This window comes from Mchenga conophoros, linkage group LG9 (genome assembly GCF_057382185.1).
Source record: "Mchenga conophoros isolate Kocher_MC1m ecotype Shallow Benthic linkage group LG9, M_conophoros_male_GT1.1, whole genome shotgun sequence".
NCBI lineage: Eukaryota > Metazoa > Chordata > Actinopteri > Cichliformes > Cichlidae > Mchenga > Mchenga conophoros.
In genome coordinates this window covers 13,855,953-13,997,355 of record NC_140534.1, presented here as the reverse complement: position 1 = coordinate 13,997,355, position 141,403 = coordinate 13,855,953, and the positions used below count along the sequence as shown (strand labels likewise).

The 141,403-nt window shown below is 37.6% G+C and overlaps 11 protein-coding genes and 1 long non-coding RNA gene across 26 annotated transcripts; 9 read left to right on the top strand and 3 right to left on the bottom strand.

Moving 5' to 3' along the window:
- Positions 1-13,602: 13,602 nt before the first annotated feature.
- Positions 13,603-25,795, top strand: LOC146567000 (NLR family CARD domain-containing protein 3-like). Its single transcript, XM_085286563.1, has 11 exons — positions 13,603-13,644; positions 15,304-15,409; positions 15,844-15,942; positions 16,278-16,376; positions 16,903-16,981; positions 19,270-19,498; positions 19,628-21,428; positions 22,930-23,103; positions 24,064-24,237; positions 24,975-25,024; positions 25,135-25,795. The coding sequence occupies exons 2-11, from the start codon at positions 15,321-15,323 to the stop codon at positions 25,677-25,679; spliced, it is 3,339 nt and encodes a 1,112-aa protein (XP_085142689.1). The 5' UTR covers positions 13,603-13,644; positions 15,304-15,320; the 3' UTR covers positions 25,680-25,795.
- Positions 25,796-27,819: 2,024 nt separating this feature from the next.
- On the top strand, positions 27,820-43,268 carry LOC146566998 (CD276 antigen-like). The gene is made up of 13 exons (XM_085285833.1): positions 27,820-28,224; positions 29,410-29,718; positions 29,874-30,161; positions 30,351-30,439; positions 30,536-30,604; positions 31,155-31,261; positions 31,371-31,427; positions 36,084-36,154; positions 39,367-39,684; positions 40,204-40,482; positions 41,323-41,417; positions 41,504-41,532; positions 41,835-43,268. The coding sequence occupies exons 1-13, from the start codon at positions 28,155-28,157 to the stop codon at positions 41,920-41,922; spliced, it is 1,869 nt and encodes a 622-aa protein (XP_085141959.1). The 5' UTR covers positions 27,820-28,154; the 3' UTR covers positions 41,923-43,268.
- LOC146566999 (uncharacterized) lies at positions 32,957-35,556 on the bottom strand. The gene is made up of 3 exons (XR_014893851.1): positions 35,429-35,556; positions 35,218-35,321; positions 32,957-34,916 (listed from the first exon to the last, which is right to left on the bottom strand). It is a non-coding gene; the product is annotated as an uncharacterized LOC146566999 (long non-coding RNA).
- Positions 43,269-45,732: 2,464 nt separating the features above from the next.
- LOC146566997 (CD276 antigen-like) lies at positions 45,733-59,739 on the top strand. Its single transcript, XM_085285832.1, has 8 exons — positions 45,733-45,817; positions 56,245-56,559; positions 57,060-57,326; positions 57,519-57,803; positions 58,325-58,414; positions 58,643-58,741; positions 59,220-59,337; positions 59,646-59,739. The coding sequence occupies exons 1-8, from the start codon at positions 45,733-45,735 to the stop codon at positions 59,737-59,739; spliced, it is 1,353 nt and encodes a 450-aa protein (XP_085141958.1).
- A 2,619-nt stretch (positions 59,740-62,358) lies between these two features.
- Positions 62,359-69,978, top strand: LOC146566996 (uncharacterized). Of its 3 annotated transcripts, none has more exons than XR_014893857.1 (6): positions 62,359-62,449; positions 64,898-65,212; positions 65,509-65,760; positions 67,662-67,964; positions 68,075-68,917; positions 69,034-69,978. XR_014893857.1 is itself a non-coding variant. In XM_085286644.1 (6 exons), the coding sequence occupies exons 1-6, from the start codon at positions 62,383-62,385 to the stop codon at positions 68,626-68,628; spliced, it is 1,104 nt and encodes a 367-aa protein (XP_085142770.1). In that variant the 5' UTR covers positions 62,359-62,382; the 3' UTR covers positions 68,629-69,978. The 3 variants fall into 3 exon arrangements, 2 of the variants coding, with proteins under 2 accessions (XP_085142770.1, XP_085142769.1); XM_085286644.1 differs by having other exon boundaries at positions 68,075-68,181; positions 68,569-69,978; XM_085286643.1 differs by having other exon boundaries at positions 68,075-69,978.
- Positions 69,979-71,593: 1,615 nt separating this feature from the next.
- LOC146566995 (programmed cell death 1 ligand 1-like) lies at positions 71,594-78,647 on the top strand. Its single transcript, XM_085286656.1, has 6 exons — positions 71,594-72,197; positions 73,579-73,893; positions 74,582-74,845; positions 76,276-76,406; positions 76,483-76,513; positions 77,263-78,647. Exons 1-6 carry the CDS (start codon positions 72,113-72,115, stop codon positions 77,349-77,351), a joined length of 915 nt encoding a protein of 304 aa, XP_085142782.1. The 5' UTR covers positions 71,594-72,112; the 3' UTR covers positions 77,352-78,647.
- Positions 78,648-81,218: 2,571 nt separating this feature from the next.
- Positions 81,219-88,796, top strand: LOC146566994 (uncharacterized). 2 transcript variants are annotated; one of them, XM_085286635.1, is made up of 7 exons: positions 81,219-81,285; positions 83,723-84,037; positions 84,350-84,616; positions 86,977-87,276; positions 87,384-87,520; positions 87,773-87,807; positions 87,933-88,796. In XM_085286635.1, exons 1-7 carry the CDS (start codon positions 81,219-81,221, stop codon positions 87,967-87,969), a joined length of 1,158 nt encoding a protein of 385 aa, XP_085142761.1. In that variant the 3' UTR covers positions 87,970-88,796. The 2 variants fall into 2 exon arrangements, with proteins under 2 accessions (XP_085142761.1, XP_085142759.1); XM_085286633.1 differs by having other exon boundaries at positions 87,773-88,796.
- A 1,972-nt stretch (positions 88,797-90,768) lies between these two features.
- Positions 90,769-100,509, top strand: LOC146566993 (uncharacterized). Of its 3 annotated transcripts, none has more exons than XM_085286642.1 (7): positions 90,769-90,885; positions 92,041-92,326; positions 92,601-92,867; positions 94,363-94,653; positions 94,777-94,878; positions 99,905-99,947; positions 100,229-100,509. In XM_085286642.1, exons 2-7 carry the CDS (start codon positions 92,047-92,049, stop codon positions 100,296-100,298), a joined length of 1,053 nt encoding a protein of 350 aa, XP_085142768.1. In that variant the 5' UTR covers positions 90,769-90,885; positions 92,041-92,046; the 3' UTR covers positions 100,299-100,509. The 3 variants fall into 3 exon arrangements, with proteins under 3 accessions (XP_085142768.1, XP_085142766.1, XP_085142767.1); XM_085286640.1 differs by having other exon boundaries at positions 90,771-90,885; positions 92,012-92,326; XM_085286641.1 differs by lacking the exons at positions 99,905-99,947; positions 100,229-100,509 and adding an exon at positions 95,081-97,171 and having other exon boundaries at positions 90,771-90,885; positions 92,012-92,326.
- A 137-nt stretch (positions 100,510-100,646) lies between these two features.
- Positions 100,647-106,334, top strand: LOC146566992 (V-set domain-containing T-cell activation inhibitor 1-like). 4 transcript variants are annotated; one of them, XM_085286657.1, is made up of 5 exons: positions 100,647-102,532; positions 103,866-104,183; positions 104,442-104,708; positions 104,875-104,979; positions 105,280-106,334. In XM_085286657.1, exons 1-4 carry the CDS (start codon positions 102,454-102,456, stop codon positions 104,976-104,978), a joined length of 768 nt encoding a protein of 255 aa, XP_085142783.1. In that variant the 5' UTR covers positions 100,647-102,453; the 3' UTR covers position 104,979; positions 105,280-106,334. The 4 variants fall into 4 exon arrangements, with proteins under 4 accessions (XP_085142783.1, XP_085142785.1, XP_085142784.1 ...); XM_085286659.1 differs by having other exon boundaries at positions 100,648-102,495; positions 103,955-104,183; positions 104,875-106,334; XM_085286658.1 differs by having other exon boundaries at positions 100,648-102,495; positions 104,875-106,334.
- A 3-nt stretch (positions 106,335-106,337) lies between these two features.
- LOC146566991 (NACHT, LRR and PYD domains-containing protein 12-like) lies at positions 106,338-126,571 on the bottom strand. 3 transcript variants are annotated; one of them, XM_085286585.1, is made up of 10 exons: positions 126,443-126,571; positions 126,197-126,260; positions 123,978-124,131; positions 122,556-122,641; positions 118,257-120,033; positions 117,510-117,683; positions 115,984-116,151; positions 115,213-115,386; positions 113,062-113,232; positions 106,338-108,255 (listed from the first exon to the last, which is right to left on the bottom strand). In XM_085286585.1, exons 3-10 carry the CDS (start codon positions 124,106-124,108, stop codon positions 108,240-108,242), a joined length of 2,697 nt encoding a protein of 898 aa, XP_085142711.1. In that variant the 5' UTR covers positions 124,109-124,131; positions 126,197-126,260; positions 126,443-126,571; the 3' UTR covers positions 106,338-108,239. The 3 variants fall into 3 exon arrangements, with proteins under 3 accessions (XP_085142711.1, XP_085142712.1, XP_085142713.1); XM_085286586.1 differs by having other exon boundaries at positions 118,257-120,030; XM_085286587.1 differs by lacking the exon at positions 106,338-108,255 and having other exon boundaries at positions 113,058-113,232.
- A 1,878-nt stretch (positions 126,572-128,449) lies between these two features.
- On the top strand, positions 128,450-131,332 carry LOC146566990 (CD276 antigen-like). Of its 3 annotated transcripts, none has more exons than XM_085286648.1 (8): positions 128,450-128,584; positions 128,677-128,788; positions 128,925-129,245; positions 129,386-129,649; positions 129,799-130,086; positions 130,230-130,331; positions 130,410-130,458; positions 130,758-131,330. In XM_085286648.1, exons 2-8 carry the CDS (start codon positions 128,695-128,697, stop codon positions 130,759-130,761), a joined length of 1,122 nt encoding a protein of 373 aa, XP_085142774.1. In that variant the 5' UTR covers positions 128,450-128,584; positions 128,677-128,694; the 3' UTR covers positions 130,762-131,330. The 3 variants fall into 3 exon arrangements, with proteins under 3 accessions (XP_085142774.1, XP_085142772.1, XP_085142773.1); XM_085286646.1 differs by having other exon boundaries at positions 128,508-128,584; positions 128,709-128,788; positions 130,758-131,332; XM_085286647.1 differs by lacking the exon at positions 130,758-131,330 and having other exon boundaries at positions 128,508-128,584; positions 128,709-128,788; positions 130,410-130,462.
- A 927-nt stretch (positions 131,333-132,259) lies between these two features.
- Positions 132,260-136,573, bottom strand: LOC146566989 (uncharacterized). 3 transcript variants are annotated; one of them, XM_085286653.1, is made up of 3 exons: positions 136,520-136,573; positions 135,717-135,763; positions 132,260-134,058 (listed from the first exon to the last, which is right to left on the bottom strand). In XM_085286653.1, exons 2-3 carry the CDS (start codon positions 135,732-135,734, stop codon positions 133,129-133,131), a joined length of 948 nt encoding a protein of 315 aa, XP_085142779.1. In that variant the 5' UTR covers positions 135,735-135,763; positions 136,520-136,573; the 3' UTR covers positions 132,260-133,128. The 3 variants fall into 3 exon arrangements, with proteins under 3 accessions (XP_085142779.1, XP_085142780.1, XP_085142781.1); XM_085286654.1 differs by having other exon boundaries at positions 136,424-136,556; XM_085286655.1 differs by lacking the exon at positions 136,520-136,573 and adding an exon at positions 136,293-136,416.
- Positions 136,574-141,403: the final 4,830 nt, after the last annotated feature.

Below are 141,403 nucleotides of genomic sequence, written 5' to 3'. Positions count from 1 at the left end.
TTCACAGCTCTGGACACTTTCTCCTGGATATAAAAGTTAATGAGAAAGAAAATTAATTAAAGAGATACTGTATTAACTATTGTGTTTTGTAGTAGTAGTGTATACTCTAACAGATGGAAGAAATGTAACTGGGGCAATAGAGCAACTACGTTAAAACATGTTCCTTCATTCTCACAAGAGCTCTGTCAACTGAAATCAAACTAAGCAGTTTCATCTCAACTTAAGCCTGAAACAGTCCAACAAATTACTTAACCTTCATAATCAAGCCAACTAAAAATTAACTGAATTTGCAAATGCTGAAGTGACCAGGCCATTATTCTCAGACCAAGCCAGTGGTGAATACAGGGCTGGACCTAGGATTTTAAATGAGATTTTACATATAGCCCCCCCCCCCCCCCCCCCCAAAAAAAAAAAAAATCCAGCACAAACATTAAATCACTCACACTTCTCATAAATAAATGAAGATGAACACATGTAGAAGCCTGTGGTGCCTCAGTAAAGTTCGTTTGAGGAGGGAGTACATGAGTCTGAAGTTTCAGACGATGTTTCCTCAGCAGTTGTCATGCCAGCTAAAGTAGAAAAAGTACTGTACCAGTACTTTAGTACGGTACAGTCAAAGATCACTCCTAAATTTCTTGCAAATGATTTTTTAAAATAGTTTTCTAAGGGACCAAGGTCATGATGGTCACAAGGACCAAAGACAGTGACCTCAGTTTTCTGTTCATTTAAATTGAGAAAGTTTAAAGCCATCCATGTCTTAACATCTTTTAAAACCAGACTGTACAACTTTTGACCCAAAAAAAAGCAATTTCGAGATTGGTCTGTAATTTGATAAAACTGTTGAGACCATAGTCTGCTTTTTAAGAATAGGTTTCACCACAGTATATTTGGAGTCAGATGGAGCGGACCCAGACTGAAGACTGGGTCTGCTCCATCTCTGAGCTTTATTGAGGAGAATGGAAAAAACTACAGAATGTTTCTCCACTAAATTACGATCTTATTAAGAGTTACCAGCACAATAAAACAGGGAATGCTTTCTGAATTGGCTTCCTTGTCAGTGCCAGACTAATGTATGAGTGTGTAATGGCCCTTGCCAGTTGTGACATCTCATGTTAAATATGTCACAAACACTCATCTACCTTTCTGTATAAAGTTGAACTTTAAAAGGGTAAGAGTATCACAGATAGTGACACAATAGCAAAGAGTTAACCTTTGATACTTTGCTGCCAGAGATTTTAGGGATTTTATCATGAATGTTCAGTCTGAGTCAGAGATATCAGGAAGGACACGCCTGGTATTTCATTCTGTCTGTGGTTCCTTAAAGCTGCAGTGCTTTAATCAATCATTACACATTTATCAGATATACCAGTGGCAGACCTAACAAATTTTACATGGGAGCAAAGGAGGGCCAGAGGCGTAGGTGTGCTGTCTGTACTGCAAATCCTTTCACCTTCACAACACTCTTCACTTATTATTCCTTCAAGATATCCCCTACTCCATTTCTCTTCCTATCACCACCATGGTAGACCTACTTGAATCTGCTGCCAATGCTCCTGGTCATGCTTCCTTCTACCTGGTCACCCTCCCACAAAATAAATATCTTCCTTCTTTCCATCATGTCAGTATAATATGAGCCCCTGTTATTATTTTATTTTATTTTTATTAATTTTATTTTTTATGCAAGTGTTCACCTTTGGAACTAAGACATTCAAAAGGTTGTTGTTCCTCCTCTTCTGTGGAACCAGCTTGGATTGGGGAGACAGACTCTATCTCACTTTTAAGATTAGGCTTAAAACCTTTGCTAAAGCATATAGTTAGGGCTGGATCAGGTGACCCTGAATCCTCCCTTAGTTATGCTACAATAGGTGCAGGCTGCCGGGGATTCCAATGATGCATTGATTATTTCTTCTTTAGTCACCTTTCTTACTCACTATGTGTCAATACACCTCTCTGCACTGAATCATACTTGTTAGTAACCTCTGTCTCTCTTCCACAGCATGTCTTTTATCCTGTCTTCCTCCCCCAGTCCAACCAGTCGCAGCAGATGGCCCCGCCCCTCCCTGAGCCTGGTTCTGCCTGCAGTTTCTTCCTGTTAAAAGGGAGTTTTTCCTTCCCACTGTCGCCAAAGTGCTTGCCCATAGGGGGTCATATGATTGTTGGGTTTTTCTCTGTATCCATTTTTGTACGATCTACTGTACCTCACCCTATCATCTGGCAACGCTCAGTTTCCTCAGGTGAAAATCATGTTTCTCAGCCCAAACTTGTTTCTCAAGTTTGGGCTGGAAAATTGTTTTTTTTCTCAAGTCCATTCTCTTTTCTGGCATGCAGCTGAAAGGCATATTGTCTCTTTTTCACTTGAACTGAACCCTAGACCAGTGAATGTTTTACAACAAAGCTTTGTAACTTTTAATCCTTTAGCCTATATTATGCAACTTGACCTTTATACTCCCGTACAACGTAATACATCCCCACAAACACTCACATCAGAGCTGAGATCCTAAACCTCTAAAACCCTTTCTGAACCTCTAATAATTTCTAATAATATCAGAACTTATCTGAGATCATAGAGGATAACAAATCCACGATGTATTTGTGAGAGGACCAAAATACAGAGGATGAAAAAAAATCCCTCAAATTACAAATTAATTGAAAAAATTGCAAGTTCAGATTCACAATTGTGTTTATAACCAGGTTTTTCAACAAACTGGTATATTTTATCTGAATGTCAGGAGTTAGACCGCACTCGAAGCACAGCCGATCTAGTCATATATCTATAAATACTTGCACCTGTTCTTGTTTCCATGCTTCGCCATCTTTGCCCTTTTTCAGACAGCAGCTTTTAGGTTTACAGCACGACAAGAATTGAATATTGTGAACTTTGGTCACTGAAGTTTCACTGATAAGATGAAGTCTTGCCTCATAGTACTGCACTGCCTCTAAATAGCCCAGCCTCTGAAGTGAGTATCACATGACAGCTGTTTTTCTTTCAGTTGTTTTTCAGGCTGAAGAGGTGAACAGAACCTTAAGATAATGATTGTGGTCAAGTTTCGAGTGGTTGTGGTGGTCTTTTTTCTAAGCTTCTTCTGGACTTTTGCCAATTGTGGTAAGTGACACTATATTTATGCTTTGTCTGACCTTGTTCTGCTCGAAACACCGATGACCACTAACCTCAATAACATGTACTGTCTGTTATGTACCAAAGCTTTCAGTTATTAGTGTAATGCCTCATCAAAGTGGATGTGACCTCATATATATATATATGTGTGTGTGTGTGTGTGTGTGTGTGTGTGTGTGTGTGTGTGTGTGTGTGTGTGTGTAAATGTGGTTCTGTGTTAATGATTAAAGGAAATCAAGTAAAATGATATTCACTTTGAGGTCAGAGAAATAAATTCCACTGACACTGTGAGATAAGATAACTTGACACAAAAATAATACTTTCCACAGTAAACTGGGTCAGGTATCCTTTAATACGTAACAACTAGTTTGCTTGGAAAATAATGTTTAGTAACAATTTTTAAAAAATCCAAAACAGTGATAGTTAACCATTAGTTAAATTTCTCTCAGTGAACTTTGGTCAAGTTCAATCAAACACAGTGTTTATTGAGCAGTTAGAAAACTTTAAATTATTATTTTGTAAGGTTTAAAAACAGTTTCATATAAACGACTTGGTTTTTCGTTTTGTATGTAGTCATCTCCTCCGAATGTAACCAAACCTGCAAGGAGACATTCTCAACATTTTCTTAACATTGTTTAATGCTTTCAGTTTCCCAAACTATATATACACACAAACAATCACACACACACACACACACACACACGCACACACACACACACACACACACACACACACACACACACATATATATGGCATATTAATTAATGTTCAGATGTGGTTTGTGATCAAAAACACTGTCAGTTGTCAGTGAGATTAGAAAAGTACTGTTTACATGTGAACCACCCAATGACCGTAATGAACGTAAGCTCTTTGTCATTCTTTAGATGAACATTTCAAAATCCCTGCCTGAATCTCTGCCATTTACTAAGATGGCTGCTAGCTGGTGTGACTTGCTTGGACAGTTTAAAACTTATTATCTAAAAACCGGTGGCTTATACTTTTTATGACTAATCATAACCAAGCAGTGAGTTGAAAAGGAAAAGCATGGCGTCAAAATGTAATAGATGGTCTGAAATGAAAGTTGAACTCTAGCCTCCAGATTGATCTCGTAAAGCATATCACACACACAAAGAGGTTTGCACCACATTTCTTTTTTCTCAGTGTTTCATACTAATATTGACCACTCACTGAGTAACTTGGTTGACACAGAACACATGATTGTGACCCGTTTTGAAGTTAGATAAATTTATAATTTATCATAACATTTATTTATCTATGTATTCCTAAAAAGGTACCCTTTCATTTCCAGGCTCATACATAGGTCAAAGCATCTATTTAATTTTAGCAATTAAAAAAAAACATCCCTTAGTGTCCTTATAATGATCTATGCCAGAGCACTAGAGTGGAGTCTGTTACTCAAACCTCAGATTCAGGATGCTTCACGATATTGAAGGGTGCACAGAGTTTGCCCAACCATTCTAAATGTGGTTTGTAGATGTGGTGAAGGCATTTGACCATTGGATCCAGGGTTTTGAGTTGGGGATGTTTGGCATTTTTCTAATTATGTGTGTTCGATGATCTTTGTATTTTGGTTCTGTATTGTTCTTCAGCCTCTGGTTACAGTGTTATGTTTACATTCCTGGTGCTTATTATGATACTGTTTTCTGTGCCTTGTGTTTCCTGCTTGCTTTAGGTGTGGTAAGCTTCTTTTGTATTCATGCTTCGTCCAGTCTGTGTCAAGCTTGTCTCTCTTAGTCATGGTTTCAGTGTTAGTTATTTCCTGATTTATTTTGGTGATTTCTTGTCCCTCTCTTTATCTGCAGTTGATTGCAGTTGTTCGTACATAAACTACTTATTCCCTCACTGTCCTCTGCCCATATGTTGTCTCAGTCTCCGTCTGTTCTTTGTCGTGTTATTCCACATGGCTGTGTCTTTCCATGTGTGTTTTCTAAGTAGACCTGAAGTTTCAGATTATTTGATCCAGACCTGCTTTGACTTGTACTTTGTTTAACCCTGGAGAACCCATGGGGTCAGAGCCGACCCCATTGGTTTTCTAGGGAAACCATGGGGTCAAATTTGACCCCATGGGTTCTCCAGGGTTAAGTTCAGCAACAAAGTTCCTTTAAGTTTACCCCTCAGCCTTGATAGAAATGGTTTTGTCTGAGACATTGAGCAATGGCCTTCAGCTTGTATTTGGGCAGCTCACAGCTGAGTGAAAAGTAGCTGGCATGAGAATCAGCAACTCTGAGGAAATGGCTCTCAGCTGAGTGCTCAGTCTGGATCAGTAAAGGCTCGGTGCACAAAGGGAAAGAGATTAAATATCTTGAGTGTGATGTCTGTAGTGATGCAGATAACATATCGATCTTTTGTGGTAAAGAGAAAGCTTGTTGGTTGGTTTTACTAAATACTCCACAAAAATTCTAGACATTTTATACACCCCACAAACAGTTAAATATGTCACAAGAGGCCTAAACAATAAAAAATCACTCACTGCTTTTGCTTAAATGAGGCCTAATTGATTTCTCTGAACCTGATGTTTTACAGATGCAGTTGTCTCCTGTGATTTGAAGGAAAACTGCATCTTACCATGTCAGTTTCCGCCTGGTCCTGAAGAGGTCATCCACTGGATGACAGAAAACATTGCTGTCCACTCGTTTTACTACAACAAAGATCAACTTGGAAGCCAGAACCAGCGCTTCAAAGGCAGGACGTCAATCTTTAAGGACCAGATCTCCAGTGGAAATGCCTCACTACTGCTGAAAAATGTGAATTCTCAGGATGGGGGCAGATACAAGTGCTACACCAGCACCACCAGAGGAAACCAAGAGTTGTTCATCCAGCTGACTGTGGACGGTATGAAAAACACACAGAAACTAAAGGAAATAAAGCTAACATGACTATACTACAAATAATCATGTTGGTATTTAGAGAAATTAAAGAACTTATTAAGTCAGCAATGATTTATTTTTGCAGTTATTACACAAACCAGACTTAATTCAAACTTTTAGTCCTGTCTTAAATGAGAGAAAAGAAGGATAGTGTGAGCCGGAATATGCAGGATAACAATCAACTGTCATGAAGCTTTTTTATATGTCTGTTGTCATACTGTAATTTAAATATTTGACCCAAATATCTGCTGGCTACATGAAAAATCCCCCAAAATGTTCATGGCTGGTTGTTTTGTTAGGTAGACATTTTAGGTATTTCACAGAAGCCACACGGCTAACGCCACCTGCTCCTCAAACTGGAAGTGCTTCATTCTTCACATGCTTTTAAACTGCTTTCCCGTCCAAGCTGTTAATCTTTTACTAGAAAAGAAAATCTGTGAACCTCAGCGAACGTGATTTTTACATAAGTTAATAGACCTAAAAAAAACACAAAAGAAAAACTGCAGCTAACTTGAAAAATACTTTCAGGGCATGTTGCTTGTTTTCTTTACTGGATTTAGTTTTTGGAATATTGTGTTGCGCTGTCTGCTAGTGGACAGAAACATTTAGCTGATAAGATTACATTTCCAGACCATAGTTGATACAGCATTCTTACACTGCTGCAAATATAGATACAGACACCTCAGACAGTTTTAGTGTATGAGAAACTGAAGCAAAGGACACAGCAAAGGGACACCTGCAAATATCTGAGATCTTAAGTTTTAGCCCACTCTCGTGTTATAATCATGTTTGCTCCCCATCTTCAACGTTGGCTAAAACAAAACCGAACAAAGAGAAAAACATGTTGCATTTCTACTTAAATGAACAAACAAAGGCTGAGCCGAAGCTGTCAGTTTAAAGAGACAGAGACACCTATCCGCCCTTTTTTAATTACTTTATAGTACGGAAACTATAATCATGCCTAAACAAAAGTCATAAAAACAATCTTGTCATTTACCTGTAAGACCGAAAGGCTAAAGTGCAAATACTTGAACACCACACCTTGTTTGAGATTTAAATGTACAGTGTGTATCTAATAAAGATCCAGTTATTTGATTCTTGGACTGTACTAGTGTCCTTCACATGATTTTAAATAACCCATACTTATTCATGCTGGGCTTTGTTGTAGTCCCTCAGTTTACCCACCTGTAAGCATTTGGCTTACAGGGAATACCTGTCCATGTACCAGCCCAATTTAACTGTAACTTTGGCCAACTTAAATATTCACCAATGTGACAGTGTAATAGATCCACTTTGAACTCAGTTGCTCAACAGAGTTTGTCCTCATGCTCGTTGTATTCACTGAGGTTCTCTTTTTTTAAATATTATTATGTTTTTTTTACACTTTGCTGTTGTTAGATAGTGACAGTGAGGATGAGGATGGACAGGAAAGCAGGAAGAGAGAAGGGAAAACATGCAGCAAAGGGCCACAGGTCGGCCCAACCCGGGCCACTGCTCTCTGGCCGTACAGCATGTGGTCACCTGCAAACCCACTGAGCTAAAACTTTTCTCTGTTTTTTTTTTCAGTTCCAGTCCAAAATGTTTACATTGAGCAGTCAGGAGAAAGCATCATCTGCAGGTCAGAGGGGATCTCCCCTGAACCTACGCTCACCTGGTCTACAGATCCTTCTTCCTTCATTGAGCCAAAACCCCATGTCCAGCAGAACGGACAACTTTACAGCATCAGTAGTTCTCTGACACGCTCAGAAATTGATGCTGGTTTAAATTATATCTGCACTGTCAGCACAAGAAAAAGCAGAAGAACAGCAACTTTATTTAAACTGAGTGAGTATCTGAGGAAGAGTCGCAGTAACTATACAAACTTGTTTGTGTATTTGTCTTATTTTTTGGAATTATTTATTAGAATCACAGTTAATGACCAGATATTTTTAGAAACTGGAATCAATTTTTTTTTATGTCACATGTACTTTTCTTTGATATCATTTCAGCTAATGTCACTGGTTCTGAGTCTGAAACAACAATCCAGTGCTCTGACTCAAAAAGTCCTGTAACTCGTTTCATCTGGAGATTCGACCACAGTCAGATCATCGTGACTGAGAGTGAAGCTGGAGGATCTTACACAGCTTCAGAGGAGTGGAGGCCGTATGTGAAGAGTGTTTCAGAGACAGGAAGCCTCACACTACAGAACCTATCTACAGATAAGAAAGGAATATACACGTGTGAACTCATTAATGTTGATGAGACACTAATAAAAAATACTTTTCTTCAGATTACAGAAGGTATGATCAAGTCAGGGAATAAGGAAAGCTTCTTTGAGTAGAAACTGTTTCATGTTTGTGTATGGTCTGAAAATGTTTTACGTTTTTTTCCCCCTATTTTCTTTATTGATTTTGAAATATCACTTGTTGCTTGTTGTTTCACTACTATTGCTACAACTCCATTTATTATTATTATGATTTCTGTGTTCTTCAACTAGTGTAACAAGCAAAGGATGCTTATAGTGTTTGTATTGGGGTAAATTCATGTGGCTTGATTTTTTTTTCTATCTACATCATGGAGACCCTGAAGAAAAAGTTAGTGAGTTATCAATATAAACACTGAACCAATTACACTGACATTAACTTAAAAATGTAAGTAGTTTTTTTGGTAAAACAAAAGTTCCTTCTTAGTTTAACACTGAGTGGTTGCTTTTGTTAGACTGATTAAGTACATTTTAAAAATTATTCCCTGCAGACATTGTAAAATGAGGCCTAATTATAGATTAAAACAAATACAAGGCTGAAAAGTCGTCACAACTCATGAAAAGGATAAAAGTAAAACATTTAATGTAAGCAGAGACATAAATCTGACCTTGTTTTTGAAAGCTGCATCAACTGCAAAATTTTCTTTTTCAGAGAAATCACGTAGTAATGCCATGATCATAAGCGTGGTGTTGGTTGGAGTAGTTGCAGTCATTGCTGCCATAGTGCTGCTGCTTGTCTGCAAAAACAAAACAGGTAAAACACTGTTCTGGCTCCTGCTTCTAATTTATGGTTTATACTTTATTTATTGATTTATTGACAATAATGTCTTTTACACTTTTGCTTACAGCCGAGAAAAAAAAAAATAGGGATGACAAGAAAAACGAAAAAGAAAGCACACCTGCTGAAAAGAAGAGTTTGTCTGGAACTGTTTAGTGATTTAATGCCCGCAAATCTCTAATGGAGCCACTGATGAGAAACTAAAGATGATGATGGACAGAGGCCGGACAGTGAAGTGAAGTTTTTTTTCATAAAAATAAAAAGTATTCTGACTGAATGCTTTCAGTCACAGTTTTAAAGACTTAACCAAAGGTTGCTGTATCTACACTGTTTAATGAAGGAGAAAGACACATTGCACTTTGACAAAAAGGGTGCCACAAGACATAATTCTACAGTACAAAATGCTGTACTACATTTCCTTGATGGGAGAGACTTGACAGACAGGATTATAGTGACTGAGTCATCACATCTTTAAAATAAAACAAACAGAAAAACACTGAAAACACATTCTTGAAAACTCAACGTTTGGGGTACTTTCTCATTCTTTTTACTAATCGTTTTGATGTCAACGCGTCAAAAAGAAGAAAAGAATATGGAACAAAAAATATTTGACTACGTGCTCTGATTAAGCTCTGGGTGCTAAGTCATATGGGGTGAACAGAAATTACACAGTTTTCTCGTGGAGTGTCCATCCATCCGGCTACTTATTCCAGCAACTACAGGGCAAGAAGCAGGGACAGGTCGCCAATCTGATGTAGGGCTAACACAGAGAGACAAACCACCATTCACACTGGGATTCATACCTGTACACAATTTAGAATTAGCAGTTAACCTAACCCCACTAACAGTCCCTTTGGACTGTTGGAGGAAGCTGGAGTACCCAGAGAGAACCCTTAAAGACACACTTGTATGTTTTGGATACTTCCTAAAACAATATATGAAAGTAATGAGAAAGTGGCCACTTTCATGAGTAAATCATATAAGCCTGATATGATTTACTATATGAAGCAAGCTAAATCTGATGCAAGACTTTTATGTTTTTTTCTATGTGAACAATGTGAGAAACATACTTTGCCGCACCTGCTGTTACTCTTTATTTGTATTTGCTGATTACTGTATACATGTATTTGATATATGGATGTAAATTAAGATTTTAAAAGTTAGATGAAGTTCAGTCTTTATATGAGACATAATCTGACTGGAGTCTGATTAATGTTGTACATATTACAGAGACATAATGTTGCAGTGATAGCTCCTCTTTGTGGAGCTACAGCTATGAGTATGAAAAAACTACTACAGTAGTCATCTTGTTTGGTTTCCAGATATAGAAGTTCAGTGAACAGATAAATAATGAAACCAAATGTATGATAGAAAAAAAACCCTCAGGGAGAAATACTTTATATTATATATTTAAAATGAATAATGACAAGTTGATCAGTCAGTTTCATAGTCACTTCCATTCTTTGCTTGTTAGGTTTGGATTCAAAACACTAAGACTGCAACAGCTTGATGTCATGGAAGCATCCATGTTTCAGACATACAGTCTGTGGTGAAAAGTAAACAGCATGATAAATGAAAAACAAACAAAACAACAACAGCTGTCACATGATTGAATAAAACATACAACCAAATGCAAATCCTTTTAGATCTGCATTCTTCTCTTCTTACAAATATGCCTGAAAGAGAACAAGACAGATGTTTATGTTAAGGTGAAATGTTTTTTTTAATATTATTTTATTAGTTTTGACTGTAAAAGTAAAGCTTTTCTCATTTTCTCTTCCTTCTTTTGCTGCAAGTTTAAAATTACTACTTAAACAATGAATTACAAGCACAAGTACTGTTTAAATGTAAATATTATGTATTAAGTTAAATTTTTTTGTTTTTACTTTTTAATAATATTAGAGAGTCATTTTGCAAAAAATCTGACTTTAAATATTATTAATTATTAAAATATTTTACCCTTGGTGTTTTAATTGTTTCTATAAGTGCATTTAAGGTTTTATTCATAAAGTGTTTAAAGGTACTCAGAGAGGGTAACCAAGACAAATTTTTGTCAATCTTTTGCAAAAACACTGGATTACTGGATTCTGAGAGCTCATTCTGATCCAAATATTAAAATTGGGGTGAATTAACATATCTCATCCGGAGATTCAACTAAAGCCAGATGATTATGACACAGAGCTAAGGGAGCTTACTCAGCTTCAGATGAATGGGGTCAATGTGTGAAGGATGTTCCAGAGTCCGAGAGCTTCATACTGTAGAGCTTATCTTCAGATCAGTAAGAAATATTTGCGGACTCACAAATGCTGACAAGACATTTAAAACAAACACCTTTCTTGAAGTTATGGACGGTAGTATTAAATCATTTTTTTAAAAATAACATGGATGTTCCACTATACATTTAAGGGCAAAAAAATGTTCCACAAAAATTTTTATCAGTCAACTGTTGTGAAAATCTGAAATAAATTGAGGTGAACACAGCCGGTTTGTCTTTGGGTTTTGCAAAGAAGTCAAACAACAGTAGAGACAGTATGGCAACAGCCTGCATGTTTTTGAACAAAGAATAATTGCAGCATGGATTCATTAGCAATCATTCAGGATATTTCAGCATTTAATGCTTGTGCAGCTCTGGGATAAAAGCAGCTTTTCAGACTGTTTGTCCTTGTTTTAATTGATCTACACAAACTGCTTTATCCATTATGGTATTATGTGTACATAATAGGTGAATTATGTTTAATTTGCTTCTTTAGTCTTCTTAATAATTCAAGTATGTAGGGTATATGCCTCAGGCAAGAGTAAGGAAACTTAGTATAAGTATTAATGCCTTTACACACTGGACAAGTAATATTTCTGTAAATATTTTGTGTTTAAAAATATTCTTCAGTCTCACCTATTCTTAATGTGGCTATTCACAATGACTCCGTAATTTCACAGGACATATTTGTGACATTTGTTTTTTGAACAAAGCTTGATTTTTCCTGATATATAAACAGAACACAAAAATAAGACAGATCTGAATGAATGAAATATTCTTATTAAATACTTTATTCATTATATAGTTAAATGTGCGCCGAACAAAATCACACAAAAATTATCAATGGAAATCAAATGTAGCTACCCATGGAGGTCTGGATCCAACTTTGATGTAATGTCCTTCAAACAAGTCAAAATGAGGTGCAGTAGTGTGGTGGCCTCCATGTGCCTGTATGACCTCCCCACAATGCCTGGGCATGCTCCTGATGAGGTGGCAGATGGTCTCCTGTGGGATCTCGTCCCATACCTGGACTAAAGCATCCATCAACTCCTGGACAGTCTGTTGTGCAATGTGGCGTTGGTGGATGGAGCAAGACATGATGTCCCAGATATGCTCAATTAGGTTCAGGGAACGGGCGGGCCAGTCCACAGCATGAATGCAATCATCTCGCAGGAACTGCTGACACACAGCAGCCACATGAGGCCTAGCATTGTCTTACATTAGGAGGAAGCCAAGGCCAACCACACCAGCATATGGCCTCACAAGGAGTCTGAGGATCTCATCTTGGTACCTAATGGCAGTCAGGCTACCTCTGGCATTTCTTTGGGAGGGCTATGCCCCCCCCTTTGCACAAAGGTGGAACAGGAGTCTTTTGCATAAGCAGATTATTTTAGTCTTTTGCATAAACGGATTCGACCACTCAGATAACTGCATTGGCAACAAGTGTGCTCAAAAACTTGCACCGGTGATATAAATAAATATTAAAAAAAAAAAAAAAAAAAAAAAGTAAAATTATATATATAAAAAACCTCAGACACAGCTATATTAGGGTGACCCACCGTCCCCTTTTCCCGGACAGGTTCATTGTTCACGTTCCGTCCGGGGCGTCTGGAGGGTTTTCGAGATGGATAAAAATGTCGGTGTTTTCATATATTCCGATAGAGGACCCATGTGTGTGAAGTCATCCCCGAACCGCTGCTTTGTGAGTGCTTGTTCTGCGCTCACAAACGGGACAGACAGCGCGCAGCAACGCGCCCAATCATGTTTAAAAGATCCCAACGGCCAAGTGCATCTTTTCAGACGAACTGCAAAAAAAAAATTTCCTTCGTAAAGACCGAGTAATGGTAATTTTTCTTATGCAGATGAAGCATTATTTCATATATAGTCAACCCTAAGCTATATGCCGATCCAGTTAAATCAACTTCCTGAAATGCTTTTCTCTGTCTCTTTAGATGTGGTCCCAACTCTGTCTCCTCACAAGAGACTCACCAGCGGATTAAAATCCCCAAATGGACATTTCTGTTACACGCTCCTGATGTTCGCACACAGACGTGCGACAGATACCGGAAAAGGTGACGCTATTTTCTGGAGGATCAGTAGGTGGTGATTTCATACCTGATGATCTCTAACCTGGGTCTTAACCTGCTTCGGAGCCGGTTAGCGTCACATCATGTGCAATAACGTAGCTACTGTTTCCCAAAATTTAGAAACAAATCCGATCAGTTTAAAGATTTAAACAAAGTCATTAAAGTCACCTGTTTCAGGTGGAGTCAAGCCTCCTCTCAGGAAGCAGCTCACCTGTGCGTCAGTGTTTAGTTTCCGGCATGGAGCGGAGATTCTTTCTCTTATGCAGTGTTTGAAGAATCTGTGAGTTTGCTTTGATTCTTTCTCTAACAGTTCGTCTTGCTTTCTGGCTGTGATTTTTGCGCAAGATGCGGTCATCTTATCCGTCTCGTACCTCAGGACAAACGCTGGATCGCCGTGTTTGAACAGAAATCCACACAGTTGAAATCAAACATGATAAGCAGCTAATGTGTGGTGGACGTCTTCGGAAAAAAAACTATGAGTTTTTATGTCTTGTAAGAGCAGAGTGCCGCTTTTTCCTGTCACTTCTTTGAAAATAAAACTACATTAAAGCTTGATTTTAGCAGCAGCTTTCCACTCTGCTAAAACATGCGAAAATAAGTATTGACTGTAGAGCTGCAGCCATCACATGATTAACTGACAGTAAAGGAATCCTGACCATTCAGATCGTTGTTAATCATTTGTGTTTTGAAGCAAAATCTGCTGGGAGGGCTTGATGCATATCTTTGTTGTTCATGATACTAAACTAAATATTTTTAGACTAGTGATGCGGCACTCACCAGCTTTTGACATTTTATGAAACAACAACAAATCTAAAAGATAATTGGCTGGTGAACGGTGAATGTAATGTTTAGTTGCAGCTCTTGATGGCTGTCCACATTAATCCTGGAATTTACAGAGATAGATTGCTATTAGATGGAAAATGCTTCTTATTAACAGCAAATCAGTGTGTGCACAATTTTCTGAAAAGTAACCAGGATTAATTATTGTGTAGCTTTAACACTGCTGGCACTCTGAATAATGGATCAGCTGAAAAGATGTTTCACTGACTGAATATCAGTGGATTGAAGCTTCCATTCAGAGTGAACCAGGTGTGTCGGGGAGTCATCCTGTGTGCGACAAGATGACTCCCCGTCCAGCACCAGTGTTGGAGTCCTTACTGAAAACAAGTAATGTATTACACATTACTCGTTACTTTTCTAAAAAAGTCATGCCGTGCATTGCTTAAATACTTGCTGGAGAATGTAATTAGAAAGTAGGTCATTACACTCCTCATTACATTACTTACTTTCTTGTTACTTTCATTACATTCCTTTCTTGTTATTCCAGAAAATAACCTGAAACACACTGTCTAAAAATGACCAGGCTACAGTCTCCCACACTAACACAAACAATGAGGAAACACTTGCAATCTTTTTTTAGTGTTTACCTGCAGTGTGAACAGAAAGTGAAAAATGCAAAGAAAAGTTAAAAAACAGCTAAAGAGACTTAAGTGGGATCACCAGAGTGATTAAGCTGTTCAGCCTAAACAGGTAGAAACAGTTCAGGGTCTGGTTGCAGAGCTGTAGTCAGCATTCAGTCAGTACTATCATCACTATGTGTTTTTGGGTAGCAGTGTGTTTGCATGTTGTCTGCATAATTTCATCATAATGTGGTTGTTTCTGTTCTGGACGCTGTTTGCATTCAACCATCGTGCTCATGTCCTTTTGGGAAATAAAAAAAAATGTCATAAACTCACTCCTGAAAAGTTGCTGCAGCAAGAGTGTTTTTATTTTACTTTCTGTCTCACCTGATTGATAAATCATCAAACATTTGTAATGTAAGTGACCGCATAATTGTAATGTGATTACAGTAGTGTGTTACTTTGTAATGTTCAGTACACGTAATGGAAAGAAGAATTTCAGTTGGTGTTCATGTGAATAATTTGTTTTTCCTCTGCAGATGTGGAATTCCACAGGATGGATGAGCGTGAGGACAGAGAGGAGGGAGTCCCTCCCTCTAAAAGCACTCTGTGTGAGGAACATGAGATCCAGCCCAAAGCTCAGAGGTGAGATGACATCTGTAAATATCGCAGCTGAGCACTCACATCACTGCACCATCATTATTTATAGAAAAACTAAATGTTGACCTGGACCTAAAGTTAAAGAACGAGCTGAGCAGAAAATTATTTAATATTTCAAAGACATTCATGTAACACAGAGTAAGTCATTCTCAGGATTCAATCAGAGTTAGAAAATACTTCATAAGATAAATTGTTTGAGTTTTTTAAGATTTTGCTTGTTTGTTTGATTATTTAACAATAGCAGTAAAATAATTTCCCTGCTCCACATTAGCCATTTCTATTATAACGTGGTCTACAAATGTAATTTCATATTGTTACTCATCATTCATTCTCACTCATTATTCAAACATGTATAATCATATTTTTTCTTTTAGCATTTTCTGTCCAACATGATTTTACTGAATATTTTTTTCTTTCAGTTCCCATCAGCGAGCTGAACCCAGCTGTGTGTCCTTAAGAAGCAGCCATTCAAAGCAGTATGATATTACATTTAAAGAAGAAGCTTCTGCTGCGGAGAGGTAAACTGTATCCAAATGTTCTAACCAAATCTGTTTTTCTAAATAAATTTAAGAAATGTTTCATGTCATGGTAGCTCAGTTAAGTTCATTGGACATTCATCTGACACATAGTAAGTAGTTCTCACTATTTAATTAGGTTTAAATAATATTTCAAAATGTTTTAATTGTTTAAGATTGAGATATTTTTTAAATATTTAATTCTATTGTAAACTGGTCTACATTTGTAATTGAATATTTTCTTTTATTCTCTTTATTTACATGAGCATATATTCACATTTTTTTCTTTTAGCATTTTCTGTGTGAGAGGATTTTAACAAATATTATTTTTCTTTCAGCTACCATCAGAGGCCTGACCCCAGCTCTGTGTCATTACAGAGCAGCCATTCAAAGCAATATGATATTACATTTAAAGAAGAAGCTTCTGTTGTGGAGAGGTAATCTGCATCTAAATCTCTAACTGATTCTGTTATTTCTGAATAACTTCTCCAAATGTTTCCCGTCAGACCGGCTCTTGTCACACATGTTTCTGTGTTCATATGTGATTTTGTGTGTGCTGGAGTTTTTCCACAAACACAACAGTCTTAATGAGAGCCTTTCTTGTCTATAATGAGCCTAACTGACTGTTTCCCTTTCTCTCATGAGCTTCCTCTTAGCCACCCCATCTCATAGCATCACTGTGGTTGTTGGCAGAGTTCTGAGATTAATAAACATTGTAATGGTCCATGCACCCCCAACACACATCAACTGTCAGGATCCTTGAAAGATAGCACCTTAATAATTATACAGCAAGTACTGTGAGGGCATTTATTGTTTTCACTGTCTGTGTCAGATAACACAGGGCACCTTCAGAGCTCCATACATTAGCAGGAAGGCATTGTTTTGTTAGTTTGGGTGTTTTTTGGTATAACGTGGAGGACCAGTTTTGTGTGATTATACTTTTGCTTCATGATTCCTCCACAGAGTGGATCAGGAGACCTCAGAGGTTCCCAGTGGTCGGTCTGAGCAGCAGCATCAAACACACCTGGACTCCATATTTGTGGTTTGTACATGCACAACAGCTACTTTTACATTTATTCTCTTCTTAGTTATTTCGAAGTTGAGTGTGTGGGTTGTAATTCAGGAGGTAAAGCTGGTTCTCCTTCAAACAGAACGCTTGTGTCAAATTTCAGCCTGCTCTAATCTGCATGCTGTACATGGTACATATGACAAACACTAGTTTCTTCTAGCATTGGAGGTGAGGTAAGGTGAAATGGAAGCACAATTAAGCACAGTTTAATACTAAACTTATTTTTACAGAAGAATATAAAACTTTGTGGTTTAGCCTTACAAATTTTATTTCTACAGATACATGTTTTTCTTCAGCTGCTGGTTAGTGTCTAGTAAACTATTTGGGTAGATAGATAATTGGAAACCATTTTGTTAAAAAACGTGTCTGGTCACGAGAGATGACAATGATCCTGTTTTGTACTGTGCAGCTCTCATATAGAACCAGATGTGGTAAAAGTACAGATATTCTGTACTTAAGTAGAATTACAGATACCTGGGTATCTGAACTACTCCAGTAGAAGTACTGAAGAAACTTCATTACTTAAGTAAAAGTGATCAAGTACAGGCTCCGCAATATACTCAAAGTAAGAAAGTAGCAAGTATCTCCTTGAAGGACATTTCTACTAACCATTTGTGTACAAAGCTAATTGAACCTCATACATTAGTACATGAGAATACAAATATTATTCAAATCATAATTTTAATTCTAATAAATATACTCAAGTTTATTCTGTTATTTAGGTCACATGCAGTGAAAGAGAATTTAAAAACGAAGAACTGTTTTTTTTGTTGCCTGGACTTTGCCTGCACCTGAAGAGGAAAATGAGTACAGTCAGGGGTTAAAGTTGGAGCTGGCATGTGAAGGGACCACAGTTTGTGGTGTAGTGGCTCAGTGTGGGGAAAAGAATCACAGCTCACAAAAAGTTGTATTGTCAGATTCAGTAGATTTTTGCACAGGCTGTGTTCAGCTGATTTAATCTGAATTGTTGAATTCAACAAACTGGCAGCAGTTTAATCAGCTATTTGAATGAATCTATCATTATCTTAAATGCATGTTAGTCTACTGCGCTTGATGTAACCCAACACTGACCGGCCGCTGTGCAAAAATAAAAATAAAATGAATTTGCAATAAATTTGCAGAAAGCTAACCTCTTTACAAACTACCAGTGCTTTCTTGTAACATTTGAATAACACAAAATAAGTATAGCTTAATTTGTTTTGCAGGATGATTGACAATATGAAAATACATTTTTTATCAAAACACATCATGTACAGATCCAATATGTGGTTAAAAATGACAACTGTGTCACTGAGCAGGCCTTACCTTTAAATCTAACTTCTCTTCCTCCTGTTCTGCCTTTCCTTCATCTTATCTCATGCTCTTTTCTCTCCCTGTGAAAAACAGCAGCTGGACCTTTAGCTTGCAACACACTGTGAGATAAACTGCACACAAACAGTTTGAGTTTGCTGACGTTTGTGGAGCTGATAGAAATGTCAAATATTAAATTACCTGACAGTTAAAAAATGTGTACTTCCTTTATGCTCGCTCCTCTTCTGTAGAACTAACTAAATGTTTAAGTACCATGACCACAGTTTATGGACACGTGCACCATTCCAGCCCACTTAAACCCCTTAGTATAAATGCTATCGATGAACCAAAAGTAACAAGTCTGTTTTGAAAATGTAAGGGGTAGTACAAATATTTGTGTTAATTTGTAGGGAGTAAAAGAAAAAGTTGTCAGAAAAATAAATACTAAGGATACCTGACACATTTACTTAAGTACAAAGTATTTCTACTTTGTTACTGTACCTTATTATCCCAAAAGTGCACTTTAGAGTTTCTGAAAGTAAAATAGAAGAGAAAGCATTCAGCTGTCAGGGCTCCCTCGTGTGGAAACAGCTCTCAGTTTGTGTTCGGGAGACAGATGGCTACTCTAGTTTTAAGATTAGCCTTAAAACTTTGCTGTTTGATGAAGCTTATAGTGAGGACTGAATGAGGTGATCATTAACCATCACTTAGTTATGCTGCTGAAGGCTTAGGCTCTTGGAGGACTTCCCATGATGCACTGATTACGTCTTCAATCCCCTCTTTTGCTGCTTAAGCATTTATAAATCATCACTGCATTTTGTCTTTTCTCTTTTGTAGTTTGCATTTTGTTCTCTTTATTGTTCCTGGGTCTTTGTACTTTTCATTTCTTTTTTTCTTTTTTATTTCCCTATTTGTTGCAACTGCTTGTGTTTATGGGGTGACCAGGTAATTTTTAAAGTATTCTGTTGCAGCTGCTGGAGGACAGCATTGTCACGTTTGTGAAGAATGAACTGAAGAAGATCCAGAAGGTTCTGTCTCCAGATTACCCAGAATTCTTAGAGAGTCAGAGGGAGGATGAGGAGATGTTAGAGAGTGAGGATGAAGAGCAGAGGAGGAGCAGCCGAGAAGCATTGGTTAAGATCACACTGCTCTTTCTTAGGAGAATGAAGCAGGAGGAGCTCGCTGACCATCTGCAGAGCAGTAAGAGGATGCGTCTAAAGATTCATGCTGTTTGATAAATGGGACATTTATTAATGGACCAATATATACTCACAACATATGAACTTGACAAGTCCTTGACTTATATTTTTTGTCTGTTTGTTCCTTCAGAAACATCTTTTAGGAACTTCCAATCGAGTCAAACTGAGCTTAAATCAAAACTGAAGAAGAAGTTCCAGTGTGTGTTTGAGGGGATCGCTAAAGCAGGAAACCCAACCCTGCTGAATCAGATCTACACAGAGCTCTACATCACAGAGGGAGGGACCACAGAGGTCAATGATGAACACGAGGTTAGACAGATTGAAACAGTATCCAAAAAATCAGATAGTTCAGAAACAACAATCAGACAAGAAGACATCTTTAAAGGTTCACCTGAGAGACATGAACCAATCAGAACAGTGCTGACAAAGGGAGTGGCTGGGATTGGGAAAACAGTCTTAACACAGAAGTTCACGCTGGACTGGGCTGAAGACAAAACCAACCAGGACATCCAGTTCATGTTTCCATTCACTTTCAGAGAGCTGAATGTGCTGAAAGAGAAAAAGTTCAGCTTGATGGAACTTGTTCATCACTTCTTTCCTGAAACCAAAGGATCAGGAATCTGCAGCTTCGAAGACTTCCGGGTTGTGTTCATCTTTGATGGTCTGGATGAGTGTAGACTTCCTCTGGACTTCCAAACCATTGAGACGCTGACTGATGTAACAGAGTCCACCTCAATGGATGTGCTTCTGACCAACCTCATCAGACGGAATCTATTTCCCTCTGCTCGCCTATGGGTAACCACACGCCCTGCAGCAGCCAGTCAGATCCCTCCTCAATATGTTGACATGGTGACAGAGGTTAGAGGGTTCACTGACCCTCAGAAAGAGGAGTACTTCAGGAAGAGATTCAGAGATAAGAAGCAGGCCTCTAGAATCATCTCCCACATCAAGAGAACACGAAGCATCCACATCATGTGCCACATCCCAGTCTTCTGCTGGATCACTGCTACAGTTCTGGAGGATGTGCTGAAAACCAGAGAGGGAGGACAGCTGCCTAAGACCCTGACCGAGATGTACATCCACTTCCTGGTGGTTCAGGCCAAAGTAAAGAAGGTCAAGTATGATGGAGGAGCTGAAACAGATCCACACTGGAGTCCAGAGAGCAGGAAGATGACTGAGTCTCTGGGAAAATTGGCTTTTGAACAGCTGCAGAAAGGAAACCTGATCTTCTATGAATCAGACCTGACGGAGAGTGGCATCGATATCAGAGCAGCATCAGTGTGTTCGGGAGTGTTCACACAGATTTTTAAAGAGGAGAGAGGACTGTACCAGGACAAGGTTTTCTGCTTCATCCATTTGAGCATCCAGGAATTTCTGGCTGCTCTTCATGTCCACCTGACTTTGATCAACTCTGGTATTAATCTTCTGGAAGAGAAAGAGATGACATCCCAGAACTCTGAAACAAGAGATCCTACACCCTTCTACCAGAATGCTGTGAACAAAGCTTTAGAGAGTACAAATGGACACCTGGACTTGTTTCTCCGCTTCATCCTGGGACTATCACTACAAACCAATCAGAGTCTCCTACAAGGCCTGCTTACAGAGACAGGAAGTAGCTCACAGACCAATCAGGAAACAGTCAAGTACATCAAGGAGAATATTAATGAGAATCTGTCTGCAGAGAAAAGCATCAATCTGTTCCACTGTCTGAATGAACTGAATGATCGTTCTCTAGTGGATGAGATCCAACAATCCCTGAGTTCAGGAAGGCTGTCTACAGAGAAACTGTCTCCTGCTCAGTGGTCAGCTCTGGTCTTCATCTTACTGTCATCAGAGGAAGATCTAGATGTGTTTGACCTGAAGAAATACTCTGCTTCAGAGGAGGCTCTGCTGAGGCTGCTGCCAGTGATCAAAGCCTCCAACAAAGCTCTGTAAGCAAACGCGTTCTCATCCTTTTGTTTTGAAAATATTGATTCTACTTTTCAAAAAAGCAGGCATGCAAAATTCAAGAAACCTAAATAGTGTAATGGCTGCTGGCAATTTACACTGCTCACATAGGCGTAACTTTTAAATTAAATGGTCATATGCACTCACAATCAATTGTAGGATATTTTTAATGTTTCATAACAACAGAAAGTATTAGCATTTCTGGAAAATATCATTATAGATAAATTACCCTCAGTTTGACCCTGTTGTTAAGAAATTTCAGGTTCACTTTTCTTGGAGCAGTGTTATATCTTTCTGGCCTGACTCTATGTGCTGGGTGACTGAGAACCTAGATAGACAACAACAACAACATAGGTCTGATATCTCAGCCCCCTAGAATCAGGTTGTTCACTCATGATTTTGTTTCTAAGTCAGGAGTTTTGTTTTTCAATTCTAATCCTTATAATTCAGTCAGCAGACTGTAACTATATCTTCTTTTGATGGTACTGAACATAGCTCAGTCTCAGTGTAACTAACCTTCATCGTAATCCCTTATCTTATTGTTTAAATCTCTATTATGTCTGCTATGATACCATCTAGTTAGGAGGAAAAATTTGGACTGCACAGCTTTTTACAGAGACACTTTTTTGTATAGACAGTCCAGTCTTTAGACTGGAGTCCAGACACTCCAGTCTAAAGGTATGTTTTCAGAACAACTAAAGTACAAGGCAGAGGAGGTGGGGCTCCCAAACATTAAGTGCTGCCCTTTCTGTTTCCTGAAATAGACCAATCAAAAGAGAACTATGCTTTTAGGAAGAGTAGTTTTAAAAGAGAAAGGTCTAACCTGCTTGTTTTAGAAAGGATTAACTAAAAGTCTGCATTAAGGATTGCTATGTGGTTAAACAAGGAGCTGTACATAGAAACAAAAATCACAGTTTAAAATCAGGAAAATGACCAGCAGTGGTGTATGCTTGTACCAGTGAAGTGGGTACTGAACTATATCTGCCAGCTTTGTATAAGTATTGTAGAGGCTAAGCCTATGCTTGAAGCCACTGAGATGTTCGTTGGCGGGGGTGACGCGGTGTCACTGTTATGCATTCATTTATTAAACTTGATGCAGTTCAATAATTCCAGCCTTACTCATCTTGTCCTTTAGATTCTTTATTTTCACAATTTAACATAGCAGTGCAGCAGTCACAAACTGTTCATGTAAAAGTGTTTCTCACACACAACAGTTAAATATGTGTGTCTACCTTAAATACTTTCACATAAACATACAGAAAAACTCTAAAGGTGACCTCTAGCGACATACATAAGGTATCAACCCAAAAATGGCTCCTACAAGTATTTTGACTTACTAAGAAAATGTGAAAGTGTTCTGTTTTTGGTCTAAACTTAAATTAGGTTTTTACTTATTCACAAGTTGTGACTTTATCAAGGAAATATTTGCTTTTCTCGCTGAGTGTTAAAATAAAAGTTTTACATATTTTATTTTATTTTTTACAGACTGAGTGGCTGTAACCTCTCAGAGAGAAGCTGTGAAGCTCTGACTTCAGTTCTCCGCTGTCGGTCCTGTAGTCTGACAGAGCTGGACCTGAGTAATAATGACCTGCAGGATTTTGGAGTGAAACTTCTCTCTGCTGGACTGGAGAGTTCGCATTGTACACTGGAAACTTTGAGGTCAGGAATCCGACTTTTTCTCTGATCTTTTAAAAGCGTAATTATAATATTGCATAGACAGTTCAATTTTAAAGCGAAATTTATATTTATTAAAAATGAATGTACAACAGAGCTTTTAATGTAGTTGTAATTAAACCATTACTTAAAAGGCCTTTACATGATCCAGCTTATAAGCTAATTGTAGGATAATTTCTAATCTTCCTTTCATTAAAATCATCTGAGGAGTTCTTGTAGGTCAGTTTTAGGCTTTAGAGTTCATTATAACACAGAAAGAGCACTGTTGAAGGTTAATATTGATCTTCTTATGGCCTTTGACAGTTGACTCATCTCTGTGCTTGTCCTCCTAGACCTCAGTGCTGCATTTTATATAGTGCATTATACTACAGAGGCTAGAAGACAATGTTTTTATTAAAGGAAATTGGCTACAATGATTTGAATGCTGTTTATCTGATGGATTTCAATTTGTTCATGGAAAAGTGTTTCTCACACACAAAGGTTAATCTTCAACTTCTACAGTGCTCAAATATATTTTTATGTTATATAAAGTTCACTGTAATAATTCAGAATAATTATTGTGGATTTTTTTATATAATTAAACAACAACAACAAACAATACTGATCAATATCATTAAATTTAGAAACATACTCTTTCCAGAGTCAGTCTAACGTACAAAGGCCTGAACGTTCAGGCACCATCATATCTCAATGACACTTATGGCATCATATTTTACCAACAGAGTCTTTTGCTCTCCCTGTAGTTCTTGGATCAAAATAGTTCCTAGAGTTTCTGAACATAGATGTGCGTCATTACACAATTTAAGACAACTGGTGTTATCTGTCTAAATTATCACATATAAATAAAGCTAAACTGAAGTGAATGAGTAGATGGCTGTGTATCACAAAAAGAAAAAAGCTTCAGTGAAGTGTTCACAGATGGATTGTTGTTTTTTGTGTCTTCAGTCTGTCAGGCTGTCTGATCACAGAGCAAGGATGTATTTCTCTGGCTTCAGCTCTGAGCGCCAACCCCTCCCATCTGAAAGAGCTGGATCTGAGCTATAATGATCCAGGAGACTCAGGAATGAAGCTGTTGTTAAGTGGACTGAAGGATCCATGTTGGAAACTAGACACTTTAAGGTATGAGGAGAATGTTTAACAGTGGAGGAAACATTTTCTGTGTCCTCGCTTTGTTTCTGTTTGTTTCATAAAGATATGACCTGAGCAATCACAAATGCAGGGACATTTTTTTCTTTGCTCACAACAGAAACGTTAGTCGAGTTTACCAGTAATGACGTATTTATGCTGAAGGCTGTAAATCAGCATTCGATGCCTGTGATCTTTGGGCCCTCAGGCATGAAAATGATTGCATGATCTCAGGAACATGCTGACATTGTCTCTGAGGCAAAACTAATTTTAAACGGACTGATATTATATGGCCTAAGGCCTGCAAAAAAATCAGTAAATACCAATAAAAGGTCACAGAGTGATTAATGTTCTCTGTAATTTTAAAGCAAACAAGAAGAGGACAGAATAAAAACTGATAACTGAGTGCAGTATCTGCAATGAACATATGAGTATGCTAGTAAAGGACATATATGGGTTATTCAGTGCTCACTTAAGCAGCACCTCAATAAAAGTAATGAATCAGGGTAGCAAAAGGATCTTGATGATATTCTCTTCACTTATTATCATACTATCAATACAGTGCTCAGCAAAATTGTTGAACCAAGGTTTGACGTTATGGATTTACTGCTATGAAAAATAATCCAACAACTGCCTCAAAGAACTGAAAATCCATTAAAGTGTCTTTGTGAAAAAGTTGGACTGTGTGTGCATGCTGAAAGACGGCGGTCTGACCCCTCTCCTCCTCTCAGGGTGGAGCCGGCTGGAGTCCGATGGTTGAGACCAGACGGTCTGAGGAAGTGTAAGTTTTTAACATTCATAAAAACAAAGCGGCACAGAAACTGTTGCATCACTCAGTCACATCTTTGATGTCATCAAAACGACAACATTGTTGTTTGTTGTCTCCACCAGATTCCTGTCAACTCACAATCGACACAAACACAATAAATAAATACCTCAAACTGTCCGACAACAACAGGAAGGTGACACAGGTGAAGGAGGTTCAGTCATATCCTGATCATCCAGACAGATTTGATTACTGGTATCAGCTGCTGTGTACAGATGGTCTGACTGGTCGCTGTTACTGGGAGGTTGAGTGGACTGGAGGGATCGATATATCAGTGAGTTACAGAGGAATTGAAAGGAAAGGCGACAGTAAAGACTGCGTGTTTGGAAGGAACGATCAGTCCTGGAGACTGGAATGCTACAGCGATGGTCGCCCTCGTTCTGTGTGGCACAATAACGGAAGCATGTTTTCCTCCTACTCCTCCTCCACGTCTTCTGCCTCTAACAGAGTAGCCGTGTACGTGGACTGTCCTGCTGGCATTCTGTCCTTCTACAGAGTCTCCTCTGACACTCTGATTCACCTCCACACCTTTAACACCACATTCACTGAACCTATTTATCCTGGATTTGGTTTCAATCCTAATGCATCAGTGTCTCTGTGTCCTGTTTAGTATGAAGAAGCTCCTCCTGTTAGAGAAACACAACTGTTTTCTGTCTCTTTCACTCAGAAACGTGTTCTCAGATTCATCGACTGTTCTAAATGATTTATTTTAAACGTCTTCCTCTAAACGAAGACACTTTGTTGTTTTCTGTCATTTTCTAGTGAAAAGCTTCAGTAAATATCAGTATGTTGTGTTTTCATGATTTAGTTTATGTCATCTGTAGATAAGACAAAATGTGATACTGGAAAGGAACCACTGAGCTGCAGGGATTTGTTTACAACTGTCCAGTGACCACAAGTGAGCCTGTAGTCAGGTTTGGCCTCATTTCATCCATATTTACTGACTGTTAAAATGATGAAATAACAACAAGATTATAACTTGTCTGTGGTTACATCTGAGGAATTAAATTATATAATTATATAAGCTACATTAAAGTAGCTGTCTAGATTGCACAGTCTTTGATTTAATTATTAAGTTTTTGTTTTGTTTTATTTAGTAGTACAAATTTTACAAAAAATAATACAATTACGGGGGAAAATTTGGGGAGTTATGAAGTCTGACAAAAGAAATTATTTTTAAAAAGTAAAAAAAAAGAAAGAAAAACATTAGTAGATTTAACTTGATCCTTTTTTAACACTGGTGCAGCAGCAGCATAATGACTGAGATCAAATGCATTTTTCTGACTTTTCTGTGGAGTCTTGTATTATGAACAAACAGTGCTCATGAAAAAATAGTATGAAGAAGATAGATTTAGAGATGTGTGTAATTTATTTTGTCATGAACTGTTTGGTCTGTCAGTATCACTGGAAAAAACTGCAGAGACTTACTTCACCTCGGTAATTTAATTCACTGAAATTAACTGAATCTGCAGCATCATCTCACTGTTTAAAAATTATCATGTGACCGAGTCTTTCTTACAGAAAAAAGTAGTCAGCACAACAAAAACAAGAGATGTAGATTATTTGTAATGTGTATTAAATAAAATAAAATAATGTGTTTGTCACAGTTAAGTTTAACTAAAGGAGCAGAAATTTTAAATTTTCTTTTTTTTCACGTTTTAAAACAAAAATCCGACTCCCATCTAGCCGGGCTCCCCAACCTGCAGGGTTGATGGCAGATGATAGAACTACTCACTGTCCTTCTGCCTTCACATCAGTGAATTTTAAAGGTTCTTCTGCGAGGACCTGCAAAACTCCTTGATGGCGTTTGATCCTGAGCAGCTAAACTTTAAACTGTCTTTTAATAGATGTTGTATATTTTTAATGACATCTTCTGGTTGAAAGTTTGCTACAACACCCAGCAGTTTAGCTCACATACAAACCTCAAGCACTCTTAAACTTGAGTAATAAAATGAAAGAATAAATATATGAATTTTGTATTTTAGCAATAAGTAAATGTTATTTTTTTGCACACTCAGTCACCTAAATCACCTCTTTCCTCCCAATTCTGATTCTCAGTTTGAACTTTAGCAGGTTGTGATGGCCATGTCTATGTGCCTAAATGCATTGATTTGCTGCCATATGATTGGCTGATAAGATATTTGCATTCATGAGGAGTTGAATAGGTGTACTTAACAGAGTGGCTGGTGATTGAATATTATACGTGATTTTGGTGTGCAGTTGTGAATCGATTTACTAAAAAACTACAAAAAGCATGACATGATTCTCTTGCACTGTTGCTCATGCTGGTTTATGAAAATGATATTTATTGATTAACATAATGTGATCTGCACTTGTGATTTGAATGCACTGAAAAGGTTTACCTACAAAGTAACCTATGCTGGATCAGTAATCACAGGCACTCGGGAGTCCTACCTTTTTTTTTGTATAAATGAAATCAATGTTTTTAGTGTTTAGCGTGTGCGCATGTGTGAGGGGAGGACAGTTGCACTTGAATCCTGGATTGTGAGAGCAGCTAAAATAAAGAAAGACGCAGTAAAAGGTTTGGTAGCATTTCAGAGAATGACTCTTCCTGTGAAAAGTTGATGATTGACAAGTCATTCTTTTCTTCTTACCACACCTAGCTATTTCAAACACTTCCCTGAGTCATAGTTTGAAGACACTTGACAGCGTCACAAGCAAACAAACAAGCTCGATGAGTTTTGTTATGAGCCAGTAACATGTTGGTTCTTTTTTCAAACACTGATGAAGTAACAGGGAGGCAACTAGAACTGAACGAGCTAATGACTGGGATCAAGTCCATCGTGTTTTTGACCATCCTGAACTGTCGGTGGATAAAAGGAGTTGAGTGAGGTGTTATCTTATGCGTACATATGCATAATACCTTATTCTAACCATTATAACTAACCATTATCATGGTAGTTATTATGAATGGATCTAAACATACCAGGAAACAATATGGCAGGCTAAAGAGAAACAGTTCATTCTGTGGGCGTGGAGGCAGAAATCTAGAACGCCAAAACTACATGTTCTAAGAGAGACTTCTTTTTTCTTCTGTTATGAAGTTTGATTCAGCAGCAGGAATATGGAACTGAGCAGGATAATCGGGATCAAGTGTGTTGTTCTGGCTTTTCTGTGGACTCTTACAAATGGAGGTGAGTGAGGCTGCCATGACTGTCATTAACACAGGTGTGTTTCGGGTCATGGTGGTTTTTATTCAAAGAAAAAATGAACATGCCAGAAAATTAGACAAGGATTTTGAATTACAATAAGAAATGTATTAATATTTTGTTTGTACTCCTCAGAAAGTTTACATAGATGGTTGTCTGAAGGAGGTTTTTTTTACTTTGATGTTGCTTGACTAGTATTTTGTCTAGAAATCCAGTCTTCTGTTATGTTCCGTTATATAAACTTTAATGGCAGAAATTTCAGAGATATTTGTGCCCAAAGACTTTTTTTTTCTCACATTTGTGTTATTTTGTATGTGCATCATTCATTAAGAGATGCCAGTGAGACTATGCTATGATGCATAGTTCAGATATGTGACACTGACAAAAGACAGAAGACCAAGCTGGAGCTGGAACAGTTGAAGATTTTTGTTGGCAGTGACCCGGATGGACAAGACAAGAAAAGGGTACATCAGACGCTTAGGTTGACACAACGTTAGAGACTCAAGTCTGAGATGGTTTGGACACATGTAGAGGAGGGATAGTGGGTATATTGGACAAGCGATGTTGAATATGGAGCTGCCAGGCAGGAAGAAAAGAGGATGAACATAGAGAAGGTTCACAGATGTAGAGAGAGAACATTCAAAGGAAGATGTGGAGGATATGGTGAGACAGAAGCAAAGAGAGCAGCTGAAAGAATCATTATCTATTCATCAAATTTGGAAAATCCTGGATCTCTTGTGCATCATTTTAGACTAAATTTTAAACACTTAAGATAACGTTTTTTTGAATAGTGATTTGCTACAAAGTCCGAGTTCCTATTCACCTACTGTGTTAGTGTAAACTTCAAAAATGGCATCACATGAGAAATGTAGTTTTTGAATTTGACCTTTGTGCCGGCGTGCATTCCAGCTGTCACATACTTTTGTTTTCTGTGTGGGAAAATGTGGAGTATGTAATGTTGCTACCAGAGTGACACATCTTTCAGCTATATCAGACTCAAACAGCATTGTGTTTATATTCAAGCAACCAGCTTGGTTTTGTATTTTCATAGTGTTTAATGCAGACACCAGGTTTTACTGGTGGAAAAACGAACTATTTTTAATTTAATTGTTGGATTTCAGAGAAATGTCCTCTAAGTTGAACTGTGTTGGGTGTCTCTTTGTGTTGCAGATACTGAGGTGTCCTGTGTTTTCCAGGAAAGTTGCATCTTACCCTGCAGTTTCCTGGGTAGCACTGATGCAGTTATTAGCTGGAGTCTGCTAAAGGCAAGACATGTTTCCATCCTCTCCTACAACTCCAAACAAGACCAGCTTACACAACAGGATGGGCATTTTAGAGGCCGGGCATCATTATTCAAAGACCAGATATCCAACGGAAACGCCTCACTCCAGCTGACATCAGTGGAGTTTCAAGATGAAGGCAGATACAAATGTGCAACAGGGGGAAACAATGATTCATTTATCAGCCTAAAAGTGGACGGTACGAGAAACATACAGAAAACACAAGACACTTTTTTTTTACTATATATTTGCATGAAGATATGTAGCAATCTTTGTCTTATAAACAAAAAAACATTTCAAGACAAAATAATTTTTTTAGAGTGAATAATTCATAAAGTATATTTTTTATGACAGCTCCAGTCCGTGAGGTCAACATTGAGAAGGCAGAAAACAGGATCACCTGCAGCTCTGAGGGGATCTACCCCGAACCTCTGCTCACCTGGTCCACCAGCCGTCAAACAGTCTTCAGGAGCACAACCATAGTCCAGCAGAGTGGACCGAACAGAGAACTTTATAACATTAAGAGTTCTGTCATATTCCCTGACACCAAACATGACTTCACTGATATGACCTACAGCTGCACTGTCACCACTCGCAGCAACAACAAAACAGCCATTTTGTCAAACCGCAACCTGAAAGAAGGTAAGTGTGTTTTAAGATTTGTGGTCAGTCAGTCAGACTCTTACCAACCAAATAAAAAAATGTTCTGCAAAAATCTTCAGAATTTTTTATTAACAAAATACATATAATAGTTATTTATAGTTATTTATATTGATTATTAAATAAGTAAAATCAACACTTTTCATTTGTGTATGTGCGTGTTTGCTGCAGGCATCGCTAAAGCCATGGTGGCAGGCGTCATCATGATTGCGGTAATCTTAGGCCTGATACCGATATGCTGCAATAAATTTAACAGTAAGGTAAAGACAAACAAACAGATATCAGGAAGGGTATCTACTTCTGAAATTTGGGGATCTGTTGTGTTGATGTGTTGAATTAATAATGCAACATTTTAGATGCACCAGAGCTGTTCAGTGCCAATGAGTGTGCTGCCTACAGTGGAAACAGGATCAATGGAGTTACAGGTACAGACAGGCACAGATGTTGCAATGAGCCCCCTTAATCTGACCAAGCTTAACTTAGAAAGTCCAAAATTTAATTCAAGCCATTTTAATTCTTTAAAATAAATAAATAAATAAATTAATTAATAATAATAAAAAAAAAAAACCTTTCGTTTCTTTTGCTTTTTTTTTTTTTTTTTTTACCTTTTCAACTATGTTTCTGTAATGTTTGAAGTGTATATGGTAATCTAAATTCTAAACCATATTCTGTTTTAAAAAAAAAATAGTCCAACGTTGATCTTTTTTTCTTATAAAAATGAAACAAAACCCTAAAAGAATGTATTTCTATGCTTTAGCCCAACATGTGCAAGTTCAAAGGCAAAAGAGTAACAACGCAGTGGAAGTATTTTAAAATGTTTAAAGTCATATGAAAAGGAAAACGTTCACACGATTGTATGCAACCCTTTAAAAATGATATTAAACTTATACAAAAACCTTTTTAGTACATGATTTAATAGCTGTACTACTTGCTATAGAACTAATATAAACTCTTGGATGACAAACTCTTCTTCAGTCCCATCAGGCTCAGCAGGTTCCTGATGCTGCAGAAATATCAAGTCAACTCGATTTGGTCCTGACAGAAAAAACTTCAGAGGAACTGAAAACACTGAGCGCTCCTGGGTAAATCTCTCTCTCGCCCGCTCTTTTTAATCCAGCGTATCTTTGGTTTGCTTTTTTGTTTATTCTTAATGTATTTCAGGACAGAATTCTTTATAATTTCATTTTGCAGTCACGACCATGAGGGAGATGATTTATTACCAAAGGCAGCGGCAGAACCCACAGAAATGTGAATCCTGTAGAAACACGGCCTCAGACAACGTGACCTCTCCATTTATTAAATGATTTTTAAATGTATCTGTTAAATGTACCTGAGTCAGTATCATTAAATGATGCTGATACACTCTGATGTCTTTTCTGTTCTCCATCAGTGACACTAATGCTCAATTTGCACATGTTGGTGAAGTTCGTTGATATTTTGAGGTTGAGATTACAGCGTATGGTTCCTCCTCTACCTCATCTACTCGATAAAATGATACAAAATAATTAAGCAGAAAGAAAATATCACTCATTATATTTCATGACACATAAATTATGTGGCACGGTGGTTAGCACTGTTGCTGCAAAGCAAGAAGGTCCTGAGTTCAATTCCACCATCAGGCCAGGGTCTTTCTGTGTGGAGTTTGCATGTTCTCCCCGTGTTTGCGTGGGTTCCCTCCGGGTACTGTGGCTTCTTCCCACCATCCAAAGACATGCAGCTTGTGGGGATAGGTTAATTGGATAATCCAAATTACCACTAGGAGTGAATGTGCGAGTGAATGGTTGTCTGTCTCTGTGTGTTGGCCCTGCAACAGACTGGCGACCTGTCCAGGGTGTACCCCGCCTCTCGCCCTCTGACAGCTGGGATAGGCTCCGGCAATCCTGAAAAGGATAAGTGGAAGCGAATGGATGGATGGATAAATTAAAATGTTTACTTGTATAGTAGTTTTAGTTGGTTTTTTTTTTTTTTTTTTTTATTAAAAAACACAGTTTTGAAATCTGGAGGTTGTAAGCAGCACGTCTTCAGTGTTTTGTAAAAACATTCACAAATATTAAATGTTTAAGACCTGACTATGATTTACTGTTTTATTATTTGTTGAAAACTTACTTGCTTTTCTTACTGCTAACGTTTTTAGGGACTGTCACATGGTGTTTGTTGTTAATGCACCTTTTGGAGATCTACACCTTCATATAGTGACTTGATAAATTTTAATGTTTGCATTTAGAAACATTAGTGCCATTTGGTTGTTCGTACTCTTACTGAGCTCATACGAGACTACAGCACTTGCAGTAAATGCAGTCATCAATACTGAGTTTATTGTAATGCCCACCCTGCTTACCGACTGGTGAAGGCTCTCATGCTCACAGTGACACCTACACATAACCTGATGTTAAATAGCAAATTTGGTTGTATTTAGCAAAACAAAAAAGTAAAATAAGTTTGACTTTACTAAACATATTTTTTAGTCTTAAGTACAAATTTCCTTTATTAAAGAAAGGTTTTCTTATTAAAAAAAATACAGTCTTGTCAAAACTTCATCTGATTCTGCATTTGGAACATTTTTTAAGTCAAGTGTAAATATGATTTTGTTTTGGAGGCTATGAAATGATCGAAGTTCAATTTAACTAAAGAATTTGAGATATAAGAATGTGCTTCCCGTCAAACTTCAACAAACAACCATTATTCCCATAACGTGCAGGTATTGACCTAAATGACAGAAGAAAGAAGAAGTCCAATGAACAAAAAGTAAACCTTTATTGAAGCTGAAAAAAGTCCAAAATAGCAAAAAAACAGCAAAAACAAACAAACCAAAAATGATATCCACAAAAACACTGAAGGGCGATAAATTGGGAGATTTGGATGGTGGAGACACGGTGGAGTCACCACCGGCTGTGAGAAGAGCTGACATTAACATAAATACCAACTAACGGAGAACTGACACAAATAATTCACAAATAAGCTGAAAGCATGCACTGAATTCAAAACCCAAACCAATGTCATCAACCTAACCCATAATAAGATTTATTACTTACTCATTTAAATATTAAATTACAACAGCTGTAATCATTGACAACATAACGGGTATAATAATTTACTATCTAAGCCATTTAAACAGGCAGAGCAGGAAGTCCACTGGGGAGGATAAAACCACCTCATATCAACATTACAACATGCGCAGTAATCGATGCTGCAATCCTAAAGAGGCAAAGTTTGAGATTTCCTCATAGCTGCTTGCGAAGAGCTGCAACAAGTTGTGATTCTTTTTCTATGAAGCAAGAGAGCAAGAGAGGACCTGCTCTGCACTCTTAAACCTTAAGAAGCACTGAAGCTTCCCATTCACCTGTTGCGTTCATGCACTGATGCTTCACAGTGCTTCATTTGCTCTAAGGTGCCATCAAGTGGACAATAAATGTAAAACAGGCAGAGTGATTACAATGACACCATGGCTTTGGTGTGAATGTATGACTTAATGATTTTTGTGAACTTCTAAATAATTCTGACCTTTTAAATATGGTGTGTGTGTGTTTATGCTACAATAGCAGGATCAAAAGAGAAGATTAGGAAAAAAGGATGCAATGAGTTTGTGTTACTGGGTTTGTAACTGTGCTTATGTTACTTATAAAAAGTGACTTTTAATTCATTAAAAAAGCTTTTCTTTTTCAGATGATTTCACCTGCTTTAGAAAACACTGGAGTGCAGAGATTTGTCTCAGGGAGCATGACTGGACTTGTTTTGGTTTCACCTCTTATCCAAGAGGCTTCTTCAGTTCAGGAAGTTAAGTTATCCAGCAAGTTTTTTACAAGTTCGCACATGTCTCTCTCTCTGACACACATAACAGCAAAAGTTTGCTTACCTTGTCCTGTTTTTTTTGTTTGTTTGTTTGTTTTGAGTGCTGTTTGTTGTTAGAGTGTGTTCAGTTACAGATGCAGCAGTTTGACGCTCTTCTTCTCTCATTCACCAACCTATCCCTCACCACAGCACCCGGCATAATAACCACTCTGATCTTAGTTTGAATAATAAAAGGAATAAAAATGTAAAAAGACAAACAGGAGGAGCCCACAGAGAGTCTACAGTGCTGCTTGGTCCTCGTCTGCAGGACTGTGGTGTCCAACCAACAGCACAGTTTGCTACCTAACATAAACAGGCTGTAAGTGACTAAATGCAATAACATAATTAGAATGTGTCCATTTCTTTTTGAAGCACAGACTGAGAAGCTTCTAATATGCGCAGTTGTGACGATGAGGAGGAGGAAGCAGCACTGTTTCGTACAACAACAGCACATTTAGAAGTGAGCATCTCCTCATCAGCTGCTGCTTTACCAGAGTTAATGAAGACTGTGTTTTTAAAGCAGGGATCGAGCAGCGCTGCCAGTGATATGATGCTCATTTATTGTAAAATGTACAGCTTCTCCTTTAACCTCAGACTCTCTGGAGTATGGACAGTGGCCATTTCCTTCCTCCTCTGGTGCATGGTGCAGCTATGATAAAGGGGAATGACTTTTGGTGGCTCAACTGTGGCCTCATTAAATGAGGACAGCACTTTTAGACTTTCTAAAATATTTTTTTACTGTTCAGATGAGATGTTCTTATGGGACAACATCAGTGTGCTCCTGCAGGTTCCCTGGGATCATAAACATGTTGGAGCATATGGTACGTGCTGTTCAAATATGTGTATCCATCTCTTTAATCATCCTTAAGCCGGCTGACCTGTTCGCTCCAACACATGTGTCAGCGTCTCCTATAAAATCAGTGAACAAAAAGTGATTTATTCAAGTGTCACTGCAGCAGCAACTTAAACAAAATGGCATCAGTTAGAATATTGCAATGACAAAAAAGCATATAATCCTTGCAGTGGTGTTGATAGAGGTTCACATATTTGCTGTTAAACTAACTACAGATGTCTTTGACACAGTGGCTGTGGGTTTGAATCATTATAGCTTATCTGTCCTTCACTACAGCTTTCAAAGCCTAAAGGAAATAATTTGCCAGTCTTGGAATGGCAAATATGAGGAAATGAGGTAAAATGCTCACATGCACACCTGTCCTGTGGGAGAACATCAGTAGTGCTCAGAGCTTTAACAAGCTTTCTTTTTTTTCTTTCAATAACCAAGGCCTCATCCACTGCATTATTCTCCACTGATGACTACAAAACAAACAAACAAATACACAAATAATTCCATATCAGTTACAAATTTCACAATTAAAATATAAATTAATGTTGTTTAATACAAACATACCACACAATGTTACCTGAGCTGGTCTGGTTTTCATGGAGGGCTCTGTAATGTCAGATCAGGTGTTACTGTTGAGCTAAAACAACACTTCACCTTTAAATATACCGGAAATTAGAAGAAAGAAACTAGAACAAGGGATAAATGTCTTGCCACGTTTTTTATATTAATTATATAAATACTATTAATACTCATTTATAACTATGTGCATATTTTATTAGGTGACATCAGCTGAAAATGTTTCCATACGGGTGAAATTTCACTCCGGATTACTGCAATCATTTCCTGAATCAGTCACGTGGTAGTGCGGCTTGTGAGGCTTCGAGCGTCATATGATACAAAGTACAACCCTCAATAAAAACGAAAGTAATTTCTGCGCAGTACTCGACAGAGAGGGACTCGTCTCTAAATGTTTTTCTTATTGTTTGTAACTCGGAAACTCGGTTTGCCGTTGATCAGCAGATGCCTCTTCTGCACGTTAGTGCAGGTGAAGTTACAAACTGTTAATATTAATTATTGTAAGGCGTGTCTCCGTGCTGACCTTGAACATTCAGGCGAAGTTTGATTAGCGTTTTCCTCATTCTCAGTGCGTTAATATGAACTACCTGACAGACAGGCTGGGTGAGTTTGAGATCCTTCAACATTAATGCGCCTGCAAACGGATAAAACAACAGGATCATGGCTGGGAACAAGTGCGCAGTGTTTCTGGTGCTCCTGACATTTACGTGGACTTTAACCAGAGGAGGTGAGTTAGCCATTTACTACACACACTAGCTTACTCCAGTGTAAACAGAAGTTGCCTGGTTTTAATCTGAAAAAACTACTCGAGAAAACAAATACCAGGAAGTGCAACGAGAGAAACTCCAAAAAAAGCTGAATGTGTGAGGAGAGGCAGAAGTGTCATAACCAGAAACCAACAAATGTCTCCAAGACAGAACTTAGAAATAGAAAATGAACCTTTATTTGTGCTGAGGCAGCAGAACTGAGAACACAGCCCGAGAATAATATAATAAGACTAAGTCTCGGCAATCTAAATGACAAGAATAGGAACAAACTAAGCAGAAAATATAATTGCCAACACAATAGCCAATGATAAACTCAAAACGTTGGGTCACAGAGCAGGATCATGACAAATAATGTTTGTGATTTATTTTCCTGAAAACTTTATTATTAAATATTATCACTCTCAGTGAAATGGGAATGTGGTTTAAACAATCAGTTTGTATCTACATCTAAAACCTGCTGGTGACAGGAAAATAGAGAATATACGGTAGATCAGGGCTGGCTGTCACACTTCAGAATCAGAGAAACTTTATGAATCCCAGAGGGAAAATCAGTTGTCATAGCAGCAAATATACAATAAACAACAAACACTCATAGAGTAATGATAAATAAATATAAAGATAAATGGATGAATATAGGTATAAATATACATGTATATTAACATAAAAGGACAAGTGTGTGTGTCGTGGTGTCCAAAAGTGACAGGGTGCATTGAGGTGGGATTATTCTGGTCCACATGTGTGGATCTGACCCACGTGAATGATTTAAAGAGTTTGATGGCAGCAGAAAGGAACGACCTCCTGCAACGTTCCCTCAGACAGCAAGGTTAAAGGAACATGTCGCTGAAACTGCTCCGGTGGCGCCAGTGTCCGGCAGCCTCGCCTCTGTCAGTGCGCCCCAGGGTGGCTGTGGCCATCACCAGTGTGTGAATGTGTGTGTGAATGGGTGGATGACTGGATGTGTAAAGCGCTTTGGGGTCCTGAGGGACTAGAAAAAGCACTACACAAATACAGGCCATTTACCATAGTAGAAAGCAAAGCCGGCTCAGTCCCTTTTTGTAGGCAGCGTCCGTGTTGGCAGACCGCTCCAGCTTGTGATCCAGTTGAACTCCCAGATGCTTACAGGATGTGACTATTTCAACATTAGTCCCACCAATGCAGACAGGGGAGGGTCAGGATCTGTTTCTGCCAAAGTCCACCACCAGCTCCTTTGTTTTGGTCACATTCAGCTTCAGGTGGTTCACGTCACACCACCTCACGAAGTGACCAATCAGTCCTCTGTACTCCTCTTCCCTTCCCATCTCCACACTTCCAATAATGGCCATGTCATCTGACAAGTTTATGTGATGTACTTGAAGTCGAATGTATAGATGGTAAAGAGGAAAGGGGACAGAATAGTTCCCTGGGGTGCTGCTATGTTCCTGTTCAGACTCTCTGACACACAACTCTGCAGCCTCACAAACTGTGGTCTGCCTATCAGGTAGTTGCTGATCCAGTGGAGCCTCCATCTGCATAGCCTCCAACTTCTCTCTCAGCTGGATTGTGTTAAAGGCGCTAGAGAAGTCGAAAAACATTATCCGAACCGTGGTGTTGGGTCTGTCGAGGGAGGAATACGCTCTCTTACAGAAACATCTTTTAATAACAGTTCCTTTAATTAGATCGAAGTTCAGAGTTCTGGCTCGAAATGAGCGTCCTTTACATTTTTGCTGTTATTGTTACAAAAAGAAATTCAATTAGTTATCGATGGGCTTTTCAGTAGAAAATGGAGATTAAAAAATGAAGTCTAAGTTTTTTTTGTTTTTTTTCAAATAGAGACATCAGTAAGTTTAGAAATGAACACGTTCTCATACTCCTTATATTTAAACAATGAATTTGAACCAGTAGTAATGATTGTGAATTATTCCCTATGGGAACTGAAATGACAGAATTTATGGTGCTCGATCTTTGGGATCCACATTTTAAGGTTGCTGGTCTTGATCCCTGTGCCTCACTCAGACCCACATGAGTCAGTCATGACAGATGTTTTCCTCTGGAGTCACAGGGACACAATCTTTCTAAGATCAGTTTTGGACAACGCAACAAAGCAATGTTTCCATGTGTCGGCTCAACACGAAACCTTCTGCCAACAAGGAAACAAACAAAAACATCCCTGCCTTTACATGCCTCACTCTAAAAACATTATCACACGTCTCATATTTTTAATAAATCAGGTCAAAGGTCACTTGGTAAAATAACTAAAATGGTTATACAGAGAAACCAAACTACATACACATTTAAAATGATGCGCTGACTTTGGCATCACTGCTGTAAATTAAATCTGTTCTTAAGAACTCTAAAAGATTGTTGGAGAACCTGTTTAACTGAAACCAAGTTACTGTTTTTCTGGAGTCAGCTGGAAAGAGCAGAGACATTAGCCTGTGGCACAGGGAAAGTCTTCAGTCTGCAGTTTACAATTCTTGCTTTGTAATTTACTGTATTTTCATGTTTAAATTTATTGGGCTCCTGATGATTTTTAGTTTTAGATACTTTTCTGTTTTCAGCTTCTGTCTTGATTTTTATTTGTCTCTGGTGTTGCTCTCAGTTTTGTCTGAAGTCCTTCTAATGTCCGTCTGAGTTTTCCTTGAATGTTGTCTCATTCATCCATCCGAGCCTCCTTTAAGTATTTTCTTTTCCTATTTCCTGTTTTACTTTGATAGTTGTCTTTTGCTTCTTGCTTTGGTTCGTCCATGATCGTCTTCACCTGTGATGCACATTCACTGCACATTTCTCTTTGACTCCATCTTTGTATCTTTGTCCCTCCCACTAAATCTGAGCTAATGGGAAAAAAAGACACAAGCTGGGAGGAGAAAGGATTGGATTGGCTTGTATAATTCAGAAATTATCAAATGAGGAATTGAAACCAGTCGACGTGGCATAGTAAGATTGTTTTCAGGGTCAGTAGTAGTCTGTACTACGGCTGTAGTCCTGTCAGCTCAGAGACATTTGGTGGTGGAGGAAGGGTTATGTTATTTCTGGGGGACTACTAGGTTTGACATTTAATTCTATACATGCATTTGCTTATCCCACTCTCAATAAAACATTACTTATCAGCACCAATTTTCACTCTAAAGCATCTAAAAATGTTTTGAGCTGCAGATCTTACTTTATGATCATGTGTATCTTGCTGTTGTTGCAGATACCGACGTGTCCTGCATTTTCATGGAGACCTGCATGCTGCCATGCAGCTCTGAGGGAGGCACTGCAGTCATCATCCACTGGTTCCAGCAATCAGCAGGAAACCGTTTTGTTCATTCATTCTATGAAGGCAAAGACCAGCTTGGACTGCAGAACCAGCGCTTCAGAGGCAGGACATCACTGTTCAGCGACCAGATCTCCTCAGGAAACGCCTCACTCCTGCTGACAAAGGTGGAGGTTCAGGATGAAGGGAGATACAATTGCTACACCAGCACTGAAAATGGAATCAAAGAATCATTTATCAATTTAAAAATGGATGGTACGTGACACACAATGCATTCATTTTAAAGAAATGTATGTTTTTAATCTTTATCATTTTCTCCAAGTGTATGTATAAATGTTTCTACTTATATTCAGATATTTTTTGCAGAAATAGCTCTAGTTAAAATATAAATAAAAAACAATATCATGTACCATGCATGTATGTATTGACTGTGAATAAAGTTTAAGGTCATGGCGTTAGATCTAGTATATATCTGCAAGTAAAAGACCTGCAAAGAAAATGCAGCTACTGATGCAGTCCAGAAAATGTATGAGAATAAAGAAAAGCACTACAATTAGTCTTTTGATGAAACACTTGATTTAATGACAAAGATGTCCTGCTCATAAAAAGTTCAGTTAAAATACATCATTCGGTGTAGAAAAATCGAGCACTGGTAACACTTGACTATATTTCTCCTTTTCAGCTTTTTCACCGTACTTGCTTTATAAATGCTAAAAAAAGAACCCATAAAGATATGTGAACATAAACTCTGTCTTTCTTTTCTTTTTTCTGCAGCTCCAGTCCATGAAGTCGACATTCAGCGGGAAGGAAACACACTCACCTGTTGTTCAGAGGGGATCTACCCTGAACCTAAGCTCACCTGGTCCACCAGTCCTCCCTCCAATGTGAACAGCAAGTGCAACACCAGGATGCAGGAGACTGAGCAACACCTCTACAACATCAGTAGCTCTGTGACACCTTCAGACAGCGAAACTGATCTGACCTTCAGCTGCACCATCAGCACTCGCCGTAGCAAGAGGAGTGTAACTTGGCCCTCCACCTCATCTAAACAAAGTAAGCAGTGAAGACAATAATGTTGTAATATGATGTACTGTATGTTAAATTCACCTTAATCCTAAAATGACATCAGATAATGTTTTGTCATACAAGAAGGAAATCCACACAGAGTGTTGAAATCAATTTTAACTCTGCAAACCATGATTCACAAAATAGATTAATAATAAATTCACATTGTTTGTAATTGGAATTAAAAAAATGAGAAATTAATTAATTGTATAGTTTTGGCTCAAATTGTGCTCATAAATATTTTGAACTTGTAAATCAAATGTGTACTGAGTCCTGATGAGAATTTGTGTGTGTTTGTAAAACACAAGTTACAGTTTTTTACAGTTTTACACGTAGTTTTTTGCTTTGTATCTGTAACCAGACCTCAACAAAAAACAATTTGTAACTTGTGTAATTATTTTACAAACACAAATTCTCATCTATAGATGCACAGACATAAAATTGTCAGATATTTTTGGTTTACAAGGTTACAAAACTCACAACTACGAAGTACAAAATGTTTATGACCGCAATTTGTGTTACGGGGTCAATTTTCTTTAACATACATGTGCAATGCAGCGTTCTCACATACAGTTTAGACCTTAATCGGTTAATGATCAAGTTTAGTGTTATTTACACGTTTTTATCAAGTTTTATGCAGTTAAACACAAACTCTGATTTCATTACTGTATATTCTAATAATATTATTCTAATTAAACCACATTCTGATGATAAAGCAAAAATAATAATAATGATGATGTAGTGGGACATGGGTGCTTATCCCATTCAGAGCCATGATGAGGTTTGAGCCAAAAGACATTTTCAGTGATTCTGTTTCTTCTGTTTCAGGTAATTCAGGAGCTACTGTAGCAGGGGTGATTGCAGCCATCGTGATTGCAGGGGCAGTAGCAGCAGTAGGCTTCGTGCTGTATAAGCGCAGAAAGGTAAATAACTTTCTCCCTTCACTTTGCAGTTCATTTTGTTCATGTTATTTATACTGATTATGTTTTGTTTTTTGTTTTTTCTAAAGCCTCAGAGCAACACCAAAAAAACACATACGTGAGTAAATCTTGTTTGAACTACACTAAATAAAAAATGACTTGTTTGAAAACAGTGTTATGGTCATGGAGATAAAACCAGATGTCTATAATGAATGAAATTAAACTGCTGTCGAGTCAAAATGATTTAGTAGTGAGTCAGACTGAAGCAGCGTTCAACAACATCCATGACATGAAAACAGAAAATCAGATGAAGCACATTCAGATTGATGTGGTGATTTTTTTTTTTTGGACTGTATATGTTTTTTTATTATTCATAATGATGACATGTTTCCAAATGGTCTCTTTTCATCTTTTTGACAGTGACACTGAACTTAAGGTGGAGCTGAATAGAAGCTCTGCCACGAAACATCTGGCAGACCCCAGCAGCTCTGCTTCAGCCCTGCACTGAACCCTCCTGAGTGTTGGATCTCTGCTCAGTAAAGCAAAAACTCTCATAAGTGAAAAACCTGCTGAAAACAACATTCAAATGAGTTACTTAGTTACTCATACGTGCACTGAGGAGCAAGGACACTTTTTTTTAAAATTCTGTTTTCATCTATGCTGATTCTTGGTCATAACCTAAATATTTTGATATGCCTCCTTCTGGACCTTTGATTTTTGGTTGTGCAACACAAAGAATAAGAGATGAGTCTCAGTCACAGAGGCAGCTTTGATTTGTTTGTCAAAAACTGCTGATAAACTTGAGTTTAGCTACTAGCTGAGCTGGTAGCTTTTCAAAATGTGTTCTTCTACTGTGGAACGAAAAAATGATATTAAGCACTGAAGACAGTTTTAGATGATGTGAGAGATACTTTTTTTTCTTGTTATTTGTGTTTACATATGATTGATTTGTTTTATGCAGTTTAACATAAATGTAAATGTCTGAAACTGACATCCTGCACAGTGTTTACAGCTACTAACTATTTTCAGTCCTGAATGGGCTGAGATGAGGGACCGTTTAATTTAAGTGCAGCAGACATCATTTCAAACTTCAGAGATGATCAAGTTTGCAGCTGTTGTTTGAGTCATCTGGCATTTAATAAACACAGAGGGGAGACCGTCAAGCTGCTGGAAGAACCACGCAGAACATCTTAAGGTGGATTTGTACTGTATTGTAGTAAAAATACACTGTCACCAGGACAGGATCTCACCTGCTGTGTCTCGGAGGGCAGCTAAAAATAAAAGGTGGGTGAGAGAAAGACCTGAGGAGTGTAGAGGAATTTCTTTTATTCATGTATTATTTTACTGTATAATGCCTTGGTGCCACTGGGTTTTAGTATGGCTCAATGTCTCACACATTCATGCCATTGAACAGCCGGGTGATTGTTGGTGGAAGCAGACAACTTCACAGGAAGAGTCTTTTGTCTCTTCAACGACTGTGAGAGGTAGCAAGGGAGTGTGGTCTTTGGGGGAAAGGCCGATGGTCTGAAGCAGCTATGTCCTGCTTTTTGTTCCTGTAGGGGGTATTTAACCCAGGGCCATGCTGGGCTCAGGGAGCGACACTGCTGACTGTCTGCCCCAGCGATGGCTTCTCTCACCAAGCTTGGCTTTTTGATCTTTTTTTGATTAAAGGATGTTAGCTACAATCCACCGTTTGTCTGCAGGCTTTATTAAATGGAAACTTCCACAACAGGAGCAGCAACTAGTAACTCGTAGGTTCTTGTGTCTTTTCAAATGCTGCCATCTCGAAAATGAATGTTTTGTGTGTATGTGTGTGTATATAATGCATAAGAAACTTCACTAAATAAACAACTTGACTAAAATATATTAAGAACAATTTTTTTCAGTCCATGTTTAGTAGCTGAAGATGGTTTCTGCAGTTCCTGCAGGAAGCAACATCTGCACATTTGTTCTCTAAAAGACGAACACAGTAACACACACAAAGACAGACTTACTCCAAAATGTAGTTTATTGGACCAAGGGAGGAACTACAGCAGTTTAGAACAATTAAAAACAATTAATTTAGAGAAATTTAGGACCTCATGTAGGTTACAGGCTTCCTATCAGTGGCCTTTACTTTTTTGAACACCACTGATTATATTAGAACCTTCTTATACTAACACAGCTGTGATGAAGATTAGTTAAGATTTTTCAAACTGTAAGAGATAACCATAGATCTTTAACTTTTTTTAAAGCTTGTCCGACCAAAGTTATTCAAACATCTAGGTGAAGGCAGGTTAAATTAGATGAGCTTTGTTACTTCCTAGTGGATAAGAAGAGGTGAGTGAGGCATTACTGACTTCCGCAAAGACTAAACTTCATTCTCTAAACCAAATTCTCAGTGGCCTAAACTTAGTAGTTGAATAAAATCTTCTTTTGTCCAAACCTTAAACACTGTTCAGGGTCTTAGGCACAAATTGCAAAACTCATAAACTCGTTTTTTCAAAACCTTAAACACATGCTCAGTCAATAAACACAGTTAACACTTGTATAACAGCTGTCATCTTTTACACACAACAACGCACAGTTGAACACACCTGTTTCTAATGATTTAATCAGACCAACTGAACAGGATAAAATTCCATTTGAGGGGGGAGGACGACTAAGAGAAGTCATTACTGATGAAATTCAGGCAACTATTGCACACCATGTCCTTGTTCATGGAATGACAACGAGGGAAGCAGGATAAGGAGTCCAACCCAACCCTACTGTTACTGTAGGCTAGTAGTTGCAGTTGCAACTCTTGCAATATGACAATATGAGGCATGCTTTTAGAAAATGTGTGTAAACAATTGGGAAAAACTGTAATTGCAATGATCTCTTCACAGTTATGTGGTTTACATCTAAGAAAACAAAGAAACCAGGAAACCTCTCGGTTCAGTCGGCGTGGGCACGAAGGCGGAAACATTCCTGCATACTTGCGTAGCGAGAGTTACATGTTTCTTAGAAAACTAGGTGGCAAACATCAGGCAGCAGTTCTTGTTGTACAACCAGCGCTACAGTTTTTCTTTACATGTCTTTCTTTACATCGTTTCTCATAATGCTTTCATTTCATTATTTCCGTGTTCTCTGGCTCCTCCTGGAGTGTGGGATCAGGCTATGTAGACAGTAATTATGGTCTTAGTACTAATTAGCATTTTAAGCCAAAAATAAGTAAAATTAAATGTGACACAGTTCTGTTGTAATTAATTACCATCCTCCCTTCTTTGATAGAGCTATTTGGACTGAATGCTATTCAGAGGTATTTAATACAGTTAGACACAACAACAACAACAACAACAATAATGATTGTTGTTGTTTTTCTTCAGCTAATTTATTATAGCTGAAATGTAAAGTTTAGTGGTTCAAATTAAAACCATGTATTTATGGAGCTGAACAGGGTAAATCCACTGATGTTCTGAAGATCTCCACGGGAGAAATGTTGGTTTCGTATGAGCACAGCATTTCAGTTGACATCAGATTTCTGTGATGCTTCAAAATAGAAAAGTATGAAAAGCATTTAAATGGATTATTCTTCTTCTCTACTTACTGGTTTATTTTCTTTAGTTTTAGTTCATTTTTAAAAATTAATAATGTCTAACAATAAATCGCTGTTACCTTTTTCTCCAGCAGGGGGTGCTGAAGTGACACTTTTTTACACATTGAGAAAAATAATCTTACAGTACAACATGACAACTAAATCATGACCTGAATATTTTCCATAAAAGAGTAAAACAACCTCAGAGGGAATTCTCTTCCTCCTGTATCACACCTGCAGAAATGACCTTGCTTAGTAGACAGCTTTACAGCACTGCAGTCAGACAAGGAGAATCTAACACAGGATTTTTATCCTACAGGTTAGACATTATACTGAGTCAGTAACGTGCTCCACATTATACCAAAAAGGGCATTTCTATAGCTTTACCTCTTCAGCACCTGGTCAAGAGAACCCAGGCCAAGGCTAACAGCAACGCCAATATGAATGACATTCTGCCAAACACTCACCAAGCCTTAGACAGTGTCTGTGAAATATTATAGAAATATTTCCTTTTTTGTGGTTCTTTTTATTCTTATTCACCCAACCATTTTTTGGGCAGCCGACCTCTTTGAACAGTTTAATTACATGAACACTGTGAGCAGTTGTTGATTAACTTTCCATTAGTATGTCACAAAAATGTATTTAGATGAAGGGTGTGTTGTTTTTCACAGTGAACACGCTACGCTGGCGTAAGCAACAGAACCAGCTGGGTCAGATTTCACCATCACTGTTCACTCTGTTTGAACACTCAGGTAGCGTAGCATGAAAATGAGCAGGATGCTGGCTGGGATCAAATGTGTCGTGTTTTTGATGGTCCTGATTTTCCAGTGGACTCATGCAAGAGGAGGTGAGTGAGATGTTCTCTACACCTATTACGTTATTTTAGTATAAATGCAAATCAATGTCATGTTGTTTAGAAAGCCAAATAAAGGAGGAAATGTAATAAAGACAGAGACTCTGAGTCAAACTTAAAAGCTCCCAGGGCAAAACTCTCAGATGTAAATCTCAGAAAGGTGTGTAGACAAACCATGTTCTTTCTCTTTATTATTTATCGTCATTATTCAGTGAAGCAGGACTATGGTTTAAACAATGTTTGACTGCACAATAGTGAGTTTGTTCAAAGTGTCAGCAGTAAGGATTTCATTAAACATACACAAAGGCAAAATATATAATTATCAAACCCTCAGTGTAACTGTGTGAAGTTTATAGTTAAAGGAAAAGTGTAATATAAATAACAAGGTACAAAAACAATTTCAAGTCAGGTTAAATGTCCCTTGAAACTGTGACTGTAACATATGAACATATGTTTATTAATTAACAGCAAAAAGAAAAGTAGCAGGGCCTGGTCTGTGGATTTATGTATATATATCTATATAGATATATAGAAATATAGAAATATATATAGATATATATATATATAATGCCATTTAATAAAACATGTTTACTGCACGTTTCTTACTTCCTATTTCTCATTGAAAAAAAATGCCCAAACTTCCAGGAAATGTAATTATTGGAAACGGACTGAATAACACTGAAAACATTCAGTGTGTGGGAGTGGAGGCGGGAATTTCACAAACTATACTCGTAGTATACAAACTATGAGATCTATAAAATGGGAAGGTGGTTTAAACTGTGTTTGGATGTAGGCAGTGAGTTTGTGCTCACTGACAGGTCACTGAAACATATTGGCTGAAGGAGAACCCAAATGTTGGACTTTTACAATGGAGAAAGTGTGGTTTTTCCCAATTCCCCATGCCGTGATTCCTCTCTGTGATGCGTGGTAATGTTTAGTCCTCCTCGATGCATGTGTTTAACAGTGTGCTGCTCCCTCCACACGTTTCCGTAATCACCCTGAAAACAAGAGATGCCATAATGAGTACCGTCCTATCCACCGGCCGACAAAACACATTAACCATTCCAATGCGACTCTATGAGCTGAGCACTAACTGAATTCCAAGTTTAACAATCCCACACTGACTGCTGCTCCACTGCTCTCTTAAGTAGAGATCCTTGATTAAGCAGATCAGCAACAAGTGAGTGATTATCCCAGGTGTGGGTGGCTCCAAGGCAGGGACTCTCCAGGCCTGGTGGGGCAGCAAAATTGACACAACAACACACGGTGAAACGAGTGACCAGGGGCAGATCACACCACAAACAACCATAAAGGATTAAGAAAGACGAATAAAACTCTTAATATTCATTAAACTCAAAAATAACACATGATCTCTGGGTCACCCAGGCCCATGACATATTCTTTAAGTAATCCAGAGTGTAAAGAGCAGGAAATAGAGTTTGTAGTACAGCCAGCTGTCAGTGTTTGAGATTTTAAACCTATGAACACAAAAGCAACAAAACATATTTTATTTTGTCGCCTGTGTTATTATCTCATAGCTTTTTTTCTGTTTCCTTTCCTGGATTAATCTAAATGATTTAATTTATTATAATGTTAAAGGCTGGAAAACATGCACATATGACCAATTTATGTTTTTCTAAATTATGTTGAATAAAGACCGAGGGTGCAAAACTAGGACTGGAGTTTTAAAACATCTAAACTCTATAGATAATCAACAGTAGCTAGAACCCGCATAATGCAATAAAACTTGATTTAACATTACAAAAATAATAAGACCTGCAGCAGGGATTAAAATTCACCCTACAAAGAATCTCAGCTTTAAACTTGAAAATAAATGGAAACCTAAACAGGAACTCAAATATACTAACACAAAACTGCAGATTCATGACAATGTGAAACAGTATGTGTTTCACTTTACTTATACTTCAATACTCAATAAATACTAGAAAACTGGAAATGTTTACGTTTTCAGCCTAATCCAATCTTTTACAGTGGCATGTTCTCACAAACATAAAAAACTTGATGAATAAATGAAATAACTTAGCTAAGGGTCAAATAAAGCAAGATACAGTATATATTTATCAAAAACAGTTGTCATGCCTGTTTTGAAAATTGTGTCATTAATGTTTTTAAGTTCTCTGCACAGCACAGAAAAAGATGAAATTTGATGAATATCAGGAAATCATTTAATCAAAGTCGCCACACCGGTGCTGCATATTTGGGTTAAATTTTCCTGAACTGGAGCAGAAAAATGTTAAAAGGCTTTATTAAGAGAGAAAAGTTTGTAATTCTGCAACATCAGAGGGCTAAACGCTGATGATGTGTCTCTACCTGTTGTTGCAGATACTGAAGTGTCCTGCATTTTCATGGAAAGCTGCATGTTACGGTGCAGCTATAGTGGCAGAGATGTAGTCATCAACTGGACTCATGTATCAGCAGGAGACCTTAATGTCCACTCATTCTACAATAACCAAGACCAGCTCAAACTCCAGAATGAGCGCTTCAGAGGCAGGACGTCACTGTTCAACGACCAGATCTCCGCAGGAAATGCCTCACTGCAGCTGACAAAGGTGGAGGTTCAGGATGAAGGAAGATACAAGTGCTACACCAGCACTGACGGAAGAAACCAAGAATCATTTATTAACCTAAAGATAAAGGGTAAAAAAAACAACTTCGTTTCGTTTCGTTTTGAGAGATGCAGGTGTGGAACCAGGTCTCTGCCCCAAAGGGCGAACACAAGAGAAACAGACCCAAGATGGAAAAACACTGAACACTTGAATCATGACAGCACCCTCCCCTCAAAGATCACTTCCTGCTTACAGAGCCGACTGTGAACCCAGGAGCTTTCCTCGGGGACATTGGACTCGAGGGGACAAGTTTCACCTTCAAGACACAAAATGGGATGGATGAGCACTGATTGTGGTAGCTTGAGCCTCATTGCAGAGGGGCTGATGACAGTCTTGACTTCAAAAAGTCCAATAGAATGAGGAGCGAGCGAGACAATGATTTGAATGAATATTTTTTGCAGTATGCCAGGATCATACTTGGGAGCATGTATCTGGAAGCAGTCAGCATAGTGATGTTGCCGCACTTACTGGTTTCAGGTCCATCAACTGTGTCACATGTGATGCTGGACTCTATTCTTAAGAGAGAGGTTGGAGCCAAATGACTTTTTCTGATTCTTTCAGGTTCAAGTAATTCAGGAGCTATTTTAGGAGGAGTGATTGCAGCCATCGTGATTACAGGAGTAGTAGCAGCAGTAGGCTTCATGCTTTATAAACGCAGAAAAGGTAAATGACTTTTTCCCTTCACTTTGCAGTTCAATTTGTTTATGTTTTTTCTACTGAGTATGATTTTTTGTCCGGCCCCAATCCCTCAGAGCAAGAAGAACCACAAAGTACAGACAGTGATTCTGCATATGTGAGTAAATGTTTTATGAACTACAGTATGAAAACTTGTTTGAAAACAGTGTTATGGTCTTGAAGATAAAACCAGATGTCTATAATGACTCTAATTAAACTGCTATTTTGTCAAAAATATTTTATTAGTGTGTCAGAGTGAAGCAGCGTTCAACAACATCCATGACATGAAAAACAGAGAATCAGATGAAGCACATTCAGATGGATGTGGTGTTTATTTGTTTATTTTTGAACTGAACACACTGTTTTCCATTCATAATGATGATATGTTTTCAACCTATATTTTTTTTATCTTGTTAACAGTAACGCTGAACTTGTGCCGATGGCAAAGGGAAGGTCTACCATGAATGGTGAAACACCTGACACCACCCAAGCAGACCCCAGCAGCCCTGCTTCAGCACTGAACTCTCTAATGTGTTGACTCTGTTTAGTAAAGCACAAACATTCATAAGTGGAAAAACCTGCTAAAGACGACCTTCGAATTAGTTTCTTGGAGCCATAGAAACTCATGCATGCACTGAGGAGCAAGAACACTGAGACATTAATTTCCTTTTTTTCCCATTTTGTTCACGTCATATCCTAATGCTTGATTTTATCAAAGAAAATTTTTCATTTTACAATCATAACCTAAATATTTTGATATGCCTCCCAGCTTCATCTTGGACCCTTGAGCTTTGGGTGTGCAACAGAATAAATCTAAGGAGAAGAAATGAGCCTGACTCACCGAGGCAGCTTTGATTTGTCTGTGAAAACTGCTGATAAGTTGAGTTTAGCTACTAACTCAGGGGTCGGCAAACCGTTGCTCTGGAGCCATGTGCAGACGACCTTTCACCTTTACATTGCAGCTCCCTATTGCTTTTGAGAAATAAGTAATCATTTAAGTGTGCTGTAGACATTTGTTGTTGTTGTTGTTGTTTTTGTAGCTCAAAATATGCGTTACAAATGCCGGTGCCAAGGTAGGTATCCCCAGCAGAATTTTTTTCCCCCTGCATTAGGAGCGCACTCTGGGATGTCCAAATCTCAGACAAACACTAGCCCTTATTTATTTATTTATTTATTTTTTAGTGCATAAACACTTCTTATAATAACTTATTGGCCCTGAAATGTTGGTGTTACCTCTTTATACAGTAAAGTTAATGGAGAACTTTCCTACAAATAAAATACATCCTCGGTTTGTTGAAATAATCCTGTCCGATAACACGTGAGGAACAACAAATGTATAATTTTCTCTTGTAACAACAGCATGCCACAATTTTAGTTTGCTGCATGTATACTTTAAGTTCAGCTCTTTATTTCATTTGAAAAGGACTTTCAACGTAGCAGGTTCTTTATGTTTTTGTTTTGTTTTGTTTTTGTTTTTTACAGTGTTCTAAATGTTTAAAGTGTTTTTTGCTAAAATACATTTTCACAAGCAAGACATTAGCCTATTTTGTATACATAGTATAAAACTAAAAAACAATATATACAGTGTTATCTTCATTTTATATGTCAAAAACTTGCAGCTCCAGGTGTTTTCTCTGTTGTAGAAACCAGGTCCATATGGCTCTTTGGGTGTTAAAGGTTGCTGCCCCCTTGTACTAGCTGGTAGCTAACAAATATGTCTTCTACTGTGAAACGAAAAAATAATAATAAGCAATAGTTTTACGCAATGTTAGCGATACTTTAGATTGAGACCATCAGGTGGGCACATGGCTGCTTTATTTTTCTTGTTGTTTTTATCTAGATTTGTATTTTCATGTTTTATGCAGTTAAAACATAATTTATAATTCTAAAAGTATGAAACTGATGTCCAGTGTTTACAGCCAGCAACAATTTTCAGTCCTTAATCTAAATTTCAAATTCAAATTTTATTTGTCACGTACACAGTCATACACAGTACGATATGTAGTGAAATGCTTGGACAACTGCTCGTGACCTAAAGAAAACAAAAAAGGAAAGGCTATGAATAAGATAGGAAATAAATATGAAAAATTAAAAAGGGTAAATTTAACTAGGAAGGAATAAAATATAAATTAAGGTTAAAAATGAAATAACTGTACAACACAAATTAGAATGAAGGGTAAATTTAACTGGGAAAGAATAAGATAAAATATATAAATTAAAGTTGAAAATAAAATAACTGTACAACAAAATACACAATATAGAACTATATAACTATATAAGAATGTATGATCTTCTACTGAGACGAGGGTTAGTTTAATTTAAGTGCAGCAGACATCATATCAAACTTGAAGATGATCATGTTTGCAGCTGTTTGATTCATCTGGTATTTAATAAACTCAGAGGGGAGAACATCAAGCTGCTAGAAGAACCAAACATCTTAAGGTGGATTTATATTACATTTGGTGGATTTTTACAATAACTTTCATGAAGTACTGCTGCACTCTGTGATGAAGAGGAGTCAAATATTGAATCTTTAATGGTAACAGAGGAATCAATACACTGGCCTCAGTTATATGTGTGTATAATGTGTGAGAAATAAAAAGTAAATAAACAACTTGACTAAAATATTAAGAACAATAATTTTTTCTGTGTATATTTAGCAGCTGAAGATGGTTTCTGCAAGACACAACATCTGTACATTTCTTCTGTAAAAGACGAACACAGTAACACACACAAACACAGAATTACTCCAAAATATAGTTGAGGGAGGAACTACTGCAGTTTAGTAGCTAGCAGGCTGACATCCACATCTATTCAAAGAATTCATAGTAAGCCTCATTTAATTGAAAACATCCAAAGTATTATCTTCATATGTTAACCTGAAATACACCGTACCCTTTTGTTTGAGACAGATGTGTTATTGTTATTTTTTTTTTCATAGGCTAAATGTTTGCAATAGCAAACATGACACACTTATGCTCATGTAAGAAGTGTGCCAACTGTTTAGTTCTACTGATGCAAATTCCTGAGTTTCTGGTGACATCCTAATCAGGGAAGAAAATCTAACCTGACACGTTGCCAACACATAAGCAGCTAAAACATTTAATCTTACTGAAAAGAGTGAAAGAGTAGCAGAGGCCATGTCTGCATGTTCATAGGACACAGAGGTCTGATTCTGGCCTGTGTGATTGTATTTCTTATTACAGGATGAACAATGGAAGGTATTCAACGACCAGTGGAGGTGAAATAAGCAGAGAACAGTTCATGGTGCTTATTGGTGAAACTTCTCAGTTCAGCGTGCGTGGGCACGGAGGCAGAAACATTCCTGCACTTACATAATGACAGCTACATGTAAGCACGCTTTCTTAGAAAACTAGGTGGCAAACATCAGGCAGCAGTACTTGTTCTACAACCAGCTGATAGAGTTCACTGTAAACCCAAAACTGCTGTCTCAACTCAGGCTGTATAGTTTTTCTTTATATGTCATCATTTAAATGCTCTTATCATTTCCCATAATGCCGAGGCTTTGAAAACTTGCAAATGACACGTTAGAGTTTTCATTTCATTCATGTGGAGCTGAAATATTCTGATGTTCTCCACTGGAGAGTCAAGATCTTACATGGAGCTCCAGACTGAGAGCGACTGATGGTTATTTTATATTTCTTCCTTTTCTGAATAAAAACATCAACAGCTGTCACCTTCTCACCAAGCTTCTTTCTGCTGGTCTTTCAGCTCATTCCAGGCTTGTGCAGGTCTACAATCTTGTCCTTGACGTCCTTTGACAGCTCTTTGTTTTTATTTATTTGATATGATGTAGATAAATGTTGTTACATTTTTTAGATATTTTTGTTAAATATTTTTAAAGGATATTTATTTAATAATTTTTAAAGTATAACACTAGTCTTTGTTGGGGGAGGGGGGGGGGAGGGGGGTTAACCCGCAAAGGACTCTAGTTGAGCTACTAATGCAAAGAATTGAAAAAATATTAGATTGTCTGGTCTCTCTGTACATCTTGTAGTTATAAACTCATTATGCAGCTCTTTTGATCTGCTCTTGAAAGATTTTTAACTCGAGTAACGTAAAGAGATGTCAATTTTAAACTTAAATCATCATTATGCAAAATCTCAAACTGATTTTCAGACATGCGTGATTCTTAGTGAAATGTTGGCATTTTTGTGATGCTTCAAAATAGAAAAGTATGAGAAACATTTAATTAGATTAGATCTTCTTTGTCATTTATTGGTTATAATTTCTTAAGTTTTAGTTCATTTTTTTAAATAAAAAATAAAGAATGTCTAACAATAAATCACTGTTACCTTTTGTTCTCCACCAGGGAGAAAGTGAAACTTTTTCACAATCTGATAAAATGATCTCTGATATTAGTCTGTGAAGGTGTTTCGAAATAATGTAAATCTTACAGTACTAAATGACAACTAAAACATGGCCTGACTATTTTCAATGAAGGAGTAAAACAATCTCAGAGGGAATCTTCTTCCTCCTGTATCACACCTGTACAAATGACCTTTTTCAGTATACAGTGTCTGCTTTAAAGCACTGCAGTCAGAAGAATCTAAAACAGGATTTTATCCTACAGGTTAGACATTATACCGAGTCAGTAACGTGCTCCACATTAAACTGAAAAAGGCATTTCTATGACTTACCTCTTCAGCACCTGGTCAGGAGAACCCAGGCCAAGACCAAGGCTAACATCACCTCCACAATATGAATGAAAATGTCTGTTTTCTGCACCATGACGTTCTGCCAAACACTCACCAAGCCTTAGACAGTATCTGTGAAATATTACAGAAATATTTCTCTTTTTGGTTCTTGTTGTTGATTAACTTTTCCTTAGTGTGTCACAAAAAGTATAGATGAAGGGTGTGACATTTTTCACAGTGAATATGCTAACCTGCTGTTAGCAACCAAACAAGCTGGGTCAGATTTCACCATCGCTGTTTACTTTTTGAACACTAACGTAGCTTGAAACATAGGAGGATCATGGCTGGGATCAAATGTGTCGTGTTTTTGATGGTCCTGATTTTCCAGTGGACTCAAGCAAGAGGAGGTGAGTGAGATGTTCTCTACACATGCTACCTTATTCCAGTATATTCCAGTATAAATCATGGATATGTGGTTTAGAAAACCAAACAACTCAGTGACTCTGAGTCAAACTTAAAAGCTCTCAGGGAAAACTCTCAGATCTAAATCTCAGAAATTATTGGTGTGTAGAGAAACCTGTTTTTTATTTTCTTCTTTTTTTATCATCATTATTCAGTGAAGTAGGAATATGGTTTACACAATATTTGACTGTACATTAGTGAGATTTAATTAAACATACACAGAAGCAAAATAGAAATAAAAAAAACGTCACTTTAATTGTGTGAAGTTTATAATTAAAAGAAAACTGTAGTATGTATAACTGTCTCTAAGATTATAGAGTCAAACTGTGACTGTAAGATATCCTAATGAATTGTGGTTTACATGAAGTAAATCTGGTCTTAAACTTTAGAGACCTTTAAAGGATTGTAAGAAAACCTGTTAGGATGGATTCCTGCATATCGCTAAAAATAAAACCTTGGAATATTTTCTTGTTGACGAGTCTGCAAACAGCTGTCACTGTCTGAGATTTGAAATCTCTGACAACATACTTCACAGTGTTGTGTCTTCTTTCTTCAAAGATGTCTTTTTTTCATTTTCATGTTTCTTTGCATGACTTTATTTAAAATATGTTATTATGTCTCAATCTGGAGCCTTTAAAACATGCATATATGATGTATCAGGTGTGTTTGTTTGTCATTAATCAAAATCATGTAAAATTAAAAAGTACTTTGTGATTCCTTTAGCTGTACATTAATCTAACAATAACACCATTAGATACTATTGTACCAGATATAACTTAAATTTGCTGTTAATACCACTGCAAATACGTTACCGTTTTCTTATTTCCTGTTGCACTAAACTCTTTCTGTAGCATCCTCTCGTGTTGGGGATGTGGTGTCTGCATCTCCGCAACTCTTTCAAAAGACCTTTTTTTAAAAAAATCTTTGCTTTAAGACGAACTGAGGGGCAGCACTAAAGCTTAGTATGATATAAATAAGAAGAAATAAGAATGATATGAATTATGAGCTAGAAAATAATCAAAATGAACACAATCAGTCCTGAGACAAGATTACCTTAACTGTTTTCATTTGACATCCTCCACAGAAAAACTCATTTCCACTTTACATCATGTATGTATGATCACCCCTGTGGGTAGTCTTTAACCTTTCAGTCCTCTACCAGAGCATATACAGTAGTGAAAAAGTGTTTGCCCCCTTCCTGATTTGCTAGTATTTTGTGTATCACACTTACATATTTCATCAAGAAAATCTTGGTATTAGACAAAGATCCAGGAGGTCACAAAAGAACCCAGAACAACATTAAAGAACAGCAGGCGTCAGTAATCTCAGTTAATGTCAGAGTTTTTGATTCAACAATGAGAAAGAGACTGGGCAAAATAACATACACTATCTCTCAAACGTGAGCACACCCTCCTCACATTTTTGTAAATATTTTATTCTATCTTTTCATGGGACAACAATGAAGATATGACACTTTAATACAATGTAAAGTAGTCAGTGTACAGCTTGTATAACAGTGCAAATTTCTCAAAATAACTCAACATACAGCCATTAATGTCTAAACCGCTGCTAACAAAAGTGAGTACACCCCTAAGTGACCAAATTATGCCCATTTAGCTATTTTACCTCCCTGGTGTCATGTGACACGTTAGTTTACAAGGTCTCAGGTGTAAATCGGGGACAGGTGTGTTGAATTCGGTGTAATTGCTCTCACACTCTCTCAGACTGGCCACTGGAAGTTTAACCTGACACATCATAGCAAAGAATGCACTGAGGATCTGAAAAAAAGAATTGATTCTCTGCATAAAGAGGCCTAGGCTAAAAGCATGTTGCCAACACCCTGAAACTGAGCTGCGGCACAGCAGCCAAGACTGTACAGAGGTTTAACAGGACAGACTCCACTCAGGACAAACCTCATCATGGTTGATCAAAGAAGCTGAAAAAAAAGTGACTTCTAGTAAGCTGAACTTTTTTGATGTCTATCTTCTGGTTGTTTCAGATACTGAAGTGTCCTGTGTTTATATGGAGAACTGCACATTGCCATGCAGCTATGAGGGTGCTGATGTAGTCATTCACTGGCATCAGGTGTCAGCAGGAAATCTTCCCGTTCACTCATTCTTCCACAATCAAGACCAGCCAGGAAACTCGGCCCAGCGCTTCAAAGGCAGAGCATCAACCTTCAAGGACCAGATCTCCAGAGGAAACGCCTCAGTCCTGCTGACAGGAGTGAAGGTTCAGGATGAGGCCAGATACAGATGCTACACCAGCACCATCAATGGAAACATGGAGTCATTTATCAACCTAAAGGCAGATGGTATGAGACAAAAAAGATACATTTATTTAGTAATTCAGTTTTAAGTTGTTATACTTATTTGTCTATTCTGTTTTCCACTGAATAAAGTTTTACATTTGTAACTCTGTGTTATGATTAGAAAGCAAGAGTGTAAAGTTATTTACTCAGGGTTAGTGGTCAACAGTCGTATATATCTAGATAACATACCTGACCAGGAGATGTAAACCTTATTCACACACTACAAAAACTCTAAATAGCTGTGAGTATGTGAAATGTTCAAACTGAGAACAGTAAAGAGATTTCTATTCAAAAAACATGAAATGCAATATTTATTAGAGTTTGTAGCCAGTTACTAGTCTCAACATGGAAAGATGTTCTGCTTCCAATAGTTCATTAACTATATTATTTCACTATATCACTTCATTCTGTACAAATACCTGTCCCTCCCTTTTAAACTGCTATAGTCCAAATCCCTCCATAACGTTAGCAAAAGAATACAATTTTCTTTTCCTTTCTTGAAGCTCCAGTCCATAAAGTCGACGTTTACCAGGGAGAAAACGGGATCACCTGCAGGTCAGAGGGGATCTATCCAAAGCCTGAACTCACCTGGTCCACCAGCCCTCCATCCAGTCTGACTTTCAAAAACACCACCACAGTCAACCAGACTGAACAGCAGCTTTACAACATCAGCAGCTCTCTGATCCTTTCAGGCAGCGATCACGATCTGAACTTCAGCTGCACCGTCAGCACTCGCAGAAACAGGAAGCGTGTAGCTTTTCTGAAAATGCGTAAGCAGTGATGAATGCAACTAATGCTTTAAGTGGAAATTTGTTATTAAACAGATTCAGGTTTTCAGTTGAAGATAATTGAAAAATGATAATTCATATGTACAGTAAATCTGCATAATTTTTAGATTGGAAGATTTCATAATGTGCTTTCATAAATATAAGTTTTGTGTGTTTTTTGTAATAATATTTCAGCGTCTCAAGATGTTCTTGAGTATGAGAACACAATCCCATGCAGTCCATCAAACTTTACACTCTCAAATCTCATTTGGAGATTCAACCACAGTCAGCTCATCCTGAATGGGACTGTCACAAACTACACAGTCTCAGAGAAATGGAAGCAGCATGTGAAGAAGCTTTCAGAGTCAGGCAGCCTCACACTACAGGACATATCTGCAGATCAGGAGGGAATCTACACATGTGAAGTCAATGATGCTGAAGAGACAACAATAAGTCTCAGATCTGTGATGATTCATAAAGGTAAGGTAGCTTTTTCTCACACTTAAATGGTTAAGATTTTACTGGACAATACAATACACTATGATACACACACACACACACACACACACACACACACACACACACACACACACACACACACACACAATGAAATTCTGTTCACAATCTAGTTGCCCTGAATTTGATTGCTGCTGTTGTACTGAATTAGACTACATCCTGATGTGATGGGCAAAGGAATAAATCTTTATTTTTTTCTGGTGCATATTTCTAAAATATAGGACTCTCTTGTTGCAGTCAGGAATACGGTTCTCACTCCCATGCCTTTCTCTCTGACTTCAAATCTCTTCTAAAACTACAAAGTAAATTATTTAATAATTTTGAACAAAACCTCTGGCCCTGTCCAGAGTGTCTCACTTTACGTGGACCTATTTTTTTCCATCAATTCATCAATTAAATTCATTTTTTCCACTTCTCTAATTCAGAGTCATGAAGAAGTTAAAACCAAAAGACATTTAAGCTGACTCTGTTTCTTTCTGTTTCAGGTACCTCAGGATCTAGTTTAAGAAGAGTCATTGTAGTCACTGTCATTATAGCAGCAGCAGTAGCCTTCATAATTTATACATACAAAAAAGGTAAACAATCTCACTTTACTTCCCTGAAATTTATTTTGAAATTCTATTGATTATGATGTTTTCTGGACTCAATTCCTCAAAGAAACAAGAACCACGACGTACAGACAAAGAAACTTATGTTTTTTTATTTGATTTGGTTTTTTATGGGACTGTTTTTGTTTTTTGTTTTTTTGTAAATCCATCCATCCTGAGAGATTGGAGCTAAATGCCTCTTTCTGTTTCTTTCAGTTTTAGAATTTTTTGCCGTTATTGTAGCAACTTTGTTTGTTGCTATTATGTTTAAACTACTAGCAGCAGTGGTCGTTAAGATGTATGGACGAGGAAGAGGTAAATCACTTTTTTTTTTCATCACTTTGCAATTCATTTTGTTCAAGTCATTTCAACTGATTATGATGTTTCCTGGACCCGATTCCTTAGAACAGTGGTTCTCAAAGTTTTTACATCAGTCCCCACATTGCAGGAATAAATATTTTCACACCCCATCAAAACCAAACAGATGGACAGAAAAGCCTAGCTGCAACTTTATTTAGATAGTAAATTCTTTCGCAATAAATCCTTCAGTAATTTTTGTTTTAAACACACAACTTTCATTTCAAATAACTATTTATAACTTTTATCACTAGACTGCTTCATTAGTCTGCACCAATTCTTTAAAAAAGCAATATAAATAAATAAATGTTCACTTAAACACGCGGCTGCAGCTTTTCAGCGGATGTGCAATTTTAATGTAACTGACACAATTTTTTTTTCCGCCGTAAAAGTGAATCCAATGTTAAACATTTGTTCCGCATGACGCTTCTGCCAGGTAAAATGCCCCCCACCTGTCAGAACTCTGCGCCCCACCTGTGGGGTGCGCTACACACTTTCATAATCACTGCCCCAGATCATCGAGAACAACGACGAAGAGACAGCAAAAAGGATACGTGAGTAAATCTTGTATGAACTACACCAAAAAATGAACTTGTTTGAAAACAGTATGATTATGAAGATGCAACCAGATGTCTATAATCAGTCTAATGTAACTGCTGTTTAGTCAAAAATGATTTAATAGTGTGTCAGAGTGAAGCATCGTTCAACAACATGTATGACAGAATATTTTATTAATTTCTAAGGAAATTATGTAAGATGAGGCAAATTCAGATTGATGTGGTGTTTATTTTGGACTGTAGAAGATTTCTCTTTGTTTGAACAACTGTATTCATTATAATTTATTTTTTAATATTATTGACAGTGCTAAACTTCAGCTAATAGGAAATGGAAGCTCTAAAACCATCCAAGCACGCCCCGGTAAACGCACTGCTTTGGTCCGGTGTGTAGTTCTGTGACTGCAGTGAAGACGTCGATCCCTCTGAACTCTGCTGAGTTTTGGCTCTCTGCTCAGTAAAGCACAAACTTTCATGAGTGAAAAACCTGCTGATGACGACCTCAAATCAGTGACTTGGAGCCATCAAAAACTGAAACGTGCACGTACCCAGGGCCGTGCAGAGATGTTTAAAGGGGCGGTGCTCAAAGTTAAAAAGGGGCATATAGAACCAGGCTGAATAACAACAACATACATTCATCTTTTTTTCGCCTGTCCGGTTTGGCTCTTTTGCCATCAGAATTATTGTCTAAAGGCAAAGAAAGACATACATTCATCAAGAATCTAATATGCAATCGCATCATACTATATCATTGTCGTCAGGTAGCAACAGTGCAGCGCAAACCTAACCTATGTTTTACCTGATGGGGTGCAATGTTGCTGCTGCTCCTGCTGTTCCTGCTGCTGATAGTGCTGGAGGGCAGAGCTGTGTTGATCTGAGACAGCACTTGGAATCATAAGGCAACAAAACTGAGAAATAAACAAGGCTCTACTTGTGACTCACTCTTTGCCTCTCTTCCTCCTTCCATCTCATCAACACTCTCCATTTGCTGTCCATCGGAGAATAAGGCACAATTTGCTATTGCATTAATCTTTTATATAATTATCCACACTTAACAACTCTTGCACTTAATTCATAATAAAGTTATAACAAAACAACGCTATAGAACCAAAACTTTCCAAATATGTTTATTATTATTTTATACTTGAATACCTCTGAAACAACTGGTACACGTATGTTACCTGTGCTCCTTGTAATCCAGCTGCTGAGGGATCCACTGCCTTTAGTAGCCTCACACAGCTCCTACTGTTTCCTCCTCATGTCCTTACCTTAATCAACTGAGGTGAATGTTAGCAAATTTACCTGCAGCAAATATTATATCAGACTCCCTTTGCAGACGATTATTTTTTGCAGCTTTTGTAACCACATGAGCTGCTGGAAGAACCTGTGTGTTTTTTGTCTTTTTTGATTGATTTTGGTTCTTGACTTTCTTGACTTTGTGTTTTGTTTTGTTTTTAAGTTGACACTGTTCATTATTTTAGACATTTTAACATCAAAATAAGTGCTCATTCTTGTGCTTGTGTTTATGTGGCATTTAGACTCTTACTGTATTCTTCATACAGTTGGGCAATATAATCAATCAAAAATGACAGTCGGATGAAAACCGTGTTTTCACTTGTCCCATAAGAATCTTGTTTGGTTAATCCACAAATCTGTGTTTGTACGAGCGAGGGCTCAAAGCAAAGAGAAGATCATGTGTTTTTGCTTTTTTTGTTGTTCTTTAACATCTTTTAAAGAGGAAAATGATTACCTAGGCTGGAAGGATATTAATGTAATTAAGTATTTTCAAGGGTGACAATAATCTTTGAGTTTGTCTTTACCTGCAAAAACTGCAAAAATAAAAAAGAACAAAGCATCAGTGACCGAGGATGGTACTTTAGGAAACTGCACAAGCAAAAAACATTAAAAAAGCAAGAACAGAAACTTGAAACATCTGGACAGGAGATTGTTTTATTGAGTGTGATCTTATTTTATTTTTAAATCAAGTTATTTTAAGAAATATAATTTTAAAATGAAATGATGTTTATACAAAATCTTGAAGATGTTTTCAGTCATCTGTGAGTCATCAAATTTCCTCTGATGTTTCAAAAAAAGAAAACCATAAAAATATTAAATGCATTATCCTTCTTGTTAACCTACGATTTATATTTTCATTAGTTTTGGTTCATTTTTTTAATTAAAATGTATCATGTCTAACAATAAATCGTTGTTTTTTCTCCAGCAGGGGATGCTGAAGTGAATTTTTTTTCACAAAACGACAAAGTTATCTCCTACGTTACTCTGTGAAGATGCCTGGAAATAATGGTCGAAATGATATAATGTGAAAAACATATACTTGAAGAAAATCTTACAGTACAGTATGACAACTTAAAAATGGCCCAAATATTATCTATCAAAGGAAATTCTCTTCCTCCTGTGTCACACCTGTCCAAATGACCTTGCTCAGTTTCTCAGTGTCTGCTTTAAAGCACTGCAGTCAGATTTAGACAAACGTAATCTAAAGCAGAATTGTATCCTAGACATTATACTGAGTCAGTAACATGCTCCACATTAAAATGAAAAAGGCATTTCTATAGCTTACCTCTTCAGCACCAGAGCAAAAGAACCCAGGCTAAGTCCAAGGCCAGACCAAGGCTACCATCCACAATTATCCAGTCAGAGAAAATATTCAGAGTAAACCACAACAGAAACATTTTTCTGCACTATGTAGTCCTGCCACACACACCACACAGTGTCAGTGAAATATTATAGAAGTATTTTGGGTTCTTTTTATTCTTTGTCATTCACAAATTTTCTGGTTGGACAGTTGAACTCTGTGTTAAGAAGTTGATTACATGAATACTGTGAGCAGTTTCTGATTAACTTGTTCCTCAGTGTGTCACAAAAAAAGTATTTCAGACATTCAGATGAAGGGTGTGATTATCGTCACAGTGAATATGCTAAGCTGCTGTAAGCAGCAAACCAGCTGGGTCAGATGTCATGTGACGTCATGTAGATGTATTTACTCACAAACACTCAGATCGTGTACCATGAAACAGCAGGACAATGGCTGGGATCAAGTGTGTCGTGTTTTTGGTGGTCCTGACTTTTCAGTGGACTTTTGTAAAAGCAGGTGAGTAAAAGCTTCACTGCATTTATTACTTGAATCTATTGTGAATACAAATCACAGTTATGATGTTTACAAACCAAATATAGGAGGTACTGAAGAGAGAGACTGAGTCAAACTTAAAGCTCAGGTATAAATCTCAGAAATTACAGGTACAGCAAGAAACCTCTTTTTTAATGTGATCATTATTCAGTGAAGTAGGAATATGGTTCACACAATGTTTGACTGCACAATAGTGAGTTTAATTTAATTAAACATACACAAAGATGAGTTTATAATCAAAGGAAAACTGAAGTATTTACAACTTTCTGTACGGTAACAGGAGTCAAACTGTGACTGCAAGATATCCCAATGAATTGTGTTTACATGGTTATTGTGAAGTAAATCTGTTCTTAAACTTTAGAGACCTTTAAAGGATTGTAAGACAACCTGTTAGGATGGATTCCTGCATGAATATTTCTTGTTGACGAGTCAGCAAACAGCTGTCACTCTGAGGTTTGAAATCTCTGACAACATACTTCAGTGTACTACTGTGTTGTCTCTCCTTACCTCAAATAAGTCTTTTCTTTTTTCATTTTCATGTTTCTGTACATAACTTTATTTAAACATTTTTATGTCTCGTGTTATGTTATTTTGTCTCAATCTGGAAGTCTTTAAAACATGCATATTACTAGTCTATGTATCAGTTTGTTATTGATAGTATAGTATAATAGCGCTACAAATAAATTACTTTTTCTCATTTCCTGTTTTACTCTTTCTGCAGCATCCTCTGGTATATGGATATGGTGTTTACATCTTAGGGAAGCTCTTTCTTTCTTTTTTTTTAATCTTTCTTTGATGATAAACTGAGGGGCAGCCCAAAACATTAGTATGACATGAATAACATGAAGCTAGAAAATGATCAAAATGGCCAGAATGTTCATTCTCCCTGATGCTGCCATCACTCAGTATCTCTAAATCTATCACTACGACCGTCTTACTCGGTTTGCCCACTACTACTATGTCTGGTTGGTTAGCCGCCACCCTTTTATCCATCTGTATCTGGAAGTCCCTCTGATCTTAGCTCGGTCTTTCTTAACCACCCTAGGGTTGGTGTAACATTTGTACCTCCAGGGCATACGTGGCACAGATGTTCCTGGACACTCTGCTGGCCACTTGGTCATAGCAGTCCACGTATGCCTGCTTGCTAGCATTTTGCACCCTGCTGTAGGCGCTGGGTTGGAGACGGAATGAAACTGAACACATTCAGCGTGTGGGAGTGGAGGCAACAATGTCAAAAACGATTTATCATGAAATGTGAATAAGGTTTATACATTGTTTGGATGCACAGAAGCAAAATTGTTCTTAGTGGCACTTTTTAAAAAAATAAAAATAAAACAAATTTAAATATATCCACCTTTTACTCTAACTTTATCTGTAAAGTTTAAGAAAATCACATGTCAGGATAAACGTCAAAATAACTGCTTCATTTGGTTGGATAAATTATAGCAAATCAAAGTGTATGTAACTACAAGGTATAACAATTATCTCGTTATACATGATTTTATTTCTCATAACGTTAAAGATTTGAAAACATGCAGATGTGACAAATTTATGTTTGAGGTGTGTGGTCATCAGTAATTATTATTGTGTATATTTTTAGATTCTCATTTATCAGATGTAGTTTTGTTAAATTCTGCTCTCATGGTAGCAGTGTCCTATTTTCATAACCTTGTACTTCAGGTCTTCAGGTGTTTAAGCCTGAATGGAGTCTGTTAGAGTTCTTTTGTAATAACTGAAAAATTCATCCACACAGTCGTCTTTGATATGAATGATATATGACTTTATAGGAAGGCCCTGTTTTGAAAACATTTTTCCTTCATTAGTGAAAAATTATTATTTAAACAATTTTTCATTTGTACTCTAGATAATTATATTATAATATATTATAATTAATAATTTACATTAACATGAATTTATATGTCAGCAAATGTATTTCTGTAATTCTGAGATTCAGGTCAAAGTTCAGGAAACTTCTTTTAAATCTAATGAGCAAGTTTAGAAAGAGCTTCCTGATAGTTTAACAGTTTGTGGTGCAGACCGAGACTACATTCCAGTCGAGCAGCTGTGTTTTATTATTTCTCGTTTTCTTCTCTTGATACAGTACAATACAAAAAAAATAAACAAACACAAAGTAATAATAATAAGGGAACCGTGACTGACACAGAAAGAATGTGACAGAGGATCAGACAGACAGGGTAAAAAGTAAAATATATAAACTGGAACCTAAAACTCTATAAACACATAACAGCCTCAGTAGAATAATAAAAAAATAAAATTCATCCAAATTGAAGTAAAAGAATCAAAACTTCTAACTCTGTAACGAAGGAAAACCCAAACAGAAACAACTCAGATACACAAACACAAAACCTCTGATTCATGACTTTGATCATGTGTCTCTACCTGTTGTTGCAGATACTGAGGTGTCCTGCATTTTCATGGAGAGATGCATGTTGCCATGCAGCTATGGTGGCAGAGATGTAGTCATCCACTGGCATCAGGTATCAGCAGGAGACATTACTGTCCACTCATTCTACCACAACAAAGATCAGCTTGAACGTCAGAACCAGCGCTTCAGAGGCAGGACATCACTGTTCAACGACCAGATCTCCACAGGAAATGCCTCACTGCAGCTGACAAAGGTGGAGGTTCAGGATGAAGGAAGATACAAGTGCTACACCAGCACTGACAGAGGAAACCAAGAATCATTTATTAACCTAAAGATAAATGGTAAGAGTCACATAAAATGTATTCATTCAAGAAATTTTTCTCCTCTGGTATGTTTTTGTTTTCTATTTTTATTTACTGAAAATGTGAGACAGTTATAATTTTGTACACAGAGATTTTCCACTTAAAGGTTGATTCAAAATGCTTCACAGAATTTTAATAGGTTAACAAAATAAATCTTTGTTGTAAAACTTTCTCATATTTTTGTATAAATATGTGTCAAAAAATTTGTTTTAAAATCAATGAAGTAGACCTAAAATATGTGAACATAACACCTGCTCCCTTTCTTTCTTTTGCAGCTCCTGTCCGTAAAGTCAACATTCAGCGGGCAGAAAACATCATCACCTGCAGCTCGGAGGGGATCTACCCTGAGCCTGAACTCGCCTGGTCCACCAGTCCTTCATCCAAGAACACCACAGTCCGGCAGACTGAACAGCTTCTTTACAACATCAGCAGTTCTTTGATTGTTTCAGACAGTGGGACCGATCAGGACTACAGCTGCACCATCAGCATTCGCAGAAACAGAAAGAGAGCAACTTTATTTAAACGAGGTAAGCATGTACAGGCTCTTTAGTTTCTTTTTGTATTGAAGACATGTCATCTAATAAACTTTGATACATATTAAATTAACCTAAAAAGTATTAAAATGACATTAGAAATAAAAATCAGGTTAACCTGTCATAAAAGTTCAATTTAGAGTCATTTTCCCAAAGGAGTGTGAGTTAAAGCTGCAACAACATGGTCAAGTAAATTTTATAATCCAGCACCGTGAATCTGGATCGAGGTCTTTAGGTTAAGAAACCCAGCAAATCCACCCTCTCAAACCTTGTGATGAACCGGTGACGGTGTTGTCTTTGTTCTATTCTGCGCAAACTGGACCATAGGCTTTAAAAAGGTTTTCTTTCATACCTAAATTTGGTTGATTAGAGTGAAAAGGTGGGAGGTCCTGTTGTAGAAGCATATCTGTTTGGTTTAATGCAACATGCAAATATGCCTATCCTGTTCATGTACATCTATGTGTGAAGTTTCTTTCTTAAAGTTATGTCTTGTTTTGTGTTGCATTGTGGGCCTACTTGTCTGAACCCAGTCAGTACTAATAGTTCCTACTATTATGCTTGTGCAGTGGTTGGTACCTCCACTTCTTAGCAGGAGAGTTCTGGCAGTTACTCCATAGGCTATGTGAGTTTTCAGGTGTTTGAAGAGGTAGTCTTCTTTCACTTTTCAACAAATTCATATTTAAAGGGACATATTTAACACATCCCTGGAGACCACAATAATAATGTATTGTGAGAAACGATCATGATGGCAAAATGTTACAAAAAGCAAACCGTCTTCTTCTAAAAGAAAAAATGTCCTCTTAATTATATTAATATTATTATTTTTGTAAAGTCATAATTCATTTGCATATTTTTGTTAACCAGGTTTTATCCAATGTTCAGTTCACATTATTACTTCAGTCCATCTAACATCCTTTGGTTCTGGTATCACTCAATTTTTTGTAATTTCAAATAAAAACTACTGATATTGTATTTATAGATTACACCAATCAGAATATTTTTGTAGATATTATCCAATATATTATAATAGAAATAAAGACATAATAAACACAACCTGGAGATGTAATCTCTCCGGTGTGTACTGGTTCTGTCCCCAGGCCTAAAATACATTACATGGCTGAAAAACCTCACTGTGAAGGGGTCCTGCAGGCATCTTATTCGGGTGCCTGTATCACCTTATCTGGATCCTTTCAGTGAAAAGGAGTAGTAGCTCGAAACTGAGCCCCTCCCACATTAGCAAGCTCAACACTCCCTCTCTAAGGCTGAGTCCAGATGTGCAGAGGAAACTCATTTATGTGTAATTTTAGTCTGTCAGTCATTACTCACAGATTACTCTGCTATAATAACCCCAATCTAAGTAGCTACTAGCCCTTTACCACTAGTAGCTACTTAGATTGACTCAACTTGACTCGGTTTCTAGGGTTTTTCCATTAGGTGCATGCCACTGACTGGCCAAGCAATGGTTTCACTCGATGAGAGCTGCTCCTTCACAAGAATCAATCATGCTGTTTTTGATACCCCACAACAAGCTGTACAAAAACCAACACTGCCACACGTTGCCTTCTCTGGCTCTCTACCATCAGCCTGAGTCTGACAAAAGCTGGTATACCGGGGCTTTGATGCCTCCGATGTTGTTGTCTGTGTGTCGCAAACAAATAACATCACAAGACCTTCAGGCTACCTTGCTATGATGACTCCAACCACACTGATGTGGTACTCAATTGTAAAGGAGCCAAGCTGATTTGAGTCGCATCAAATCGCATTGATTAGGGAATAATGGAAAAGAGCCACATCACCAATCTGTCAGTCTCCCACTTCGAACAAACACATTTATAACAAAGTTATCTAAAGTGTTTACTTATTTCTTAATCAATGTTTCTGTTTTATTATTCCAGTTTTTCTTGTTTGGTCAAACACTGACAAACAAACAACAATCTTCTGCCCTCCCTCTGATACTTCCTTCTCATACCTCATTTGGAGATTCAACTACAGTCAGTCCATTGTGACCAGGAGTGGGGCTGACATCTCCTACACAGTCTATGCAGGGTGGGAGCAGCACGTGAAGCATGTCTCAGAGTCGGGCAGCCTCACATTACAGGACCTTACTGCAGATCATGGGGGGATATACACATGTGAACTCAGTGATGCTGAGGAGACGAAAGTGTCTGAGAGTGTTATAATGATGGCGGCAGATAGAGGTGAGGCACCATAAGTTTAAATGTCAAAAGCTGTTTGCAAATTTATTTAATCTATTTAATGTAAAATTTAAGCGACATAAAACTGAAGAGTTTTTTTAAACCCCAAAAAGCACCAAAGGACCCTAATCTGCTGCATTCAACCCGCGTGGGAGCCATCGCAGCGATTCTTTGCTGTGCAGCATTAGTATGCCTGATACTGTACTGCACACGCAAAAAGGTAAAATTGAATTGTGGCTTAGATTCTTTTTTTTTTTTTTTTTTGAATTTGATGCAGTCAGACCAGACCAAAGTGCAGAAAATGCATTTAATGCACTATGTGAATGACAGCATATGAACTAATATGTTAGACATAATATGGCACTATTGTGACTATAAAATTACAACATTTATTTATTTAGTTTTTACAAAAAGGCTCATTTAACTTCTGTCCCAGACTGAAGTTCGAGAAGATCCAAGATTCGGAAAGTTCTGTAAAGGTAGAACAGGAAGTCAAAATAAGAAAATGCTGACTGATGTTATGGCTTATTTTGGTCTGCAGCAGGATATTTTTCTGTGCTAAATATATGTTTTTAATATATAATGTGTTTTTGATGCTGTTTTTAAGGCTGACACCAACCAGCCAAATTCCAGTGAACAGAGTTTGTCAGGTAACAATTCCAGTTAAGACAAGTGGAAACAAAAAACTTCCCTAACATCTGATCTGGACATAAAGACATAAATGGCTTTCAGAAGCTTTTAATGAATTCCAGAGAAAACATTTTATCTTCCAGCACCTAAGGACAGACTGGTTCCAGTTTCTTTGTGACTGCATGAAGGCAAAAACCGACCAGTTGGAAACTAAAATAATTTTGGCTCACATACAACAAACAACGAAGCAGGAACGTCCATAGATGAATAATTACAAATGAGTGATTCTGAGCTGTTACTGACACATTCTGCCAACAACACAAACTGTGAGACTCTGTTCTTCCTATTTTCTACACCACAAAAAGAGATTTTTTCACTAGCAGACTCCAGCTCATGACATACATCATGATTTTCTCTCTCCCCATCTCATGTCCTCATGCAGACTTGCAAAACCAACTTACATACATATTCATACATATACATATTCAATATCCATCCCTGCTGTTTCCTGGATTGTGAAGCTTGAACAATAAAGAAGAAGGAAAAAGAGGCAGCTCGATTTTTCTGTGCAAAAAGTAAATGAAAAACTTGAGTTTAGTAACAAACTTGTAGTTATTTATTATGTTTTTCTTTTTTGTAACTATGGTGCAAGGAAATAGAAATTGCAGTTGAAATGTATTTCATGTATCTGTGTGTAGCTCATCCTAGGCTTCTGCCGGTCTACAATCTTGTTCTTGACGTCCTTTGACAGCTCTTTGTTTTTTTCCATGATGGTGGAGATGTTGGAAGATTCTGTGGGTTTGTAATTGAGAGAGCCCAAAAACAGGAAAAGATTGCTTGTTGTTTTTTTTTTTATTGCTTTCTTTTTTAAAAACAAGATGTATATAAAATATTTATTTAATATTTTTCAAAGTATAACACTTATCCAGCTAAGCATATTAATGCAAAGGAATGAAAAAGGATGGGTTGGGCAAAATACAAACAAAGTACAGAAACCTGAAACATCTGGACAGCAGGATGTCATATTGTAATGTAATTCATGTGAACACATATTAGATTGTCTGGTCTCTCGGTACATCTTGTAATTATAAACTCAATGTGCAGCTCTTTTGATCTGCACTTGAAAGAGTTTTAACAATAATGTAAGTTGTTGGTTATGCCAGTGATTTTCTGATTGTTTCAAAACAGAAAAGTATGAAAAACAATTATATTGATTATATCTCCTTTTTTGCTTACTGGTTATATTTTATTTAGTTTTAGTTCATTTTTTATGAAAAATGGACAATGTCTAAGAATAAATCCTGGTTACCTTTTTTCTCCAGCAGGGGGTGGTGAAGTGACACATACTGAGAAAATAATCTTACAGTAAATGATATTATAACTAAAACATGGCCTGAGTATTTTCTATTAAAGAGTAAAACAAGTTCAGAGTGAATTCTCTTCCTCCTGTATCACACCTGTACAAATGACCTTTTTCAGTATACAGTGTCTGCTTTAAACACTGCAGTCAGATTTAGAAAAGGTGAATCTAAAACTGAATTTTATCCTGTGGGTTAGAAATTATACTGAGTCCTAATATGCTCCACATTATACTGAAAAAGGCATTTCTATGACTTACGTTTTCAATACCTAAGTACAGTAGTGGTTTTTGATAGGAGCAACATGGGCAGTTGCCCAGGGCGGCATCACGGGCATCTCGAAAAAAAAAAAAAAGAGTTGCTCGTACTCATGCTGCCCCGACATCAGCCAGCGCATTTGGGGGATGGCATAGACACCAATCGGTTTACTATCACCCATTTGTTAGGAGTAAGGGCGCCCTCCGATCGCGAGGTACGCCTGCTTGCCGCACAGGGGAGAGAAAATAAAATAAAAACAAACCAACAAACACGAAAACACCAGACATTATGATACAGACTTATAATTTGCACCGATGTTTTTTCGAAATTCTATAAGCGAAAAGTGAGCGCGAGAGTCTCACACACAACCTGTCAAAAGGGGAGGGAGACCTGCTGCTTCCAAATAGAGCACATTTCATTCATAATATTGTAAATCCAAGACCATTATGTACTCACGATCTGAATACTGGGTTGTGCGAAATCCCAGAAATAGACAAAGTGAATCTGTGAACTAAGCTGTAGGTCTATTAGGTTAATTGTGGTGATCATCGAGTTGGGGGATTTGTGTTCATACTGGAGTGCAAAATTAAAACCAATGGAAGATGGACAAGAAAAGTTCAAAGCCATCAGGTGCTCAGTTTAGAAAAAAGAGAAAAGAAGAGGAGGAGAAACGAGCAAAAGATACAGGTAAGCAGATGTGTGATTGGATAATGGCAGGTCATCCTGAAACAATCAGAGTCAGAATACTTTATTAACCCCTAAGGAAATTATGTGGGTTGAAGTTGCTCCAAGAAGAAATGGTAAAAATAGTAACAGTAACAGACTAAACTCCAAACAATACATTATGTTACAGATTTTACACATTTAAGAAACAGCATTAATATATACAGATCACTCAATTATAAATATCAAGGATTAACACAGGGGATTATAAATAAATATCAAGAAAATGTCACGGCCCAGCGGCACGAGGTAAGTGTAGAAACCAAACCGGAAGCGAGACGGTAAGTGAACAAAAGGTTTATTTCCCCCCACAATTATACACCAGCAAAACAACACGACGCCACCACACTAGAGGCACGCAGTAAAAACTAAGTTAACTAAGAGTGACCTAGACAACTCTAGGATACAGCTGAACAGCTGAGGCAGTGGGGAGGTGGAAACTGGACTATGAAGTGCACTGTAATGAGAGGAGAGCACAGTCAACGGGATCCAGCAGACAATCAGCGATCCTCCACAGTTAAACTGAGTTGCCTTACTTGGTTTCAGGTGGAGGGGACAGGTGGGGCGGAAGGCCCAGGTGCGGTCGAGGTGTGGGGAGGCAGGCAAGTGAGTGGCGGGCCAGTTGGCAACATCATACCAGCAGCAGGTGGCCCAGGTCGAGGAAAGCGGGGATGAGGGAGGCGAGACCTCCACTCCAGGAGCGACCTCTGAGGACAAGAAAAACAGGTAAGTCGTCACACGGGTTCTGGACAAAGCAATCACACTCCACTTACTAACATGGGATAGCAGATACTCAGGCGATGAACGGTTGAGTGCGCAGGTCTTATATGCTGCCGGAATAATTGCCCACAGGTGGTCAGCCAGGGAGGGGCAACCGTTCCCCGCCTAAAGGAGGAGGAGCCGCAGTTGGAGATCTGCAGGTACCCACCCAAACCATGACAGAAAATTGATTTATTCTTATTTACTCAAACCTTTTTTTTTTTCTTTTTTTTTTTTACAGCTTTTCTCTTTGAACAGTTTCTTACATGAATACTGTGAGTTGTTGTTGTGTTGTGAAAATATTTCAAACATTTATGGTATGAAGGGTGTGAATTTTTTCACAGTGAATGCCATAAGCAACCAAACCAGCTGGGTCAGATTTTACCTTCGCTCTTCACCTTTTGAACACTCAGGTAGTGTAGCATGAAAGGGAGCAGGATCATGGCTGGGATCAAATGTGTCGTGTTTTTGGTGGTCCTGACTTTCCAGTGGACTCATGTAACAGGAGGTGAGTGAGATGTTCTCTACACATATTACGTATTCCAGTATAAAAACAAATCAAGGTTATGTGGTTGCGAAAGCTTAATACAGAAGGAAATGTAAGTGTGTATGGGTCAATGTAGGTGCGTAAGGGAAATCTCTTTTGGTTTCTTTTTTATCATCAGTATTCAGTGAAGTAGGGATATGGTTTACACAATGTTTGACAATAGTGAGTTTGTTCTCACAGTCAGCAGTGAGGATTTAATTAAACATACACAAAGATAAAATGTAAATTTAACAAACCCTCACTGTGACTGTGTGAAGTTTATAATTAAAGAAAAGCTCTAAAATAAATAACCAGGTACAAAAGCTATTTTTCAGCTTAAATGTCCCTTGGTAGAGTAGGAATAACTTCTGTAAGATAATAGAGTCAAACTGGGACCACCATTACCTTCACCCTCCACATCTACTCGAGCTCTTCTCTGAACTGGTACTTCTCCAGCTTCTCCTGTTCCTTCTTCCTGATTTATCTGTCATTCGGTATCGCTGTACATCGATCACTACGGCCGTCTTCTTCTGCTTGTCTACCACCACTATGTCCGGTGGGTTAGCCATCACCATTTTGTCTATCTTGAAATCCCACAGGATCTTAGCTCAGTCATTCTTGACCACCCTAGGGGGCATCTCCCTTGGGACTTCCAGGTTATACTGGGCCCAGATGTTCCTGTATACTATGCCAGCCACTTGCTTCACATGAAAAACAAGACAGTTCCAACCACCAGATCTGAATGAGGGTGGGGGAGGTTCAATTTCGGGTAGCGTTGAGGCAGTTGCCATGTTGCAACGAGCTTAGCTTCTGTCTTGCTAGCTTGCGCTGCGCTCAGTGGATCTGCACTCGACAGTGCAGCCTAGGCGGAGTAGTCGAACGCAGATCCACTAAGCGGTCAACACAGACAGCATCGTCAGAAGAAAAGTTGATAAAATAAATAAAAAAAATTGTATTGTTCGATACATATGCGTACCGAACCGAAAGCACTGTATCGAACGGTTCAATATTGATACGAGTATTGTTGCACCCCTACTATTTAAATATATTTTTTATCACCATTAAAAAAAAGGGAATATATTATTTACATACTTTTTTTGTTTTCTGCCCAGCACAGAAAAAGATGACATTTCATTAAAATGATTTAATCAAAGATGGCACACTGGTGCTACATGATTGGGTTAGAATTTCCTGGTCCAGAAAAATAATAAGAGGCTTTAAGAGAGAGAAAAGATTTTTAATTCCTTAACATCAAAGTTGGTGGTCAGAGGTGCAACTTCCAAAGTGGAGGAGGGGGCGTTTTTTAGTTCTTAACTTCCAGAAGGGTTAAACTTTGATCATGTGTCTCTGCCTGTTGTTGCAGATACTGAAGTCTCCTGCATTTTAAACGAAGGCTGCATGTTGCCGTGTAGCTATGGTGGCAGTGATGTAGTCATCCACTGGCATCAGGTATCAGCAGGAGACCTTATTGTCCACTCATTCTACCACAACAAAGATCAGCTGGAACGTCAGAACCAGCGCTTCAGAGGCAGAACTTCACTTTTCAGTGACCAGATCTCCACAGGAAATGCCTCACTGCAGCTGACAAAGGTGGAGGCTCAGGATGAAGGCAAATACAGGTGCTACACCAGCACCATTGATGGAAACAAGGAGTCATTTATCAACCTAAAGATAGATGGTAAGAGACAAAAACTATACATTTATTCAAGAAATTCAGTGTTGAACTGACAGCGGAAACCAACAAATGTCATACTATTGTCTATAGTTTTTGTCTATTGCTAACTTGTGCCAGAATATTTACGCTGCACAGAAATATTCTGAAACTGTGAATACCATACTGTATGTACTTGTGCCATTGTTAGCTTGGATTGTGATTAGAATATGAGGATGTGATGTTATTTATTCAAGGCTGAGTGGTCAACAATTGCTCCATCTGTAGATGAAATACATACAGGAAAAATGCAAATCAGTAACACTAAACAGTCGCTATGTTAAATATTCAAACTGAAAAGCTAGTAAAATGTTTATATTCATAAAATTTAATATTTATTAGAGCTTTTTCCTTTTTTATCCTGGTAGCTTCAAAAATGTGTGGGAAAAGCAACCATGATAATAAATCTTTCTGTTGTGGAACATGGATTAATATAATAAAAAAAAGCTTTCACACAGCATGAAAAGATCTGCTGCTCACAAAAAGCTGATTCAAAACACCTCATAGAACTTACACAGATACAAACAATGAAATTCTTGTTCCTGTTAAACTTGGTCATATTTATATTTAAATATCAGCTTCACTCCCCTGTTTAAAAAACTTGTAAAGTAAAATATGTGAACATAAAACATGTTTGTTTTTTCTGCTTTTGCAGCTCCGATCCAAAAAGTCAACATTCAGCAGGTAGGAAACATCATCACCTGCAGCTCAGAGGGCATCTACCCTAAACCTGAACTCACCTGGTCCACCAGCCCTTCATCTAGCATAACCTCCAAGACAATCACAGTCCAGCTGACTGAACAGCTTCGCTACAACATCAGCAGCTCTTTGATAGTTTCAGACAGTGAGACTGATCTGGACTACAGCTGCACCATCAGCACTCGCAGAAACAGAAAGAGAGCAACTTTATTTAAACCAGGTAAGAATGCAAAGTCATTAATACTAACTATACACATTTACAGCATGTTTATGACAGCTTCGGCTACTATTTTTTATATCAATTAAGAAGTATGATCTAATAAAATATGATGCATGTTAGATTCAACAAAAAAATATTAAAATTATATTACACTATTTAATAATTGATCAGTTTTAGTTTTATAAGTTCCAAAGTCCAATTTAGAGTCATTTTCCAGACAGAGGGGTGGATTGATCTCATCTAGTCCAGAGGAAGAGAGTTTAGTATTACTGTACACTCATAACATGTTTAAAATGTGCTTAGTCCATTCATATACATCTACATGTACATATGTTTTTGCTGAGGTCTTTTTGTAGGAACTTTAGTCAGTATTTGTTGTTCCCACTGAGGCATTATGGTGGTGGGGTGGGTACTTCCACTTTATGCAGGAGGGTTCTGGGTTTGAATCTGAAGCTTGTCTGAGGATTTTGAGGAGGCAGTTTTCTTTCATGTTTGAAGCAAATTAAGATATAAGGGGACATCCTGTCAGTGACCAGAGAAGACAGCTTTTCACCTTACACATCTGATAAACATACTTAACATACATAAAGTACTGCTGAGGTCCATGGAGACCATAAGAATGTTTTACAGTGAGATGAAAACTTAATTTTTTTCAAATTATTATAAGTTGTTATTAATGTCATCTAAGGAAAAATTGATTAGTATTAATATCTTTACAAAGTGACAGTTACATTGCATTTAGTGTAAACCCTTTCTTTAACACTGCTTGCAGGTTTTGTCCAACAGGCAGTCCAATTCTATTCACCATCTTTTGATTCTGATATTAGTTAGTTTTAATTCATTTCATATAAAATTATTTGTCTTGTATTTATATGATGAAACTAGTTTGGTTCATTTTGACCCCAATTTATAATAATTGAAAAACACACAATAAACATACCACGGATGTGATCTCTCCAGTATGTCCCGTGTCTGCAGCAGGTCTTACATTATATACTTGAAACATGTTACCTGGGAGGGATCCAGGCTATTTTTTCAGTAAAAAGGAGTAGTAGCTTTACTCAGCCTTCCCAAATGACCAAGTTCTACAATCTGCTTCTAAGGCTGACACTGGATCCACTTCAGAGGAAACTAATTTCTACTGATTTTATTCACAATCATAGACCTTAATTCTCTACACACAGGTGGTGCCTATAGCTGCAGATAGGAACATATATTGGCCTGTAAACTGACAAACTTATATGAACAAAACTCGAGTCGTGCTAAAAACAACTACAAAGATAAGCACATACTAGAGACAGTGGTAGCACACACATTTACCCCCTGTCCTGTGTTGCTCAGGACATGCTGGCATGTGACAGGAAAAGCAAACAGTTGTTACCTTACTGTCTCTGTTTTCAAACTAAAGAGATTTTTTTTCTTTTTTAAAGATCCACCAAATGACAGTTCTCAGAGTCTGAATTTAAACCAGCTGAGAGCCAGCATAGGAGGGATCATTGGAGGCCTTTTTGTTATAGCAGTATTAGCAGCAGTCCTGTGCTGGATAAAAAAAACGAAAAAGGTAAAACTGAGTCTGCCTTTGTTTGTAAATGTTATTTAGCATGCTTATACTAATGTTGTTGTTTTTCTAAATACAGATGCATCCCCAGCTCTCCATACAAAGCAAGAGTAAGTGAATGAAATACATTGTAATGAACTACAACACTGTACAAATGACAGCATATAAACTAACATATCGCCTCTGTCAGTGCACCCAGGGTGGCTGTGGCTACAATGCAGCTGCCATCACCAGTGTGTGAATGGGTGGATGACTGAATGTGTAAAGTGTTTTGGGGTCTTTAGGGACTAAGGAAAGCGATATACAAATACAGGCCATTTACCATTTACCATATTAAAGGACACCATTGCTCTCATAGGGTGGCTGTAGCTCAGGAGGTTGCGCAGGTCACCTACTGATCGGAAGGTTGGCAGTTCAATCCCTAGCTCCTCCAGTCTGTGTGCCAAGTATCCTTGGGCAAGATACTAACCCCAAGTTGCTCTCCGATGCATCCATCGGCGTGTGAGTGCGTGTGAATCTCATTGGAAAAACACAGTTTAGAGTCAGTGCTTGTGAGAATGGTTGTGAATGTGGTATACAGTGCTTTGAGTACTCTGGGAGAGTAGAAAAGTGCTACATAAGAATCAGTCCATAAAATTAAAAACTTTTTTTTTTTACAAAAAGCTTTCATCATCTCTTTAGTTGAGACAGCAGAAGTTTCACCTTCAGACAAAATTTGAAAAACATCCAGGATATGAAAACATTGAGCTCAATGAAAGCAGAATTAAACAGAATATCATATTAAGAAAACATTGATTGATGTGATGACTTATTACAGAAGTGATATTTTTTCAATAATGAATATATGTTTTCATTTCAGTTTTGTTGGGTCAACCAACACATCTGACACCAGCCAAGCAGCTTCCAGTGAACAGTGAACTGCTTCTGTCAAGTAACAATTACAGTTAAGACAGGTGGAAACAAAAAACTTCCCTATCCTATGTTCTGGATATGAAGGAATAAATGATGGCCAGAAGATTTCAATGAATTCCAGAGCAAACACATTTTATCTCCCAGCAACTAAGAACGGAACAGTTACAATTAAGATGAATTAATTAAGAATTAAGTTAGAAGCTAAAATCATTTTGGCTGTCAGCTCAGCAAAGCTGGAAGTTTAACAGATGAACAACTACAGAAGAAAACCTTCACATCTGTGATGTGGAGCTGTTACTGGGACACACTGTCGCTGAGGAACAAGAACACTGAAAGCATGCTTCACATTTTCTACACTGCAAACAAAGATTTTTTTTACTAGCAGACTCCGTCTCTTGAAGTACAGCATGTTTTTCTCTCTCCTCCTCAGAGCAGACTTACTGTTAATTTTATAATATAACCTAAATATTTTAATATCCATCCCTGCTGTTTCCGGGATTGTGGAGCTTGGAGTCTTTGACAAACTGAATGATGAAAAAGAAGGAAAAATGTTGAAATGTGGAAAGAAAAACTTGAGTTTAGTTTAGTTATATTTATTTTTTTAACTATAGTGCAAAGAAATAAATATAGAGTAAAATGTATTCATGTATTTGTGCTGCTAAATCAGGGGTCGGGCCGACTGTATATATTGTTTTTTTTGTTTGTTTTTTTTACCTTTACACTTTGTATAAACTATAGTGTGTTGCTTATGAAATCCACGAAGTGCTACAGAGAAAATGAAATTGTATTTATTTAATGAACACATTTTGAACTCTTAAAAAATAATAACAAAAAAGAAACACAAATAAAAAGCTGAACTTAAATTGTCCATGTAGCAAACAAAAACTGTGGTGAGCAGTCATCCTTATATCGCCTTTGGGCTTTCGGAGCCTGTAGCAGAGCCTTGACCTGAATTTAAAAAATACATTGGAAAAAAGCACTATGTCACTAAACAATGAAAAATAAATATTTTGAAAACAGCTGCATAAATATGTATTTTACCTGGTTAATGGGACTTAATGGGACTGCAAATCGGGGCTGTACAAAGTCACTTTCATCTGCGCTGGATTGCATGCTGTTGTCTGTGAGGTGTGAGCGGTGTTTGTTTTTAACATAGTTCATGGTGGAGAATAGCTGCTCACATGCGTATGTGGATCCGAAGCTCGACATGACTCCAAATGCATATTTCTTCATGTTTATGTGTTGAGGATGGCGTCCCATGTTTCAAACACAAGTTTGTCCGGTCTTGGAAAGATCTCAGTATCACTCCATTTGTCATTCTGACACAATTTTCTGACACAAAACTACAGCACAAAGAAGAAAAACTTCAATTAAATACTTATAACTTATTTTCCCTAGCCACGCGGCATTTTAACCAACCTTTTCTGTAGCTCTATAGATTAAAAAACAAATCCAATTCTGTTCATTAAATTTTCTGAACCTTTCAATGTGTCCTCCACTTGAGTCCTCAGTCATATCAGAATCAGATTAAATGACATGGGTTACAGTTGCTCCAAGACAGTAACAGTAACAGACTAAATGTCATGGTTCTGGGTCGTGTGATCCAGTGTTTTTGTGTTTCATTGTATTTTGATATTCATTGTTTATGGTTTGGTTCATTTAGTCTTTGTTAGCTCCTAGGTTGCCTAGTTACAGTTCTTGTTTCCTTATGACTCCTTTGTGTGATTCCCCCCCCCCCCGTGTTAAGTTTCCTGTTCGCCATGTTAAGTCTACGTCTGTTAATCTGTCATGTTTTATGTCCACGTTTTCTATGTTATAAAGCTTGAGTCATGTCTGTGTCTCTGTGCCTGCCCTGGTCCCACGTCCCTGTGTTCCCTCTGCTCTCATATCGTGGCCTGTGCTTGTGTGTGTCTGTCGTACTTCCTGTGTTGCGTTGAAGGTACGTCTTGTGTCAGTATATTCACTTTCGTGTCCTCCCTGTCTTGTCATGTATAATTGTCCTCAGCTGTGTTCCCCTTGTGCTCCAATGTCTCTCATTGCCCTCTGTGTATTTGTGTCAGAGTCTCCATCTGTTCCATGTCGCATCATCTCAAAGTGTTGTGTGCGTTTCCTTGTGGTTTCCCTGTGTCTCTAGCTTTGGTTCATCCCTTTTTGGTTTTGTTTTGCATCGCCCTTTGCCTTTAATAACATTTTGAAGTGGGGAAACCAAGAGGTAGAAGCAGCATTGTAAAACATGCTGGAACATAAATTTTAGTCTATGGAAGAGGGACTGAGTTACCCTAAGAAGAGATTCAGATTGTTTGTTTTTGTTGGGTGTTTTTTTTTTTTTTTTGTTGCATGGTTTTAGGATTGTCTAATAAACATCTAATAAACAAACAAAATAAAAGACAAAAGTAGCCTGATATCAGACAAAACTGAAGTAAACATGAGAGAGCAGTAACTCATGCCTGTATGTGAGTTGAGTTGGTATTTTATCACACGATGAAGCATAGAGACTAAGAGCCTCATTCCTGTTTGTTCCAATTTATTTTCAATACGTGGTTCTTGATTTTTTGTCTTTTCCTTTGCATAAATAAAGACATCTTCCCAGGGTTTAGGGTTCAGCTATGGCTAAAACTGTGCAATTTGGTTCATAAAATACACTACTAGGCATGAAAGTAGCTGTGCTTGAAAATGAAAAGAAAGGGGTTGACAGAGTTTAGAGGCAGGATCTGTGACCTGCTATATTTGTCCAGCAGTATTCTGCTAATGCATGCTGAAATTATCTAAAATCTCCTGTTTGACAATGACAAAAAATAAATGCTATGCAAAAATGCTCACCCCACTAACATCCAACTCCATCTGATTCCATGACGTCTGGATAACAACTGTTTACTAACAGTAGATGTAGCCACTGTGACATCACTTATTTACTAATGAAGTCCAGTTTTGGGCCCAATAAAAGAAATGTATGTAATATGTGTCAGGGTTCCTGGGTCAGTGACCCAGTGTTTTCAGTTTGTTCAGGTTCAGTTTATTTTGTCACTCGTTCTCATTTCCTGTTGTTCTGTTCATGTTACTTCCATGTACTTCGGCATAATAAACACCATTATCCTGCACCGTGAGTCCAGCGTTTGGGTCATGTCTTCCTCTCCTCCACGCACACCCTGACAAGATGAAATATCAGAAGGTGACAGTCTTACTTAAACTTTTATGTATTCATCCATCTTTAGTTGTGAAGAGATGATTCCAGTATACTTATAGTGGTTATGTGACATACCCAGGTCCTGTTCAGCACCAGGGCAAGTGAACCTTGGCCAAGTCCAAGACTAACATCACGTCCACAGTTCTACAATCAGAGAAAATATTTAGACTCTCAGTAAACCATGACTGGATAACCATGACCCCCCCCCCCCCCCCCCAATAATCAGACCCAGCCAAAATACCCCCCCCCCACTCCTCCCCGATAAAGTTATGAATTATCTTGCATAAAAAGGTTGTTGATTTTCTTCACTCAGTTATTACCAGCAAAATGGTTGCATGTTTAGCCATTTGAGACTTTACTCAGATTATTTATTTATTTAAACAGAGATCTTGACCCCCAATGTTCAGCACAAAGTTACGCCCAAGTACCTCAGACAGTGTCACTGATTCTTATTCATCCAAACATTTTTTTCTGGTTGGGCAGTTGAACTCTGTGTTAAGAGATTAAGTAATACTGTGAGCAGTTTATGATTAACTTGCTCCTCAGTGTGTCACAAAAAAGTATTTCAGACATTCAGATGAAGGGTGTGATTTTATCGCATTGAGTACACTAACCTAGCACAAGTTACAAACAAGCTGGGTCAGATGTCATGTGACGTCATGTAGTATTTACTCACCTTTTAAACGCTCAGATAGTGTACCATGAAACACAGCAGGATAATGGCTGGGATCAAGTGTGTCGTGTTTCTGTTGGTCCTGACTTTTCAGTGGACTTTTATAAGAGGAGGTGAGTAGAAAATTCATTGCACATATTATCTTAATCTATTTTAAATACAAATCACAGTTATGATGTTTACAAACCAAATATAGGAGGTACTGGATAGAGCGACTGAGTCAAACTTAGAAGCTTCCAAAGCAGAAAGCTCAGGTATAAACCTCAGAAATTACAGGTACGACAAGAAACCTCTTTTTCTTTTAATCCAGTCATTATGCAGTGAAGTAGGAATATGGTTTAAACAACATTTGAGTGTATAATAGTGAGTTTGTCCTCTATACCAACAGTGAGGATTTAATTAAACCGATGTGGAAGCAGATTTATTTTCTCATGTATTAATCACATATTTTAATCATAATCATATCACATTGGTGATAGTAATGAAACTTTCTCACTTAGTTGTATGCATGTGCACTTGTAATGGGAGACGTTAAACAGATAGTGAGACTGTTTATCAGGGATGTAAATCCTCACGTGACGGCCAAGCAGAAAACAAGGTCATAATTCTCTGTGAGGGAGAAGGCTTTAAGGATGGGGCTGAAGGGGCCAACATGTAAGAGTTTGTGGAATGTTCTTTGTATGTGTCTCTGTGTATAAAGGTGCAAGGGCGGTGGCGGCAGTTCAGAGATCACCCTAGTTTTTGCAGTGTGGAGAGAATATCCTAATATCTTAATATCTTAATTGTGGTTGACATAGTTATTGTGAAATAAATCTGTCCTTAAACTTTTGAGGATTGCAAGAGAACCTGTTAGGGTGGATTCTTGCACACCTCCTAAGTGAAATCTTAGAATATCTTCTTGTTGATGAGTCAGGAGACAGCTGGTAGCAGAGCTTGTAGGACAACCAGCTGTCACTGTTTGAGGTTTGACATTTCTGACAACATACTTCAGTTTGCTACTGTGTTGTGTTTTCTTATTTCAAAGATTTCTTGTTTTATTTTCATGTTTCTTTGCATAACTTTATTTAAAATATGTTTTTATGTTTCGGTGTGGAAACCTTTAAAACATGCATGTATCAGGTATCTTTGTTATTGATCATATTTAGCAGTTGTTCCAAATTTACACTAATTTAATAATGACACCATTAAATTCTATTTTACCAGATTTACTTTGGATTTGCTCTGAACAGCACTACAAATAAGTAACTTTGTGCTCATTTCGTGTTTCACCAAACTCTTCTGTAGCATCGACTGGTATGTGGACATGGTGTGTGCATCTTAGCCAAACTCTCTCTAAAAATCTTATTTTTTATCTTACTTTGACAATGAATTGAGGGGCAGCACAAAAATTTACTATGAGATAAATAATCCAAGAATAATATGAATAACATGAAGCCAGAAAATGACCAAAATGGTCAGAATTTTCTTTCTTCCTGATATTGTTATCACTCAGATCACTTGATCTTGTGTTTAGAGCTTGTCCCTGCTAAAGCTGTTAAGAGCTTAGATTTTGGGCAGTGATCCTCCCCAAGACAGATAACTGGTTTCAGCAGATCCCAGGAACAACATCCGAGATTTCTGTGCAGAAATCCTAGGAAAAGTAAACATACTCTGCGGGACCCTGAAGCTCCCAGGCCTCCAGTAGAGGACTTGAGCTTGGAGGATAAAGGCTACCCACAGGTCGAGTGTTTTTTTTTTGTTTGTTTGTTTGTTTGTTTTTTGTAGCTATATAATAGATATTACTTTAACTTTATTTACAAAGTTTCAAAAATTACCATGTCAGGTTAAGTGTCAAAATAACTGCTTTATTCGTTGGGATAAATTATATTGAATCAAACATTATATATAACTCATATTACACATGATTTTATTTCTCATAACGTTGAAGGCTTCAAAACATGCATATCTGGCAAATGTTTGAGGTGTGTGGTCATCATTAATCGTTATTGTGTATATTTTTAGTTTCTCATTTATCAGCTGTAAATTAGTTCAATTCTGCTCTCAGTGTCCTTTATTTTCATAACCTTGTACTTCAGGTTTTCAGGTGTTTAAGCCTGAATGAAGTCTGTTAGAGTTATTTTGTAAAAACTGCAAAAATTCATCCACACTGACTTCTTTGATGTGAATGATATATGGACTTTATAGGTAGGCCCTGTTTTGAATACATTTTTCCTTCACCAGTGAAAAACCTTTATTTATACACATTTTGGTGTAACTCTAGATAACTATGTTATAATATAAAACACTAAAAAAACAATGATGCAAAACTGGGATTAAAAAGTTAAAAATATAAAAATGGAACCCATAACTCGATTACTAATAATCAGCCTCACTAGAATAATAAAACATAAAAGTATTAATATAAATATAAATATTAATTCAAATTAAATTAAAACAATCCAAACTTCCAACACCATAATAAAGGAAACCTAATAAGAAACAAACTCAGATACACAAACACAAAACCTCTGATTCATGACTTTGATTATGTGTCTCTACCTGTTGTTGCAGATACTGAAGTCTCCTGCATTTTCATGGAGAGATGCTTGTTGCCATGCAGCTATGATGGCACTGCTGTAGTCATCCACTGGCATCAGGTATCAGCAGGAGACCTTAATGTCCACTCATTCTACAATAACCAAGACCAGCTCAAACTCCAGAGTGAGCGCTTCAGAGGCAGGACGTCACTGTTCAACGACCAGATCTCCGCAGGAAACGCCTCACTGCAGCTGACAAAGGTGGAGGTTCGAGACGAAGGCAAATACAAGTGCTACACCAGCACTGACGGAGAAAGTCAGAAATCATTCATTAACCTTAAGATACGTGGTAAGAGACATACAATTTATTCATTCAATAAATTTGTCTCCTCTGTTAGTATCCTTTTTTTCTGTTTTTATTTACTGCAAATGTGTCACAGTAATACTTATACTTTTGTACACAGATTTTTCAATGAAAGGTTGATTCAAAATGCTTCACAGAACTTTAATAGGTTTAAAAAAATATTAAATCTAAATCTTTGTTGTTGTAACACTTGATCATATTTCTGTATAAACACGTGTCACACCATTTGTTTAAAAATTGATGAAGTAGACCTAAAATATGTGAACATAACACCTGCTCCCTTTCTTTCTCTTGCAGCTCCTGTCCGTAAAGTCAACATTCAGCAGGTAGGAAACATCATCACCTGCAGCTCAGAGGGGATCTACCCTGAGCCTGAACTCGCCTGGTCCACCAGCTCTTCATCCAACAGTACTTCTAACACCACCACCACAGTCCGGCAGACTGAACGGCTTCTTTACAACATCAGCAGTTCTTTGATTGTTTCAGACAGTGGGACCGATCAAGACTACAGCTGCACCATCAGCACTCACAGAAACAGAAAGAGAGCAACTTTATTTAAACCAGGTAAGGATGTAAAAAAAAAAAAGAGTTTGTTTTTTATTAAAGAAATATTATCCAATAAACTATGATGATGTTAAATTAACCTAAAAAAAGTATTAAAATGATATTAGAAATAATAATCAGTTCATCAGTTTAACCAGTTATAAATGTTCAAGTTAGTGTCATTTTACCAAAGGAGCGTGACAATATGGTCAAGTAAATTTTATAATTTAAACTCTATGGATCTAGGTCTTTAGGATAGGAAAACCACCAAATCTAGCTTCTCAAACCTTTGCAAAGATGATCCCAAAAAGGACCAGTGATGGTGTTGTGTTTGTTTTATTCTGGGCAAACTGGACGTTAGTTTTCTTTCACACCTAAATTTGGTTGATTGGTTGTTTGGACCTCCAATCTCTTGATTGTAAAAGATTGGAGGTCCTGTTGTAAAAGCATGTGTGGTTTTAATATTACATTGGATTTAAAATGTGCTTATCCTGTTCATGTACATCTATGAGTAATGTTTTTTTCTTCAAGTTATGCCTCGTAGTGGGTTGCATGGTGGGCCTTTTTGTATGAACCCAGTGAGTGCCAATTGTTCCTACTAAATGAGACATTATTCTTGTGCACTGGTTGGTACATCCACTTCTTAGCAGGAGAGCTGAAGATGTTAATCGATAGGTTGTGTGAGCTTTCAGGTGTGTGAATAGGTAGTTTTCTTTCACTTTTCAACAAATTCATATGTAAAGGGACATTTTTTTAAAAACCCGAGAAGATAACTTTTCACCTTTCACATTTGAATCCCAGTGTTGTTCACACAAACATACTCAATATACACAGAGTTTCTCTGATGCGTACTGGTTCTGTCCCCAGGCCTAAAATACATTTCATGGCTTAAAAACCTCACTTTGAGGGGGTCCTGCAGGCATCCTATTAAGGTGCCTGTATCACCTTAATTTGATTCCATTCAGTGAAAAGGAGTAGTAGCTCGAAACTGAGCCCCACCCACATTAGCAAGCTCAACACCCCATCTCTAAGGCTGAGTCCAGATGTGCAAAGGAAACTCATATATGTATAATTTTAGTCTGTCAGTCGTTACTCACAGATCAGCCTGTAAATCAACAGCTTTCCTTTCACACAGCTTTCTCCTCACCACAACACACCACTACAGTATTAGCCCTTCACCACTAGTAGCTACTTAGATTGACTCAACATGACCCAGTTTTTAGGGGTTTTCCATTAGGTGGCAGTACCTGGTGTGTTTTCATACCTACTCAGCTGAAGTACCAAACAACTTGAGTTAATGAGAAAATGTGACGTCAACACTGCATGCCACTGACTGGCCAGGCAATGGTTTTACTTAATGAGTTATTATTAGAACTACTCCTTCACAAGAATCAATCATGCTATTTTTGATATCCCACAACAAGCTGTACAAAAACCAACACTGCCATGAGTTGCTTTCTCTGGCTCTCTACCATCAGCCTGAGTCTGACAAAAAGCCAAAGACTGAGTAGCAGATATAACGGGGCTTTGATGCCTCCAATGTTGTTGTCTGTGTGTCGCAAACAAATAACATCACAGGACCTTCAGGCCATCTTGTTACAATGACCCCAACCACACTGATGTGGTACTCAATTGTAAAGGAAAACAACCAAAACTGACGCAAGCCTCTTTGAGTTGATTAGGGAATCATGGAAAAGAGACACATCTCCAGTCTCCCACTTGACACTTCCCACACTTATGAACATAACCCTGAGATAGTTAAACTCCTCTACTTGGGTTAGAAACTAAACTTCACACTCAACTCAGCCCAATGTGAGGTCACTACCTTAGGACACCAAGCAATGCTCAAAAGCAAAAAACAGAGATAAGATCCTGAGTCCACATATTTACTTCACTTTGAGATTCCATAAAATTATTAATTACTATATTTGACAAGGGACAGCCCTGGTGGAGTAAGAATAAATAAGTCTGACAAACAAAACTACGTACAGTTGTAGAGGGACCAAAAACAAAAGAAAACTAAAGCTACGCACATACTACAAGTAGTGATAGCACACAAATTTGCCTCATGTTTGCTCAGGGCAGGAGGAGCAACAGCTGGTACTTTGCTGTCTTGCATTTTTTTCTAACGCATTATAAATACAGAAAATGGTGAAATCGGGAAAAAATATGTGAGACTAAAATGTACTTGAGTTAGCACAAAAAAATAGAAAAAATATTAAAATATTGAAAAAAAAATTCAATACAATTTTGCTGTGTGGCTACTGTGTAAAAAAATAAAGGGGGCGGGGGATGTTGCACATTAATAATACTTATAATCCAGATGACAAAGTTATCCAAAGTGTTTACTTATAATCAGTGTTTCTGTTTCATTTTTTCAGCTTCTGTTTGTTGGTCAAACACTGAAACAACAATCCTCTGCCCTCCCTCTGATACTTCCTTCTCATACCTCATTTGGAGATTCAACCACAGTCAGTCCATTGTGACCAGGAGTGGGGCTGACATCTCCTACACAGTCTATGCAGGGTGGGAGCAGCACGTGAAGCATGTCTCAGAGTCGGGCAGCCTCACATTACGGGACCTTACTGCAGATCATGAGGGGATATACACCTGTGAACTCAGTGATGCTGAGGAGACGAAAGTGTCTGAGAATGAAATAAGGATGATGCCAACAGACGGAGGTGAGGTACCATAAGTTTGATTTTCAAAAACTGTCTGCAAGTTAATTTAGTCAATTTAATGTAAAGCTGCATAAAACTGAAGAGTTTTTTTTTTAAATATCAAAAAGCAACAAAGAAGAATGATGGGACTCAGAATTCAACCCATCTAGGAGCCATCGCTGCAGCGAGTCTTTGCTTTACAGCATTATTATGCCTGATACTGTACAGCTACTGTACAGCTCCTGTACAAGTACAAAAAAAAAAGGTAAAATTCAATTCTGGTTGAACTTTTTATTTTTAATTTTTAATGTTTGCACTGATGGATTCAGGCAGTTTATAGACCAAACCCTGAGTACAGAAAAGGCATTTCAATGAACTACTGCAAAGTATGAATGACAGCATATGAACTAATACATTAGATCAAACTATTGTTTCCATAATATTACAACATTTTGTTTTTGGGTTTGTTTTTGGGTTTTTTACAAAAAGCCTAATTAACTGCTGTCCCATCTAACAGATGAAGTGTCAGGCTGAAGCTCCAGAAGGTCAAAGGTATGAAATTTTCAGTGACAGTAGAACAGGAAATCAAAATCAAGTCATTTCTGATTGATGTTATAGCTTAGTTTGGTCTGCAGATTGTTTTCAATAATAAACATGTTTTTGACACACATTTTAAGGTCAACATCTGACACCAACCAACTAGCTTCCAGCTAACGACATTTGTCAAGTAACATTTCCAATTAAGACAAATGGAAGCAAAAAGCTTCCCCAACCTCTGTTCTGGATCTCAGTGAATAAATGGTTCTCAGCAGCTTTTAATAAAACCCAGTTTGGTTTCCAGCAACTAACAACAGACTGGTTCCAGTTTCTTTGTGACTTCAGGAAAGCAAAAACAGACCAGATGGAAATTAAAATAATTTTGGCTCCCATACAACAACAAAAAAACATTTTTTTTTACTAACAGACTCCGGCTCATGACGTACAACATTTTTTTCTCTGTTCTCCTCCTGCCCTGATGCAGACAAAAACAACTTACTGTCAATTTTAAAATGTAACCTAAATATTCAGTGTCCATCCTTACTGTTTCCTGGACTGAGAAGCTTGAATAATAAAGAAAAGGAAAAATGAGGCAGCACTATTTTTCAAAGAGTAAATGAAAAACTCGAGTTTAGTAGCAAACTTGTAGTTATTCATTATTATTTTATTTTTTGTAACTGTGGTGTAAGGAAAGAGAAATCACAGTTGAAATGTATTTCATATATTTGTGTAGAAATCATGTGGTGTTCAGGGTCATGCTGTACAAAGGACAATAAAATGCAAAGCTTCACAATATCGTCTGTTCACCAGAACCACGGTTAGAGTGAAACTGAAATTATTTTAGACGATGAGGGAGACACTTAAGAAGGGAATAAGCATTTTAAAATTTGAATAATATTTTTGTAAAACATTGAATAAAGTTTGTGTTTATTACATTTTTTGAACTTTTTACTTTGTCATGTGCTTGAATCCTCAGTAATACCAGTGGCACGAGTGATTAATGAATGAGGTTTGTTTGGTTTAAATTTTTAAAAAAAATCGAACTGGGGTTCAATACAGTACAATAGTATTTTATTGTTATTAAAGAACTGAAAAAGGAAAACGTCGTGTAATTTGGTTTCTGTATACGTTATATATGTTCTGGTCTCTGTTACACACCAGTGAGACGCTGACTTTTTGTTGTTGTTGTTGTTGTTCTGTCCACACGGACTTCTTACCAACTACCAGTAAGCTTTGAAGCCGTTCTTTCAAAAAAAAAAAAATTGTGCCAAATATTTGGCCACAAGCACACTATGTTGAATATGGGACAAGCTTTTTTCTGCCAACAGACTAAGAAGTGATCTATGGTGAGGCAGCCTACTTCGTATTAATTACACCATCCGGATGATCCCACTGTACAGGTATTGGCTTCACCTCATAGGACAATCTTGATGGAGGAGGAGTGAACTGAGCTAAACGACTATAATAATTCTTATATTGCGGGCGATCGTGGCTCAAGAGTCGGCAGGTTGTCTTGTGATCGGAAGGTTGCCGGTTTGAGCCCCGGCTCGGACAGACTCTGATGTTGTGTCCTTGGGCAAGACACTTCACCTGTAAAACCTTAAATCTGTACCAAATTCAATGTGCACGTTCGTATGCTGTTTTTATTTCCTTTGGGACTTAAAGAAGAGACAGAGACAGAGACGATGGAAATGATATCACTGTTCCACTAGTATTGCAAGTTTGGTCCCACAATACACCTTATAGTCAGTGAAAAATGAAATTGCCAAATTACTTTAATCCAGGTTTGAACGAATTAATATGACAGGATGGATTAGGCCCCTGAAACGGACAAATGATCACAAAGTGACAAGTTTATGTTTCCTCACTGAGAACTTTTACTCAAATTAAATATCTCAGGTAAATGCGCCATTTAACCACATGAAATTGGTTTACGTTTGATTTACACAAACGCACACTCTGCAAAGGTTTCCAACACACATACACATTTTTTTTGTTACTCGGAATAGTATTTTTTTTTCTTCCTATAACTCATCTTCAACACCGTAAGGGCATACAATAACTGAAGAGGAAAATGGTGTTTAAATTAACAAAAAAAAAACAGAGCTCCAGTAGCGCCAGGAACAATAAACAAAACTACACAGCCAAACAGTTTACTACATTACTTCTATATGAAGTAATTCAGCCAGTGAAGAGAGGAAAACCCTCCCGTAAGATGTTGGTTAATCTGACCATTTTGCTGTGTATATTTCCAGTTTTTATTATTACTATTTCTATTCTTTTTCTATTTTTATTGTTTCTTTTTCTTTATGTTTCTTGGCTTTTAAGCTCCACCTACTCGCTGTGCACGAGCGCACAGTGAAGGTAGAGGAGGGGCTGGTGACATTAAGATATTTGATTGGGCAATACAGTGTGAGTAATGAAAATGAAATGCTGTCAGTGTTTGTACTGCCGGCAGTGTTCCCGATGACCAGCGCTTTTATTCAAATACTAGTACTGTGTTACTAACACGTGTAAGTGTTTTTTTTTCCTCTACAGCTTGTGTATAGTTATGGAAATAGACTCTTGCTGCCAGCCCATCCCCTTCACACAATAAACTAAGTTAAAATTACTTAGTAAAAAAAATTATGTAGATGTTGTAATAATAGCATTAAAGTTGTCATAGCTCTAAATAGCATGAGGGTGAAGCCTATATTTGAACACAAGACTTTTAGTTAGTGTAACACTTGGTCTTTAGAGACAAATGTCTGCCTTTACTTATTGCTTCTCTCTGTCCTGCATGTCCTTTTCTTTGCCTCTAGAATTTAGAGATAATTTGGATGGTGGTTATTCCAAGATAAATCTTCTCCTGGAATAATTTTGCTACAATGGTTTTTTTAAATTTCATTATTTGATTTCATGTCTTATTTATATTGTTATTGTTTTTAATCCACAAAGCTGGTGTCACGTGATGCTGGAAGTGCTCGCCTCTTTGTTTTTCTTCCTCTTTCATTGTGTGCTTAGTGAAATGTAACGGTAACATGAGCACGGTCTCCTCTACTGTGTTTTGGTGGATTATAATCTCTGTGTGGATGTTGATTACTTCCAGAGGAGGTAAGGGAATAAGAACATTTAGGAGCAACTTTCATTTAAACAGTAAAACGGTGTGCAGAAAGATAGTCTTTTATTAATTTAATGCATGACCACAAGCCCAGGGCTGGACTGGCCATTGGACATACCAGGCATATGCCCAGTGGGCTGCTCTCTTTAATTTTTATGGGCCGATGGGGTTTTATTTTATTTTATTTATTTTTTTATTTTTAACGGTATAAATGAATGGTGTCGGATTGGCCAGTTGGTCATGATCGACTCTGGGTTGGACCAGCCGAGGAGGTCGAACTTTAAAGTTGAGATGAAAAAGTACACGATTTGTCCAGTACTACTTCAGCTAGAAAGTTGCTAATTCAATCATGAAACTGATCAATGATCAGCTGATTGGCTTTTGCGCCAGAAAGAGGAAACCAGCGGATGTTGCGTTAAACAACAGCAGCACAAAGAAATACTTTTCTTTCCTATTCTCACTTAAAAATGTCTAGTTTATAATTAACATTATCTGATGGAAAATGTATAGAAATCCATTATTTTATTCAGTAAATATTAAGTCTAGTATATACCTGAGTAAGTTATTGTATTCTTTCCTTTGGGAAGGGACCATCTGTACAGTCTGGAATTCTGCTCAAGAAAGATGTTGAATCTTTTTAATTACTAGAGAAAAATAATAGATTTATAGGTTATACATCCATTAAATTAAAATTGGTTTTGTCAATTAAGCATCTAAATGACTGATTGTTTTGGCAGTCTGGGAATCAACACATTCAGGAGATGTGAAATGAACCCTTAGATGTGTGGCCACTAAAACTAATAAAGAGGCTTTGAAAAAGGTTGTATTGAACTGGATCCTTTACTGTTATTATTCCCTGTACTTCTATTAAGTCAGCAAGTATTTCTTTTCTTACGACTGTGTATTTCACTGAAATCAAAAGTAAAAAAAAAAATCTGTCCTACCTTTCCACCTGTTGTCACTTTAATTTGCACCAAAGCAGGCAAAAGGGATTCACGACAGTTTTTGCTTAATAACTGAACAGATATAACTCAAATATGAAAGCAGTAATATTATTTCTTCTTTTTATATGTAGCTCTGATTACGTCTCACTAATGTAATCTTTACCTGATGTTTCAGATACTGAGGTTTCCTGTGTTTTAATGCAGAAATGCATGCTGCCATGCAGTTCCCAGGATGTCACTCAAATTATCATTCACTGGTTTAAGATGTCAGGAGACATTCATGTCCACTCCTTCTATAACAACAAAGACCAGCATGGATATCAGGACCAGAGATTCAGAGACAGGACCTCTCTGTTCAAGGACCAGATCTCCAAAGGAAATGTCTCACTGCAACTGGCAGGGGTCAAGGTTCAGGATGAGGGCAGATACAAGTGCCACATCAGCACCCTTCAGGGAAACAGAGACTCATTTATCAACCTAAATGTTAACGGTATGAAAAACACAGAATATGCAGAGAATACAGACATGTTAGAAGGAAAGAATAAACAGCCACGAATTTCGTAGTCTTAAAGTTTTAGAGGATGGAGTTTTGTGCTATTAGCTAACCCGATTAGCTAACTGTGAATGCAACACAGACACACAGATTTGCTGATAATAATGTTAACATTTTATTTAAAACCTTGATTTTAATGTAAATATATGCTTAAATGTTTGAAACTGGTTCCTTGTATGTCTGTTGTATTATTATAAATATTTTTTTGCAGCTCCAGTCCAAAAAGTCAACATTCAGCAAACAGGAAACCAGATGACCTGCAGCTCAGAGGGACTCTACCCTAAACCTAATCTCACCTGGACCACCAGCCCTCCATCCAACATGTCCCTCCAGTATAAAACCACAGCCCAGGAGACTCAACAGCTTCTTTACAACATCAATAGTTCTCTGATGGTGTCAGAGAGAGTTAAAGATCTGGACTACAGCTGCACTATCAGCACACACAGAAACAGGAAGCGAGCCACTTTGAGTCGAGCATGTGAGTATTCCATGTAAGAAGGAAACTTAAAAAATGGAGAAGCATCGCTTCCTAAGAGAAACAACAAAACAGAATTTTCTTTTGAGAGGTCAGAGGGGTTGGTTTCATTTTAAGTTACTTGCTTATAAATGAGAACATTAATTTTTCATGCTCCCTGATCCAGAGGAAAAATGAATTGGTAGTATTTTTGAACAATTTTGTGCTCAAGGCACAACAACGGGTAAAAATTTCAACACATACATATACAAATAACTGCTTCAAAACATCGTGTCATGTGAAAGGTCTGAGTAATGTTTCTTTTTACACAAGTGACACCACTTCTGCTTTCATATACTTTTCTCTTGAGCCCTGTTAGTGACCAAACGCACTGTTTGGCAGCTACTACATGAGAATATAATGCTCCAGAATGGAGTGATGCTGACATTCAGCACATTGTTGGTTATAATGTGAAGAAGCAGTGAAGTGAGAAATGGTTGTTTTATTAGAAAATTACAGCGGTTTGAGTCCTTAACTATAAATTTAAATACATTAACCCTTTCAGGTTATTGGTGATGATGACCCCAGCACCAAATCTAACCATAAGAAATTAGAATGTGTATTTGTGGTGCTTATTACATTTATTAAATAATATGATCATTCTGTCAGACACACATTGTCTTGGGTTTGTTGTGTGGCATGCAGAGTTTGGACCCAAAGGCAGGACTTCAACACAAAGAGATAGCTAAAGGAGGCAGCTTTTATTTGCTGAAGCAAAATTCAAACATGAAAAACAAGAAAACCAAACCTAACACTTCAAACTGGGAAATGACAAATAATACATTAAGAAACAAGAAATCTGGGAACTAGAAGCAGGGAGAAAACCGAGCTTGTGTGGGGGGGAAAGCAGACATCAGCATGGACAACACAACAACAAGCAGAGGAAGACAGAGGACTTAAATACACTACGTCTGCTCTAGATGTAATAATGAGCGGATGGGAAACAGGTGGGAACACAGCTGGAAGTAATCAGTAACAAGGAGACAAGAGGGAAGCAAAACTGAATACACTGAACCGAGGACAAGAGACTGTCAAAATAAAACAAGAAACACACTGAGATGCATACTAAGTGACAACAACTTGACACTGAAACAGACATGAGGACACAGAGAGGGGGAGAGACATGACCAGCTGGGGAAAATGCAGTACTAGAAATACAAATGACTAAACTAAGAGCAAGGAAACTGAACCATGAAAAGCACTAAATCAAAGCATATTAATGAAACCAGAAAACATATAAACACTGTGTCACACATCCAGGACCATGACACACATGAAAAATTATTTACATGTTTATCCAAACATGTTTTTCTTAGGTAGGATTAGGATTCAGACATCTCCACCAGGCTCAGTATTCATCTGTGGTTCAAAGCAAAGTCATTCACAGAATTTCTTAAGATATTTTATTTCAGTGGGTTTTACTTCTTAAAAATGTGTTTTTGCTTCTGTGTTATTTCAGCCTCAGTTATCAGTAGCTACACTGAAACAACGCTCCCCTGCTCGTCTTCAAACACTTCTCTGAGAAAACTCCTTTGGAGATTCAACCATGGTCAGATCATCCTGACAAAGACTGGGCCTGATGCTAAATACACAGTGTCAGAGAGGTGGAAGCAGCATGTGAGAGGTGTGTCAGAGTCAGGCAGCCTCACACTGCAGAACTTATCTGCAGATCAGGAGGGAACATACACATGTGAACTCAGTGATGCTTCGGAGACAATAACGACTAATATCTTTGTGAAGCTAAATCAAGGTAAGATTAATTAGGAATTTGTAACTTATATGAGAAAAAGCTGTTATCACCTGTTATTACATGTGTAACTTGCAAAAACAAATAAATCATCCAGAGAAAAATAATTAGTCTCTCACCTTTAAGGGAACTCAACCAATATTGAAAGTGCCATAGGATGGGTGTTTGCAGTGGTTCTGGTTGGAGCAGCAGTCGCTGGTTTGGTATTGTTCTGTAAAAAGAAAAGAGGTAAAAGGACATTACTGTACTTGTTTGTGGCGTGCATGTGCAGTTGCTTGTTCCCCTTTGACCTAGCACTTTCTCTTGTTCATGTGACCACATGGCCTTCTTTCTTTAATGTGATGATTTAATTAAGTTTATTTTTTGGTATTTATGAGTATGTCTATGATTCTATGAAGAAAAAATAAGCATAAACCCTCATTATTTACAGATAAGAAACTATGTTCATCAGAGTGTCCCAAGCTTTCCATCTCTTCCGGAAGAAGGGCCAATTTTTACGCTCCTGAGTTCGCCAACTTCTAAAGAGTTGGTTTCTAGTTTTGTGAACGCTTTTTCAGAGCATTTGAGTTTGGTTTGCAAATTGGAGATGATGTGTGGGATCAATTCTTATTCTATAAATGAAACACATCAGTTAATTCAATTTAAAGTGCTTCATAGACTTCATTACTGAAAAACTAAATTCCTTCTTCAAGTCCAGTATGTGATCGGTGTAAACTTGGCTGCAGTGGAATCTTTTGTCTTATTTGTGTGTTTTGCCCTCACTGTTGTGCTGTCTGTTTTGTTTTGTTTTTGTTGTTTCTTATATCAAAAATCATGATAAATGTCACGTAATTGTGGATAAAAGCCTTTAACAAGTATGAAGTGCTTGTAATTATATTTCAGTACATCACAGAAACAACAAAGAAAGATCTAAAAGCAGCTTAGCAGCAAAAAAGCAAACTTTATGAAAACTAATATTTGTGTCATTCTCAAAACCTTTGGCCACGACTGTACTGGTCCTTATCGGTGGAAATTATGGGTGCTCCACGCCAACTGTGCAGGAATAAAATATAAAGAGTAAGACAACAGGGATAAATAAAAAAACAGGAGAAATATATACAATGAAGTGCAATCTAAACAAACATCTATCAGTTCCTGATGACTGAAACTGATCAGTACATTGCAGGAAGATGGAACGAAAAGGCAGAAAAAACACAAACAACAAAGGTGCACCATAATTCGTTTGTGCCGCTGCTCATGTTCATATATTTTTACAGTAGAGGCTACTGTAATGGCGCTGTAGTGGACTGCTTATGTCTCATTTGTTAAAACAGCTCATTCTCTTATGAAAAAATGCCACAAGATTACGGACACTGGTATTTGAAAATGCATGGTGGTAAATAAAAAGTTATTTTGTCACAGTTTGATTCACCAACATCTAGAGCAGACGTAGTTCCGTTTTCAAATTCACGTTAGGGCTGATGTGTTATATCTCACAACAGGAAATTTCACAAATGTGAACTCAGGAAGTTTCTGTCTTGACCATGATAAGCAAGCTTGCTTCACTGTAGTCACGCTCCTAACAGTTGCCCAAGTTCCTGAGCACATAATCACCAAGTCATCTTACAGAAGGTTAAAAAATGTTCCACCTTAATGCTGTAACAATAGCTGTGAGACATCTTTTAACACTTCTGCTGTCAAATTGTTCCCTGGTCTGAAAATGAATGCAATCTAAATGCAGAAGGGTTTAGTATTATATGAACATTCACTGAATTCAAATTAGGAAAAAGATTTGAATGTCATTTTGTCAAAAGACTGAAACGGTGGTGCTGCTTTGTACTGTCCCATTGAGAAATAAAACATGCATAAAGTGTATGAAGGCTGCCAAATTCCAAAGTGTCTGATTGTCAAATGTAGCTAAGCTATCAATTAGAAAATCCTTTGGCACCTTGTTGTTGAGTTATCATGTTCACATAGTTGGATGTCCACACATCCTGACACCTGAAAAAGACTTTCAGGTTGTCTTGAAGTGACTCTGCAAACTGCTAAGTGATTCAGGAAGGGAAAGCAGGTTCTCCACCTGCAGTGTGTATAGTGCAGGAGGAGCGCTGGTGACGTCAACTGGGGATATTGTCCTCAGCCATAAAAGGATGCAGTGCCTACTCTTGGTCAGGGATGAGTTGCTGCACAAGTGGAGGAGTTTAAGTATCTCAGGGTGTTTTTCAGGAGTGAGTGGAGCGGGTGATCGACAGATGGATTGGTGCTGTGGCTGCAGTGATGTGGATGTAGGGAGAGCTCAGTGGAAGAGCGAAGCTCTTGATTTTACAGGTCAATCTGCGTCTCTAACCTCACCTATGGTCACAAGCTTTAGATAGTGACCAGAAGAATCATGGACACAAGCAGCAGAAATCAGCTTCCTCCAAAGGGTGGCCTGCCTCTCCCTTAGAGATAGGATGTGGAGTTTCACTAGGGCATTGTTCAGGGCAGAGGCGGAGCCAGACATTTGAAACACCCGGGGCTTAGCCCAAAGAGTAGTATGCATGTGGGATTTTTTTTTTTTTTTTTTTTTGGGGGGGGGGGGGGGGGGGGGGTGTAGAAATGACTGAAAGATTAATAGGCTCTGTTCAAAAAAGAATGACTTCATATAGGGAAAAATATATATCACATGTGCAGGACACCTTAAACTAGTTTTTTAATTAAGCAGCAAGGCAGAACAAGGTCAGGGCTGCATCAAGACACAGGGACTAAACCCCAATTCAACCAGACCCAGAACTGATCCAGAATTAAAACAGGACTACAACAGTTCAAAATCAGGACTACTGAGGACTTAACCAAGACAGAACCAGAATCAGAACTAGATGATAGCACTAAAAATCATCATAGACCTGCACTACACTTATTTTTTAATTCTACCAAAGTACACTATTTAGATTGAGAAAAGTTTATATAATTATTTAGCCTTGTTGTGCAAACAAGCCTGCAGAACTTAATAAATACAGAATTTGAAAAATAACAAACCTAAAAAGAAACACTAGGTACGAGATACATGAGGACCTATGATACGGTGATACTTTTGGTAAACAACCATTTGACTAACATGTGTGTCTCACCTGCTCTTGTTCATCTGTTCTGTCCTCGTTCTCCTCTCTCTCCCTCTTTGTGCTGACAATCATCAAATATACAGTTGAAACCAGATATTTACTCTTCAGATAAAAACACTTTTTTAATTGTAACATCAAATCAGACTAAATGTTTATTTTTTTTAGATTGATAAATATAAAAACATATTTGTTAACTTTAAGAGTAAAGAGAGAAACTGTCTGTATTTCTTAATTGCAAATGGCACCAAATTGTATTCAAACTTGAGCCACACTTATGGAGCTCCACAGTTCTTTTCCTGGTGTTTTGGTTGATATCTCTTGATTTTCCCATGTCACAGAAACAGGCTCTGTGTTTTGCCTTATATGCATCCACAGCTGTGCCACCAATTTACTCACATGGACTCTACTAACCTATCAGAAGCTTCTTCAGCTCAGAATGGAATCGTCTGGAGTTTTCTTATTAATTAACAATAAATTTAGTGTACATGTACTCCTAAATTTAATGAAAGTGATAAAAATAGCTCTGTCTCTCTTTATTCTGAAATTTAACTAATTCAAAATATATTTCAATATTTATCTAAAACAAAAATTTACTCTAAATTGATGTTGTACAGTAAAAATGTTTTATGTTTTCTCCCTAAAGTGTATGTAAATATCTGGTTACAAATGTGAATATCCTGCTGTGTACTGAAATCCCTCTTGTTTTGCATAGAAATATACTGAACAACATACAAAGCATAATATATAAAATAACATTTACCTGAGTTTTTTCTTTGAAAGAACCCTCTAATGTCCATTCTTATATTTCAGTACATAACTGAAACCGATTTAGTCGGGGAGGGTAAGAACTGAAAATATGAAATAAACACACGTAAGCTAAGACTCTAAAAAAAATAGCATTTGTTCGGCTTTTCATTTTGCCATTTGTTGATTCACTTGAAGAGCAAGTAACGTAATATTAGTGAAGTGATCAGTTTCATATCAATCTTTCGTGATGCACCGTCATATTTACATTATTTGTACAGTACGAATGATTTGCTTTGGTACCTGGTCAAACTTAAGCTCTCCTTAGTATGGCTGGCTCCGTCTCTCCAACAGCGTACTCACGGGCAGCAGCTGCCCCGCCCCCTCGCTCAGTCGCTTAGTGCCTGAGCTCGGATCATACCAATATCAGGGGGGGATTCACGCACAGTCGTAAATTCCCACAGTGTGCACTATGTGCTTCGAATATTGTGTGTACTTTTTGTTTTATACAGTTGTCAGCCAGGCATCTAACTATGAAAAAATTACACTCCAAAATACCCCGGGCTTCTGACAAAACAACCCGGGCTTAAGCCCCGTAAGCCACCCCCACGCTCCGCCCCTGGTTCAGGGCATGTCCCACCGGGAGGAGGCCTTGTGACAGACCGAGGGAGCCCTGGAGAGAGATCTCTCAGCCGAGATATAATCCTGATTGTTGGATCCACAAAAAATAATTTTTGTTTCTTTATTTTAATTAACAAGAAATACAAAAAAAATAAATAAATAAATTGACAAAATAAAATAATAGTGTTGGGTCTGCGCTTAACAGGCCCGCTAGTTTAGAGACTTATCACGCATGAAGAAAGCAAGACGAATAGCTTAACCGGTTTTTACTTGCTAGCAAGGGGAACCCGCTCGGTAGCACCTCTGCCCTCGGTGTCAGACCACTCCAAAGAACCAGCACCCCCTGCAGCCTTAAAAGCCAGTCATAAAACTGAGGCACTGAGTGTGTGTGGATGTGGGTGTTTTTGTGTGAGTTCCTGGGTCATCTCCCCTCACCCTGTATATGGCTCAACCCTTTTTTAACAGTCTCACCATACACAAGCACAGGCGAGGACATAAAGGACAGGAAGTAAAACATCCTCACTAAATAAGGACAGATAATCTTCACATACTTTTTGTTTTTGAAGGCCTGCCAAATGCTATGCTATCATTTTTCTGTAAAGCAAATTGGGTATGCATAAAGTTACCTTATCTTACCTAGGATGTCTGCAGTTAAACACTATAATGTTAAGTACACATGCCCGTGTATTTAACATTCAAGCACACAAAACAAACACGTATATTACTACTGACATGCCTGCACTGCTGAATTGTGCATTGTGTTTATTCTTTCATGGACGATGTCTTATGAATGCAAAAATATTTCTCAGGTCAACAAGAAAACCACAGAAGGTCAAAGTCCGTTAATAATGTGTAAGTATCCTAAACATTACTACAGAGGAGCCTACTTCTGTTTGCTCTGATCGTTTTCTAAAGTTGATATGTTATATTTTTAAAAATGAAATGAGTGAAATTAAATTTTCTGCTTATTTGCGTCAAAGATTAAAATGAACTGGAGATGTGCTGGAAGTAGAATTCATCAACATCCATCATATGAAAGCATAAAACGTGATATGAATATGTGAGAAAATCAAACAGCTGGTTTGTCTGACTGACCTTTATATCAATTTTTTTTTCTTCCTGTCGTTTAACAGAGATGCTGAATTGCAAGAACTCAGTGAAGACGGTTCTACTCTTAGAAAAAAAAACCCAAACAGAACCTGACCAACCAACAACTGTTTAGGACAGTTGGGACCATATTAAAGGGAAAAAACAGAAGGATACTATTAATTTAAAAGAGCTAAATGTTGAAAGTAAAACTAAAATATTTTTCTTAAATAATGTCCAAATGTTGGAAATGTATTTGAAATACCTCAGTGAAAAGAAATTGAAATAATTGTCTAGATAATCATAAAAAGTGTACAGTTAGCCGGAAGGGAGGGGGGGGGGGGGGAACCAGCTACAATCTGGGTTTGGAGTTTTGTTGCTGTTCCTTTTTTTCTTTGTCTTTATATATATATATATATATATATGTATATATATATATATATATATATATATATATATATATATATATATATATATATTAGGGGTGCAACGATACACAAAATTCACGGTTCGGTTCGGTTCGATACTTTGGTGTCACGGTTCGATATTTTTTCGATACAAAAAAATGTTCATGCATTTTTAATATATATTTTAACTCAAAAGTACAGTTTTTAAATTTAACCCTAACCCTTGTGCGTGTTTTTTATTTTGACAGCGAATGCGCACCTGCGGACCACTTATGTGCAGCCCTGGTTATTTAGCTCATCATATTGCAGCCACAGAAATTCTTTTGTCCATGAAACCATAAAGCTGCACTTTCTTTTTGCCTTATAGTCTGATTTGTCATAACTTCTCCGTTTTGTGGTAAGCTTTTCTTTGGCTGTCACTTCTTCACCCTGACCTGTCTTATTTGGCTCAGCAGAACTGAAATGCTTTTACACGCTCACTCACATAAGCTCAGCGATTCTCTGCGCGATCAACCTCTCACATGTTTAAGCTTGCTGCGGGAGATTTCACTTGTCATGTTTGCATAGTAAGCTAACGATTAATAAGACGATGTCAGAGGAATTGGTGCACAAATTATCATCACTCACAGATCAGTGCTGTCGCTCTCTATACACAGGTCGCACGATTGCAAAGTGAAAGCAAAAAAACAAGCGCAAATTCAAACGCGACTTCAATATGTCACATATTGACAGTGGCTCACCGATGCCAATGACATAATTACCCAGCTACATTTCCGAAAGAATGCAAAAGCATTGACATATATTTTTCCTACAATAGCCCGACGGGCAGGGAAGAGAAAGATTTTGGTAGCCCGACTGAAAAAAATCGCTAGCTCCAGGACGTCGGGCTAGCGATATTGCGAGCCCTGTATCTGATTGAGGAATCACTCATCTTTGGAAAAGAGAGTTTATTACAGAGAAATGGCTCTTTCCAAAATAAAAGCTATACTATCCGCTTCTTCTGGGCTATATTCTCAGCAGCATAAGGAGAATCATGTGCTAACAGCTGTCTAAATGACTCGGCTAAAGTTAGTAGCATGCTTGTTGTTTTTGTCTTTGCACTAGGATGATGTCGGCGTAAATGTGCAGTCATATTCGTTGTGTTCCCACTAGTGCTTTCAGGTTAATCTCGTTGAAATGACCTTAACGCCACAACACGGCAAATCTCCGTTAACGAGCTACCGCCGATCACTCCGTGCATGGGGCTACACGGCCAACACGTTAACGAGCTAACTGCGCTAACACACTAGTTCACACCAATGTAATTGAGCATTGCATGGCACATCCAACATACTGTTTTACTTTAGTCCATGACTCGCTTACCTTCAGGGTCATACGTCACATGAAAACCAAAATAATTCCAAACGCCAGATCTGAATGAGGTTCAATTTGCCTGTTGCAAGGAGAGCTTAACTTCTGTCTCGCTAGCTTGCCCTGCGCTCTTCCTTCTGACTATGCTGTCTGTGTTGAGCGCTCAGTGGATCTGCGCTCGACAGTGCAGCCTAGGCGGAGTAGTCGAACACAGATTCACTGAGCGCTCAACACAGACAGCATCGTCAGAAGGAAAATTGATAAAATAAATTACAAATGTTGTATTGTTCGATACATATGCGTACCGAACCGAAAGCACTGTATCAAACGGTTCAATATCGATACGAATATCGTTGCACCCCTAATATATATATATATATATATATATATATATATATATATATACATATACACACAATGCAGAGTTTGTGTGCTTTTACTGAGAGACACTTATTGTTGGATTTGCAGCTGGTTAGATCCTCATCTGGTGGTCTCAATGGGGACTTTGTGGATCCATGCAGGCCACAGAGGAGGAGAAGGAAAGAGCAGGTGTCCAGGTGAAGCTCAGACTGTTTCAGAAGTGTGGGGTAGCTGGTGAGCAACGCTGAGCTTTTCTGATTGCCTATGTGGAAAATGTCTCAGTGCCTAGATCTTTTCCAAGGAGGGGGATTCTTCTTTCCCTGCCTTCCTTGAATGTGCAGGGCCTGGGTCTCTGAGACCCTGTCACCTCAGGAGTGCTCATCCATACTCTGCAGTTCTTTCTGACATCTGTCTTTAGAAAAAATACAGCAAATATTCAAACCCAAAGTAAAAATGAGGAGATGTGAGTCACAGATGTGAGAGCTGCCTGCTTCTGTACTCCTGTTCCACCTGCTGTTTTTTTTTAAATGAAGCCTCTAAGAAAATGTCTTTCAGTCTGTCAGTTCCTGTGTGCTCACTATAATCAATGCTTCATTTGTCAAGTCCCTTTTATTTTAAATATGCTGCCATGTAAAATAACGTCAACGCTTGACCCTTCTCGTCATAGCAGTGTAGATCTCGAAAAATACCATTTGTTGCTAGAATTTTAGAAAGGGTTGTGGCTAAGCATCTTAAAAAATACTTAATTGTCCTTCTTAGTTCTCCACCTCCTTTTTTTGTTTCTCCATCTGTGTTGATGAAACAGCGATACATAGCTGACACCTGTCAGGACAGACCTGTTTGTCTAGATACAGCTGAGATTAACTACGGCACCAGGAAACGTCTTTTCTCAAATCTCTTTTCTTTTTTGGTGTTTTGGTCTCATGAATTGGAGGAAACATGATGGGCGTCAACTTTGTTATGGTTTTTGTGACTGTGGTGTTTTTGTGGATGATGACTGTTTCCAAAGGAGGTAAATACGATGTTAACACTCCAACTGTTGTTGCCATGATGCTATGACAAATTTTAATACTAACAACTGAAATGTAACTGATTAATTATAATGTTTTTTAGTTAAAAACAATCAACAGAACAAACAGCTGTCATATTCTGGTATGTTTCAGGTAACTAAAAAAGTGCTATTGCTGTTATCTTACAAAAATGAAGCCACTGTAGGACTTAGATTGTGTCTAGTATATGTGTGCGTGTGTGTGTGTGTGCGTGTGTGTGGGTGTGTGTGTGTGTGTGAAGAAAAATGTTGTTTGGTTCTCGCCCAGTGATTCAGATGCCACTCATTTTTCCTGATCTAGCATCGTGAGGTTGATTGACATGTTTACTTTGTGCTGCATTGTGTTGAGCCGAGTTGTAACCAGGTGCTAACAATGGTTTGCAGCTGTTAAGCCTTCCGTGATGACAAACACTTTTGGTTTGCTGATGTCTTTGTTTTGTTGCCTCAGGAGCTAATGTGGGTTGCAGAGCTGCTTTTCCTAAACTGAGCTTTTATGTTTTTAATTATCTGATGTTTCAGATACTGAAGTATCCTGTGTATTTATGGAAAAATGCATCTTACCGTGCACTTTCCAAAGTGACACTGACATAGTCATCCACTGGCTGCAGGAAACTGCAGGAAACATTCATGTCCACTCATTCTACCACAACCAAGACCAGCCCGCACTTCAGGACAAGCATTTCAGAGGCAGGACTTCACTATTCAACAACCAAATCTCCAGAGGAAATGCTTCACTCCTGCTGATGTGGGCAGATGTTCAGGATGAAGGCAGATACAAATGCTACACCAGCACCATCACAGGAAACAAGGAATCGTTTATAAACCTTGAAGTAAATGGTATGGAGTAAAATATGAATATAATAGCACATGAAATAAAAATACAGAAGAATATAAGACAAATCGTGAGCATTCAGGTTATACTTTTTTAATTGATGAGTTTCTCTTCATATTTAGTGAAAATTCGTTGAACTTACACTTAAAGCCTGCAGCTCTGAGTCAATATTGTAACTGTAAGTTGCAATTCATTATGTCTATATATAGCAGGCAAGAAATAAAGCTGATTGTAACATGAGAAATTTGAATACACTTTTGCAGCTCCAGTACAAGAAGTCAATCTTCAGCAAGTAGGAAACACGATGAACTGCAGCTCAGAGGGAATCTTCCCTGAACCCCAGTTAATCTGGTCCACCAGCCCTCCATCCAATGTGTCGCTCCAGTATGAAACCACAGTCCAGCAGACAGAACAGCAGCTTTACAACATCAGCAGTTCTCTGATACTTTCAGACAGTGATAAAGATTCTGTTTTTAGCTGTAACATCAGCACTCGTAGAAACTGGAGGAACGCAACTTTAAGTGAACAAGGTGAGTCTGGAAACCAGCAAATCAAATAGGTGTGCAGAGTGCTAGTTATTTACTTTACTTTACAATTACTCATTCATCAACACGCAAAAATGTGTCAGTTATTTATAAAATGTTTATCATAAATATACATCCGACAGTTTAAATGAAAAATAATCTTTCAATTTAGGGAATGTTGTCCCTGTTAGAGGCTTCAGAGGAGGAGTCTTTGCAGCTTTTTTGGTCGTGGCAGCAGCTGGTCTGGCACTGTACTGCAAATGGAAAAGAAGTTAAAGTTATGTTCTTCTTTCACTTTTTAATTGTATGTTGCTTGTATTGATATTTTATTCAGATAAACAAGGAAAAATATGGGAAGATCAAAGAGCTATTAAAGCAAAATGGAATTAAGTTTTGTTCATGAAAATGTTTAAACCCAATTAAATGGATAGTACTTTTGTCAGCCAGTTTTCTATTAACCTAACTCCTGTCTCAATTTTTTTTAATGATTCAATTCAGATTATGAATGCATGAAATGAAACATAAATTATGTGTATATCTGTTTTTTGAGGGTTTTTTTCTTTTCTCTGTTTAACAGAGAGATGGGAATAAATCCTCCAAACAGACGAACTCTAAACACCCACCAGCTTTAGTCAAATGAAGACTTCAAACCGTGGTTATAGCGGGCTTGAATTAATTCATGCAACAAAGACTAAAATAGAAACAACAACAGCAAAATAGAAAATAAAAGCTGATCTGTTAACAGTATTCATTTGGTAGTCATGTGCAATATTTTTACAGTAATCTATATTTTATGTTCTTTGAGGTATGACACAGAACAGATCACGATTAGATTTTACTGAAATTTTTTAAAGATTGAAAATGAAGTGTACATCATGTTTTGTAAAATTATGTAACCTTTTTTTTCTAGCCATGTGTTGTTGCTGTTTTATTTTTCGAGTTTTCTTTTTCTTACCTACTTTAATCCTGTTTCATTAGGTGTATTTTATCCAGCAGGTGGCAGTGTGGTCAGATGTTTTACAGTGGAAGCAACTTTTTCTTTCATGAATCGTTGAGTTTTTCTGTGGTTTAAATATCCCATTTATTTATTTATGTATTTATTTGCATGTGCATGTAAGCATGTATGGATTTATTTATTGATTTTTTGAATATTTTGTGAAAGCAAAAATATTTTTACTCTGTAGGAGAAGCAAACCTAACTTGGACACAAAACACAATAAAATCCAAATTATGTTGTTGTTTTTTTAAATTCAGCACACAAAGTAAAAATAAATGTAAAATTTAAATTCTCTTGGTACGTAAATATAACGAGAAATAATGAAGTAGAAGTCTGTTCTTATATACTCAGGTGATTGTGTTTTAATAGCCTCTCATTCATAATGAATGAAAACAGTAACATTTGCTGCCATGTGTTCTCATTCTGTTCCTTCTGCTAATCTTCTTTTGGTTACAGTTGGGATTATCAAACTTTTAATAATTTAAACTTTAATAATTTTAGCTAATTCACATACATTTAAACTGTATCACCTGTTTCACTCTGTGCATATGATGTTTCAAGTGATGTCACTTTTTTTTTTATTGTGTGCAGCTTATTCCATTCATATCTTACTACAATAAAATCATGCATTATCATCATGCATAAATGTTTTTTTAAGATGTTGGTCATAAATGGTCTTAAGATATTTTTGTGGTGTATAGTATTAAACTTTTTCACTATATTGTGGTGTAGTGAAATCTGAAACCTGGAGAGATCGTAGAAATATCCTCCTTCTAATAAATTAAAGCATTTTTAACTGTTTTAAAAAGTTTATAAATTATTTGCAGGCTTGTCTGCCTTAACCCCACCTCGTGACCCAGTACAGATGTGGGTGATCCCATATGCAACAGGAGTATGATGCTGTTGGAATCTATATCACTGCCAGGTTTAACACAAAAAACACTTCATTAAAATTTGTGGACTGGCTGAAGCAGGAATGTTGAGCTTTAATTGGAAAGCTGTGGTGGTGGGTGACTAATTAAGCTAGAGGTCTGAATTTGATCGACATGACAGAAAAGCAGGAAGGAAGTCGTTCCATGAGTCAGAGTCATCCCTTTGAGTCAAATCCACACATTTATTGATCCTTATTATCCATATAAAACATTAAGGTTCATTATTGACAGATAACTAAGGCTATGCTCACACTGCAGGCAAAAGCGCATCAAATCCAACTTTTTGACCCTATGCGACCCATATCCGATCATGGTCTGACAGTTTGAACAGCACAAATCTGATATTTCCAAATCCGACCTGGGTCACTTTCATATGTGGTACTGAATCAGCTACATATCTGAAGACAAACCAGTCCCACCACTCCTGGTTCCGACTCCGTGTCAATATATACCTGTGCATGGAGGTAGCAGCCACTGCTGCAAACAAGGCCATTGTTAAAGCATGGGCTCTCTTTTTTCTCAGTGTCCTTTCTGTAATTAATTTATCAAAATTCTGTCGGTTGAGACTGTGCAGAAATTGATAGACTGCTGAACAACCTACTGGCTCTGTAGCCGCCATTTTTACTTCTGCAAACAGAGCGTGTTGTGTGTGACATCTTCTTTTGCACATGCGGGCCGGTTTGAGGGCCGTGAACTGTTCACACTAGAGCGCGTTTGCTGTCACATTGTATTTGAAGTGTGAACAATCAGACAAAAAAAAATCAGATTTGATCAAAAAATTGGAATTGAGACCTGCAGTGTGAACGTAGCCTTATTCATCAGCTGAGGAATTTCAAACTTCAGACTGCTGCCAATTGTCTTCACCCAGGGAAGTCACATGACTGTGTAACATCTCTAACAGTAACAACACAACTGATGGATTTAGCATCCATGAAAAAACCTCTACCTCCTGCACTTCATCTGCTGAACCACTGGATACTTTCATTATCTAAATTACTGAAGATATATAGTACACCAAACTCTGGACAGTTTGCAATTCTCTACAATAGTGTTTATATCACATGATCCCAGTTATTATGTTAGAAAGTATAAAACAAATCTATCTTTTTTCAATTATTGAACATTTTTTACCTGATCAGTTGCACTATACAGATTATGTCGATGAAAAAAAAAATTACTGTTTCAAGAAGGATACTTGAAGTCATTGTCACACGATAGATTTCAAAACCATGATAAATAACTTAAAATTACATCAATTGTACAAAAGATATTAAAATGTATTTAGGTAACTTTTCAAAGAAAATAAAACTGAACCTAGTGTCTGCAAAAAGACACTGTGATGAAAGAACACAAAGGGATGACGATAGATTCTACATGGTGTCTAACAGAGGAGCTCTCAGAGCATTTTTACAGCACTGTCAGCCATCTGCACGTCTGATTTCTGTCACTGCTGGATGAAGCTCTGCTGTCCACTCCACCTCCCTGTAGCCTGGCCCTGTCACAGCATCACTACACACAAGCTGCTGGTGTTTCAACCTCTCTGGACCATCAGGACACGCACACACACCACACACACACTACACACACAACAAAGACAAACAACTGTGTTTATGGGTCCTTCCGTCTGCAAAGACAAGAAAGGGCAGAGTAGATAAATGAGTGTTTGCAGAGACTGTCTTCATCATTTTTCAGTGTTAAAGCACATCCAGTATTAACTATTATTGATCTTTCTTGGTGCATGCTCAATCATCCAGGTACGTACATCCCAAAAGGTTGATTCTGTTCATCTGAACGTGGTGTTTTCAGTGAGAGAGAATTTACATTAATGATTAAGGAACTGACCTCGTAGCCCATTGTTCAGTGGTGCTAGTTTCAGTGATTGTGCAAATGTCCTGTTTATAAGGTTGGGGAAACCTGCAGTCAGCTGAGACTGAAGAAGTCACATGAACAAGTGATGAAATGTTTCTCCCACTAAAAACGCTACATGAAGATGAACAGAATCAAATTTTTGGGTGTTATTAATATTATTAAGGGCAGCACTGACTTGTTCAGACAAGTCTACAGTGGAGCTTAACCACTGAGAGGCCTGAATTCTTCCTTGCTGCACAAACACTTTACTAAAACAAACAACAGAATTAGAATGAAAACAATGGGATTTGAATGAAAACGATGGAATTTCAATGAAAAGAACAGAATTTGATCAAAAACAAAAGAATTTGCATGAAAACAACAGCATTTGAATGAAAAAAACGAAATTTCAATGAAAAGAACGGAATTATAATGAAATAAATAGAATTTGAATGAAAACAACGGAATTAGAATGAACAGACCAGAATGTGGATCAAAACAATGGAATTAGAAAGAAAAGAACAGAATTTGAATGAAAACAACGGAATTTCAATGAAAAGAATGGAATTAGAAAGAAATGAATAGAATTTCAATGAAAATAACGGAATTAGAATGAAATGAATACAATTTGAATCAAAACAATGGAATTAGAATGCAAAGAACAGAATTTGAATGAAAACAACGGAATTAAAATGAAAACGACGGAATTTGAATTAAAACAACAGAGTTTGAGAACAAACAATTGAATTTGAATGAAAACAATGGAATATGAATGAAAACAACAGAATTTGAATGAAAACAACAGAACTTGATCAAAAACAATGGAATTTGAATGAAAACAATGGAAGTTTAAAACAAACAACAGAATTAGAAAGAAAACAACGGTATTAAAATGAAAACGACGGAATTAAAATGAAAACAACAGAATTTGAGAACAAAAACAATGGAATTTGAATGAAAACGACGGAATTTGAATGAAAACGACAGAGTTTGAGAACAAACAATTGAATTTGAATGAAAACAATGGAATATGAATGAAAACAACAGAATTTGAATGAAAACAACAGAACTTGATCAAAAACAATGGAATTTGAATGAAAACGATGGAAGTTTAAAACAAACAACAGAATTAGAAAGAAAACAACGGAATTAAAATGAAAACGACGGAATTTGAATGAAAACAACAGAATTTGAGAACAAAAAATGGAATTTGAATGAAAACGACGGAATTTGAATGAAAACGACAGAATTTGAGAACAAACAATGGAATTTGATCAAAAACAACGGAATTTGAATGAAAACAATGGAAGTTTAAAACAAACAACAGAATTAGAATGAAAACAATGGAATTAAAATGAAAACGACGGAATTTGAATGAAAACGACGGAATTTGAATGAAAACAACAGAATTTGAGAACAAACAATGGAATTTGAATGAAAACAATAGGATCTGAATGAAAACGACGGAATTTGAATGAAAACGACGGAATTTGAATGAAAACAACAGAATTTGAGAACAAACAATGGAATTTGAATGAAAACAATAGGATCTGAATGAAAACGATGGAATTTGAATGAAAAGAACAGAATTTGATCAAAAACAAAAGAATTTGCATGAAAGCAACAGCATTTGAATGAAAACAATGGAATTTCAATGAAATGAACGGAATTAGAATGAACAGACCAGAATTTGAATGAAAACAATGGAATTAGAATGACAAGAATAGAATTTGAATGAAAACAATGGAATTTGAATGAAAACAACGGAATTTGAATGAAAACAACAGAATTTGAATGAAAACAACAGAATTTGATCAAAACCAAAGAATTTGTATGAAAACAACAGAATTAGAAAGAAAACAACTGAATTAAAATGAAAATGACGGAATTTGAATGAAAACAACAGAATTTGAGAACAAACAATGGAATTTGAATGAAAATAATGGGATTTGAATGAAAACAATGGAATTTCAATGAAAAGAACAGAATTTGATCAAAAACAAAAGAATTTGCATGAAAACAACAGCATTTGAATGAAAAAAAAACGAAATTTCAATGAAAAGAACGGAATTAGAATGAAATGAATAGAATTTGAAAGAAAACAACGGAATTAGAATGAACAGACCAGAATTTGAATCAAAACAATAGAATTAGAATGAAAAGAACAGAATTTGAATGAAAACAACGGAATTTCAATGAAAAGAATGGAATTAGAAAGAAATGAATAGAATTTCAATGAAAATAACAGAATTAGAATGAAATGAATAGAATTTGAATCAAAACAATGGAATTAGAATGAACAGACCAGAATTTGAATCAAAACAATGGAATTAGAATGCAAAGAACAGAATTTGAATGAAAACAACTGAATTAAAATGAAAATGACGGAATTTGAATTAAAACAACAGAGTTTGAGAACAAACAATGGAATTTGAATGAAAACAATGGAATATGAATGAAAACAACAGAATTTGAATGAAAACAACAGAACTTGATCAAAAACAATGGAATTTGAATGAAAACAATGGAAGTTTAAAACAAACAACAGAATTAGAAAGAAAACAACGGAATTAAAATGAAAACGACGGAATTTGAATGAAAACAACAGAATTTGAGAACAAAAAATGGAATTTGAATGAAGACGACAGAATTTGAGAACAAACAATGGAATTTGATCAAAAACAACGGAATTTGAATGAAAACAATGGAAGTTTAAAACAAACAACAGAATTAGAATGAAAACAATGGAATTAAAATGAAAACGACGGAATTTGAATGAAAACGATGGAATTTGAATGAAAATGACGGAATTTGAGAACAAACAATGGAATTTGAATGAAAACAATGGGATTTGAATGAAAACGATGGAATTTGAATGAAAAGAACAGAATTTGATCAAAAATAAAAGAATTTGCATGAAAGCAACAGCATTTGAATGAAAACAATGGAATTTCAATGAAATGAACGGAATTAGAATGAACAGACCAGAATTTGAATCAAAACAATGGAATTAGAATGAACAGAACAGAATTTGAATCAAAACAATGGAAATAGAATGACAAGAATAGAATTTGAATCAAAACAATGGAATTTGAATGAAAAAAACAGAATTTGAATGAAAACAACAGAATTTGATCAAAACCAAAGAATTTGTATGAAAACAACAGAATTAGAAAGAAAACAACTGAATTAAAATGAAAACGACGGAATTTGAATGAAAACAACAGAATTTTAGAACAAATAATGGAATTTGAATGAAAATAATGGAATTTGATTTAAAACGACAGAATTTGAATGAAAAGAACAGAATTTGATCAAAAACAAAAGAATTTGCATGAAAACAACAGAATTTGAACGAAAACAACGGAATTTGAAAACAAACAACGGAATTTGAATGAAAACAACGGAATTAGAACGTATAGAACAGAGTTTGAATGAAAGCAACAGAATTCTAAAATAAACAATAGAATTTTAATAAAAAAGAGTAGAATTAGAATGAAAACAACAGCATTTGAATGAAAACAACAGCATTTCAATGAAAAGAACGGAATTAGAATGAAATGAATAGAATTTGAATGAAAACAACGGAATTAGAATGAACAGACCAGAATTTGAATCAAAACATTGATTTGGAATGATGAAAAAGATTCACAGGCAGGAGCTGAGGCTTTGTTATTGTGCATGAAAACCTTTGGTGCTGAAGAACTGACTAACAGTATACAGTCAGCTGATGAAGCAATGTGCCTCCTGCCAATGAATGGATTTTCTCTTGTTTCACTAAGACCAAAGGTTGCTGTGTATTGTTGAACTTCTTACCTGTTGCTAAAATATCAGCTTACTAATATACATGGAGGCTACTACTGAACAAATGTCAATGAAAGCACTGACAGTAAGACATATGCAATCTTGATTCCTGGAGGTTATGACCCAGGTCATAATTTTGTGTACTGCATTTACTTCTCCACACCTGGAGCAGTGGTGTTCATTTAGTAAGCAGTTTAATGTAATTTACAGGTGAAGGCTGACCACTGGTTCGAGATTAAATGGGTCTGGCTATAAACTGGGACCTGTCAAGACTGACAAATCCTGCCTGCTTCCTGCTTCCAACATATCTCTGTGCGTGTGTTCTTGACTAATTTTCCTGCATCATTTTGGATTTCCATGATAGGCGAGTTGGTTGTTTTCTTTGTAGAATGTTTTGTTTCTTGACAATTTCTTCCTCTAAAAATAAATAAAATATTCTGTAAAATATTTAATACACCTGTGTGATTTGATGTTTCTGTGTTCATGTCTACAGGAAATAAAGCTTGTTTCCAGCTGACACCCTTACAAATCCATTTATTCTCTGTAGATGTGAACATTAGTTATCGTCACATCAACTCAAACACATGATCACAAACTTCTGTGTCATTTGATTGGATGTCTGTTGTCTTTCTGTCGAATATTGAAGCCTGCCACTGTTCTCTTCTTACAGCCTCACTGAGTTAAGAAGACTGCAGATGTACAAGAAACACTGGATCACTGATTTCACACTGTGTTATACTGGGAAAGCAGCCTGGACTGAGTCCAAGCCTCTACTCACTTGAGAACCTCCAGTGTGTGATGTGGGCTGTCCACAAGCTCAGACAGCTGTTTCACATGTGATTCCTGCAGGTTGTTCAAGGTCAGGTCCAGCTCTCTCAGATGGGTGTTGGACTGAAGAGCTTTGAACAGATAATCACAGCTGGTCTCTGACAACTTGCAGCCCCATAACCTGAATGAAGATAGAAGATGTAAGTTTATGAGGCAAAATCTGTGGTAAAATCATTTAAGGTTTGATAATTTGTTCAGAAGATTTGAAATGTTCAAGTTTAAAAAATGTAAAATCCAAACAGTTTGAGCCAACAGGATGGAGGTTCAGACAAAAGGTACAAGTGAAAAAAAGAGCTCTCAATAATCTGACTGATGACATGCTGTTTGTTCACTGAAGAAAAAAGAAAAAAATAGGGTCTTGGAGAGTGGGGGTATGAAATTCTGACAAAAATCCTAATTTTTAGATCAAAATTGTGAAAAAAGTATTTACATTGCTTCAGTTTTAAAGATTTAGTTTGAAAGAAATGTATATATTTGAGGACACTTTTATACCAGACACATTTTAAAAGCTGGCAATTTTTTTATGTGTTATTTTTTTGATGTAACCTGCCAATAAACTCTGATATAATGCATCAAATGGCAACATTTATAGTAATATTGTATATTATCCCTTGTTATTTAAATCAATTAATAATACTTTTTTTAAACTCAAATCTCCCTGAACCCCACCTAAACTTTGTCTTTGTCTTTCAACACACAAGCAGCAGCATGACCAGAAATGAGAGAAAAACAAGTCTGATTGAAAAACCTTTTGTAGCAACGGACTCTTTGGCCACTATTGACAGACCTGTATAGCTAGCATTACCCAGCATGCCATTCAGCAGTACAATTTGTAATTGTGCAATGATTCCTGCCACAAACTGTTTCTGTTCCACAGATTCCTGTGTGTCATGACCTTTGTACCATGAAAACGAGTTAACTGTAAATGATTAATCAATGTGTTGTATACCAAGAGTTGATAGCAATAATGTTAATTGTTGTGAATTTTAGCACTACGGTTAGCATTTACAGGATATTGTTTTATAGTGATATTATACAAAGGACCCTGTTTCTGCAATGTCCTTTGTTTTAAAACTTCATCTCCTCTTCTTGTAACCCCACGGGCATTTCCTTTGGCCTGCTGGCCTGGAAAATCCAACAGTTCATCTATATGTAAACAAGGCACTTAAACTGGGATAGTGCATTCCTCAGTGTACCTCAAGCTTGCAGCCTGCTAAAGAACACACACAATTGATTATGTGCCTCTGGGTATATATGGTTAAACATTTCCTAGATGCAAATAACTACATGCAGTATTCTACCATGTGCAAACTTATATCACTAAAGGATTCTAAATGTCTAGTGTTTAATGGACCTGCATGATAATATTAGACTGAAGATTCTGTAACTTAACAAAGCTCTTTATGCTAACTGTTATTTTCTCTTGCCTTGTTAACTCAAGATTTATGGTGTATACTAAGGTTGGAGGAAAAACACCAACAAATCACTCTTTACCTTGCAGAAAATGTTTATATGAAGACCATCTGGTTTTTGTGTCAGAACTCAGGATGTAGGAGATCTCGGTAAAGATTTATTGTTTTTGTGAGTGTTTTTTTTATTGCCCTTGCTGAACAAAGGAATTTAACTGTCAGGACACCACCCCACCCAGTGGGCAGGGTATGAACTGAAACTTGTCTGCCTATAAAACTGTTGCACAGAGAATAAACCTTTGAGTCAGTTTGGAATGACACCTAGAACAGTCTCCGCGTCTTCTTGTTTTTCCAAACTGCTCCCGGTACTCCAGCTGGTACCGTGATTAACCATTGATCATGCATGAGAATATTTTAATTTTGTTTATGTTAAAGGATGAACTCTGCTTATCACTGCCCATGTCTCGAAGGAAACCCGATCCACGGACGGAGATTTCTTTCATTAATCAGGGTGGAGCCCAGATGAGGGCTGTTTGTCTTAAGATGAGTAACACAGTTTTAATGTTTGAAATGTGAACCATTGTTCTGCCACAGTTAAAGTGTTAATTAGGTTAATGTCAGTATGTATGTGTAGGTTAATGCCAGCTTTCACATCATATATATGTAAGTACAACTAAAACATGGTGTCTGACCTGAGAGTCTCCAGTCTGCAATCTGAAGTCTTCAGATAAACACACAGCTGCTCCACTCCTGAATCCTGAAGGTTGTTCGTGCTCAGGTCCAGATGTTTCAAATGGGAGGGGTTGCACTGAAGGGCTGGAAGCAGATGATCACAGCTGATCTCTGACAAACTGCAGCGCTGCAATCTGCATAAGGAATTTTTAAAAAGTGTTTATTACTAAGAGTCTGTGCTTGAAAGCATCCAGTGTCATAATATGTCAGGAGCTGAAGAAGGTCAGCACTGAGCTAGGATAGTCCTGGTGAGCAGTTGGCACTAGCTCTCCTGGGGGTTTTTTGCTTTGCTTTTTCTAGATGTCATGCAGGTCTACCTCTGAAACTGCTGGTCAGTCATTCCTCACTGGTGAAAACATTCTTAGATCACTGTAACTGTGTGTGGCAAATACCTTCATTAAAATAACTAAATATGTAGCAATGTATTAAATTAGGCACTGATCACAAACTCCAACACTGAAATGAAAGCACTACAAACCCCAGTGAAGGTGTAAAGTACAATTTTAGCTCTGCAGTGGCTCTTTGTGCTTTCTGACACAAATAACTCGTCATCTTTGCTTCATCTAGTTTACTGTCACTGTTCAGCAGTGTCAGTTTGTAAATGTGCCAAAATTCCTGGTACAAACTATGTTCCCAAGATGTTTGTTAATCGACACTATACTACACTTAGACTATAAATACTATACTATCCGGGATTAGGATCTAAGCACAGTTAAAATTTGGTGTCTAACCTCAGAGTCTCCAATAGACAGTGGGGATTCTTCAGAAAACCACAAAGATGCCTCACTCCTGAATTCTCCAAGTTGTTGTAGCTCAGATTTAGATATTTCAGATGAGAGGGGTTGGAATTCAGAGCTGAAGCCAGAGAGCTGATATCTGACAACCAACAGCTCTCCAACCTGAATAAAGAATGAAAAATGCAGATATCAGTCATCAGTGAGGTTCTCTTCAAGATTAACGCCCAGAAGTTTTATCATGGATTCTAAAATCATTATTACATCATTCTAAAAGCATTATTATATCAGTCTTCAAAGTACAAAACTGTTAAAGAATGGTGGACACTAAATAAATATTGAAACAGCTGGATCTGACCACGTGACTTTATCTGTCTGCTGAGCAGAAGTCAAAGTACCAACATGACAGAGTTATCTGAATGTGTTTCCTTTATTCTTAAAATAGAAACAGTGGTCAGTTGATCTTTTTTCATTAGTATTTTTTACATGAACACTATTACGGTTTCAGTCCTAATCTCTACACTAGACTGAAGCTCTAAACCTGAAGTGAACTGAAGTGACATTACCTGAGCTCAACGTCTGAGTTCATGAGAGCCTGAAATGGTCTGCTGAAGAATGTGACTGACAACTCTTTATAAAATGTTCTTTACACTCAAACTGGTCAGTAGTTTTTCTTTAAAGATTTAGTGCTGAAAATATTCTCTATCTACAGAACAGATGATTTAGAACTATACTCTTAGACTCTAGGCAGGCACTACTTCACAAACCATGGTAGTCTGTCTGCCTGGTTAGTGAGGTTATATTGGGCTGGTAAAGGCAGCTTTCAGTCTGCTGTCAATGCAGATATTCTGTTTTTTTATGACTTCTTGTGTTGTTATGTTGCTTTACAACAACATAAGCGATATTTGGTGCTGTAATACTCAAAATGAGTTAAAACAGGATCATTTTTAGAGGAACAGAAACTTTAAAAAAAAACTCTCAGCTTCCCTCTTCTTATAGTCTTTTTAAGAAGCCTCTCTCTTCTCCAGCTGTTTTTAAAAAATCCTCACATACATTCAGAATCCTGCTTTGCTGTTATGTTCCGGACTGTGTCAGGCTGCTGTTTTCTTTAACACATACATCACCAAAGCAGCTGTGTGGGTTGTCAAAATCTCTGTAGCCTGTTTTTATCTGCTATTTATCAGAGTGACTGACACCCCACACAGACCCTAACGCCTCATCACCAATCACCTCATCTTCTCTGACTGACTGAGTTTGACCTGTGGAGGCTGAACAACTGTAAAAATATCTCTCTACCATAACCTGACTTCTGTCAGCTTTTAACTTAACTTTGCTCAAGTCTGTCACGTCTGTTTGGAGCCAAAAGTAAAAATTATCGTTCAGCCATTTGGAAAAGCAAACATTTCTGAAATCAATAACACTTCTATATATTTTTGTTCATACAAATTGTGAACCTTTATTAACCAAGAGTGTAAAACTTAGATCTTTGATTAAACAACAACAGCTCCAGTCAGCAAACTCACCTCAGAGTCTCTAGTCGACAGTCTGGACTAGACAGTCCAGCAGACAAAATATTTAGTCCTGAATCCTGCAACTTGTTTCCAGTCATGTCCAACTCCACCAGATTGGAGTTGTCGGATTTGAGAGCTGAGGCCACAACTTCACAGTGAGTCTCTGAGAGATGACAAGCTTTTAGTCTGTGACAAGAGAAAACATCAAATATGTTATTATAAAAGCAGGAATTTTGCATTGTAAACACAGACTTAGTGAATAGGAAGACAAAACAAAGGGATTTCATATGTAATATACAGATGAAAACAAAATTGTGTTACATTTAAACCATGATCATGTCCACATTTTGTCAGTGAAATCTGATCCTCGTCAATGGTAAATGGATTCATTCTTATATAGGACCTTGCTAATCTACTTGAGTAAAAGTTTTTCTACTCAAAGTGTTTTATAGAACCTGCCTCATTCACCTTTTCTATAAAAATGTTTTAGATTATAAACTAAAGAAGAGAAACATTTGGACTGTTTCCTGTTTTTAATTTGGCTCCAGAAGATTTTGAATAAAGTCAGTTTAATGGAAAGATTCACCTGTAAATGGTAAATGGCCTGTATTTGTATAGCGCTTTACACATCCAGTCATCCACCCATTCACACACACACATTCACACACTGGTGATGGCAAGCTACATTGTAGCCACAGCCACCCTGGGAACTACTGATCTAATCTGATTAATTGTGTTAATGATCACAACAGGACTCACAGAGCCTTTTTGCAGTTGCTCACAGCTGGGATCAGTCTGTGTCGTCCTTCATCTGATGTGTTGAACTTCTGCAGGTCCAACTCATCCAGAACCTCCTCCGACATCTGCAGCATGTAGGCCAGAGCTGAGCAGTGTATCTCACAGAGTTTTGTCTCTGATTTCACGAATTCTTGGATCTCCTGAAACACTGAGCTGTCATTCATCTCAATCAGACAATGAAAGATATTGATGCTTCTGTCAGGAGAAATTTGAGAACGTCTCATCTCTTTTAGGTTGTTGATGATTTTCTGGATAACTTCTGGGTTGTTCTCTGTCTGACTCAGTAGACCTACTAAGAGTCTTTGGTTGGACTCTAGTGTGAGGCCATGCAGGAAGCGAACAAACAAGTTCAGAGTGCCATTTTTACATTGGAGGGACTTTTCCATGACTTTGCTCAGAAAAATGTCCAGAGATGTCTCGTTATATTCTTCCCCCAGGACTTCTTTTAGTACCTCTGTTTTCCTGTTGGTGTAACAGTGAAACGTGTAAACAGCAGCCAGAAACTCCTGAATGCTCAGATGAACAAAGGAGTAGACTGGTTTTTGGAAAATCCCACACTGTCTTTTAAAGATTTCAGTAAAAACCCCTGAATTAACTGAGGCCTCTGTGACATCCAGACCACACTTTTCCAGGTCTTCTTGGTAGAATATGATGTTTCTTTTTTTCAGATTTTCAAACGCCAGCTTCCCCAGCTTCAGAAGAACTTCCCTGTCAGCATCCGTCAGCTCCTGTGGACTCGTTTCATGTTCTTTTTGGCACTTGTGTTTATTTCTTTTTGTCTGAACCAGTAGGAAGTACGAGTACATGTCAGTCAGGGTCTTTGGTAGCTCTCTTCTTTGGTCTGTATTCAATATGTACTCAAGGATTGTGGCAGTGATCCAGCAGAAGACTGGGATTTTACACATGACATTGAGGTTTTTGGATTTCTTAATGTGGGAGATAACTCTGGACAGCTCTTTCTCACTAAACCTCATCCTGAAGTACTCCTCCTTCTGAGCATCAGTGTAGCCTTGCACTTCTGTTACCCTGTCAACACATTTAGGAGGTATCTGATTGGCTGCTGCAGGTCGGGTAGTTATCCAGATGAGAGCCGAGGGAAGCAGATTCCCTTCTATGAGGTTTGTTACTAACTCATTGACTGATGATGTCTGAGTAATGTCAGAAACAATCTTCCGGTTAGTGAACTCCAGTGAAAGTCGACTTTCATCCAGGCCATCAAAGATGAACAAAAGTTTACAAAGAGTCAGTTTCTCTGTGGTGACTTTCTGTAATGTTGGATAGAAAACATGGAGCAGCTCCAGAAGACTGTACCGCTCATCTTTAACGAGATTCAACTCCCTGAATGAAAGCAGAATCACTATGTTGATGTCTTGGTTTTCCAAGCCCTCTGACCAGTCTACAATAAATTTCTGCACTGAGAAGGTTTTTCCAATGCCAGCAATTCCGTTCATCAGAACCACTCTGATGGGTCTCTTCAGGTGAGGTAAAACTTCAAAGAGTTTGTGACACTTGATTGTTGGGGCATGGACGGTATCTGTTTGTGAAGTTGTCTCCAGCTGCCTCACTTCATGTTGAGTATGAACCTCTTCACTCTGTTTGTCTGTGATGTAAAGCTCAGTGTAGATCCTGTTGAGGAGGGTTCCACTTGTTGATTCACCAAATCCTTCAGTCACACGTTCATATTGTCTCTTTAGATGTATTTTATGTTCATTTAAAATCTCCTGCAGACCAACATCTGCTGTTAAAAAAGAGCAAATATAACAAAAAAGAAAACAGTTATACTTTTATTACATCTAACCATAACATTATTTAAATGGTTTGCAATAAGATTTTTTGAGATTTTTTGATTTTTTTTAGACATTTTTAAGAACACATTAGATAAGTTTTTTTTCTCTCAGACCCTCGAGATGTGTTCCTGTGTTTATGTGGAGAACAATTTAATAAGAAATAACAACGTCTGCTAGTCAGCTTACAACAACACAGCATTTCCATTTGACAGTAAAAGCTTCCATGTGTGAAAACCTTTATTGTGAAGGAGCAGAAACAGTCTGATTTTCATCAGTAGTAATTAGCAAAGTTTTTACACCATATGACAAATTTTGAAATAGTCTGTGTGTTATAGCTAATGATGATAATTACTGCTGATTATTATGATTACTACTCTGGCTGCAGCTTGATGTCAGCTGTGCAGTGACCTGTTCCCAAAAGCATGTTTAACTAAACGAGTCCAACAATAAACTCTGAGGTCAATGAACCAACTCTGATCAGCTGTTTTGTCAGAGAAATTATTAAGTTATTCTATTTGTTATTATTCTAATGTTGGCCTGCTAAATTAATCCCAGTAATGTATATGTTTCATGTTTTAACATGTTAAATGACAACAAAATGTTCAGAGCATGCTCACTATGAATTTCATGGATAATGAAAAAAGCTATCGTCACCGGAGCTCTGATGCCATAGTTGTATTCAAACTGGGATCACAATTGTAATGTATAGTAAATGACTAAATGCAGCAATTAAAAATCTAACTGTTGCCTTGTTGGTCACAAAATTACAGAGATGCAGTCTACAGATCTTGTCTCTGCCTTTACATTGATGGCAGGTTGATATAAAAAGTGGTTTTGTTAAATATAAAACATATTTAAAATCTAACTGGGATTCTACTGTTCGTATGTGTTTGTAAAGACATAAACTCGTTCAAATTTGTGTTTTGATGTAAGCTTTAATATTGACTGTCTGAATGAGGAAATGTGGAACAGAAAACCAGAGCTTCCTTCTTCAAGCAGGAACAAACTTAAAGTTTTACTAAACCTGCTTTCTAGAACATGCTCAGCTTTTCTTGGCAGAAGTGTGTTTTGTCTTTATTTTTGTTTTGTTTTTGTTTTGTTTGTTTTTTCTGTTTTTGTTCAGCAAGTGAATCTGCTGAGCAATTTGTGTGAAAATTAGGGAAGTGTAATTACAGAAAAACCTACTGTGGGCTGTTGGTCAAAGTCTGTGGCTCTTGTTTAGGATGATTTATGATGTTTGTTTCTGATACACAATGTTCTTTTGTCTCCATTTTATTATTTCACATGTCTGAGCTCACTGTGAACCTTCATCGGATCATCTTTTCTATTAACTGTAATGTTTGGCCTGCAAAGGGTCTTATTCTTGTTACTTTGTTGGCAGTTGCCAAACAATGAAATTGTGCATTACCACCAACAACTGTTATGCAATGTGGACTGAAATGTCGCTGATAAAAAATATTGCAAATGTTTATGGGAAATGAAGTCCTTATCTAAGCACTTTCATCAAGTCATATGACAGCTGACAGAGAAAGCAGAATAGAACCTCTCTGTTGAGAAAAACTCAGTAAAACTCAGATTTATTATTGTACATATGAAGAGAGAACTGGTGGTTATGGTTAGTTATACTTTCAGATAATCCTTATATAATGTGGCTAATTCATCCAAAAATTAAGCACTTCAGTTTAGGAGAGGGGATTAGAGATGTGCCGTACTCAGAATACAGCTATCCACCATCAATGAATTTTGTAGTGCTTTCTTTCTAAAGATAGACACAAGTATTCCAGTGTGTGCCAAACTGTTACACAAATTGTAATCCTGCATTTTTTTTTATTAGGGCAGTCTGTATCTGTAAAACTGATGGTCAAAGAACATCACACTCTGTCAAAACTTTTAATTTTTCAGTATGTAAGTGGGCAGCTTGGTGCTATTCACTGCACGTGCTTTCATTCCTTGGATTGTTAGAAGTCAGTCAGTGACGGGGGTGGGGCAGGATCCTGGTGTTGTGCAAACCACAAACTGGGAAAGTGGGAGTTGGATGACATTTTATTCTGGCGTCCTGTTTATTTTAAATATCTAATCCCTGAGCAATGTAGGATTAATTCACGCCTTATAATATAGTAATACTATCTAAACATGTTAAAAAATCAGCCAATATTACCTTTTTATTATGATATATTATTATAATATTTGGTAGTAGAATACTGGTTTAACTCTCTTTCTGCAGCTCCAGTTTGTTTTTAATTATTTTCAATCAACTTGCCAATAAAAGCCTGTGTGTCTTTATTACACAATAACACTTATTAAAGATCGACAGTTCCACCTGGAAAACTCAGTTCACTTCCCTCGGCCCCTCCCCTATGCCATATTAAGTACCGAGGATGTATTACATAACTCTGACTGTAACAGTTTTTCTCAGAAATGAGTCCATGAATAAGCGGATGCTTAATCCTACTTTATAGACAGCTGCTCTTACTGGATATCTGCAGTTGTGCTTCAGTCCTGGATTTTTCTGGTCCACAGCTGGTAGAGACTGGATCCTCTGAGATCGCCTTCCTCTCTCTGTGAACACATTTTTTAATTGTTAAAGTCAATTGTTGTTTATCAGTTTAAAAAATGGATCAAAATTTGACAACACTGTGCAGACGGTGTGATGGCCAAAAGAGGAACGAGAAAAGGGAAATACTTTTTAAGATGAAGAAAACTAGAGCTTGAATCATCAATGTGATGTTTGCTTTTGATTTCATCAACAGTAATAAAGTGCTTTCCCTGTCAGCCTGTCTTACTTAACACTGATCTGTGTCCAGTTTTCAACAACTACAACCTCAGCCAGGTGTAGTGATTGTGAGTGCAGGAAAATAATTATTATAATAGAATGTGTTAAATTTTCTTAGATGAGAGGGTCCAGCAGATCAGAGGAATAGGGAAGGATTTGTCTGTGTGTTTTAGTTTGGCTTAGTTGTAGACCTGAGAGTGTGTAATTGTGTAGAGGGAAAGGAATTTATGGACACTGGGGGTCTGCTGTCATAAAAGGAGACAGGAAGCTACAGTTGGGGATTGCTGATGCTTGTGCCTTTAATAAAAGCTCATAATTGTCATAACTTAGAAGTAGGTTTGGAGGAGACTCTCCACATGCTTATCTGTAAAAGTAAGACAACAAGAGGCCAATGGCCCAGTGGATGCAGAGTGGGGATCTCAGTGCTTGTAATCTGTTAACTTTTTTTGTAGAGGAATTTGGTTTAGCTTCCATGAGGGGAGATTACTTTTATGACCGGCAGGAAGTCACACACACACACACACACACACACACACACACACACACACACACACACACACACACACACACACACACACAGTGTTTTAACTGTTACACTCACATACCCACACGCACACTCACTCACGTGCACTCACATAAATACACAGGTAATCACGTGCTCGCACGTACACACACAAACACAGAGTTTGCATCGTCTTTCACTAGCGTAAAGAGCAGTAGGGAAGACGATATACTTCAACTAACAGCTGAATTTCATTTGATTGAGCTGACTGTGAATATTTTATATGTTTGGAAACAAAGTTGTGGGGAGTTGCTTCGTTGTATACTAGCAGCATTAGTCCTCTTAATGCTTCCTTTGTCTTTCACTCAGTATTTTGTATGTGAGGATCATTTATTTTACTCACACTTGTTTATGTAGTGATGTTGCTGACATAAACATTTACATTTAACATAAAATATATTATAATCTTGTGCTAAAACCGTTTTAATTTGAAAATAAAAATGACCTCAGTAAGAACTGGACTAATAGGGTGTACTGTTCACATAAAGGTCAAATTTAAATGGACTCGTGGTTACACACTGAGGGAGGATGAGAAAATCTTAGTAGAAACTGAGTCTTACGTTGTGTCTGAGGGTCCAGGTTCATCCCTGAAGTTTAAAGGATCAACTTTGGAGCTGTCACTTCTCATAGAAGGACAGCTGGATCCTGCAGACTCTGCTCCACTCTTTTCTTCCTCAACACAAATGTTCATCTTGTGAACTTCTGAAAGTCAGTCTGAGAGGTAAACCAGAAACAGTGAGTTCACATTAGCAGAGGTTATTAAGTTACGGTCAGATTTCTCCACTGAGCCAATTTCAGAATTGTCATGTAAACTAAAACCAGATCGTCATGATACACAGGGAATAGAGAGAAACTTAATTCATCTGGTAAATCTGAAGACAGTTTTCAGGAGCAGGCACTAGTTTGTGGATGCTGCTATGTTAACCTGCCGTGTTGAATACATTGGCTGAGATGGGCAGTATCATTACTTCAATCACATTTTATGAATGTACCTAGAGACCAGCCATGCAGGTACTATGCCAAAGTCAGAGAAGAAGAAACCTGTAGGTGTTCAGACCATAGAGGAAAACCTTCAGACTCAAGATATGAATCATACCGATGTTGTATCATCTGAGAACGGGCTCCCTTTACCAAAGACAAGAAAACATGGGACAAAAAAGAGACGACTGACAGTATACTGATATACTGAACAACAAATTGTCATCCTCTTCCTCCTCACCTCAATCTTTATCTTCTGAAGTGAAGTCGGGGCTCTAATACACAAAAATGTGCATAAACATGTATGTTTATGGTGTTGCAAATACTACAACCCGGACAACAACCCAGCTGAAAAATAACAGCTGGTTAAGCGAACATTATGCCAGCAATGTTTAGTCTGAGTGTCCTAAAAATCATTTTTTCACTCTCATCAACTTCTTTGTCCAATTTCACATCGCATGACAGTTTTTTGCTAATTGAAAAACAAGGTTAAGACATTTAATTTGAATTGGTTAAAAAGCAGAAGGATAAACCAGACTTAGCAAAGAACCACTTTTTTAAAGTGTATCTGGGGGACTTTGTTACTGGCAGCCTGCCACACTATCACAAAAACTTAAATTATTCCAATTTTATTAACTGAACCTAAATCTTAAACCTGAATTTTGCATATCTTAACATAGTGTCCAGTGTACCCTTGAAAAGAAACGTGGAAACTGCACAAATGGAGGACAAAAAAAGGAAACTACAGAAGATGAAGAGTATCTGAAAGTGATGCTGTAGCAAATCCCTGTCACCACAAGGTCCCAACACAAACAGTCAGACAGGATCAGATCTTTTGTTTTCACTCTTTTTTCAAATTGAGTCTGATCTAGGGTCACGGACCAGCCACTGCAGGCTTCATGATGCCATGGACTGACCTTTCCAGAGCCCAGACCTCAACATTACTGAAGCAGAGTGAGATCACTTTGATGGACAAGGGAGAAAAGGGAAGACAAACTGAAAAGAAGAGCTTGGAAGTTGAAAACTATTCCAGGCAATAATTTAAAGAAATTACTAGAAAGCTCGTGCGAGTTCACAGTATGTTGAAGGATAAAAGTGGCCGTGACAGTAGTTCTAAGGAGCTGTTTGTTTAACAGTCTTTTGTTTGTAGGTCCAAACATATCAACAGGCCTGAAATTAAAATCTTACTGTTAAAGAACATTTGCATGGTCTGTGTCACTTGTCAAGCATGATTATTGTTTTAATGATCTAGTGGAGAAAACCAGTTCGACCACAATCCTAAATGTTCTTCCTATGTGTGGAAAAGAATCAACAATTTGTCTTACAGTCAGCACACTGTGTATATAGTTTATACCTGTTGAACCAGTTCCACACAGCACAGAGCATAAAGCAGATAACACACACTCGCTCAGTTTGTGCACCCGCTTTGGATGTTATTAGTCCATACAGTGAGCGTTATTTAGCAGAGCTCAGCCATGCAGATATGGGCCATAGGGGCCCATATCTGCCAGTTTTCCCTTCCCATTTACAACAGATCAGACGGCCTCTCTCTGTCTCTCTCTCTCTCTCTCTCTCTGTCTCTCTCTCTCTGTCTCTCTGTCTCTGTACGCACTTTTATTGAATCTTATTTTTAAGAGCCCACAAAGAGCTAAACTGACTGCAAAGCATTTAAACATAGTCTGAACATTAGTGCAGTTCACTTTTTATGTTTTTTAATTATTGTAATTTAGGTCTTATTTAGAGACGGGATGTTAGCAAATGTTGTCATAATAATGGGAAGTAAAGAAGTACAAATACTTACTGTATTTTAGTAGAGTTGTCATGAATTACTGGCTGTGGACCCAAATGAAGGCTGATGAGATGTGCTAACAACATAAAGTGAAAGTGCACCTTTACTGAGTGGGTAGATAGTCCAACAAGCAAAATTAAAAACACATTTGGGAGAAAAATCAATACTAGTACCACTAATTACTAGTAGTAGTAGCAGTACTCCTATACTACTATTAATAATAGTAACAATAGTCAGGATCCTACTGTGGTTGCTTACCTGCGTCAGTTTATCCTTTCTCTTTCTCTCTCTGTGGGGGTGTGTTTGCTGTGAGCGAACATTAAACTACGCCTGTATCCTCTTCTGACGTCCAACAACACAAAAACAAATATTTCCTCAGGCACTCCCTTTAGCAAGAGACTTATACTTTTTTCAGAATCTACTTAATAATATATAAAATGCATTTTACAGTCACTATTTTTCTATCATATCCTTCATTAATTTATTTAAAAAATGAATTCAGCTTTTTTTTTTTTTTTTGCCTGCCCGTTTGGTTCTTTTGCCATCAGAATTATTGTCTAAAGGCGAAGAAAGATGCCCAACGGATTTACTTTATCAAATGGACCATCCCAGCCTTGCCGTAATGGTCCATTTGATTAACCTTTTATTGTTTTTTTTTTTTCATTTTCACTTGCTAAATACGGGACAGACTTGACTGGGGAAAAGAAAGGGGAGAAAGAAAGAGGGAAAGAAAAACAGTGGGAAAGAGGGACGGGGATAAAGGGCAAAAAAACAAAAACCAACTAAATAAGCAGACAAAAATACATCTTTTAATCACCTGGATCACCTGTTGAGAAAGAAAAAAGAGAAAACAACCAGAAGAAGAAAAAAAGAGGACCATAATAAACAACATCACGATGATCTATGGGAATATAACAGTAAATACTAAATTTTAAACATTATTGTGCAGCACATAAGATCAACAGAACACAGTGTGCTTTGAGGTAGGAGCCAAAAAGGGTGTAGTTTGTGTGTGTGAGCACCCGTGTGTACACCTGTGAGCATGGATGCAAGGTTCCTTCATGTAATGATCTGCTAGAGGGTGTGGGGGGGCCACAGCCCCGTCCTCCAGGGCATGAAGCAGGTATGAAGGAGATCAAGACTCCAGACATCCAGAGGCCCCCAGAACACAAGAGACCAAGGAAGACCCACAGAGGGGCAGCCGCACCACTGTCCCAGAAAGAGCTGAGGAGAGTCCAAGATGAGGGCTCACTCAGCAGCCAGGGGGGGTTGCAGTTGCAGAAAATTAATTCATCTTAAATGGCCTGTATTTATATAGCGCTTTACTAGTCCCTAAGGACCCCAAAGCGCTTTACATATCCAGTCATCCACCCATTCACACACTGGTGATGGCAAGCTACATTGTAGCCACAGCCACCCTGGGGCGCACTGACAGAGGCGAGGCTGCCGGACACTGGCGCCACCGGGCCCTCTGACCACCACCAGTAGGCAACGGGTGAAGTGTCTTGCCCAAGGACACAACGACCGAGACTGTCCAAGCTGGGGCTCGAACCGGCAACCTTCCGATTACAAGGCGAACTCCCAACTCTTGAGCCACGATCGCCCCTTAAACAGTGTTAAGAGTGTATTTAAAATAACCTTTGTTGTTGTAACATTTTGAAGCTAGCAAAGTATAAAGCCAGTACCATATATGAACTGGTTAGCCAGTTTTTATGGAGGTTTCAATAATTGGTCAATTTTAATTAAATATCAGAAACTGAGAAAACTGAGAACATTTTTCTCAGACTTTCTTGTTTGTCAAGAGTGTGGACCACAGGCCAGCTCCACTGGGGTTTGTTGTAATGTACCACGTTGTCCTTAAAGAGTGAGAGATCTAATCAGGAGGTCAGAACTGAGTTGGCATGGTCCCTTGGACCTAGAGTTGTGAGTTTTTCTTTGTTAGATTGATTGTGACAAAAACAGTCAACACTGGATTTGCAGTTTATTTGTTTTTAAAATCTGAGTTTACCTACTGTCCTTCATTTTAGTATCAGTTTAGCTGTACATTTGTACAGCTGTACATTTGTACAGCTAAACTGATACTAGCCATGAAGGTACTTAAAAAGTAACTCTAACCAGCTGTAATCACCACAACACAGTGAATATTACATTTGGATTATGTGTGTGGATTATGTGGATTAACTGTGTGCACTGGTTAGAATTTATTCTCATGCTCCAAGTTCTACCTCTACCTCTCTCTCTCTCTCTCTCCCTCATGTTGCCCTGTTTCCATCTTCTCTCTAATTAAGCCCACATGGCTGAATTGATACCAGGTGCAGGTGTTCACAGGGCTGTTACCTGCCTTTGGACTTCCTTTTGTCTCATGTCTGTTTCAGCAGGTTCCATCATGAAGTTGTGCAGGTAAATTGGATACTTTTGGTAACATTAATCATAAAAGCCTGTTCCCCTTAGGGAAAGCTACATTTCTAAAATACAAACAAATCTCTCTGCAGTCCAGTGCTCCATGTGAAATGACATGTTACAGGATCAGGATTACCATGATTGGCAGTACCATGTGTCTGGTGATTGTCATGTTTCTGTGGATTCTGACCATTTCCAGAGGAGGTGAGTGAAGCATTCACTAGCACCAGCTGAGTCAGACTGAGAAATGGCTCACTTTAATATTTCCCTTCATGTTACTGCAAAATATTTTATGTGCAAAACTTCATCAGTCATTAACAGTCTTTATCTGATGTTTCAGATACTGAAGTTTCCTGTGTTTTCATGACAACGTGCATCTTACCGTGCACTTTCCAGGGAAACACTAGAGGAGTATACATCCACTGGATGCACTTGTCAGAGGGACATCCTCTTGTATACTTGTACTATGGCAACAAAGACCAGCTCAGAACCCAGGACCAACAATTCAGAAGCAGGACATCGCTGTTCCAGGACCAGCTCTCCAAAGGAAACGCCTCACTCCAACTGACAGGGGTGCAGGTTCAGGACGAGGGCAGATACAGCTGCTACATCAGCACCATTAATACAGAAAAGGATTCATTTATCAACCTTAAAGTGCACAGTATGAAAAATCTGAGGTTTTGGGGGATTTTCCTTTTCTTTTAAGTGCTCGATATTTCAAAAGATTTATACCAACCTCTAATATATGTAGCAGTTGTAGTGTTACGTTGAAAAGCCACAGGTTTACTCTATATTTTTCAGCCCCAGTCAAAGTCAGCATTCAGCATGCAGGAAACAGGATCACCTGCAGCTCAGAGGGCATCTACCCTAAACCTGAGCTCACCTGGTCAACCAGACCTCCATCCAAGGTGACCTTCAAGAATACAACAACAGTCGAGCAGACCAAGCAGCAGCTCTACAACATCAACGGTTCTTTGATAGCTTCATTCAATGAAAGTGATCGAGTCTACAGCTGCACTGTGAGCACTCAGAGGAACAGGAGGAGAGCCAGTCTGAGGCAGCTACGTGAGTATGACCTCACATATGAGCTAGGAAATGAGGTTGAAAGCTGCTTATTGTTGAATACTGAAACACATGCATTAGATTTACACAGAAGCACTTCATGTGTAGGCTGTTCATCTATACCTGGCATATGCTCAACCTTCTTGTTTCAGCTTCAGTTACTGGCAGCTTCACTGAAACCACAATCCCCTGCCCCAGCTTTAACACTTCTCCAACAAGCCTCATTTGGAGATTCCTTAATCGTGCAATTTTGGAAAAGACTGGGTCTGGTTCCAACTACACAGTCTCAAAGGAGTGGAAGCAGCATGTGAAGGCTGTATCAGAGTTGGGAAGCCTCACATTACTGGGCTTATCTTCAGAGAAGGAGGGAATATACACATGTGAGATTAGTAATGTTGAGGAGATGCTGATTAATTACACCATTATTCGAATAAGTCAAGGTAAAGGAATTTATGTTGCATCCTTCTAATCCACAAAAGCAAGAATCATTCAAAACTTTTAAAATCTCTTTGACATACAAACAAAATAAACATATTAAGGCATCCAGGAGAAATTTAAAAATCAGATTCTTTTACTGTTTCAGGAAATACACACATGACTATTATAGCAATTACTGCAGGGGTGGTAGTACTCGTATGCATCCTATCGTCAGTCTGCCTGGTGCTGTACTGCAAAAGGAAAAGAGGTAAAAGTACATTCTGCCTGTACTACTGAAATAATTTGTATATTTGTATCAATCTTATGGATCCAAAACATGTCTCAGGTCAGCAAGAAAACAGCATGACAGCGTCAGAGAGTGGTGAACCCAACATGTAAGTAAATATTGTGAATAAAAATGCACAACGTGCTATTAGTTATCATATTGGAGAACATTTTTATCATGGAGTTAGGACCAGTTTTCTCACACATGAATCTAAATATTCCCTAGAGCCAGATAAGTCAAATAAGAATTCCCTACTTGAGATCTTACTTTGATGAATTCAGCTTAGCCAAAATAATTTCAGTAAAAAGTTCCAGAATAAGAGTTCAAAAACTCCTTCAGTCTGACAAATGGAAATTCAAACAATAAAGATGAATTCTAATTGTTGTAATGCTTTTACCTCAATTTCAGTTAACAGAGAAGTTGAACTTCATGGATTTAAAGAAGCAAAGTCTCCTGTGAGCTGTTAATAGACTAAACTTCCCTGTGATTCATCCAACTAAAGATTGCATAACTTAATAACTGAATTTTAAGAAAGGTTTGATATGTAAGAGTAAACCACAGCAAGATGAAGGAAAAAAATGATCTTCTGCAGTGGGAAGCCAACTGTCAGCCAGGCACATGAATGTTTTATGCAGTAAAATAATGTGAAAGGAAGCTATTCGGCTTCACATTTGATTGATGGAACTGGAAGTGACCTCATCCCAGTTACCACTATGACTGAGATATTTTACACTTTCACCTACAAACTGCATGATTTTAACTACTAGCTGCAGGTTTTGTCATAATAAAAATGTGATGGACAATCAGGTTTTTGACTTTTTAAAATATTTTTGTATTTAGTTTATTTATCTATTTACATCTGTGTTTGGGTTTCTAAGATAAGAGCATTGCTATCTGCATGCTGGAAAGATTTCTATGGGACTACAAAATTATGACAGACTACTACGGGTACCAAAGATTTTGTAACCATCTACATCACCTCAGTCATTACCAAAGGAAATTCTATATGTGCTTAACTTTTCAGCTATGTCCAACATTTGGTCCATAGTGATCATAAACACAAGCTCTATAAACACCACATCAGCTGAGGCCTACTGATACGGATAAGCCTTGAAGATCAAGATTCAATTTTATTTTTACAGTGCCAAGAAACAATAGTCGCCTCAAGGTGCTTTTTTTTTTTTTTTTTTTTTTTTGTAAGGTAGACCCTACAATACACAACGATTAAATGGCTGGACCAAATTTTTCTCTCAAAGCAACATGAATGAGTGAAGCAGGTGACTGACAGGAGGACTGATGGAGCATCTCCAGTGATCTGGGCTCTGTGTTGATGTCCTGTTTCTCCTTCTGTAATCAAGCAATAACAAGGGTCTTTGCTCTCCATGTGACACTAATATTTGGATTAAAACTTTATTAAGTCGCTGTCTTTACACACAGCTGTTTTCACACCGGTGTGCTGGTCCTCTCCAGTCCCAGCATATACACTATATGGTCAGTGATGACACTTCTGTGACATCGTTGACCATGCGGCTCATAGAGGTGCCATTTAACCCCAGTGTAGTTGGTTTTATGGTGTTTCATCTTACATGTGTACTTGACCTGACAGAATTCAGGTCAAGTACAAGTGTTAATGGAGCTGATTATCATGGTCCCATTAGAGCACTAAAATCTGAGTATTATGCTGTACATAAATGATTTTGAATGGAGTGAACTGTTGAGCAAAAGACCTTCCACACTGGTCCCAGCTGAATCGTTCAACTTCAGCGTACATGATAAAATTCAAATTGTTTTTCTAAGCAGTGAGGGAACTTTGGAAAATGAGCTAAAGATGAAGTTCAATTCTGTGTTTTAAACCCATTTGACTAAAACATTAATTCAGTTTGATCAGGACTGCACAACCTTTACACTGCAAAAAATGTTTTATTTGGGTTTTGGGCAATCAGACTCCCATTTTCACTGTCCAATGCCCCGAATAAAGAGTAAATATGTAAAAACAAAAATGGACACGAAGATAGTTACAAACAGGATGCAATGATTTAAAAGCTTATAAAGACATGTTTTACACGTGATAAAATGTTGAAAACAAAAACTGATAAAAATGTACAATTATAAGAAAAAAGAACATTTTGAATTTTATGGCAACAACACACCAATAAACTGGGGCATGGACCTCAATGTAGCAACTAGCAGCTTATGCTTACAATAAAATGATAGTGTTAATTTGGCAGTTTGTAGCATCAACAGACAGTGTTTATGCAACAGTTTTATGTTAAATGAACACCAGAGAAAAATCTACCAGCAACAAACAGTCAACGCTCACCACACCTATGTGACCAGCAACCAAACCAGAGTCCCAAGAAGCACAAGAAATAAACAATAGCTCAATAAATTTGCATGAACCACTATTAATCTACCAAGTATTGCTTTTTACTTACAAAATAACAAACAAAGTAAAAATACAGAGGTACCGTTTCAATCTGCTTGAAAGCTTCAAAAATGTTTTAACGAACGCATACAGGAACTCTGTCCCTTGTTCTCATATTTTGTTCGTCAAGTTGACCTGAAACACCTGAAGCGAAACGATAGTAACTGAGTTGGTAGCAATACTTCATGGTGCTGTGACCGCAGTAAAATCTTCTAAACAAGTGTTACACAAAACATAACTGAAGTCAGTGAACAGCAATAGATTTGCACCAATATCTGATCCAACTTGTTGACTCATTTGGATCAGACTGATATACCAGCCAAACGTAGAACTGGTGCATTTCTAGTCACAACTTTAAGGTTTTGCTTTACTGTGGATGAGCTGATGTTGTTTCAAGTGACCCTTCACAGTAAAAGACTTCCCACAGTTACCACACATGAATGGTTTAATTCCAGCATGGATGAGTTGGTGTGATTTTAAGTTCCTTTGGTGAGTAAAACACTTTCCACACTCAGCACAGATGAATGGTTTAACTCCAGCATGAATAAGTTGGTGTGATTTTAAGTTCCTTTGGTGAGTAAAACACTTTCCACATTCACCACAGATGAATGGTTTAACTCCAGCATGGATGAGTTGGTGTGATTTTAAGTTCCTTTGGTGAGTAAAACACTTTCCACACTCATCACAGATGAATGGTTTAATTCCTGCATGGATGAGTTGGTGTGATTTTAAGGCACTTTGCCGAGTAAAACACTTTCCACGCTCACCACAGATGAATGGTTTAACTCCAGCATGGATAAGTTGATGTGATTTTAAGTTCCTTTGGTGAGAAAAACACTTTCCACACTCATCACAGATGAATGGTTTAACTCCAGCATGGATGAGTTGGTGTGATTTTAAGTTCCTTTGGTGAGTAAAACACTTTCCACACTCATCACAGATGAATGGTTTAATTCCTGCATGGATGAGTTGGTGTGATTTTAAGGCACTTTGCGAAGTAAAAGACTTTCCACACTGGTCACAGCTGAATGGTTTAACCCCAGTGTGGATGAGCTTATGCCTCGTCAAGTTACTCTTTGTAGTAAAAGATTTTCCACAGTCAACACAAGAGAAGCATCTTTTCTTATTGTGGAAACATTGGTGTCTCCCGAGCTGCCTCCTTGTGATAAAGCTCTTTGCACAAAGACCACAAGTGAATGATTTCTCTCTCTTTGCTTGTGTGAGGTTAGCATTGTCATCATCGGAAGAGTGCCGAGGTCTCTTTCGGTTGTTGCTTCTTTGTTCCTGTAGTGACAGAGAAACAAACCAATGAGATGCAGTAAAGTGTGTGAATGTGTGTGTGAATGGGTGAATGACTGAATGTAGTGTGAAGTGCTTTGGGGTCCTTAGGGACTATAAAAGCGCTATACAAATGCAGGCCATTTACCATTTATTTACCAGTAAAGGAAAAAGGGTAACCTATGATGTGGATGAAGTTAATGCAGTTTGATACCAGAGTTATCAAACTACACTGTGCAGAGTTACTAGCATCTATATAAGACTCTGCTCAGGTACATCAATTCATATATTTTCTTTTGTTTATCTAATTCAGGGTAGCAGTTAGGTTGAAACCTATCCCAGGTGACCCTGGTTGAGATGGGAGGTACACACTGGACACCAGTCCAGTACACCAATCAATTGCAGAGCGAACACAGAGAGAAAAACAGCCATTCACACCTACAGCCAGTTTACAATTTTCATTTAAGGAGGCCAGAGTACCCGGAGAGAACCCATATACACAAGGGAAGAACATGAAGACTTCATTCCAGTGGATTTGAACCCAAGGATCTTTTTGATGTTAGGCGATTGTGCTAACCACCACCGGCCACCCTCAGACACAAATAATAAATATTTATTAGGTTTATTGATTTCAATTTCTCCCACTTTACTTTTGGAATAGTCACTGTGGGTTACCTGTGTCAAAAGGTTCATTTAAAAAACATAATTTAATCTTAAGTTTGATGAAAATGTCACTTAAAGTACAGAGTTTAAAATCTCACTGCTACATGTCAGCAGCAGACTGCAGTCAACTAAATTCTGTCTTCTTATCCCTCCTACTTTAAGTTCATAGTGCTACCTATCACAGCTGCTGTAGGACAAACATCTCTATCTGTAGCGAGTGTAGGCTGTCATGTCAGTCTGACGTTTACATCACCTGGTGTCTGTCTGTATTTACTCTGGAGGAGGATGTAAATCTTTGTAAAAGGAGTCTGATAGTCAGTGAAGCGCACCTCTGACATGTGACAGCAATAGGGAGTCGAGTTGTTGAGAATATTCTGTCCGTTTCTTTGCAAGCTCAGATTATGCATCTGACCCTCACCTCAGCATAGCGGTCACAGGAGTGAGCCTCACTGACTCCCTCTAAATAAAATCCATTCAAAGTTTTGCCTCATCCACAGTAAATAGTGGATGTTCCACTGGCATTATCAAGTAAACGGTGATCTGATAGCATGCGCCCACTAAATAAACGCCAGGCAGAACATTTGAAGTTACTCTGGGGTGACTGAGTAAAATAAAATTTAAAATATCAAAAAATATTTAATTGTCACATATAGAGTACAGAGGGAAGATAATATAGTAGCTTCCACAAACCAGTGCCCAATTCTACGTTTATGAGAACGCATCAGTTTGTTGGAAGATGAAAATTATACACATATTTATGAGCAAAACATTCTGCTGTTATGTAATTGCAACAAAAGAAATACTTGCTGCACCTTTAAATGTAATTTAAATGCAGTTTATGAAGAATGTGAATAAGATATGCATTGTGCTTGACCTTTTTTAATTTACAAATATTCTTTTGCTTTTATTGAATAAGTTACAGGTTTTGAACAGCTGTCTAACAACAACAGATGTTCAACAGATACACACAATAACATTAACAAAAGACAGATTTTTTTTACCTTTTGTGAAGAATCCATTCAAGTCTCCTCTTCCTATCACCAATCACCTGTGAGATTAAACACATTGGAATTACCAGCACCGATTAACCAACCAGCGGGCCGGATTGGAGTAATGACTTATGTTTGAAACCCCTGAGCTTCATGCAAATTTGACTGTTGGGATGGACATCCAACAAAACTCTGCAGATACATTTTGTGCATCCACAAATGCCAGTTGAGGCAGATAATATGATTTGAAAATTAAACTGAATGCTAATTAATGCCCCTCAGTCCAGCAGGTCCAAATCCATCTGAACCCAAGAGCCAAGCTTTTGGGTCTGGGAGTGGCTTTAAAGGAGGTCATCCTGATCCCTCCCTGCAGGAATCACTTCTGTACAAAGTTCAACTTATTTTTCATCACAATAGCAACAGATCAGGTCTTAGTGAAAGCTGCAAGAGCATTCAGCAAACTAAAAGTCACAAAGGCTCTGAGACCGTACTCTCACAATCACAGAAATACCACTTATGTACAGTTTGGTTAAAACATTCAAATAATTGAAACAAATAATAGAAAACACCCTCACACAATAATAATACCTAGTTCTGATGGTTTCTGCTGCTTTTCCAGATTACTCCAGGAAAAAAAACAACCACAATCAACAATCACAGCAAGTTTTCAAATGTATAAAAATAACTATCTATGACAAAACTACAAAGGCTCTCCTCACCTTTAGAAGAGGCCAGGGCACAAACTGAGAAAAACTCTGAAGAAGCTTTAACAATTTTTGGCTCATTAATCAAAGAGCACAAACCGCTTTTCTCACCTCTGCAGATAAACAGACATTACCAACTCGGTTCTCCACCAAGAATTCTCCAGGTGAACAACTTTGGTTTGATTGGAGGTTGTTCCACCAGTTCAGAGCTGATTTGGCTCCACCTGCTGGTCTGGAGTTTAAAGCAACAAGCAGGAAGAAAAAGGTTCTCTTCTTAGTCCTGCTGACAAACGGTGAAATGTAATTTACTCAAATACTGGAGCCTACGACAAACTTGGGCCCCCTTTGTTACTGTTTCTACACCTTGTTTTTTAATTTGGAAAATGCATCCATGCCTATTATAGTAATTACTGCAGGGGTTTGCTGTACTGCAAAAGGAAAAGAGGTAAAACTAGGTTCTGTCTGAACTACTGGAATAATTTGTATATTTGTATTGATCTCATGGATTTAAAAGATGCATGACAGTGTCAGACAGTGGTGAAACCAATAGCTCAGTAAATCTCAGAGTTCAAAAGCCTCTTCAATCTGGAAATTCAAACAATAAAGATGAATTCTAATCGTTGTAATGCGTTTTCCCCTCAATTTCAGTTAACAGAGAAGTTGAACTTCATGGATTTAAAGAACCAAAGTCTCCTGTGAGCTGTTAATACACCAAACGTTCCTCTGATTCATCCAACTAAAGATTCCAAACCTTTATAACTAAAAAGAAAAAAGTTTGATATGTAAGTGTAAATCAAAGGGAGCTGAAGAAAAAAGGATCTTCTGCAGTGGGAACCCAAGTGTCGCCCGGCAACGTCAATGTTTTATGCATCACAATAATGTGAAAGGAAGCTAATCGGCTTCATGTTTGATTGATGGAACTGAAGGTGACCTCGTCCCAGTTATCGATATGACTGGGATATTTTACACTTTCACCTACAAACTGCATGATTTTAACTACCAGCTGCGGTTTTTATTGAGATAATAAAAATGTGATGGTTCATGTTCACTCAAAGCAACATGAATGAGGGAAGAGTGAAGCAGGTGACTGACAGGAGGACTGATGGAGCATCTCCAGTGATCATTGCATGAATAGGATTTCAGTGTTTTTTTAAGTTTAAATCGGTATCTTGAAGAGGTTCTATTCAGATGTTCTGTGTTGCTGTCTGTACTCAAACAATAAAAAGGGTTCTTGCTCTCAATCTGACACTATTTGGATTAAAACTTTATTAACTCGCTGTCTTTACACAAAGCTCTTTTCACACCGGTGTGCTGGTCCTCTCCAGTCCCAGCATATACACTATATGGTCATTGATGACACTTCTGTGAAAGCAGAATCAGAAAACGTTATTTATCCCCATAGGGCAATTAAGCAACACATCAATAAATTTGGGCATGGACCTAATTAAAGTAGCAACTAACAGCTTATGCTAACAATAAAATTATAGTTTTAATTTATCAATCTGTAACAGACGGTGTTCATATAACAGTTTTATTTTCGTCTCAGGGTCCCAGATTGAACCAGAGAAAAACCTACTAGCAACAAACAGTCAAAGCTCACCACACCCTTTGATCAGTAACCAAAACAGGGTCCCAAGAAGCACAAGAAATAAACAATATAGCTCAATAAATTTGCATGAACCAGTATTGCTCTACCTAGTATTGTTTTGTACTTACAAAAAACAAGCAAATAAAAGAAAAAGGAAAATACAGATGTAGAGTTTCAGCCTGCTTGAAAGATTCAAAATGTTTTAATGAATATATACAGAAACACTGTCCCTTGTTCTCATATTTTGTATGTGGAGTTGATCTGAGACAGCTGAGGCGAAATGAAGTTTCTTCAGTTCTAGGTTCAAATGGTGGAGAGTCCCAGATTTAAGCCCTGTGGTGACACTCCCACTCTGTTAAAGTGTTAAGGCTCTGTTAGTGTTAGGGCCTTAACACACCAGAAGTGTGGGCTAAATAAAGTAGGTATCAGACCTCAATTATGAGATAGAGTCAATTAATACATATAAGATATCAGCTAAGAAACTAAAAAATACACAATAATAAGATTAAAATAGATGAGATGACGGCACTAGCTAGTCAGGAATGCCAGATTAAATAGGTAAGTATTCAACCATGATGTGAAAGATTGAATTGAGTTCAAGGCACAAATAGTCGCAGGAAGGTTGTTTGTGAGGTTAGGTGCAGCTGAGACAAAAGCACAATCGCCTCGGGTCCTCAGCTGAGACCTAGGTTGCGCCAAGAGTAACTAACCAGATGATCTTAGTGCTCGACTTGGAGTGTACAGGCTGAGAAGGTCAGTGAGATAGCTCAGTGCAATGTTATTTATGATTTTAAAAGTAAGCAACAAGATTTTAAAATCAATACAATATTTGATGGGTATCCAATATAAGTCAGCTAGAACTGGAGTGATAGAAGCAAACTTTCCAGTTCCAGTTGGGAGGCGAGCTGCAGCATTTTGAACAAGCTGTAATCTGTGAAGAGGGACAGATTGGACATAATAATCTGGAAGTCACAAAAGCATGGATACGTTTTTCGAGATCCTTGTGCGGTACATAATGCTTAGTTTTAGAGATTTGGCGCAGGTGATAGAAGCCAAATTTAACTACAAAAAACACTTGTTCATCAAGATTAAATGAACTTTCCAGGAAAAAAACCCTAGATTGCTTATAGTGTCGGAGAGAAAGCTGACAAGAGGCCCAACTAGAACAGCTCATCCTGAGGAATATGACTGTTCTGAGTCCCTGCCTCCATGTACTTATGTAATTAATCACTGGACAGCTGAACAGGTATGTTTATAAATAATATTATATTAGGCCAATTTTCTTATACACATTTTTGACCTGGGTGTAGAATTAATTGCTGATTGTCACCTTTAGAGTAGGCCAGGGCACAAACTGAGAAAAACTCTATGAGCAAAGAGCACAAACAGCTTTTCTCGCCTCTGCAGATAAACAGACACTAACAGCTCAATTGCTCTACAGGTAAGAATTCTCCAGGTGAACTTTGGATTTATTGGAGGTTGTTCCACCAGTTCAGAGCTGATTTGGCTCCACCTGCTGGTCTGGAGTTTAAAGCAACATGCAGGAGGTTCTCTTCTTGGTACTAATGAACAAAACGTTTTTTATTGAACTGCAATACTGATTTTACAGAGAGGGGGTTTGGGAACTGGTTTCCCAAAAGCATTGCAAACAGGTGCTCTGCTCGAGAGGACAGGGTATGATAGGAGCTAACATAGTTTTGAAATGTTTGTAATTGAGTTTAGAGGCTTAACTAAACACTAAAACTCCTGTTTCAGTTTCTGAGCTACTGCTCCTTCACTTCAGTCCACGACCAGATAATATTTAAAACAGTTGTCCCCATCATGGTCCCTGTAACAATGACCAACCAGTGTTGTATAATAGTTATAATAGCTTACTTACTTTTGAACTCAGACAGCACTCATAGAGATTACATCATGTGACTGTAAAACATTTACCTGCAGTAACAACTTTTTGCCACATGATGTAGCCAGTGAGTCAGATTACATCAAGCTCACTGGGTGTGTTGCAGGTTATTGTTAAATTTTCAACATACAGCTTAAGCCCCATTGAGCCTCATACAGGGGCACTGGGGCTCAAGAGGTATGTGACCCTCTATGATTATACAGAGAGAAAGACCTCAAGCCTTTTATGCAAATATCAGCCTATGTAGCATCCACAGAAACCTTAGAATCTCAGCTAAATGCACATTTAACCCATTTCTACAACCACCAAACACAGCGAAAACAAGCAATGATTAAAAGAGCAGTTATGTAAATACACAAAAGTCCGCTAAAAACACCCAAACTCTCCAGACTTCATGTAACACTATAAATAATGGCTTGTTAGCAGGCAGAGCTATCACCTATTCCAAACATCAAGTTTCACCACGCTCCAACCAAAATTCACTGAACCAGACACAAAAGAAGAACCTAAAAGCACAATATTTATTTATTAATAGTGCTTTAATGTTTCACTGTTTCACTTTAGAAGCATAAATCTTTACACAGATGGTGTTTATATGTTGATTTACTGAATATCTGTATTACAATGTGAACTAAAGCTTGTATTCTGCTGACAGGTGAGTGCCTGGCAGAGTAGTCAAGGAACCAGGAGGAGTCACCTTTGGAGAAAAAGGGAAATAAACATCACTACAACACATACACTGACAGATGGACAGAGAGGAGTTATGCTGCAGCCTTAGCATGCTGTGGGGAATATTTAGTTTTTACTTGTCTCTTTTCACTTCCTGTGTGTTTATACATTAAATATTACATAAGAATCGATACATGAGGATCAAACTCACACATGCACAGAGAGAACATGTAGAATCATGCAGAAAGGCCCAAGATCACATTGCTAATAACTGCACCATCATTGCAAATTTTAACATGGGTAGGCCATGCAAACTTCACTGATGGTGGGGTTGAACCCAGGACGTTCTTGCGGTGAAGCAACAGTGCTAACAACCTCAGATGTTCCTGTATCACTGTAAATCTTGACCAGTGTAGTCAGTCAGTTTATGTTGTGTCCTAGGATGCTTAAGGCGTGTGCTGCTGAACTTGGGGAGCCGCTACAACGAGTCTTCAACCTCAGTCTGCGACTGGGGAGAGTGCCCGCCCTATGGAAGACATCCTGCATCGTCCCGGTCCCTAAAAGGAACCGGCCCAATGAGCTGAATGACTTCCGACCGGTGGCACTGACGTCACATCTTATGAAGACTCTAGAGCGGCTCTTCCTCAACTTCCTCCGACCACAGGTACAACATGCCCAGGACCCACTGCAGTTTGCATACAAGGCGGGTGTCGGAGTGGAGGATGCCATCCTGTACCTCCTACACAGAGCCCACTCACACCTGGATGAGGGAAAAGGCACGGTCAGGATACTGTTTCTTGACTTTTCCAGTGCCTTTAATACCATCCGGCCCTGT

Excerpts from the sequence above, each read along its gene's own strand:
- LOC146567000 (XM_085286563.1), top strand. The coding sequence starts at position 15,321 with ATGGATGAGCGTGAGGACAGAGAGGAGGGAGTCCCTCCCTCTAAAAGC. Across the intron at positions 15,410-15,843 it reads ATCCAGCCCAAAGCTCAGAG|TTCCCATCAGCGAGCTGAAC; the intron begins GTGAGATGACAT and ends TTTTTCTTTCAG. Across the intron at positions 16,377-16,902 it reads GAAGCTTCTGTTGTGGAGAG|AGTGGATCAGGAGACCTCAG; the intron begins GTAATCTGCATC and ends ATTCCTCCACAG.
- LOC146566998 (XM_085285833.1), top strand. The coding sequence starts at position 28,155 with ATGGAACTGAGCAGGATAATCGGGATCAAGTGTGTTGTTCTGGCTTTT. Across the intron at positions 30,605-31,154 it reads CAGGATCAATGGAGTTACAG|TCCCATCAGGCTCAGCAGGT; the intron begins GTACAGACAGGC and ends ACTCTTCTTCAG. Across the intron at positions 41,418-41,503 it reads TGCTGTATAAGCGCAGAAAG|CCTCAGAGCAACACCAAAAA; the intron begins GTAAATAACTTT and ends TTTTTTCTAAAG.
- LOC146566997 (XM_085285832.1), top strand. The coding sequence starts at position 45,733 with ATGAAAATGAGCAGGATGCTGGCTGGGATCAAATGTGTCGTGTTTTTG. Across the intron at positions 45,818-56,244 it reads GTGGACTCATGCAAGAGGAG|ATACTGAAGTGTCCTGTGTT; the intron begins GTGAGTGAGATG and ends TGGTTGTTTCAG. Across the intron at positions 59,338-59,645 it reads AGAGACAGCAAAAAGGATAC|TGCTAAACTTCAGCTAATAG; the intron begins GTGAGTAAATCT and ends TATTATTGACAG.
- LOC146566996 (XM_085286643.1), top strand. The coding sequence starts at position 62,383 with ATGGCTGGGATCAAGTGTGTCGTGTTTTTGGTGGTCCTGACTTTTCAG. Across the intron at positions 62,450-64,897 it reads GTGGACTTTTGTAAAAGCAG|ATACTGAGGTGTCCTGCATT; the intron begins GTGAGTAAAAGC and ends CTGTTGTTGCAG. Across the intron at positions 65,761-67,661 it reads AGCAACTTTATTTAAACGAG|TTTTTCTTGTTTGGTCAAAC; the intron begins GTAAGCATGTAC and ends TTATTATTCCAG.
- LOC146566995 (XM_085286656.1), top strand. The coding sequence starts at position 72,113 with ATGAAAGGGAGCAGGATCATGGCTGGGATCAAATGTGTCGTGTTTTTG. Across the intron at positions 73,894-74,581 it reads TATCAACCTAAAGATAGATG|CTCCGATCCAAAAAGTCAAC; the intron begins GTAAGAGACAAA and ends CTGCTTTTGCAG. Across the intron at positions 74,846-76,275 it reads AGCAACTTTATTTAAACCAG|ATCCACCAAATGACAGTTCT; the intron begins GTAAGAATGCAA and ends TCTTTTTTAAAG.
- LOC146566994 (XM_085286633.1), top strand. The coding sequence starts at position 81,219 with ATGGCTGGGATCAAGTGTGTCGTGTTTCTGTTGGTCCTGACTTTTCAG. Across the intron at positions 81,286-83,722 it reads GTGGACTTTTATAAGAGGAG|ATACTGAAGTCTCCTGCATT; the intron begins GTGAGTAGAAAA and ends CTGTTGTTGCAG. Across the intron at positions 87,521-87,772 it reads TACAAGTACAAAAAAAAAAG|ATGAAGTGTCAGGCTGAAGC; the intron begins GTAAAATTCAAT and ends CCCATCTAACAG.
- LOC146566993 (XM_085286640.1), top strand. The coding sequence starts at position 90,813 with ATGAGCACGGTCTCCTCTACTGTGTTTTGGTGGATTATAATCTCTGTG. Across the intron at positions 94,879-99,904 it reads GTTCTGTAAAAAGAAAAGAG|GTCAACAAGAAAACCACAGA; the intron begins GTAAAAGGACAT and ends AATATTTCTCAG. Across the intron at positions 99,948-100,228 it reads TCAAAGTCCGTTAATAATGT|AGATGCTGAATTGCAAGAAC; the intron begins GTAAGTATCCTA and ends GTCGTTTAACAG.
- LOC146566992 (XM_085286657.1), top strand. The coding sequence starts at position 102,454 with ATGCAGGCCACAGAGGAGGAGAAGGAAAGAGCAGGTGTCCAGGTGAAG. Across the intron at positions 102,533-103,865 it reads TCAGAAGTGTGGGGTAGCTG|ATACTGAAGTATCCTGTGTA; the intron begins GTGAGCAACGCT and ends CTGATGTTTCAG. Across the intron at positions 104,709-104,874 it reads CGCAACTTTAAGTGAACAAG|GGAATGTTGTCCCTGTTAGA; the intron begins GTGAGTCTGGAA and ends CTTTCAATTTAG.
- LOC146566991 (XM_085286585.1), bottom strand. The coding sequence starts at position 124,108 with ATGAACATTTGTGTTGAGGAAGAAAAGAGTGGAGCAGAGTCTGCAGGA. Across the intron at positions 116,152-117,509 it reads TGTCGACTAGAGACTCTGAG|GTTGGAGAGCTGTTGGTTGT; the intron begins GTGAGTTTGCTG and ends TTCTTTATTCAG. Across the intron at positions 115,387-115,983 it reads TGTCTATTGGAGACTCTGAG|ATTGCAGCGCTGCAGTTTGT; the intron begins GTTAGACACCAA and ends TTCCTTATGCAG.
- LOC146566990 (XM_085286646.1), top strand. The coding sequence starts at position 128,547 with ATGTCTGTTTCAGCAGGTTCCATCATGAAGTTGTGCAG. Across the intron at positions 128,585-128,708 it reads TCCATCATGAAGTTGTGCAG|GATCAGGATTACCATGATTG; the intron begins GTAAATTGGATA and ends GACATGTTACAG. Across the intron at positions 128,789-128,924 it reads TCTGACCATTTCCAGAGGAG|ATACTGAAGTTTCCTGTGTT; the intron begins GTGAGTGAAGCA and ends CTGATGTTTCAG.